The sequence below is a fragment of the Chenopodium album genome, chromosome 27 (genome assembly GCF_948465745.1).
Source record: "Chenopodium album chromosome 27, dcCheAlbu1.1, whole genome shotgun sequence".
In the NCBI taxonomy this organism is placed as follows: Eukaryota; Viridiplantae; Streptophyta; class Magnoliopsida; order Caryophyllales; family Amaranthaceae; genus Chenopodium; species Chenopodium album.
In genome coordinates, this window is record NC_137860.1 from 28877311 (window position 1) to 28990443 (window position 113133).

A 113133-nucleotide genomic window follows, 5' to 3' on the forward strand; every position below is an offset into this window, starting at 1 on the left:
TTCCACAATGTCATCAAGATAAGTGAAATCAGAATAAGGAAGTATGTATCCTATTACAAACAAATAAGAATATACAAACATCAAACAATTTGATTAAATAAAACTTTTAATTATATGTTATTATAAGAGAAATTACCCTAAAAATCTTGAATTTAATAAATCAAATTGATTACTACATAATTGAACAAGAGCAACTTTAGCTTACCATCTTGATCTCTTTTGAACCAACTATACTATTAATATGAAGTTTTAGAGCCTATTAGTATTTATACACAAATTTGTAGCTAATTTTTCTATAAATCTAAATTGTAAAGGAAACAATTATAATTGATTGATTTTGTGTAAGGAAATTATTATTCATAATTGGAGCACCATATACTCTGAATAATTTGAAATCAGAAGCACATGCATGAATTTATACACATATACAGGTGATTCTTATAGTTTATTCTTCTTAGATCATCAAATAAATCAGACATATATGGATATAGTTGATACTCTGATCTTGAAGTAAGAAATCTACAAATAAAGAAATTAACTTCAATTTATTACTTATTCCCAATATGATAATATTCTCACCCTTGCTAATAATATCTTCATGATTCCTTGAGTACTAGTATAACATATCTAGATGAGGATTAGAATGGATAGTAAATTAGTACTCCATCTCCATCAATCCTTAAATAATAGGCCGCATATTTCTATTTTGATTTATCTCCAAATAATTGTCCGCTTTCTACTCTCAGCTTTAACCTTAAGGAACGTTATCATTGTATTGTCTAATATGTAGTGGATGGAACTTCACAATATTAGCGGCGTTTTCACTTAGTTAAAAAGATTTGTCTAGACTAATGTATGGTTAGCTCTTTTTAACTCTTGCAAACTCCTATCAGAATCAGATTCAGATTCATGGTACGGCCCGGTGACACAATCTCCTTCAATTAGCAACTCAACTTTGCATTAGTGATAGTAATTAGATTGTCATATGATAGAGTATAAAACATATTCCTGGGCCTCAACCACCAGCTTAAGTTTTTGGTTGAGATGGCCCTCTAACATCATATAACACCTGTATTTTAGAGATATTCCAATTTCCGACATTGTAAGATATAGATTGGCTTACTGTAAATATACGAAGTATGTACTATTTTTTTTTAAATTTTGGTGACTACTGATATATGAAGTACTATTTTTCATATATATGACAATTTTTAATATGCTCTATTAACATAATTAATTATGAGTATAACACAACTTTCTTTGCAAACGTTTCCCTAAAAAAAGTGTAGGTGGATCAGGTTATGACCTGGTCTACAAAATAAATTTTTATTGGACAAGAAATCGGTAACAATAAAACAAAGTGTTGCAATAAACCAATTTTTTTTATTGCTAATGTAAAGATTTGGGCGACAAATGTTAATATCTCGTTGCACAAAATGTAACCATGGACGATGACTTTTACTGTTAAGGCACAAACTACCACAATATAGGCAACGAATGAAGTCGACGGCTCGATGCACAAACAATGGCAAGGGACGCCAAAAATAGCATGGTCGTCGAAAATAGGGCAACGACCCCACGACGAGTTGAAATTCATCGCACAAAGATTTGGGCGACGAGATTAGACCCTAGGGCGAAGAAAATTTCTGTTGCCCAAAGCTTTTTTCCTTGTAGTTCATTGTTTAAATTTTTTATTTTACTTTCTATTCATTGAATTTGCCTTATTTTTACCAAGAGTTGTGGGTCAAACTCTTAGGATACCCTTACGTGACCTCACTCGTCCTCATTGGCGACTTTGGTTATACTGACAATCAAAGAACATGAAGATAAAGAACATTATTTAACATTCTATAACATGTTCTTTTCACTTTAACTGAATGTTCATTACATTTCTATACAATGTTCTTTACAATTCTATGACATGTTCTTTTCACTTTAACCAAATGTTCTTCACATTCTACACAATGTTCTTTTCGCTTGTTTTTGGAAGGGATGCACCATGCGGATCGTGCATCCGTGATCCGCCTACAGGAACCATGCATTGCACTTCCACTACTATACCATGTAGAAACGTGAACCAACCAAGCGTTTTTAAGAAAAAGCGAGTTTACAAATTAAATTTTAAGTGCATATTTAGTTATTTACTCTCATTTTCTTATGAAGTTAGCGGTCTTAGGTGCATATTATCATTATTTGCTGAAGTAATGATATTTTATTAACCTAAATACATCCAATCAAATAATGCGATGCCACGGCTTATGGTTCAAACGACTACTATAAAATCATCCAATCATATAAGTAAATTGTAGTTTTCCCTCCTTTTTAATTTTTCGATGTAAGTCAAGTGTCTCGATCAGAAAACAATAGGCCCGGATGCCATCCATCCAGGTTAAACTTCGATCAAGTACACCGATGGGTTTTTCTTTGATGCTTCACTTTTCCATCACTTCTCAAAAGACTGATCGAATTGTATTGAAGGAGGCAGATGATGATAGTGTTGACACGGCATCCACCTGATTGTTTTCTGATCGAGGCTCTTGACTTAGATGAAGTTCATCAAGGGTCCCGACCTCTGTCTTAACCGCCTGCAGATATTTGACCATAGCCGGATGGGTGGCTTCATAGCCACCATGGTATTGGCTAACGACCAACTGTGAATTAGAGCTGGCGTCTATTTTCTTTGTTCATGGCTTCATACCCGGCCTCGTTGTTTTTTTTTGGCTTGACTTAAACAAGTTCAACCTGGATGGATAGGTAGCTTATCATACATGAGGGGAAATGCAAAGTGGGAGAGGTTTAAATAGGAAAGAGGGGAATATCGAAAAAAAGGATGGAATACTGAAAGGGAATTTTGGAGGGAGATTAAATATTTTAACCTTTCCAAACCATTAAACCAGCCCAAATCACCTAATTTAACGTTTAATTAATTTAACGTTATGATTACTGTAGCAAATTAGTGAAACGTTTGGGTGCATTGCTGATAATCAAAGTTTAATGATGTGTACCATTGGTAAAAGTCAAAACTATGAGTATACCAGTGATAAAATTCCATTTATTTATAACGTGCATTTTCAATTTAGAGTGTAAACTTTGAATATTTATAAGATATAACGTAATACATACTGAAATGATCGATTTTGAGATATATAAATATATATAATGAGTTGATGACTAACATATGTAGTACAGTATGCATAAAAGAAATCAATTATTTTATTTTATTTGTTAACAAAAAGAAATCAATAGTTAGAAGGTGCACATGAGTGCACCAATTACCATGCAATTTTATTTACTTACGTACGCAATTCTACGTACATGGCAATATTTATAAGAATGAGCACATGACAATATATATAACAATGTGCACTGAGAGCACAATGCGTTATGTGAATGGTGATTGGTGCACTCATGTGCACCTTCTAGTTATTGAGCATTATATTGTGCTGTATATGTTAGTCATTAAGTCATTATATATATTCTATACATCCCGAAATAGATCATTTCAGTATATATTACGTTAGATTTTATAAATTATTCAAAGTTCACATTTGGAATTGAAAATGCACATTATAAATAAATAGATGAAAACTTCATTCAATGTACTTATATTATTGTATATTGCAAGTAGTAATTATTATACCCTCTTTAATAAGGAATACACACCCAAAAAACTTAAGTAAACCGTCAAGTAATAATAATAATAATCAGCAACTTTTTGGTGCAGCAGGCCACACCATGCGGCAGGGGTTATCCGAGTTTTTTTTGTTAGAGGTTACCTAAGTTTTTCAATCAAGGGTTATTTGAGTTTTTCAGTCAGGGGTTACTTCAGGGGTTCGGACAAGGGTTACTCGAGGGGTTCACTCGGTTAAGGGTTACTAAGTCATGAGTTACTCAAGTTTCTCGGTAAGGGGTTACTTGAGTTTCTCGGTCAGGCTGCATACAAAAAATTATAACTCGAGTAACACCTGACCGAGAAACTCGAGTAACCCCGGCAACTCGAGTAACCCCTAACCGAAAAACTCAAGTAACCCTTGACTGAGAAACTCAAGTAATTAACCCTGGAAACTCGAGTAATCCTTGACCGAGAAACTCAAGTAACCCCAAAACTCAAGTAACCCTGATCGAAAAACTCAAGTAACCCCCAAACTCAAGTAATCCCTGACCGAAAAACTCAAATAACCCCGAAAACTCAAGTAACCCCTGCTACACGGTACAACAGGCCGCATATAAAAAAATTGTGAATAATAATATATTGAGATCAAATGCCAAAAAAAAAATATTATATTGAGATCGGATTTCTATAATGGAAATTTTAAATCAGTAGTATTACTTTCTTTTTAAATAAACAATTATTGCAATATTGTGTGCATGCCTCCTGGCCAACGCTATAAATATAATGTTTCTTCTTGCAGGGTGAAGGCGAGAACAATAGCCATAAGAATTACTTAGGAGATAACCAAAAAAAAAAAAAAAAAAAAAAAAAAAAATCGAAGTATGGTGGTCTCCTTAGAAATCTTATTAGTGACAATTTTATTTGTCATCTTTCTGATTCTTCTTCTTCCTCCAAAAAATCGAAAAACTAAAGCTTACAATCCTCCTCCCGGCCCAAAAGGGCTTCCTATAATCGGAAACCCCCGCCACTTTAGCCCCTCAAATACAAATTTCACCCATTTTTATGAGCTAGGCAAGACCTACGGTCCGATTTTGATGCTTCGATGGATGAATCAATCAATGATTGTGATTCAATCATCAAAGTTGGCTAAAGAGGCATTGCATACAAATGACAAATACATATGTGATAGACCAGTAACAACTGGTAGAAAAAAGGTTACCTATAACTTATTAGACTTAGGGTTTGGTCCGTATAGTGATTATATTAAAGAAATGAAGAAATTAATTTCTGCTCATTTCATAAGCTCTAAAAACATGCAACCTTTTGCTATTATTCGAAAGGAGGAAGTCTCAAGGCTTATTCAAAAGGTTTCTTCTCTGTCTTGTGCTTCTAAACTCATCAACTTGAATGAATTGGTTATTAGTTATGCAAGCGCAGACGCAAGTAGATTCAGTTTTGGCAAGAGGTACGTATGCTTGCTATTTATTCCATGCCAAATTTTTTTGTTTATTACGGATTACATACATGTATGCATATCCTAACCTAACTTGCATTGCAAGCATGCATGCATGCATGTAAGGTTGCAAGTAGGGTTGTTAACAAGCCAAGCCTCGAGCTCAACACTTTATGCTGAGCTCGGGCTTGGAAATTGAGCTCAAATCCCTTACACATGAGCTCGGCTCAGGGCTTGGCCTAAATCATCATATACTCGATCTAGCCTTAAATGTACCTGTATTTATCAATATATTTTAATTGATGATTGGCTTCCCTCAAATATGGCTCAAGTATGACAATAACTCTCAATGCCCAGATTTTAACAGATTAATTTATTAGGTTACAAAGTGTTTTATAAAAATATACATATATGGAAAAAAAAAAAAATCGAGCTTGTTCATGAGTTTTCAACTCGAGTTAAGGATATAGCTTAGACTAGGTTTCTTAAGATCTTGAGTAAGAACCTAAGCCTGATTCAGCACGCTAGAGCTAATCTTTGACCGAGCCAAGCATCGAGTAGTTCACGAGCATGCTTGGCTTGTTAAATCCCTAGTGTTAGTATTATTCAAATTTTATGGTCCATATATTGATATTATGAATGCGATTAATACCCCTTGATACTAGCTATATGCCCATATATGGTCCGTTTTAATTTCCGTGTAGTTTAATTAATCAGAAAGTACATACTAGATCTTGAAAATTTATACTATAGTCAATGAAAAGACTCGAAGTTGACCATAATATACATATTAACATGCGCATTTCACATCATAAAATCATGATGGTACAATAATTGTAATATAATGTTTTAATTAATACTTGTACAGTTTAAAAATCTATATATTGACCTAAGCAAAGTAGTGATGATTAAAGCTTTAATTTTTTAATATTCTTATGCCATTATTGCCCTATTTGTCCCATTCAAAAAAAAAAAAAATTATTGCGCTATTTTAACTTCAATTCAAGTCATTTAGTATTTCTTTTTTTGAAAGAAGTCATTATTTCGATTAAACACTATAGTTGTGTTACTTGTGTATACGTAATTGGGTTTAGGTAGATCCGATCTAGCGGGTTATTAGATTTAAAATTAAAATGACATTTTATTTTTACTAATGATATGATATTCATTGATTTTCTAATAACCTTAATACTACCTCCGTTTCGCATTATCTGCAACAAAGTAATATTTTATATTTCACAAATAATACCCCTTTGTTGCAGATAATGCGAAACGGAGGTAGTATGTTGGAATGTTACCTATGTTTGATATGCACGCAGGTACAATGCCGAAGAAATGTTAGGAAACAAATATCATAGGCTTCTACATGAAGTTGAAGATATGTTTACAGCTTTCTTTTATAACGATTATTTCCCAATTGTTGGTAATTTACTTGATAAGATCACTGGGAAATCTTCACGGCTTGAAAGGATTTTTAAGGAATTAGACGCATTTTTTGAACAAATCATCGACGATCATCTTGGTGATAACAAGCTTAATTCAGATAATGAAGATGTCGTTGATTTTCTTCTTGGCCTCATGAATTACAGTTCCTTTCCATTTAAGATCACAAAGGACCATATTAAAGCAACTTTTTTGGTAATCAAATCTGACTTCTTACAAAATTACTTTTGATTATTTGTAAAAGTTGGTTTTGATATAAGCTAATTACATAACTTGGAACAAAGTGAGGTAGGTAAATAGTGTTAAAGTTAAACGTGAGCGTTAATTTGAAAAACGATGTAGAATTTAATGTTATTACATTTATTAATTTGGCTCCATGCATGTATTATTCTTAAACTATCAAAGATTTTAAATTAACCATCCCTATACGGGAAATTTAAAATTAGAACGAAAACATGAAAGCTAATGTAAAATAACTAATAACAATAAGAGTGAACTATCATAAAAACATCCTTTAATAATAACTCAACCAAAGCTTTTTAAGCTGATGGTTGAGGCCCAAAAATATGTTTAATGCTCTATCAACTACCATAGAACATCCTTTAATAATACACTGTATCGTGGCTATCTAAGAATTTTACTCAAATAACCGAAAACTTTACATGCATGCTTGCAGAATCTTTTTGCCGGGGGAGCAAATAGCACAACAGCTACGATAGTATGGGCAATTGTAGAGCTAGTAAAGAACCCAATTTCAATGAAAAAAGTGCAAGAAGAGCTAAGGGATGCAGCACAAAAAAGGGGTAGTATTTGTATAGAAGAAATCGATCTCCCAAAGCTTGAATACTTTAAGGCAGTAGTGAGGGAAACATTTAGGCTGCATCCCCCAGCACCATTATTAATTCCCCGAGAAGTAGTCCAAAAATGTGTTATAGGAGGATATGATATACTACCAAAAACTAAGGTCTTTATCAATGCATGGGCTATTGGACGAGATCCAGAATGTTGGAAGGATCCTGAAAATTTTATGCCGGAGAGGTTTCTAGGGAATTCAGTGGATGTTGTCAAAACCGCGCTAGAAAACTTTGCAATGATTCCTTTTGGTCGTGGAAAAAGGATGTGCCCTGCCTACTCTCTTGGCGTTGCCAACCTTGAGCTCGCGCTTGCCAATTTGTTGTACTCTTTTAATTGGGAGTTGCCTCCGGGTGTAAACAAGGAAGACATCGACAACAACGTGTTCCCTGGTATTGTGATGCATAAGAAAAACACTCTTTACCTTGTTGCAAACAAATACTAATCGATATATATATGCACATGCCGCCTCCTCGATCGAGTTTCAAGCAGTGGTCTTGTAAGGCTGAAAATAGTCAATTTCTGTCGAAAGTATACTATTTTTACCCTTTCTCTTTGCTTAATTCAGTTTTAGTATCTAAGTAAAATAAATCTACATGCATGCATCAATGTATGTTATAAGCGTAGTTTATTTGTTTTTGTTTGTTTGTCTAATTGTCTCCTTTTGTTGGAGTTATGTTTAGTTTAAGTTGTTTAAATATAATTAATATCTTGTAAGAATCTATTTGTTGATTTGAGAGGATGGGTGGATTATATTGAAATTTGAACTTTTTAAATTTTATTGGGTATTTTTATAAATTACTGTACTATATATTAATGACCAAGATGAAATCATTTTCTCAACTACAATAAATCGATATAATTTTTTGTTAAAAGTGGTATGAAACGATGCTGCGTAAGATGAGCATATGAATTACAAGAAATGTATGAGGAAACAATACATTAGCCAATACTACCCATCTAACAAGCAATAAAGGTCGAACATTATATTACAACAATAATATCAAATCATTTTTAACACTAACAATTGAATTGTTTGGAACAACATTCATTTCAAAGTTTCTTGTAGATGAAATTTCCGGTTGGAGTCTGATATCCAACTCGAATGTCAGCTACATGCTTAGTGATATGAGGAAGCAAGCTAATACTATCCACAAAGTCTTCCGGCATTTCAACGATCCGAAGAGAAGTAAGCTTAGTAAGGTATTGGAGACCATTGGGCACTTCTTTAAGCTTTGGAGATCGAGTAATCAAAAGGTCTTCGAGTATAGGCAAAGCACCACATTGTATTTCAACTAAGTTCAAATTGATCAAGGCGTTAAAATACAAGGCCTTGAGCTTCTTAAACCCTCCCTCTTGGAAGACTAATCGTTCTCCATAGTATACATCTTTATTGATTCCGAGCATTGCCAAATTAGGCAAATCTTGAAGGATGTCGAATGGGATATCTTCTAGTCGCGATCCCTTGAATCGCAATTTATTCAAGTTCTCAAGTTTGCTTATCCAATCCGGAAACTTTTCTAGAGGCCCAGCCAAGTAGAGACGTTGAAGTTGTAAAGGCGGTGAGGTTATGTGTTGCAAGTCCAGAGGATCACAACTCTCATAGTCTACTGAAATATTGAGTGACTCGAGGCAATCGAGTTTTTCGATGGCCTTGCATAAGATCCAACTATTCTCTCTTTTGACATTCGAGATTGCCAAATACCTAAGCTTCTTGAAGGCATATAATTGATCAATAAAGCCGTCGCTAGTGGCTATATTGACATCCGCGAGTTTTTGTAGGTTCTCCAAGCCACCTAGTGCACCTTCCGGTACCCTGACCGCTCGTATCTCCCAAACCTTCAAGGTGTTATGCCATGTGTTTTGATACACAATAAGGTGTCGTAGCCTTCTTAAGTTACCAACCTCAACCGGAAGCTCACATACCGGACACTTCTTGAGATCCAAAGTTAAGAGATTGATAAGCTTACCTATTGTCTTAGGAATTCTCTTTACTTTGGTAGATCTCAAGCTTAGGTATTGCAAGAGAAAGAGTTCGCCTATCTCCGTAGGAAGCTCTTCGACGGGTGCAGCTTGTAGATCAAGTACTTTTAAGAGGTAAAATCTATTCAAGAATGTGCTATGCATAAGTGTAGTTGCTACTTCTTTAACTTCGAACGTGAACAAAGAACGAATGTTGCACTTATTTGTAGTACTATTGATGTACTTCAAAGCTTCCTTTTTAAGACTATCTTCTTGAATTGATAAGCGTCTACTTTGTATATTAACCTCATGATTCTCCTCTTTTGCCATCAAAATTTGACCAAAATTTAACTCTTCCAATTTTTGTCGAAGTATATCATGTAACAAGTCGTGAACACGAATAGCCCTAGCCCTTCCACAATCGTACCACGTAGAGACTTGCACCAAGTTTCTTTGAATAAGCTCAAGCAAATATTCTTTCGCGACATCTTCAACAGTTATCCCTCTCTTCTCCTTAATGAAGTCCTCGGCTATCCATAGCTTGATTAACCGGTTACACTCTATTGACGAACTCTCAGGGAAAATGCTAAAGTAAATCAAACACGGCTTCAAAAAATGAGGCAACCCATTGTAGCTTAGTAACAAAATCCTCGAAATGTTAGATAATTGTGGATTTTGTTCAAGCTCACTTCCAAGACTATCCCGGAACTTCTTCCACTCGGCAAAGGCCTTGGCTTTCGTCGATAATAGACCACCCAATGTGACAAGCGCGAGTGGTAGTCCGCCACACTTGGCAATAATACTATGTGTTACTTCTTCTAACCATTGAGGACATTGACCGCCTTCAAATGCCTTGTTACAAAAGAGTTCACATGCTTTGTTATGAGGCAGAAGTTGTAACTTGTAAATGTGATTTTTAGTCCATGATCCCTTCCAATTGAGAGCCACATTTTCTTGTCGTGTTGTTAGTACGATCCTGCTACCGTTGTCGTCGCCGGGTAAAGCGTTTTTCACGTAATTCCATAGCTCCGGCTCCCATACATCATCAAATACAACCATGTACCTAATTTGAAAGGTCAATGAACCATAATTTAATACTACCTCCGTTAACTTTTAGTTACAACTTTTTTTTAAATAGAGTTACAACTTTAAGATATTATTTATGAGATATAAAATATTTCAAAGTTGCAACTAAAAGTTAACGGATGTAGTATTTTAATTTACTTTGATATTGTAATGTTTTAATTCTACTTTGTATTATTTTAGACTATACTTTGATATTGTATTTTTTTCAACTAGCTAGAATTTTGACTATTACGGAGTAGTTAAGTGGATGATCACTACATGATTATGATCTATTAATTATTGGTATACATTATTTACATTTTATTTATTTTTTTGAGAAGAAATTTTGTTTATAGTTTAAGAAGAATATACTTTCTTCGTATTTGAAAATTTGACTTACTAACAATTTATGTGATCTAAATAAAAAAAAAAATATACGAAGTATATATATATTTGACTGTATTTAAAGATTTATATATTACCTCCGTTTCTTAATTATGTGCAACAAAGGAATATTTTATATCTCACAAATAATATCCCTTTGTTGAACATAAAAAGAAATAGAGGAAGTAGAAGAAATATAGCTAGCATGCATGTAAGGTCATCTTACATATTATTACTTCCACATATGCAGTTGAAGATATTAATACTCAAAGATAAATATTGAAAATCTTTTAAAAGAAAACTTTTAGGAACAAAAAGAGTATTAACGCATTTTTTTGTGTGTGTTTTTCAGTGTTTGTACATGTTTCATTTACCAAGTACCATTTAACAACTTGAAGAAGCTAAATTTTATCAGAAACAAAAACATTGGACTTTTTTTTCGCACAAAACCTATGTTTGGTCTAGCCAGCAAACTGGGAAAAAACTAATCACGAGAAAAGTTTTACTTTTACACTTGTTAAATAACTTTTTGGCCATCGATCAATTTCTCTAATTATATAATCCGTATTTGGAAAAGTGCATTAATGTTGGGAGGGTTTGAGACTAATTTAACAACATTTTTCACACTTACATGTAAAATGTTTTTGATAATAAGTTAGTTAAATTTGAACTCAAAATTATGAAAATAGAGCAAAAGTCAAACTGTTACAAGTATTAAAGATACGAGGAAATTAAGTATAAATATTCGCACCTTTTGTCTTCTAAGAAGGTCCGTAGTTCAGCAACTAGTGACATTTCATCCATTTGACGAACTTGAACAGGAATAGGTTGCATAGCACTATTGTAAAACTCTTGAAGCATCCTTCTAAACACATCCTTCCTATTGTAAAATTGAGTTACATTAACCCAAGCACGTACATAGAAGTGTCGCTTCATCTCTATGTTGTCGTACACCTTCCAAGCAAGAGTAGTTTTTCCGATCCCTCCCATACCAACAATCGATATTATCGAGCACCTTAGATCTTTCATATCCAAATCTAAAAGCTCTAAAATTTCACCTTTAGGATCCTCGATCCCAACAAGATCGGACTCTCTAGGGTAGAGAAATCCGACTCTAGGATCTTGCCACATACGTGCACGTGGTGATTTACTTGTACCTGTATCTGTATCTGTATCCGTATCCATATTTTGACCACTTTTCTCCGTGACCTCAAGATTGTACAATATTTTTCTTTGTTGGATCTCAAGGACTTCCGCTTTGATATCAGCAATAGTGCTAGCAATCTTTCTACGTGGGAACCACTCTTTAATATATTGAGTGGCTTGACATGAGAGTATGCTTAAGGTGAAGCTTAAGCAATATAATTCGTCAGCTTGATTTTGCAGTCGTGTGTATACAAGCATAACATGCTCATCGATAACGTCCTCCATTCGATACGCAACGTCTCTCACTTGCCTTACCCAAGCCTTCACTGAGTCACTTCTCTCGGCTCGATCCTCCGCATCTCTAAGGAAAGCTGTTATGATTTGTAGTTCATTTTTAATAGATTCAAGTTCTCTTGAAAGACCCCCCTCAAACTTAATTTCATCTGTTATTTTTTGTGTTATGAGACAAGTGATCTTAAGAATAACTGTGGACATAATTGCCTCTACCATTTTTACTTGGCTTCTCAAACTCACAATAGTTGCTACTATATGTTAAGTGTCAGCTAATAGGGATTTATATAATTCTTTATCTGTTTTTTTTTTGAGTTGACACGTTTTGACTTTTAACTCTGTAAATAAAATCCGTTTTGAATAATTTTTGTGTAATAAAAGAAATTGGACGGGTTGACTGACAAGTACATTTGATAAAGAAGTCGTTACATTAATTAAATCAAAGTTCTCGAATCTTTGCCTTAACATACATAATTAACAATGCAACAATAATTGGTAAAGGTTTCGTCCATTACTCATCGATTGAGTTAGCTAGCTTGCTTTCGCCCATTATTAATTGACTGAGCTATAGGAATCTATCTTAGTTAAGTTGGAGGATAATATTTACAATAACCTTGGATTATTTAATGCTTCACCTAACGTACTCTCTATCCTTTGCCGTAATTACAACCAATTAGGTTAATTTAGAGTTTTTAATTAATGAAACCACTAATGATATGAGGTGCTATAAAAAAGAAGTGATAGTATCATTTATATGTGGAATCTATTCACACAAGTGACTTTTCATAAGAGCTGTCATCAGTGACAATAGTTTTTAACTAACTTTCAAAACTTTCCCTAAAAAATATTCCCACCTACATTTTAAAAAAAAAAAAGACATATGTAGTCACGCCGGTAGCCACTAGACACTAGGTCGGGTTAGCTTGAGTCAAGACAACATTTTACATATCAAAAGACTCAAAGGACGGTAGGTATGACGCAGTCAATTAAGAACATTACTTTTTAAGGTTGGCGTTAGGTGTAGGGTAGTTTACGATCATATATTTGTGGAAAAATACGACAAGGCATGCATGCATGCATACCATGGTGTGGTTCAGCATAACAAAAAATGGCAAAGTAGGTAGAGTTTATACTAGAACAGACATGATATGCGGCAATGCACGTGATATCAAGTCTTATTTGGCCTAGTGAAGATTGTATACTTCGTATGTCACAAGTTCAAAACACACAATTAGTGAACTAGATTGTTTTAACGTGAGACACAACATGACATGGCCCAAAACCATGTATTTCCTCCTACTGATCAAAATTAAACGATTTAATTTGTAGTTGGTCACTTTTAAAACGTATTGGTGAAATAATATGAAATCAGCAACTAGGAGACAACGACTAAGGCCCTGTTTGATTCACCTTAATTTTGCTGAACTGAAATTATTTTTACTGAACTGAACTTATTTTTACTGAACTGAACTTAATTTTACTGAACTGAAATTATTTTTACTGAAATTAAATTATTTTTACTGAACTGAAATTATTTTTACTGATTTTCCATTATAATTCTTCTTTAAGAAAACTGAATTTTACTGAACTGAACTTATTTTTACTGAACTGAAATTATTTTTACTGAACTGAAATTAATTTTACTGAACTGAAATTAATTTTACTGAACTGAAATTATTTTTACTTAATATTATTTTTGTAAGGTGAAAAGAACAGGGCCTAAATGAGACTATGGACATACTTAGCTTTTCAAAATGATCTAGTGGTACATTATAATATTGTATCTACCAAAAAGCTATAATAAATATATTAGGGGTTGTAAATTTGTACTTCGTAATAAATAAATCCTTAGTATAACCGAAGGAAAAAAAAAAAGTAGCAAAATACAAGTATTCGATAGTAATTAAAGACAACTATTATAAATCAATTTGCGTGATTCCACGAACTTGCTTTATTTGTCACTAAGTGCAACTACAATAAAAATACGTAGTAGTAAAATAAAGTCGACGAGCCAACGGAAAATAGCGGTTTTCGTTTTACTCATACTAAAATCATTTGTTTTGAAAGTGGCATGGGCTAGTTATGAGCCTGTGTTGTGATTTCAAACCTAAATCTTGTAGCATTAAATAAAAATAATACGAACTATATATATACGTATGAAGAAGGTGAACAAAATACTTAGTATTTTTCTAGGACGCCTTTCATTATATTTCGTAGTATTATATACTGCAGTGTTAATAAGATTTGTGTACATGTTCTAGGTTATTTTGTATGTATGTCACTACTGCACATTTTATTTAAGGCCTTTTTAAAAAAATTGGACTAGATACCTTTATCCTTCTTTAGTCGAATATATATTTGATACGAAGTATAATACAACTAAATAAGTGATCGACTTTGAATTTTGATCTGTTACTAAAAACCAATCCTACATTCCCACTCCACTTTTGAATTGTCTATTGTCGATATGATGTAATTAAGTTCTTATGGGAGTACATGCACAAGACATTCATTGTATAAATAATTTCTTTTCAACATAATAAAAATTACCAATGCAACATACCAGAATTTAGATGAAACCACTTGTACATTGTTAGTAGAGACGAACAATAAAAGATGGGGGGGTGAATTGTATGTGAGTTCCTAGTGACTATTTTCGCGGAATTATAAAACAATGCATATAAGAACTTGCAAAGACACACAGCTTTTACGAGGAAACCTTCCAGGGCCCAACTGGAAGTAAAACTTCGACCCTATCTTAGGGATTTCAACCACAAACAACGTCACTATAATAGGGCAAACACCAAGTTACAACCTACTATAATCAGACCTGGCCTTTACTCACTAGTTCCAGAATGAACTTGCTACACAGTAGAACCCTATTCTACCCAATCTAAGTACCACACTTAGATTCACTCGTACTCCCAAAGTACAAAGCTCTCAGCCTCACACTAGAAGCTTACACAAACTGTATGTAAATATAGAACACCCAAATAACCCAACCAATACAAGTAATGAAACCTAGTATATGATAGGCAAGCTATGCACGAAATCCAAAACTAATATGACAAGGTTAGAAGCTTGGTAAACTTACTCAATTAAAGCTCTGTGATTTCTTTACGCATAAACTCACAAAAACGTAAAGAATTCGATCTCTACTATTTATACAAGTATAACTTGTATAGAAAGTAGGTTTTCTAAAAGATAAACAAATAACTTGTCTTATCTTAAAACACGGTTTAAGTAAATTCCTTTGAAGAAAATCTTTTCCGGAAAAATAGGATAAAAAGATAAATATTAAAAAGAATAAAATCTTTTTAACAAACCGATTTTAAGAAACAAATTTTAAATAAAATCTTTTCATAAAATCTACTTCGTCTTTTTATCTTTTCCAATTTTATCTTTATTTACCAAGCAACTTGTCACGCTTCTAATAAATTTCGTGCATAACCTACTTAACATATTTAACAATAAATCTAGAAGATAAAATCTTAACTAAATAATATTGTTGCGCCATATATATTTTGCATAAGTAGGTTACTTGGGCTTCACGCAGACTAAGTGTCTTCACTCAAAGTCCAGGCTGACACCTTCGCATGCTGTCTTCAAGTTCCAGTTAGGGAACGTTTCCTGTTAAGGAACTTAATTCTTGTTAGAGAACTCTTCTTCTTTGTTTAACTTTCTGTTTAAAGACTTCTTCATGTCGTCTCAGCTTAAGTTACTTCTTCCATCACCAAGATCAATTTCACCTAAACTAATCAAACACTTAAAAACCTTTATTAGTTGAGTTTGCTTTAGTTTAAGTTCATCATCATCAAAACCTTTAAGCTTCAACATACAGTTATACGGTATTCATCATACACAAAAAATGTATACTCAAATAAGTTAGCAAAATCAACTATAGGTAAAAAAACAAACTGCAAATAGCGTTTCCTAGGGTTATGAGAATTCAACTTAATAGAATTAAAAGTTAAGCGGCAAAAACTTGGGGATCTAAAAATTCCGCCTCTTTATCTAAATGTCTGGGCAATAAGATCCAAAATTTCGTTGCCCATAACGTAAATTAAGGACGACATTATATCAAATTTCGTCGCCTAATAATTGTTTTGGGCAACAAAAACCAAAGTCGTAGCCCAAAGGTCATGATGGGTGACGAGTAATGAAGATCATTGTCCGTAATTTAATTTAGGGCAACAGTGCTAATCTTGTCGCACAAAATATTCACAATGTGCAACGAAATAAAGATTTGTTGCCCTTACTAAACTCATCCGTCGCCCAAAATGATTTTTCTTGTATACTTTTATTAATGACATAATGTTAATTGTTTATTTTGAAATGTTCTTTGAATTTTGTCTTTAGATTATGGTGGTTGATTAAAAATAATGTTCATTACATTAAATTATCATTATAGGTGATCAAAAATTCGGGTCGGGCCGGGCCTTAACATAATATCTCATGCCCAAACCTGGAAATTATTACGGGCTTTTCGAGCTTTTTTCGGGTCGAGTTTGGATTTTTAAATTAAATGCAGTTTTAGGGTTACCCAAACCCGCCTTATTTTTGGGCCGGATCGGGCCAGGTTGAAGTTGACAACCTCTAATTATCATGTTCTTTATTAATATTACGGATGTTCTTTAGATATATATAAAGAACATAAAGTTTGATTTTTTTTTTTTTTTAGAAAATAGCTATATGTTCTTTACAAGACAACTATTCATTACAATATAACTACATGTGATGTTCTTTATAAAATAGCTAGATGTTTTTTAAAATAAATGTATGTTCTTTACTGAACAACTAAATGTTCATTCCGCCTTTTTAAAAAGAAAACGGATGTACGAAGCATTGTGCATCCGCCTCCATGGAAAAAAATTTAGTGGAAGTGCAAGGACTATTCGTTTACGCGCATGACTTGTTACATGAGATACTTCGACAAAGGAATTAAATTTTGATGACAAGGGAAGAGAATCACGAGGTTAGGTTAATATACAAAGTAGACACATAATTATATTTGTTAGAGGATCAACTCAACCAAAAGCTCAACTTGATGGTTGGGACCCAAGAATATGTGGTTATGCTATCACTTTGGTTTAGATGGTCCACTAACATGGTATCAACAACCAGCGTGACTCAGAGGTCACATGTTCAAATCTCATTCATCCCCTACTTTCAAGTGAAATATTTCGTGTGGGGAATGATCAGGAGACCCATGTCACATCCGCATTTAATTTCAAGCCTAAAAAGCTCTCATGTGAGAGAGTGTGATACAGAGTATATAAACCGATCTTGAGGTTCAACTATCAACTTAAACTTTTGGTGAGTTGGTCTGTTTAATAATACTAAAGCAATTCGACTAAACATAATTAATATTCCATCTTAGAACTTACGAGAAAAAGTAGACGCATGTAACGTGTAGAATTGAATCACTATAATTGTTACTCGTAGTACATTTAAAATAAAATAAAAATAAATAAAAAAAAAAGAAAGAAAAATTGCGAGAGAGAGAGAGAATATTTAATTTCGAAATACTCCGTAGTATTATTTCTAAAGGGATACCCTAAACATATAATCAAGATGGAGAAGGGAATGAGGATGTAGCACAAATATGCATCAGAATTTGTTTGCAACAAGGTAAAGGGTATTTTTCTTATGCATTGTAATACCAGGGTTTGTTTTGTTATCGACGTCTTCCTTGTTTACACCCGTAGGCAACTCCCAATTAAAAGAGTACAACAAATTGGCAAGCGCGAGCTCAAGGTTATCAACACCAAGAGAGTAAGCAGGGCACATCCTTCTTCCACGGCCAAAAGGAATCATTGCAAAGTTTTCTAGTGATTTGAAAACATCCCCTGAACTCCCCATAAACCTCTCTGGCATAAATATTTCAGGATCCTTCCAACATTCAGGATCTCGTCCAATAGCCCAAGCATTAATAAATATTTTAGTTTTGGGTAATACGTCGTATCCTCCTATAACACATTTTTGGACTGCTTCTCGTGGAATCAAAAATGGTGCTGGTGGATGCAATCTAAATGTTTCCTTCACTACTGCCTTGAAGTATTTGAGATTTGGGAGATCAATTTCTTCTATACAAGTAGTACCCTTTTTTTGTGCTTCATTCCTTAGCTCTTCTTGCACTTTTTTCATTGAAATTGGGCTCTTTACTAGCTCTAAAATTACCCATATTATTGTAGCTGTGGTGCTACTTGCTCCTGCGGCAAAAAGATTCTGCAAACATTGCATGTATTTGGGCTATTAGCTAACATAATTAGGACTATACATTTAACAATGTTTGTCCATGAATAAATGTGATTAATCAGTAATTAATGTTTGTTGATCTCTCAAGAGGATTTTCATATACAACTAGTTGTAACTTGTCATGTTGTTTTTTGACCCATTTGCTCAATTGGTACAATGTGAGCAAATAATTAATAACCTAAGTTATACCGGTCAATTGGTCGAGCATGCATAAGATACAACTGGTTGCATATAAAAAACGTTATCATTAAAGCACTATATTTAAAAATTTCATCTATCATTAAAATACTCCATACTACGTTTAACTTTTAGACGCTTAAAAATTCGAAAAGTTTATTTAAAGAGATAGATTAAATTACCAAAAAAATTGCTTTGATGTGCTCCATTGTGAGCTTAAATGGAAAGGAAGCATCATTCTTGAGGCGAAGCAGAAGATCAACTACATCTTCATGTTCCGAATTAAGCTTGGTATCTCCAAGATGATCGTTGATGATTTGTTCGAAAAAAGCGTCTAATTCCTTAAAAATTTGTTCAAGCCTCGAAGATTTTCCAGTGAGCTTATCAAGCAAATTACCAACAATTGGGAAATAATCATTATAGAAGAAAGCTGTGAACATAGTTTCAACATCATGTAGAAGCCTATGATATTTGTTTCCTAACTCTTCTTCACCGTTGTACCTGCGTACCAAACATAGGTAATTTTTTGAGAAAACAAACATAGGTCAATAATACTCTTTATTACGTTAAATATACTAGAGCCTCTACGTTTCTTGGTTGTAAGGTTTCTATTTTCAGGTTTCTCCATATAATTTGTACTGTAATTTATATATGAAGAATCATTAAGAAGTATGAAAGCTTAACATAACGATAATATATACTTCGTACATGGAGTTAAAACTTAAAAGGTTGTTGGGAGTATAATCAAGTGGGTCATGTGCCTTAAATAAAGGTATTATTACGATTTTCACCATAAAAACCTTCCTTTTATGATGTGTTACAACTATTGTAATATTTCTATTTTAGGAAAGTATTGCAACTATACAGAAACGGAGGAAGTATAAACACGTACTAATCCAAAAATATATTATTTGGCAACATATGTTTTTTATATATTGGTAAAATGTAGTTAAATAAGCATATGAATAGCGTAAAAGTCAAACTGTTGCGAACGGAGGGAGTACCAAGCCTAAATACTACCTCCGGTCCAAATTACTCGCAACTTTGGGGTATTATTTGTGAGATATAAAATATTCCAAAGTTGGGAGTAATTTGAACCGGAGGTAGTATAAATTTTGGTTTCCGTGAGAGAAGTGTTTAAAAATAGACTGAGGGAGTAGTACGTACCTCTTGCCAAAACTAAACCTACTTGCATCGGCACTTGCATAATTGATAATCAATTCGTTCAAGTTGATGAGTTTAGAAGCAGAAGATAGAGAAGAAACCTTTTGCATCAACCTTGTGACTTCTTCCTTCCGTATGTTGGCAAAAAGTTGCAAGTTTTTGGAGCTTGAAAAATGAGCCGAAAGTATCTTTTTCATTTCTCTAACATACTCATTATATGGACCAAACGCTACTTCTAATAAGTTGTACGAAACCTTTTTTCTACCGGTTGTTACTAGTCTATCACACGTGTTTTTATCATTTGTTTGCATTGCCTCTTTGGCCAACTTTGCTGATTGAATCACAATCATCGATTGCTTCATCAATCGAAGCTTCAAAATTGGTCCGTAGGTCTTGCCTAATGTATAAAATTCGGCAAAATTTGTTTTTGAGGGACCAAATTGGTGGAAGTTTCCAATGATCGGAAACCCTTTTGGACCAGGGGGAGGATTATAAACTTTAGTTTTCCGATTTTTTGAAAGAAGAAGAAGAATAAGAAAAATGACTGTTAAACCTAACACTAGTAAGAAATCTAAGACTACCATATTCTAGATTTTTCTTTTCCCTAAGCCTTTTTTGTTGGAACAAGTTGTTTTTATGCTGTTGTTCTTGCCTGGCCTTCACCATGCAACGAAAAAGCATTGTATTTATAGTGTTATGAGGCAACATGCTCTTCAACTCTTCGTCAATCTACACTTCGCTCAATTTACCTAGTAATAGTTTATTATCTTAATTCACACTTACACTTAATTAATATAAGTATTTAAGGATTGGTTCTCACTCTATTGATTATGATATACAACATAGTTTATATATACTAGCTAATAATTAATATTATTATACGAAGTATATAGATCAGTAAGAGATTAAAATAATATAATACTCCGTACATTGTGCACTCGAAAATTTTAAGAGGAAGAGCCTGGTTTAGGCTTCTACTCTAGCATAGTGATCGTTTACGAAGGACAAGATCTTTGCACATGCTAATTTCAACGGACTATGTACGTTATATATATCCTCCTATTTATCAATGACTTTTCGATCTTATTCTACAAAATACGAGTAATATTTTATAAAGTAAACGTTATTTCTATTAGGATAATAAAGGTATCAATTGTTACCACATGAAAAATTCAACGATTCTTCATTGATGCAAGAGCAATCTCAATTCACAAGCTACATTGCATTTTTTACATTTTCTTTCTCTACAAGTTACAAAAAAGATATTATTTTTATTTTCTGGTCTGAAAAACTATACTCGTACTTATGTAATAGAGTGTACTTCAAGATGGGAAGCAATAAATAATGTATAAATCCAAACGAAACACCAACACAAAACAAAATCGAATAACAATTACTTACTACTGGTCAATTAATTAATGGTTTTTCCTATATATTTTTTTCGAGTTTTCATAATATTATTAAAATTTTGAGGTTTTTCAAAAAACTTGTAAAATCGATCAAAACCATTCCGGTCCGAATTTTGGATCAGTTTTTTTTTTATTCATTTCGGGTCTGATAAACTTAATCTACCTGGTCTCCGGTTCTTGAAATTCAAACTTTTGATCTTCTGTCTGATCTGACCTATTGGTGATCAGTTGATATGATAGAGGACTAAAAATGTAAGATAGATTCACCTATGAAAATATTAGAATAGATCGGCTATTTATTTATTTTATTGGTGTTAGGTGTTTGGTGTTCCACCCGCTTCACCTTTTGGGCTAATCCGGATTCGGAGATCAGTTTTGGGTGGTGAAGTTCCAATCCCCTCTCAATTGTTGTTGCGAGGAATCGAACACGGGTCCTCCCTACCAAGTGTAGTGCCAATCACCACTACACTGACAACCAATTAATATAGATCTGCTAGTTAAAAGTGAAAAGAAAATTCTCAATTTTAAGATTATAACACTTAAGAAAAAAATGGTCGTTTAAAATAAAAACAGATGCTATACGTAATATAGCTGTTACAAAAAAAAAATGAAATGTTCAAAAGAATCAAAACTATCAATAATATCATAATTTCCCACATATTGAAGATATATAAGAAGCCCAAACTAATGCACAACAGGCCAAGAAGCAAAGCACCTAGATTAAAACAAACCATTAAACCAATAATAACGTTCATAGTAATACAACTCAATCTCGAAGCAGTCCCATACTCCCATGAATACGATTTTAATACATTAACTGGCTATGATAAGATTCTCATTTGATAAGTTAGAATAATTGAGTAATTTAGAATCTTTTAAGTATTAACCTACGGAGTATTATAAACACGCGTTAAAAAGTGCCTTTGAAAAAAGATTAATTTATCATTAATTGAGAAACCAAAAACTCAAGCAAGTTTGCCTTCTAATGACTAATGAGTCCAAATTTTGACAACTCTTATACAACCTTAATCCTTTAAATTAAATTCCAAGAAGAAAATGTAGTTCTTGCTAGCAATTCAATTTCTTGCCCAAAAAATTGACCTACCCATACTTGAGCATTTAAACATGTTAATGAATGATCCATGATTAATTGATTAGAAGGTTTATACCAACCATACTATATGAAACTATTGGCATCTTCCTAATTAAGACCAATCACTTTAATTTGTGACCAAATAAAAATTGAAATAAACTAAAATTAAGACAAGTCTCTTTCACTATCACTCCAATTATAACTCCACTACAATTCTATTAAGTAAAAGGGCAGGCCTATAATTGGCTTATTCCATGTAAAATGGAAATTGGAATTTTGGGGCGCTTTATTATTAGCGACAGATGGACAAGGATATATATAGCCACCTCTTCTAGTTTATTTTAATTTACTCGTATTTATTTATACTTAAAAAATAAAAATAAAAATAAAAAAATTACCCAAAGATAAAGAGAGTTTCAAATGGAAAAAGAAGTAATTTGGATTTAATTTCAAGTCGTCTTGGCAAGTTGGCGCTACCTCTTAAGATCAGATTTAATTCATCTAAACTAATTGATATCCACCATTAAAAGATAACTATTCAATCATCTTGTGAAAATTTGAATCATTATTCATTGTCCAAAATCATTAAAGAGACATATCAAAATTTGGTTCTAAAATCGAAAATGTAATGGTGAAAATTCGGTTGTGTAGTCTCAATTGCCTTTTTTGCATACTTTTTCCAATGAATCTATGTGAGCATTGTTATATATACATGTTCAACTATGCATTATAGAAACTCACTTAAAATGACAAGTTTCAAAAATTTACATCTAGACAAATATAACAAGATTCCGAATATATCTTTTCTCATACATATGATCATGGAGTAGATCTTTATGATAAAAGTTGATCTCTCCTAGCTCAAAGTGAAAATTCCAAAAGAGTGAGACAAACAAGAAGGATATGATAGAGAGTTGTAAAATCATGGCCTATTAGATTATGTCACGTATTAAGATTTGTATTAAGTGCGCCAAATCTCGGATTCGTTTCTAATCAACCACTAGGGCCACTCCTATCAATTCTTGCTTTTTGAGAGAACCTACTCCAATCCAATCACTTCATTAGTTAGTGAGTTTCATTAATTTTCAATTTAAGATTGGATTAGTAAGGTTTAAGGAAACTTAATAGCATTCACCAACAATACTGAATTTAAATATTTGTGCTTTTAGACAATTGGTTACTAGGTATATATATGAATATGATCGAGGTACCAATTGCTTGGACGTTTTGATAGCTTTAAAGATGACTTGCTTGCTCAAAAATTCTTTCTATATTTGTTTTAAGTTCTATTTCGAAAATAATAAATGTGGTCCTAATAACAGCCAATAGTTTATTTATCTAATTGTAAGTGAAAAGTTTCTTTCAATTATGTTATAATATGGCTTGAATGTTGAATTGGTTTTTTTTTTTTTAATTATGTTATAATATTCCAATATATGTGATGGTATACTATGGTTTAGCCTAGTTACTATTTTGTAATTTGTATTATCCTCAAGATAATAAAAAAAAAAAAAAGCTTGTATCTCACCCATTTCTTAGTATAGGTTATCATTAGTGAACCACATAATTTTGTGTTCTTGTTTGTTAATTTAATTATTAATACTACGTATTTCTTGCACTTGTCATAACATAATGGTATCAGAGTTGATTTGAGCTTTGTTGTAACAAAAATGATTGTGGATACGCCTCTTTCGAGGAAGATAGCACCAATAGATCCAACAACGAACATAAGTCAAAGAGATGGTCATTCTGGAGGTAAAGGCACAGTCTTCAATGATGTTAGTGTCTTACTCGCGGTATTATGTATGAAGTACTCATATATATTGCCAAAGTTAAAAAGGAGGGAAAATTGTGTTTGATCTGTTGTTGGGAAAATTCTATGTTAGTCATCCTCAAAACGACCAACACTATACTTAATTTTCATTGTCTAACTTTTCATTTATTATGAAAATAAAAGAAAATTTTTTGAAAATTCAGAAAATTAATTTCGAAAAAAAAATTTAAAAAGAAATATCATTTGTAAATTAATAAGTTTGACCAACAAAAAAAAATTAAAAAGAGGCCAATGAAAATTAAAGGGGCCGTTTGGTTGGGGGTAATCAGGAAAGGGAATGGGAATCAACTGGCTCGATTCCCTTTGTTGATGTTTGTTTTACGCTTTTAATCATTCCCTTTACCCTCCTCATTACCCCAAATCCTTCTAACTCCATTCCCCACCCCCCCTAGACTTTTCCATTCCCTTTCCCTACCCACCTTCATACCACCATATCACCACCTTCACACCTACCAACACCACCGGAAAACCAGCCCATACCACCGCCGCCCCTACCCTGACCACTGCCGACCCTCCCCCGAGCCTTCCCGCCCTCCCCTCCCCCGAAAACTGCTTTCTGCTTTGCCCCGCAAAACCCGATCTCCCTCGACCCTGAGCAAAGCAGTTTTCGACGCCGGTGATGATAACAACGGTGCCACAGGAGCACTATTCGATATCCGAAGAGGCGGCAGACTTGACGAAAACGAATTACAAAGGAACGAAAATGGATGAGATCGGAATCTCCTCCACCCAATGCCGCCCAGCCACCTTTGTAATGGTGGGAGGGCTGGGCGGCGGTTTTTGGGGTCGAGGGAGATCGGGGCGGTGTTTTGCGGGGTGGGAGCGATGGTAAACAGCAGCAGAAGAAGAAGCAGCAATGGTAAACAGCGATCGGGTTTTGCGGGGCTAGGGGTGGTGTTTTCGGGGGAGGGGAGGGCAGCGAGGCTCGGGGGAGGGTCGGCGGTGGTCGGGGGAGGGGCGGTGGTGGTCAGGGTAGGTTTTCCGGTGGTATTGGTAGGTGTGAAGGTGGTGATGTGGTGGTGTGAAGGTGGTTGGACTGGTGGCCTTTAATTCATTCCATTCCTTTGTTATTCAAAACAAACAACACCCCAAAATTGGGGGATTTACATTCCATTCCGATTCCCCCGTGCGAACCAAACGGCCCCTAAGTATAGTAGCTAGTAGTCATTTTAAAGATGGCGTACTATTGTAAAATTTTCACTGTTGTTAAAGCTCAAGAGTCTATATTATTTGACAATTGACGAAGATACGTATGTTCAATATATAATATATGAATACAAGAAGGTATTGCTCTAAGAAATTAAATAACTTAAATCAATTACACACATTCTTATTAGAATTGCGTTACGTTGGTATCACTTGTAATTTCAAACTTTACTATAAGAGCAAACAAAGTAATAATAATAATAATAATAATAATAATAATAATAGTTTAGTTTAATTTACTTATAAAATTGCACATTTATACTCCTTAATGAGTATAATTTATTATTCCCACATATACCCGATATACGTACATATATATATCCCATAACTACTCCATAAGTTTGCCACATGTAGAAAATGACAAATAAAGTTGTAAAATACACTAGCATGCTTCTCTAACTTGCAATAACAGCTAATCGATACTTTATAGTAATTATTAAGAATATACTACTAGTACGTAATTAGGGAGTGTATTAGTATAGGATTCCTAGATTAACACACCTTCCTTAATCCTAATCACATAGTATAATCCTAATAATAACCCAAGTATTTTATGTACTTTACCTATACCGTACCGTCGTACTATTGTCTAACTAAAGCTAGAATATACGTAGTATAACAAACATAATATATATACTTCGTACTATATATATATTAGTAATTATTTAGAAGCTCCTCTATCATTTGCAACGCAATTTTCTCTTCATCACTAATTCCACCCTTAGTTTCTTGTGCTTCAACATTGTTTTTTGCATCAAACTTTACGGTCATGACCCAACTAGAGTTCGATTGCCCTCCAATGAACCGCTTTTGCCATATTCCGATGTTGGAGTTCTCGGTGTCTAGCCTTAGACAAGTGAGGGAAGGACACAACTTCTGATATGACTTTCGAAGCTTCGAGTTAAGGAGGGAGGAAACAGTAGAATTTGGATGGGATTTTGACAATGGTTCTTTTGTTGATCTTGATGATGTTATTATCTCATTGCTTGAGCCAATTTCGGTAGTGACTGGAAAATTTGTCTTAGCTTTCCGGCCACTCATTAGGACGGCCGCTTCATCGTAGGTTCTAGCCGCCTCCTCGGCAGACTTGAAGGTCCCCAACCATATTCTTCTTTTCCTACACAAATTAAGACTCCAAGTTTAGATAATAATTCATCATGACTATTCATCACATAAAATTCATAAGTAGAATATCATCGCTGCCTATGCAGTATGCATGCATAGTACTCCTATATCAAAAATATATCTAAACAAGTAATAAATCAATCAATCAATCAAAGCCTTAATCCAAAATAATAATAAAAAAATTGATAACTCGTAAAATAAAGATGTTTGTCATTTTACAGTAATCAATAATTAAATTATAAAAGTCGAACTAAAACTAATAAACCACTAACTCCGACAAAATTTTATGCAAAAATTGCATACAATATGCATGATTAGATATTGAGGGGAATAGAGTTAAATTCTTGATTTTGTGAAAATTACATTTTTTTTTAACATGATTTTAAAATAAAATGAGGTATAAATTAGGGTTTTATAGTAATAGTATAGTAGAGAAGTACGTACAATAGAGGATGACGAATCTCAGCAACCCAAGCACCCCAATGGCGCTGCCTGACACCTCTGAACTTCTTAGTAGAATGTAAGAGTCCCATAATTTTTGGGAGTGATAGTGGGTGTGCAAAGTACAATGGGATAGTTGAGAAAAGAAGATGGTTGCTAATTATAAGTGTGGGTAGTTGAAGATGAATTCAAGTTAAAGGTATACGTAAGTGATTTGAGGACTATAGGTAGATCAAATTAAACATGCCCCACATTGCATTTAACTAGAACAAGGCTTACTTGTCGGCTCCGTTGCTAAATTTGTCTTATTCTATAGTTTTCTCGTATTACTATAATTTTCGATTTATAGATGACAGCTGCACAATCTAGTTTAGTTGATAAATTTTAAGGAGGGTGTATACTTGAGATCGATTTTTGTTTATTAAACTTTCATTTACGTGTATATCAGGGCAGCCTAATAACTTAAAGCTTTAACGCTTCTTCACTATCGCTAGTCCACTACAGTTCGATCCCGCGACTAGTCCCTTTGCTAAATTATTCTTGATATCTTCATTTGTGTAAAAACCTTACGAATTGAGTTAAAATCTTCAAAATGTGGCACATTTGATCAGTTTTACGCTATATTTGATTCACGTTATTATATTTATTTTAAAATTTATTTAATATGATAAAATGATCAATATAATTAACATTATATATTGGACTATTAACTTCCATCCGTAGGTATAATCAATTCATGTAATTTAAAGTACAAGTAAAATTTAGATTTAAGTACCGTATTTAGTTTTATATTTGAGTTATTTTACTGATTTAACATTATTAAAATTTATATCTACATGTATAAAAAAAACAAAAGACTTAACCTAGCAAATAATTGACAAATTGCAAAATGAGGAAAGATTTTTGTAAAAGTATCATCCGAATTTTTTTTTTTTTTTTTTAAACTTTAATTTATTTAAAAAAAAATTGTGTGGTTAGTACAAAAATAAATAACGATCGTCATACAAATCGCCCTCTCCCATTAATAGACGTAAGGACATTAGGCCAATTTGGCTTGCATCATTTTACCTTTCCTTTGAACGTAAAGTGATTGGATTTGGAGGAGAGAGATTTATGAATTGCTTTTTAGCAACCAATTGCAGTAATTACACTTTGGAGTTTGTTTCGGTGATTACGTCCTCTTTTTCGTTCGTTTTTTTGGTAGGGTGGAGATTAAAACAACCACATGTAATATTATCTCTTAAATATTCATGTGTTACATTGTTATAGGATCTCTTTAGATGAATTCATATAATTCTTCCAAATAAAATATTCGATGCAACTATCATATATTCATATATGGATTGATAATGTGTAAATGTTATACTTTTTTCATTTCGAAAAGATAGCATAATTTGTACTTTTAATATTAAACTTTTTATTTAACCTTTATATATAACTTTATATTGTGATATACTTTGTATAAAATGTAAATGTAATGTCATTAGAGTGTCATGTTACTTTGAAATATAAATTAAAATATACGGAGTACTTTGTAATAATGCAACCATTTCATCTAAAGTGAGCTTTATCAAATTGCACATATAATGAAAATACTTTGTATATACGAAGTATATGATATTAATATTAATAAAATTTTGTTAAAAAAACACTAATTAGGGTATGTTCACATTTACTGAATTGAGTTAAACTGAACAGAACGTAACTGATTGGAGCTGAACAGAATTGAACTGATTGGATCTGAATAGATCTGAAATGAATTATTTATGAGAGAAGGAAATTTGGAGCTAAACTGAACTAAACTGATAGGAGCTAGACTGAATTAAACTGATTAGAGCTGAACTAAATTGAACTAAATTGAAATGAACTGAAATTAAGCTAAAGTGAAAATGCCCTAATTCTATATTTGTTGTTAACATTAATCAAACTGCATCCTCATGTAGTCATGTGCATGCATACCCAAATACACTGATTCACACACAAGAGATATGTTATTATGTAGTCATAAGGGAGTGCGCGATAATACTTTTGATTTGTTAATCTTAATCTTTGTTATCTTTAATTCTTTATTGCTTCAACAATTAATAAATACAATTGCAGCCTTAAACCAGCCAGCCGAAGGGATATGGCCAAAATATGGGCACGGACGCCATGCATGGACGGTGGTGTTAAGGTTAAACAATGACGGATGTATTGTTGCCATTAGCTTAGAATAAGGTTGATTCAAGGCATTCTATGTTAGCTACTGACACTACGTCATGTAGTTATCGTAGGGTTTTCAGTCGCGGCCCGTAACTTCTTCCCAAACGCAAATGTGTTACGAGCGTTATCCAAGCACGGGAAAGAAAATGTGAAGTACCGTACATTAGTACTTTGTCAGTGTCAAATGTGTCGCAATAGTGGAGAATTCACCTTTAGACTTTAAGGATCACATGTTCAAACTTCGCTATCTACGTATACTTGAAAAAAAAGATTTCTTTATTTTCCCCTCTACTTTCAAACATTATCCGTCTACATCAATTAATTTTTGTATACTAGTATGAAGTTATACTTATTTGTACTTAACTTTACAGCTTTACTTGATCCACTTATAGAAATTAAATTGAGCAAAGCTTCTCTGATTCATAGATTGCCTAGGCTGGCATAAATTTGGCCATGTAGGCCCATGTTTGCGGCCCATTTTCAACAAAATAGCTGCAAAATCTATGTCCTTAACAATTTAACAAGGTGTTCTTAATTAAGGAAAAGCAATGACTTGTTTGATTGTATTACTTACACTTTTTGCTGTTGGTGTGTGTGAGGGACTGAGGGGGAGGAGAGTGATATTGTATACAATATATTCTTGGGTCTCAACAAGGTGTTCGCTTTTGGTTATGGATCAAGAATATGTTATATACTCTATCAGGAAGGGCAGTGGACAGTGGCGAAATAATAGGAATATAATTAGGCTCCTCTTGTAGTCCGAATGGCTAGTTTATGGGCTCTATGTACTACAGTTCTAGGTACATAACAATATCAGAAATAAATTAAGCTATTATACATCTAGGAAATGTCTAACACATATGAAGTATGTTACTTTATATTGGTTCCATAAATTTCAAAATCATCTCATCATGATGCTTGTATTACATATATTTTTTGCTTACTTTAAGTTATTTGGATGTTTTAATACTAAGTGATTTATTAATCAATTTTTTAAAAAAGATATACTTCGTATTTGTTGATTATATTTTGTCGTACTCTTATCTCCTAATTTGAACTAGCATTTTTATTGTGCTTGTGTATGGTCTCATGTAACATAGGTTATCTAATTTCCATAACAAAACCAAACCATCAAACAAGACAAGGTCATAGTATTTGCAACTAGACTTGTCCATGAGCCCAATAGAAATGCATTGATCCAATTTTATTCTCCTCAATTTGACATAGTTCCACCTAGCTCAAGTTTCTCTTGAATTCTTTCCCTCTCTCAATCTTAGATTGAACATACACTCTACTTAAAGACAACAAAGTGAAAGTTCCTTCCATCCACATTTTGACATTTCTCACTCAATAAATCAATAATACTCCCTAATTCCCTATAAATATTCTCAAGACGGAGCATATATTGTAATTTTCTCCGACTCTACACATATGACATATGCACTCGTCACATAATCTTACACACTATCAATTCCACTGTAAAACCGAACTAAAAAAATTATCCATCACGCTACTCATCCGCCCATGTATCAAAAGTAAATAATCATTGACAATTAAAAATCAAAATTAGTTACATTCTCACAATATTAGTATAATTACAAATCAACTTTACGTAATCCCATCAAAATTTTTAGACAATCCTCAAACATTTACGGATCTCTTTTAATTAAATTTGACATCCCTAAATTTTCTCTCTCCATTTTACGCGCAATCCACTCACTAAACCCCACCTTTTCAAGAGTCAAGATCCCATCTTTCATCTTTTCATTAATTTAATCGAACACATTCTCTTCACCTTCCCCTATAAATCCTCGTTTTTGTCAGATCTTTCATCATTTCCTCCTCTTTCTATTTTTCCCATGTAATTATTCTAATTCTCTAATTGAAATTTTTTTAATTTTCATCCATTTTCATCAATGATCATCATTGGATTACTTCATTGATCTTGCTATTTTGATCGTCATTGATTTTATTTTGTGGGATTTGATTGGATTTTTCTGATGAATTATGTGATGGGGTTGATGAGTTTTTGCAGATCATGAAAAACTGATTTGATTTTGGTTTTTGTTTCAGTTGGAATTCAAAAAAAAAAAAAAAAAAGGTGAAAAATGGAGCAGATTTTGATGCATGGAACTTTACATGTTACGATTTATGATGCTAAGGATCTTCACCATGGTAGCGAACCTGGTGTATTCCGCAAGGTCTTTCTCTCTCCTCTATATATATAGTCTACTTTTTATTATTTTGCGCCGTAAGGGTAATAATATAGACGGGATTTGATCCGGGTGTTGGGTACCACCCGTCACGACTTTAATCTGGCATACACTCCTCTATACGTTGTTGAATATATATATGTTGATGAATTGGGAATTTGTGGTGGGTTTTTAATTTGGCCGTCCAAATTTTATTTATACATTTTTATTTATGTGATTTGTGTGACTGTGATTAAATCTGAAGTTATTAAAGTTATAGTTGATGTATAGATGTAAAATTAAAAGGGGTCAACTTTTAGGCCCCATCATCATCCATTGAAAGGAGGGTATCTGAATTCTGAAACCTTAATAGAATCTCCCATTAAATGTGCTTTTGAGGTTTTAAGTTCTCGTACTAGAATCATGCTTTTTGTATGGAAAAAGTGTGTGAAAAAATTAAATCAATGCAAATATTTGGAAAATTGTTGATGGGATTTGAAGATGTAGTTGAATTTTGGCCAATAATGATAAAAATTCTATTAATTAATCTTTTGACATTTGGATCTTTGGTTGAAAGTTGAATGTAATTAGTATAATTCAGAAAATTAAATTTGGGTGATCAATTGGAAATATGTAAAACTTTTGGGTTTTTCAAAGATATTTTTATGGGTTTAAAAATCTTTAACCATCAGGACTTGTTTGGTGGGTGCAAGGGCATTAAAATGGGGAGGAGTATGGAGAGATACATAGTGCCTAAAGATTTCTCGAGGACGTCGAATTGTTATCAATCTTAGTCTTTGTGTCTCCTCATTTGGATGTTACATAATAGGGACTGAGTAATTAAACTGGAAAACAAGCAGCTTTCGAAATAGGGTCAATTATACTCGATAAAAAAGATGTCATGTGTGTATCTCAAACTGACATTACTCTTTTAAGGCTTTGTAACAGTATAATGCAAATAATATTGTGTATGTTCATCTGCTTTATTTTAGCACATAGAGATTGCTATAATAGATAGATTGATGCACTTTAGGGAAATATTGTAGTTCTTCCAATCTAGTCATGCTTAATATGGTCTCTCATAGCCAATGATACACATAGGAGCTGGTCTAGCTTTGAGTCGAATATCACCAACCTATAATATGGCTGCAAAAATTAACCACTATTTTCCTTATGTATGATATGTTGACTACTCTGTTAATTACTATCGTTTGTCTTTTTATCCAATCTGTTTGTCTCAAAATACTCGTTTGCTTGTCTCTTTTAATTAATACTTGTCACTCTAAAATATTGATGCATCGTCACCAATTACTCCCAAAACCTTGGTCTTTGTGCATTAATCTTTAATGATTTATACTTCGTATATTTAAACATGAGTTTGTTCTTAATAGTGTATTTAGCTTTCGTTTATATCCCCTTGAAACACAAGTTTTCTGGACGACCACATAAAAGGGCCTGTAAGATTCAGCTCCAAAGAGCATACATATGTTTAATTGTTTATCTATCAACAATTCAACACTTATGTACATTAACACTAGGCATCTAGGCAATCTTTTTGGAAAGAAATCCCTTGCTCAGTTGTTCTTTATGATGTTAAGACATTAAGTTGCCATAAATAGTGTTCCTTCAGAATGCTGTCAGTCTTACAAGATCTAATAAGCTCATTTAGGCATTGAATAGAAAATTCAGCTTCCATCTTTCCGGGTAATGTTCCTGCTGCCGTGCACTACTTACATTTACAACTATCTGAACAGTTCAAGAAGCTTGTCCAGTGATGGATCTTTTTAAAAAATAGGGTGTAATATCACTATGTTATCTTCTCCTCTGTCTATTAATCATTGATAGTGTTAGACTCCTGTATTTGATGTTGCTCTGGTCAGCCCATTTTCTTCTTTTTACTTGTTTCCTCTGTTTTGTACTTGTGTTTGCCATGTTGTATATTCTGATATATTGGCTATTAATTTGGTTGCAGCTTATGGCAAATATTGAGGAGACTGTTGGTGTTGGGAAAGGAACCCCTAAAATGTATGCAACCATTGATCTTGAAAAGGCTAGAGTTGGGAGGACTAGAATGATAGACAATGAACCTTCTAACCCTAGATGGTATGAGTATTTTCATATATATTGTGCTCATCTGGCTTCAGATATTATTTTCACTGTGAAAGATGATAATCCCATTGGGGCGACATTGATTGGAAGAGCATATGTACCTGTTGAGGAAATCATTGAAGGGGAAGAAGTTGACAAATGGGTTGACATTTGTGATAGAGAGAAGAACCCTCTAGATAGTGGTGCTAAGATTCATGTGAAGCTGCAATTCTTTAAGGTTACCCAAGAGAAGAGTTTCAATCACGGTATTAGAAGTGGAAAATATCCTGGAGTTCCATACACCTATTTCCCACAAAGGAAAGGATGTAAAGTCTCTCTGTACCAGGATGCCCATATCCCGGATAATTTTATTCCAAAGATACCTCTTGCAGGTGGAAAGTATTACGAGCCTCACAGGTGCTGGGAAGATATCTTTGATGCAATTAATAATGCAAAACACCTGATTTACATAACTGGATGGTCTGTATACACTGAGATTTCACTGATAAGGGATTCAAGGAGGCCAAAGTCTGGTGGTGACATCACCATTGGCGAGCTGCTTAAGAAGAAGGCAAATGAAGGTGTGAGGGTCTGTATGCTTGTGTGGGATGACCGAACATCTGTTGGTTTATTGAAGAAGGATGGTTTGATGGCAACACATGATCAAGAAACTGAGGAATACTTCCGTGATTCTGAGGTACATTGTGTCTTGTGCCCTCGCAATCCTGATAATGGTGGAAGCATGGTTCAGGATCTACAGATTTCTACTATGTTTACTCATCACCAGAAGATTGTTGCGGTGGACAGTGCAATGCCTGGAGGAGGGTCAGAGCAGAGGAGGATTGTTAGTTTTGTTGGGGGTATTGATCTTTGTGATGGGAGGTACGATACTCCCTTCCATTCACTTTTCAGGACACTTGACACTGCACATCATGACGATTTCCATCAACCTAACTTTGCTGATGGTGCAATTACAAAAGGTGGGCCTAGGGAACCTTGGCACGACATTCACTCTCGTCTTGAAGGACCTATTGCTTGGGATGTCTTGTTCAATTTTGAACAGAGATGGAGAAAGCAGGGTGGGAAAGATGTACTAATCCCACTGAGGGAACTTGATGATATTATACCTCCCTCACCAGTGACTTTCCCTGATGACCCTGAAACTTGGAATGTTCAGCTTTTTAGATCAATTGACGGTGGTGCTGCTTTTGGTTTCCCTGACTCACCTGAAGAAGCAGCCAAAGCAGGACTAATCAGTGGTAAGGATAACGTTATTGATAGAAGCATCCAGGATGCTTATATCCATGCAATTCGCCGAGCTAGAAATTTCATATACATTGAAAATCAATATTTCCTTGGAAGCTCATTTGCATGGGAGCAAACAGATGATATCAAGAATGAGGACATCGGTGCCTTACATCTGATCCCCAAGGAACTCTCCTTAAAGATAGTTAACAAGATTGAAGCAGGTGAGAGGTTCACTGTTTACGTAGTTGTTCCAATGTGGCCAGAGGGAATGCCGGAAAGTGGATCAGTTCAGGCTATATTAGACTGGCAAAGGAGGACAATGACAATGATGTACAAAGATATTATTGCTGCTCTGCGGAAGCAGGGTAGCGAAGAGGATCCTAGGAACTATCTGACGTTCTTCTGCTTGGCCAACCGGGAGATGAAGAGGAGTGGTGAATATGAACCTTCAGAACAGCCTGAGCCTGACTCTGACTATGAAAGAGCTCAGCAGAACCGGCGATTTATGATTTATGTCCATTCAAAAATGATGATTGGTATGCTCTTCACATCTTTTTTCTTCTTTGTATTTGTTTACCCTTACCCCACCCCCCCCCCCCCCCCCCTCTCTCCTCTTATTACACTATAACAGTTCAACCCTTGGACATTTATTCCACCAAAAAAGGTAGAATGCCGATTATCACTCTCCTGTTTGTCTGTAGTTCTGTACAACCGTTGCTCTTTAATTTACGGATCTTATAGTTTAATTAGATGGTTATTTTCCTATAGAAACCTCATAGCTTAAAAACTTTCAAACTGTCTGTGTTAAAATCTGCTACTTACATGCTGTGTTAAAATCTGTAGTTGATGATGAATACATTATTGTTGGATCTGCCAATATCAACCAAAGATCAATGGATGGTGCAAGGGATTCTGAAATAGCCATGGGGGCCTACCAACCACACCACTTGGCAACTAGGAACAAACGGGCACAGGGTCAAATTCATGGATTCCGAATGGCCCTGTGGTATGAGCACCTTGGCATGCTTGATGACACTTTTAATCAGCCTGAAAGCAGTGAATGTGCTGAAAAGGTAAACCGAGCTGCAGATAAATACTGGGATCTTTATTCAAGCGAATCTCTTGAGCGTGATTTGCCTGGTCACCTGCTTCGCTACCCTATTGGTATATCTAGTGAAGGAGATGTCACAGAGTTCCCAGGCTCTGAATTCTTCCCTGATACCAAGGCACGAGTGCTTGGTACTAAAAACGACTATCTTCCACCAATCTTGACTACTTAAGCTAATCCATTCTGAGAGGTAACGACCCTTTTACTCATACAGTAACATACCGGGATTAGGCAGAATAATAAAGCTGTGTTTTTTAGTAGGCTGGTAATTCAAACTTTCTGCAGTATATTCAGGTTTTTACCAGGAGTTTTCATTTTCATTTCCAGTGATTTGGTGGTTACCAAATCTTTGTCTGAGTCGACTTGCCTTTGTAACAGGTCTTTGAGATTGTTGACGATAGAATCTGTATAGGCTATCGACGTTTGTTCTTTGTTGTGAAGTTTTTTCCCATTTTGACTTATTTTTACTAAGATGAGGCAACAGGCTATAGTTCGTGCTTTGAGTATGGATTCAGACAGTTGTTTCAGTTTGCATCAGTTTTGTTCTGAATTTGAAAAGCATCTGTATCATTTTGGAGTTATGTTTCTGGTAAATCTCGAGGCTAGTTAATATTATATCAAGCTATTGTAGTTATGGTGATTGATTGATGTCTTGATGATTCATGGTCATACATGGCAATCTTTTTTGAGTTTCTAATAACTTATAATAGCCACCTTATTCTAATCATAATTTTGAAATAACTGTAAAGATTGTATTATTACTAGAATAATATTAAATCAATCAAAAAAGTTGTGTTTGTGGAACTATTTTAAAGTCATAGGAAGTACTTTTATCAGTTACCACTTTAGACTATTAGAACATGACCCAACTACAATAGTTGGGTAGCCATTATACTTCAAGGACTATTAGAACATGACCCCTAAAATTAGAATTATAATTGGTTAATACAAAGTTAGGATTCAATTAATTAAGATGTTGATTTGAATTTTGGATTTATGCTATTCATCAATATACTCACATAAGAATTATTTCAATTACTTGTACTTTTTTTAAAAAAAAAATAAGTAATTCAAATGAGGGTACCTTAAAATATGTTAGGCTCGTTAAATAAAATATAACGTTCTTTACTAATGACGATGCTCATGCATGTTATGTCTCATTTGTTCGTTCACTCAACCAGACTATGGATGAGGCATGTTCATAAGTTATCAAGGACATCGTAATCTTATAAGAAATGTTGCTTTTGATAGTTACATGGTCGACCATAATCGATCTAGGATGTGCAATATATGATCGAATTTGTGCATCACATTATATGAGTCCTATAATTTGAAATAAAGTTAATAAACACAAACCCTCCAAATTTTCGAGAGTTAGATAGTTAGGAAAGCAATAGCCTGAAGTATGATTTGGGTGCCAATCCAATGAATCAACAAATAAAGATCAACCATTCATAAAATGTTTCACTTTCGGTCTATTTTCTGGACCACACAAAATTTTAATAATTGGTACAAAGCCAAAATTTATGATAACTAGTAAACCTAATTAAGCCAATGGATTCTTAGATATTTTAGTGACAGGTGGTGCTATAAGATCTCTCCATTTGGCATTACGACACTCGAAAACTGAACAAGAAGTTGACAGTTGTTAATCTCCTTCTGTTGTTCTAAACTTTCTAACTGGTGGTGTAGGATGATACGTGATTAGCTTACTTAGATTTATGTGGTAACGTCATAACGTGTTTGGCGTTAGTTGGTGTCCCTGCTATTAGCTTTTGCAATTTATATCCTCTTGGTGCAAAAATATCGTAACATAACATAGCAAAAATGTTCAAAAAAATCAATAAAGATCAATGAAAAATCAATAGACGAGCAAATAGAATATACATGGTTTACTGAGACGAGTTGGTACCGATTACAAAGTAGTAGCTAGGTTAAATCATAATGAGTTTATCTAGTGCTCCTAAATAAAAACCCGAAAAAAAGCCTCATAGATCATAGCTAGAAAAAATAAAAAAATAATAAAAAATAAAAAAAAAAGTGTAGCCAACGTAGCAAATTCACGTGATAGTCGTTTGAATGGGACTAACTGATTCAAGACATAACTTACAAAAAAATGCAAGAATTGAGAAAATAAATAAAAAAAATTAGAGAAAATTCATAAATATGTAAATAATAAATAATCCGCAAACCATGTAAATATATACGAAGTATTGAATATTTACAATTTGAAATGAGATATTAGAATCCCTTAAATGGAAACGTAGTAACATTGAAATGGAAAAATTGTAAATTACGTAGTAAATAGTAACTCAAATATGATGAAAAAAAAAAATGAAGCCAATATAAATGGTCACATCAAAATTTCACAAGCTCAGAGCCCTACTAGTTTAATGGGCTACGTTACAAGGTGGGAATATTCGAGGGTTGACCACTTGGATAAGTTTACTCCATTAGAATTTAGGTTGGACAATTTAGAAAATAAGTACAAGAAAAGTTTGGGACGTACATGTGAGATAGTAGTTGATGATTTTGCAACTTGGGCATAGAGATTCATTTCATACGTATAGTGATGGTCAAATGATCGGACAAATATCCCGTGTTTAGCATTTGGGTCATTAAATTTTGATTAGTGCGTTAAATGAGAAAATTGAATATGAAAGTCTCGTCTCAAAAGTATGCCTAATACATAAGAAAATGTAATTTGTTCCAATATACTATCTTCAAAGATATATATGTAGAAGGCGAGAACCCTAACAACCAAACCATTTAATCCATCAAATGAACACTAAGATATACTCCAAAAGACCAAAACCATATAACAAGTCAATAACCTACAACCCAAAATCTTGACTAGAAAAAATCAGTTAAATTTATGAAAAAAACAAAGGAAAAACACATGCAACTTCACTTGGTAGTCCACCTTGAACAGCTCAAAAATGTTACTACTGAAGCATCACTGTATCTTAGTTTGTTTTTGTTTTCCTACTACTTTTATAATTTGTACGTCGAAGGTTTCAATTGGTTACAAGTTCAAGTTGGGTTAATATTTATTGTTGCAAGATGTAGTTGCTCGTGGAAGCTTCGACCGACAATATAACTGCCGCCTTACCCTACTTGAAACCCAAACCCGTGACCTTTATTTGACCCTTTCCTATTTCTGTCCACACATAATCTCAACTTGTCCCTCCTCCCATCTCTCCCCATTAGATTTACTCCTACGAGTCGGAGACGGATCTAGAAAAAATCTTTAGTTAAAAATAAATTACGATAATGTTTAGCTTTTTTAATTATTTGTACTTAGAATAATAACTTGGAAAATCCGCACATAATCCTTAGGGCTACATATAAGTATTAAAAATACTCTTAAAAATTGTTTTAATTTAAAAGTCATGAGAAAAACACACTAATTACACTGATCTACGCGTGTTTTTGCCATAAAAACCTAATTTTATACAATTTTCAAGAGCGTTTTTAAGGCTTATATATAGCCTTAAGGGCTATGTTTAACATTACCCTAATAACTTTGATTTTATAAATTTATATACTAATACATATGCATTTTCATTCATTATGATTTACGATTAAATTTATAAGTTGACAAATGTTTCTGATTAAATTGTATTATTTGTAGTTGTTGATCTAGGGAATAATATTTAGTCAAAAATAAAATGAGGGTGAAAACCCTAATACGGTGATTTTCATAATTGTATAATTAAGAATTTTGTAAAAAAAATTACGTAGTATACTCTCCGTCCCTTAATACAATGCCTTTTTCTCTTTATTATGTGAGGAATAAATGCTCAAAAGAGACATTGTATTAAGGGACGGAGGGAGTATATGAAATTATGAATGCAAGAGAAGTAGTTTGACCGTACCGATTTTTGACTAAAAAATAGATTTGCCACCCCTATCACTTGATTCAACATTTGACAATTCTCATCCATAAAATTCTCACTAAAATATCAGAGTACCTAATTACATGACGATTACAATGTAATTGTAGTTTATATTATCATGTGATTCATGTCCTTTGCTACATATTTTATTGTAAACTTAGGAAATCTTATTCCTTTAGTCAATATGATGTTACATAGCTAACGAATATACTCTATGTAGATTATTCTAGTTGGAGAATGCTTAGCTACATAGATTTTGCATAAAGGTATTGTTAGTGTATAAGATTGACTAGAATCACATAAATTAAAGTGATGAACGGATAATATAGTATTTAATCAAACACTTTAGATTTTATAGTGGAATAGTTTACTTTTAATTCCCATGGTACAGTTCTTTGCACGTCTAATTGCTTGTAGAATTTGACAATTTTTTGGTCGTCTTAAAGTTAAACCCTTCATGATAGGTAACGGGAGCCAACTACGTGACCATTTATTAATTATGATTTTAATTAATATGTTGATGTATGGAATATGGATGCGTTTTACACAACTTTTTTAACTTTTTTTTTTCTACTTGTAAATTGTAACGTTTTTTGTTTAACAATTGCCTACATGGCTATATTATTTCAATTACTAATAAATAAATAGTTTGGGAGGTTATCTTAAATAATCATAAGACTAAACATTGATTTTATCTATTATTGCAATTTATTACTGCCTAGCCTAATAAATGAACTGTGGGATAGAAGAAAATAGGTATGGTTTTGTATTATTAATCTTCTAGTTCACACCTCTCATACATTCATCCACAATCCTACCCTCTCGATAATTATTCCAATTTTGGAGTTTATAAGATATGGGTGGGGGGGATTGAGGGGGCATGCCACATGTCCCCTGTCTTCTTTTCACTTTTTCCTTATGTTGCTTATTTTTCTTCTAGAAAACACAAAATATAACCCTCCCCCTTCTTATCTCATCCTTTTCTCACCATTTGTTCAATGTCTCCTTTTATGTATTTGGTCAATTCCTTGTGAACTAAATGCATATATTTTCATCTTTCTTCTATATATTGTGTTTTTATTTACTTACAATTTGTTTGAATTGAAGTAAGTAGAGGGGAAAGAAGGGAAGGAAAGGAAATAGAGGGATAAAGTATCTTTTATTTGGATAACTGTTAGAATATATGTAAATATATTCCTTTGACTTTGTATATAGTTAATATAGCAAGTGTATATCCTAGCTTAATCTTAGCTTAATCATAGCCTAATTTGTAGCTTGACAGTTGCCGAGTATATCTCGCAACATTGATGTATTTATACTGATTGCTAATCAATAGAATGATCAACGACCAATCTCTTTCATGGTATCAGATTAGGGTTCCGATCCTAGCCTTCTTCTTCCTCTATCCCACGGCCTATCTCTATCCCCTTCCTCAAAATTTCTTTTCCTCTTCCGCTGCAACATTCAATGGCAGAATCCCCTAAATATCACCCTGCTTTTGGTATCACAAACGTGAAATCACTTATCCCAATTACCTTGGACGCTGCCGGAATGTACCACTCTTGGGCCGCTCTCTTCAAAGTGCTATGTCGGGTTCATGACTTCACGTATCACATCATTCCTCCCACGAAGGAGACCGAACTTGCTGCATATGACAAAACCAAGAAGGCCGACTTGGCTTATTGGAAAAGACTCGATGCTGCGGTCCTTAATTGGATCTATGGTTCAATATCTCATGATCTTCTTACCGCCATCCTTCTCAAGGATGATACCGCTCATGGCGCTTGGACTCGTCTCGAGTCAATGTTTCAAGACAACAAAGCTGCACGAGCCTCACACCTTGAACAGGAACTTGCGGATCTCGACTTCGAGAATTTTACCTCCATTGACGACTATTGCAATCACATCAAGTCCCTTGCCGATCGTCTTGCGGATGTTGATGCTCCGATTCCTGATACTCGTCTCATTCTTAAGATGACTGCCGGTCTTCCCGAAGCTTATGCCGGAACGGTTGATTTTATACAAAATCAAGAGCCACTTCCTTCCTTCGAAAGCTGTCGATCTCGCCTTAAGCTTGCCGAGCGTACCATCAAGCACCGTCTTGCCAAGGAGGGTGGTACCACCAGTCGGCCGACCGCCCTTGTCTCCTCCACCAATCATCACCAAGCAGAGAACTCAGGCAACTCCACTCGGTCTAACAACCGCAATAACAAGCAGAAGAAATCCTCAACTAAATCCTCTAATAAGAGCCGCAACAATGGGCCAGCCCGACAGCATCAACCCGGCCCACCTGGACAGCCCTATTCCTGGCAGGGCCCGTACTCATGGCCACCATGGTTGGGCCAGTGGCCCAGTCCACCATGTCCCTATCCTTCTCAATCCTGGGCTCCGCGCACTGCCTCTTCTTCTGCTGGGTCAAGACCGAATGGGCCTGGAATCTTGGGCCCAGCTCCTCAAGCCTTCAACGCCCAAGACATGGGTCCTAATCCAACTCCCACCCACATCGAAGCTGCTTTACAGATGCTTGCCAATATCAATCGTCCGGACAGCAATTACTATATGGACACTGGCGCCACATCCCATATGACGGCCGATCAAGGTATTCTTTCTTCTTTCGTTAATTTGAGCATTAAAAATCATAACATTGTTGTTGGTAGTGGTGATTTAATTCCAATTAATGGTCATGGTAGTGCTACTTTACCCTATCCGTACCCTCCATTTACCCTTAACCATGTTTTGCATGCTCCCAAATTAATAAAGAACTTGATATCCGTCCGTAAATTCACAACTGACAATATGGTTTCCATTTCCTTTGATCCTTATGGGTTTTCTGTGAATGATTTACAGACGGGGGCCCAACTAATGAGATGTGACAGTTCCGGTGACCTATATCCAATCTTTCCAACCAGTCAAGCCAACTCTTCCATCACTCATTCAAATTTTACTGCTCTTTCTTCGGATCTATGGCATAATCGATTAGGACACCCCGGCGATGTTGTTCTTAGATCTTTAAGTAATCATAAATTTATTGAATGTAATAAGGCTTGTAATTCTTTTTATTCTTCTTGCCCTTTAGGCAAACATATTAAACTCCCTTTTCATGATTCTATGTCGCATACTGTTTTTCCATTTGATATAATTCATAGTGATCTTTGGACTTCCCCTATTCTTAGTTCTTCTGGACATGCCTATTGTAGACACCCATTTGTGTCTCCCCAAAACCAAACCCAGTGATGAATACCTGTCACGTCAAACCATAATCGAATGAGGTAAAAGTGTGAAAAGTCAAGTGTTGCGGTTAGTTTTTATTAAAATCCTTCTTTCTGTTTTCGAAAACCATTTCTATTTTATGAAAACGTCCAATTCAGTTTATTTTGGTCCATGATAAGGGTCCAATAATGGTGTAGTTGGATGGGGCTTTAAAAGACCTTTCCAACGATATATTATAAGCCCAATTCCGATGAATAATGAGGAAGTTATGGCCAAAATACTAAACTGGGCCCAAACTGGATTTTACCTACGACCCAATGATCATGAGGAGGGTCCAAAGGTTTAATCCTATTCCTAAACTAATTAGGATTGATTAGAATCTTCTATAAGTTTCTAAAATATCTTAATTATCCTTTTTTGAAAAGATAAGATCATAGAATTTGATTTGAATATAAACTTTCCTTTTTAAAAACTTTCCTAATTCTATTCGGATTGAAACTTGTTCAAAGATAGTTAGATATTATTTTCGTGCCTCATATTTTTTTATCCAAATTTTATATGGTTGGATAGATCTTGAAATTATCTTTCCAATGATATATTATAATGATAAATCCAAGCTATAACGAAAAAGATATTAAAGATATACGGAACTCTATCCAAAACTGACACCCTTTCACTATTTCGTCCATATCTTTTTATCTACAAAATATTTTAATCTGATTCCAATTTCATTAGAAAGTAGACTTCAAGAGCTTTCCAACGACATATTATGTGACTTATTTGGACTTCTAGATCAAAAGATATGATAGAAACAAAATCCACAAAAACTGTTTCTGTCGCCAAACGACAGGTTTGTCGCCTCGCGACAGACTCTGTCGCCTGGCGACAAGATAAATTTGTGGCGACAAGGTCGGTTTGATTAGCGACAGATTGTAGTTTTATTCCTTATCAAATTCTATAATTTTCCGGACTGTTTTCTTATAAATAGGGTCCGAACCTCTGTTTTTAATCATCAACTTTCATCAACTATCAACTCTCATCAATTCTTCCTTAATTCTTAATTCTTATTCTTTCTTTCCTTTTCTTTCTAAACTACCTTTTTACAAATACAATATTCCGCATTCACAAGATCTTGAATCTCTTAACCAAGTTCGAAGTTGCCTTCGCCCTAGACGTGCAAGGTTGATAATTTCTGAGGGTTTGGTCCAAATCTAGTCTAAACTTTATTTAATTTGATTTCAATTTAATTCTTTAGTTATTCTTTATTATTTTCATTTAAGTTTACTAACTTGTGTATTTTGTTATTAGAAAGAGGTACGAGGCTTCAAAGTATGTAATCTCATTACTCTCTTTCAATGTAGATTGCATGCTTATTATTGTTTATAATTCCTAGTATCATGTTAGGATGCTTTTAATGCTTTCTAGTATCATGTTAGGATGTTATTTTATGCTTTCTAGTATCATGTTTAGGGTGCCTTTGCTTATTTCTAATATCATGTTAGTACCATGTTAGGGTTTAAAGCTTTGATCTTTGTTGTTTAGTGACATGCTAGGAGTTGTTATTAATATTGTTAGTATCATGCCTAGGATCTTGCTATTATATTCAAGCTTTATTATACCTTATAATGCTATTATCATCGTTATTATTTAATATTGTTTGTTATTATGTTGCTTGATATATTTTATTGTTATTGCTTGATCACACCTTTTATGATTGTTAAAGGGAATTATTTGTACTTGAAATCACGCTTAATAAGATAATTATTAATTTGGTTTAGGCTAATGTGATTTTAATTCAAGTGATCGCCAATAATAGTTTATTTGTGCATTAATTTCAACCAACATAGATAAACAGGGTAGGTTTAATATAATGTTTGCATGTTATTCGAAAAGCGCGCATGAATACGATTAGAACAAAGTAGAGGCCTATTTTATAGGGCGGGTCCTTTCTTTTGTAGATTGGATTCGTACCCTCATCCCCGGACCCTGTTTGGTTCAAGACCTTATGGAGTATTTGACGGTCCTTTGGATTGTCTTTTGGGTACAAGTTCCTTAAAACTTGTTGGCGACTCTTTTTGCTCTTTGTCTTTCCCTTTGGAACGCCACCGTACTTTAGTGTATGATCACAGTGGGGTTCAAGTTTGGGGTTATCATAACGCTTGAAATATTCCCTACACCTATTATCTGTTGTTTCTTGATGATTATAGTAAATTTTTGTGGACTTACCCTATTGCAAAGAAATCCCAAGTAAAACATCTTTTTCAATCTTTTCATAAAATTGTCCACACTCAATTTGAACGTAACATTAAGACCTTTCAATGTGATAATGGCACAGAGTATGTTAATGGTACTCTTCAAAAATTTTTTGAAATCCATGGCATGCTGTATCTTCTCTCTTGTCCTCACACCTCACCTCAAAATGGAAAAGCTGAACGCCACATAAAATCTATTAACAATATCATTAGGACCTTACTTGCTCATGCTTCCTTACCACATTCTTTTTGGCATCATGCTCTAGCTATGGCCACTTATCTCCTAAACATTCTTCCAACCAAAGTCTTAGGGTATAAGTCTCCCACTCAAATTCTATACCAACGTGATCCTATTTATTCGGATTTACGTGTCTTTGGTTGCTTATGTTTTCCTCTATTTCCCTCAACCACCATTCACAAGTTGCAAGAAAGGTCCACCCCATGTGTCTATCTTGGCCCCGCGCCAAATCATCGTGGTTCGAAGTGCTATAATTTATCAAATGGAAAAATCATCATTTGTCGGCACGTGAAATTTTTTGAAAACAAATTTCCGTTCTCAAAATATCACAAACCAAATTTTGATGATTATGATTTTTTGGACTCAAATCCATTAAATCACCTTAACCATTTGCGCACCACTCAACCAAACACTCCTCCAGCCCAACCCGTGTCTTCTCCTGGGCCTTCAGCAGCCCAGTCCGTTCCTTCCTCTCCTTCTGGGCCGCGCATTTCTACCAGCCCAAATTCTCGGACTGTCACGCCCTTGTTGATGGGCTCCCAGCAGACCCCTCAACACACCCCAATTCTCCAACATTCCCCTTTTGGTAGCCCACCCCACACATCAACCCAATTTGAGGAACCCACCTCCCCCCTCACTGCCAACACCTCTGACCATGTTGCCGACAGCAACAACACCTCCGCCACCCACATTTCCGACCAGCCGCCACACCAAAACCATCCTATGACTACCCGAGCCAAAGATGGCATTGTAAAACCTAACCCAAAATATTTTTCCAACCTAAACACGATGACCACTACTACTATCTCTCCTATCCCAAAGGACCCGGTTAGTGCTATTCGTGACCCTAATTGGAAAAATGCAATGTTAGAAGAATATAATGCTCTTATTAATAATCATACATGGGATTTGGTTCCACGGCCCCCTGATGTGAATGTTATTCGGTCTATGTGGATATTTCGTCATAAACGAAATTCTGATGGTTCTTTTGAGAGGTATAAGGCTCGTCTTGTGGCTGATGGCAAGACTCAGCAGCAGGGTATTGATTGTGATGAGACTTTTAGTCCGGTTGTCAAACCGGCAACTATTCGTACCGTTCTTAGCATTGCTATTTCACACTCTTGGCCGATCCATCAGTTGGATGTCAAGAATGCTTTTCTGCATGGTAAGCTCAATGAAACAGTTTATATGTATCAGCCCATGGGTTTCAGAGACAAAAGTCGACCTGATCATGTATGTCTTTTACGGGGATCTCTGTATGGTCTCAAACAGGCTCCTCGAGCCTGGTATCAGCAGTTTGCAGATTTTGTCACTTCTATTGGATTTACTAACAGTAAATCTGATAATTCTCTTTTTATTCTCAGACAGGGCACTGATACTGCTTATATTCTGTTATATGTTGATGATATCATTCTTACAGCATCTTCTGATCGTCTACGGACACGTATTATGGATCTATTGAGCTCCGAATTTGCAATGAAGGATTTAGGTCCTTTGAGTTTCTTTTTGGGCATTGCTGTGACTCGTGATGCTAATGGTATGTTCTTGTCTCAGAAACAGTATGCTTCTTCTATCATTGACAAGGCAGGCATGTCAAACTGTAGTCCTTGTCCGACACCGGTTGACACGAAATCCAAGCTTAGTGCTTCTCATGATGCTCCTTATGAGGATCCTACTAAGTACAGGAGTCTTGCAGGTGCCCTTCAGTATTTGACTTTTACTAGACCTGACATTTCTTATGCAGTTCAGCAGGTCTGTCTCCATATGCATGATCCGCGCAATGCGCACATGGGAGCCTTGAAGCGTATTATACGCTACTTACAGGGTACTTTGTCTTTTGGTTTGCATTTGTATAAGTCTTATATTAATAAGCTTGTTGCTTATACTGATGCGGATTGGGGGGGATGCCCCGACACCAGGAGATCTACTTCGGGTTATTGTGTATATTTGGGAGATAATTTGGTTTCCTGGTCTTCTAAACGGCAACCTACTTTATCTAAGTCTAGTGCAGAGGCTGAATATCGTGGGGTTGCTAATGTGGTATCTGATTCTTGTTGGATCAGAAATTTGTTGCTAGAGCTTTATTTTCCTATTCATACAGCAACTATTGTTTATTGTGACAATGTGAGTGCCATCTACCTATCAGGAAATCCCGTGCAACATCAACGCACGAAACACATTGAGATGGACATTCATTTTGTTCGTGAGAAAGTCGCTAAGGGCGAAGTCCGTGTATTACATGTTCCCTCTAGATATCAGATTGCAGGTATTTTTACAAAGGGACTTCCCCGGGTTCTGTTTGATGACTTCCGTGCCAGTCTCAGCGTCCGTGACTCTCCCGTTTCGACTGCGGGGGTGTGTTAGAATATATGTAAATATATTCCTTTGACTTTGTATATAGTTAATATAGCAAGTGTATATCCTAGCTTAATCTTAGCTTAATCATAACCTAATTTGTAGCTTGACAGTTGCCGAGTATATCTCGCAACATTGATGTATTTATACTGATTGCTAATCAATAGAATGATCAACGATCAATCTCTTTCAATAACAAATACTGTAAGAAAGAAAGTAAATTAGAGGGAAAATTAGAGATTTAATTGTACTCCATAAGATATTGATCTCTCTAATAATTATGAGGTTTCGAAAGAAAAACTTATCATTTTTTCCCCATCCCCTTTCCTTCCCATCCCTTCTTCTCCATCCCGTCCATATTTTCTCCTTTCTCTATCGAAGCACACTGTTAATCTAGAATGATTTTAGTGATAAGTTTATATCTTTGGTGTATCTTTCATTTTTAAGAAAAAAAAAAAATCAAATGTACTTATCTAATTTTCCTTCCCCCTCCTTTGTAAAGGATTTTACAAAATCAAGATGTTCCCATCCTACAAAGTATTTTTTAATACTTTCTCCGTTAACTATTATTTGCAACACAGGGGGTGTTTGTGCACTCCTAGGCAAAATTTGTTTGTGAGAGTAAAATGGAGAGAGAAAAAGTTGGGTTCATGTGATGAGGAGAGAGAGAGAGAAAAATGATTACCTAAAAAGGAAAAAAAAAACATTTGTTGCACATAATAGTTAGCATTCATTTATAGTATATGTTGCAAATAACCGTTAACGGAGGTAGTATTAAAATTAGAGTGATGACTTAATATTTATCCCATGTCTTACATATCTTCAATTCCATACTTCCATAGTTCCATTAGATCCTATAATCGAAATATATAATCTCGATGGCTTTATTTTTTTTGGTGTTTAGAGAGCCACAAGGGCGGGAGTGAGAATCGATCCTAGAATCTCTTAGAATCGGGAGGGAAGCTCTAACCACTTGAGCTATTCCTCACTCTCATCTCAATGGCTTTATGGTTATAAGTTTGAAATCTTTTGTAGCAATTGGTATCGTGTTTAAGAGGAACAAAAATAGTTAAGAACATGTGAAAGTACATAAACAATTAAAAAAAAAAATGTGATTTACAGTACAGTAAACAGACTCAAATTTAATTACCCAATCCGAAATACTAGACTTGATACAATGAAACCCAAGATTTACTAGAAATCACTTAAATTGATTTGACCCGATCCAAACAATCGAATTTTTACCTCTTGAAAAAGAGGGGAGTGTGCAACACGAGTATTACACGGACCAAAAACTAGTAATCCTTCGGAACGTAATTAAAATTTAAATAACACCTAGACCACCAATTTAGTACTCAATATGACCCACATTCACAACAAAATGAAATTACTCCAATCCCCCCAAAATCCACCCCATCCACATCCACTCACTATAAATCTTCATACTTTCTTCCTTAAAATCTTTGCATCTTGCTCAACCCTCGCTATCTCTCTCTCTCTCTCTCTCTCTCTCTCTCTCTCTCTCTCTCTCTCCCCTACAATTTACAACCACCAACTAACACCTCTCTTTCTCTCTCTTCAAAACCATAAGCATGACTTCCTCTGTTATAACCTCTCAAAGTGTAATCTTGACAACTGCTATGGCAGTTTCAGGAGCTGTAATCTTGCTTTCTCTTAATCGAATTCGAAATTTACCAACAACCCATCAAAATTCATCCTCTAATTCACAAACCCATCTTCCTCCTTCTTGTTTACGATCTTGTGTATCATCAGGTAATTACAATTTTAATTTACTCTGTTTTCCCCTGTTTTTTGAATTTTTTTATGTGATTCTGATTTTGCTCTGTTTTTTGTTGCAGATGATAAAAAGATGAAAAAGAAGAAGAAAAGGGTGAAATTTGCTGATAATGTTAAGGATCATAAGAGTGAATTAACCAAAATGATTAAAAAAGAGAAGAAAGTTGAGATTTTTAATGATGATAAAGTTCCTGAATATCGTCGAATGCCAGCAAATCGAGCTGCTCTATACCAGGGAATTTTGAGGGATAGAGTTCATCGAATTAATGTTGCTTATTAATTTTAATTTTGATTTCAAGTTTTAATTTTTAGATTTATAATCTTAATTAACCCCCTTTAATTTTCTTTTTTCTGGACAAAGTAAGTTTGTGAGGTACATATAAAGCCACAGCAAAAGCAAACAGTTCAAGTTGGAATTTTGTATAGTTGAACTGTACTTTGCATTGATGAATATTAGCCTTTTTTTTATTTCTTTTTTTTTAAGAAATAAATATTAGTTTTTTAGTTTATCCTTTTTCTTTTTTTTCTCTTTTCTTTTTTTTATTTTACTTTTGTTTTTATTATAGTGCAGCATAAAAAAAAAAAAAAAAAAAAAAAGGGTGTTCTAGAGATTAAATTTTGGCAGGAATTGATAAACAAGTGTATGTGAATTTTCTGCATGCAATGTTTAGAAATTAATTTTGCATTTGGAGGAAGTTGGAGAAGACAATTTGAGTATGAGTTTCTTTATAATATCTCACCACTTTCTTGGAGAAACTTCCTCAAGTAAAATATTATATTTTTGGAGAAGGGACGTGATGTAGGCAAGATTCGATCTGAATGTCGTGTATCATCTTCTAAGATTTTACCAACAAGTTATTACTTATTAGGTGAACCATTTGATTTTAGGAATCAACAAATTATGGATTTTCTTAGGGCCAGTTCTCTTACGTTGAAATTCAATTCAGTTCACTTCAGCTGAGTTCAGTTCAGTTTAGTTCAGCTCAGCTCAGCTCAATTCAGTTCAGTTCAGTTCAGCTCCTAATTAGTTCAACTCCTAATTTCCTTCTCTTATAAAATATTCATTTCAGTTCAGTTCAGTTCAGTTCAGCTGAGTTCAGTTCAGTTCAGCTCAGCTGAGTTCAGTTCAGTTCAGTTCAACTGAGTTCAGTCAATGAGAACAGGCCCTTAATTTGTCTTTTTAGTTGATTATATGAAAACCATTGAACCACTTGATTCTATGAATCACAAAATTATACCACTTGATACTTTGAATCACCAAATCATACCACTTGATACTATGAATCCCCAAATTAGGACGTTTTCTTAAGATTGATTTTGTCCTCACAATATTTTTTTATACAAATATTTTACATATTCTAAAAATAATAATATTCTCAAATTTTATAAAATAACATTTTGAAAAGTCTTTTTGATGAAATTTTAACCAGCTTAATTGGCCAAGCAAATTATAGCTAGGGGTTGTGGCTATTCAAGATAGAAGATAAAAATATCTAATCTTGGAGTTGCTCTCATGTACTTCATTCGTGTCTAAATAATATAAATGAATTGTTTTGACTTTTTACACTATTTGTCTAATTCACTTTGACTAATGTTTGTAAATTATATGTAATACCTAAGAATAAATGTAGTTTTGTAGGTACTTGTTGGAATCGACGTAATGAATAATTTATTAATATTCAATTAATATAATTTTTAATTATTGATAATTAAAGATATATATTATCAGTCAAACTGTTGCATTGACATACATGTACAAGGGAAATGTTTCATTTAATTAAACACAAAGGGAGTATTCGTACTTGGATTAACAACCGGAGAATACAAGCTAAATTAATGCTTATAATTATCAACATTTTTACCGCAAATTGAACTAGGGATTTAAATTCATAACCTATTGCATAAAGACACTCACTCTTGACCGCTAGGGTCTTAACATCCTTGGTAAGTTACTAAGTTGAATTGGCTAGATTAGTTTATTAACATCATGTTTGGTAGCTGAATGATATTAAATTGTGGTAATGAGAATGGATTTTAAGTGTAACGTAATTTAGTATGGAAAACAACTTTTAGTCTCCATGGACAGGGAGCCAATATCATCTCCAAAGCATGATGTGTTTTCTTAATATATCTTCATTACCACTTGAGCTAAGAGGTGGTATTAGGTGAGAATGAAAATTTTGAGGAAAAATAGACGACTTAAGGGTCATCTTGAGTGATCATGAGAATGAACTTGTAATTTATTCTCAAATTTACATATAAACTCTTTCGCATTATAAAATTACGAACACCATTAACCAAACAGGCCAGGACCTAAGTTCACATATGAAATAATGAATATTGAATATGGAGTAAATAATATTACTATTATATTTATTTGGATAGGTGGTCAAATTGAAATGAAAAATAAAAAGTACTCCGTAATAACTTTCAGTTTACTTTGATTTATCTCATTTCAAAATATAATAAGTGATGACAAAATAATTTTAACAAAAATAGTTCTTTTTTTTTTAAATTTTTATAATTAAGTTCATAAAAGTTAAACAAAATATGTCTACATAAAATAAAAATAAATATATGTGTATAAGTTCATGCAAAATTATTATATAAATTCAGATATATAAAATAAAATGATTTATATAATTCAAATATAATATATAAATTCACATATAATATATAAATTATGTTTGATTAGAAAAAATATCAGAAAAAATCGGATCAAATAGAGCCTGAATAGCAAACTAGCAATGTATCAACAAGCCCTCTCATGTATCATGACTATTATCAGTGGTTGTCTAGGAATAATGACAATTGTCCTCACTCCCGTCCTCATTTAAAGTTTTTTTTTTTTTTTTTTTTTGGCATTTAACTCAATTGATGCATGGAAATCTAGCACCCAATTATACCTATTTTGAGAATAAACCATTCGATCTTACTACTTAGGGAACAAATATAGTTGAATCAATTGAACCAATAACATATTCAATACGTAGTATTAAAGAACGATATACTTAATCCTGAGTATGAGTTTTAAAAAAGTATTTTCTTCATTTCTTTTTACTTGTAATAATACTTGCTTTGACCTATTTAGCTTTAAGAGAAATTATCACTATAATGATTGGTTTTGATGATTTATTTATCACTAAGGAAAAACATAAACGTATTGGATCTTGTTGGATTCGTCTTATTTTATACTTTTGTAATTAAATTTTTATAACTTCTAAATATAGATAATTAAAGAAATTAATAATTGAAATAATGCATTGACAAGTGTGAATTAAGAAGTGCCATTAAAAAGTTCTCAAAAAAAAAAAAAAAAAAAAAAGATGATGAGAGTATAAAATAACAAGAAATATACAACTAACTAATAAACAAAGAAAAGATAAACGAAGAAATAAATTTCACCAACCGAGCTAGCTATATTAGGAAACTTCATAAGAAACTTGCATGGGCATCATGTCATGCAACAAAAGTACAAATTCATTCACTACTCGTTCTCTCTTAGATTAGTGAATGTCAACTAACTTAATTGGCTAAATTGTTAAGGGATATTAGTCAAAATATGTGATCAAATTCCGTCTATATCACTGTCCTTTACGGCTCTAATTCCGCGCTCGTGTGCGCACACACAAAAACTTCTAGCTAGGTCACCGTACGCGTGCAACTTTCACGAGGTTTATATAAACTTGCAAGACTTGCTATTTAGTAGCTATCCAAGCAATATAATATATATATTGTAATCTGGTTTACTGAACTTGGTAATAACCATGATTGAATTCATTATTAGAAATGATAAATGCACCCTATATATATGATAGCTAGATGGTTCTATCCACTCCTTTAAGAAAAAAATAGATGGTTCTAAGGTAGTTTGGTCATTGTAGCATTAAACTTGTATGTAGAGGATAATAGTGTTCATAGTAGCATACAACTTGCGAAAAAGCCAAGGGATAAGTCATACTTTCTCTGTTTTTTTTTTTTTTTTTTTTTTACTTGACCTGTTTCTTTTATCACGCTTACCAATGTAAAACTTTAACAATCAATAACTTTAATTCTCCATAAGTAAAAAATATAAAAGTTATATAATTTGAAAGTACATACTGAGACAAATTCAAAAACATCTAACATGAATATATATTTCCATACATATTATTCACTAACAACGGTCAAAGAAAGGTTGGTGAATAGTGTAAAAATCAAAGCGGGTCAATTAAAAAAGAACGGAGAAAGTAATAGTTGCTAGTTTTCTTGGTATTAGAAATCGGAAAATGGCATTACATATATAAATTAGTACCAATGTAATAATAATAATAATAATAATAATAATAATAATAATAATAATACCCTCTCAAGCATCAACATGTAATTTTGTTTTTTATTGATCATTTCTGTAATAATAACATTTAAGAATTTCTTTAATGCTTATGATTATCTAATAGGGTTGCGTATATATTGTAGTTAAATTAGATACATATAGTACAATCTTTTATGATACTATGTATATGGTTCATTCATTCTGTTGAAAATTCTAATATCCCTTTTGATTCAATAATGTAGTCTTGATCTCATGATGTTACATATTTCTCCAAAGAAATGAGTATTCGATTTATATACTCAATGTATCATTTGAAGTAAAGATTACTTTCACCAATATCATTATCCGAAATAATGAATTAGGTTTATCTTCTGTTAAGACTTACAATTATTGTACTACTATTGGCATGTTTTAACCATAATGTCAAACGTTGCTTTTTAATAATTTCTCTGTTTTCGAAATTGCACTCCGTACACTTGACTATAAAAAACATTAATTAATGAATTCACTAAATTGTAGAAAAAGATCCATGTATATTATGAGAAGTTTGGTAAAGTATTAAAATAAGAAAATATGATCAAATTTACAAAATTTGTATTGAAAAAACCAAATTCGCACTTGACTATAAATAACATTAAATTATAAATTAACTAAGGGTCTGTTTTGATTGACTAAATTGAGCTGAACTGAACTTATTAGAGCTGAACTGAACTGAATATTTTATGAGAGAAAGAAATTAAGATAAGAACTGAACTAAAATGAACTGAACTGAAAATAATCTAAAGAGAACATATTCTAAATTTAGAGCTGAACTGAAAATAATCTAAAGAGAACATATTCTAAATTTAGAGCTGAACTGAAAATAATCTAAAGAGAACAGATCCTAAATTTGTATTGTAGTGATTTTTTTTTTTTTTTTATTTTTATTTTTGTTAAACCATTACAAAAGATGACTAAGGTATTGTAGTAATTTGTATTGTAGTATCATTTATTTAAAGATGACTAAGGTATATTATCCTCACTCTAAATCACTTATCTAATCTTATTAGTCACATTCATTTTTATATATAAACTTATTAGCCATTATTATATTAGGCTTGTTTTCTTGGCCTTTTTTTTTTTATGGCTTTTGGCTTTTTTTGTTTGATCAAACAATCATTTTATGTGTTTAGTAGTTGAGTTCATTTTTCCTTAGCTAAAAAGTTAGCTTTTTTCGTCAAAAGCTAAAAAATAATAAGAGTAGCTTTTGTACATTGGCTTTTGGTTTTTGGCTTTTAAAGTTACTAATTATATTTATATCCTTATATACACTTCTTATCCTTTCTTCCTCCTCACCTTTCTTCTTCCCAATGTCTTTAGAGGTCATTTTGTAGAGTATTAAAATAATAACATATTTATAACTTATAAAGTTATAAGAGACAAGAGTAAAATAACTAAGGGCATGTTCACTTCAGCTTAATTTCATTCAATTTAGCTCCAATCAGTTCAGTTTACTTCAGTTCAGCCTTTAACTTCCTTCTCTCATAAAATATTCATTTTAGCTTTATTTAGTTCAGTTCAGCTCCAATCAATTCAATTCAGTTCAGCTCCAATCAATTCAGTTCAGCTCCAACCTAACATAAAAAGCCAATACAATACACTTGGTCAAACCAGCTAAGGAAACCAACCAACAACCAATTGCCAAACAAGTTCATTATCTAAAATTAGGATAGACATATTTTGCGTTATAGGTGTTTAAGTTATTTTAGCTAATTTTTCCGCTAACCTTATTTACTTTCTTTCTAAAAAACAAAAAGCTACAAAAATATATTACAAAAATAGAGTTAGGCCTTATTTAATTCAACTTATTTTATTTATTTCAGAAAAAAAAAGTTCCGATTAGATCTAATCAGAAGAAATAAGTCTAGATTAGAAAAAATAAGTTCAATCATCGTTTATGTACAATTTTTTATTGCTAAATATCGTTAATTTTGTAATGAAAATCACATATTCACAAACTACACATCATAATGAATCTGACAAGGCCTCATTTGATATATTTTTTTCCTTATAGATTATCGTACACTTAAGGTCAAAGTTTGGTCAAATCAGACAATCAGATCAAATCAGATCAAACCAAACTTAATAAATTCAAATCAAATCAGACCAGACCAGACCATACCAAATCATAAAATCAAATCAAATCAGACCAGATTAGATAAGTTCAGATAAACACTTAAAGAAGAAGTTGAACTAAGGACCTGTTCTCTTTAGTTCAGTTCAGCTCGGTTTAATTCCTAATATCCTTCTCTCATAAAATATTCAGTTTAGTTCAGCTCAGTAAATCCGAACAGGCCTAAACAAGCTATTAATATCTTATCTGGATTAATTCAGGACATAAAAGGTAATCTGAAATTACGTGACTACCCTTAATCGTGAAGTAACGCGATCAAGAAAAGTGTCGGGCACCTAACATGAGGCCCCATCCATTCATCAAAGGCGGGCCCGTGATCACACCTTCTCTTCGTCCTCTTTCTTACTTTCTCCCCTTTTTCTCCCTTTCTCTCTCTCTCTCTCTCTCTCTCTTCATACCATCTGCTACACAAGAACAGGAGTAGGGGAGCTAACAAAAGGGGCAAATCAAGCTTCTTCATTAAACCACCCCATTCATCTTCTTTCAATCAAACCAATACTTGATTCCAGGAAGCGCTTTTGCACTGATTTCATAGTCCTCTTTTACCTCAGGTCAATTTCTATCTCCTTGATCTCTTTTTCTGCTATTTTTTTCAGTTTTTTTTGGGTTTTTGATTGGTTTCTGAGATGGGGTTTTTGGGATTTTTCAGGGGTTTGTGATCTGGGCCTTCCTGGAATCAACCAATGTTGTCTGAAATATCTGGAATTATCTAGCAAAATCTTTGGTTTTGTGAATTTATTCTTGTTTGAATGGGGTAAGTTCTTCTTCTATTAGTCTGTTTAATGGGTTTTGATAGTAATATTAATTTTAATTGGTTTTTTCTGATTAGTTTTTGTATAAATTTTTGCCAATGTAGTGCATGATTGACTGATAATGTGCAAATATACCTCTTTTTGTTCTGCAATTACTTGAATTTCTGGATGCTAGTTTAATGGACTGATGAATATATAATGTGCAACTTTTTGGTGGAAAAGTCAGGTGGAAGAAGAGCTTTTTTTTTTTTTCTGCAATTACTTGGTTGTATTGAATGAAAAGTTAAGGGGTTTTTGGGTTGTGTTATTTTTGAGCTCCAAATTATAGATATGATTTATGAGTGTAAAAAAGTCACCTTTAGGGTTCTTATCATGTATTCTAATAAGGTAACAATACTATTTGACAGTAAAAGTTAAAAATTAGCTAAATTTATGTAGTGAGAAAGGAAGTTTTGGAATTATATTAGGAGTTTGATGGGAAAAGATACTGTTGGAAAGCTAAAAATGTGTATGATTATCATGTGTTGATGGATTGTTTGCTATTGGTGGAACTGACTATCTCCAAATTACCTACTTTTAGTTATTTGAGGGATTTGAAATTGTGGCATTTTTATCAAGTACTTGTCTTGACTGAGGAAATATCAATTTAGGTTACTTATGCTCATATGATGATTAATTGTTTGCAATTGGTGGAACTGTTATCTCCAATTTTGGCTTTTACTCTTTTAGTATATATAAGGGATTGAGATTGTGACATAACTATCAAGTGATTTTCTTGACCGAGGAAATAACAATTTAGGTCACTTTACTTATGCTCATGGATGTAAGTTAGATATCAACTGTCACGCTCTTGGATGTGGGGAGGAGTATAGTTATATGTGAATAAATGATTTTTCTTGATCTTCAGCTTCCTTGATCTTTGAACTTAGATCTTTGTTTGATTGGGAAGATTTGGATGGGAACAGAAGTAAAGGAAGACTTTGATTACATTAATTATTAGGAAAAGGTAAAAAAGGGAATTGAAGATATCCTTATGAAGCACTCGCTTTCTTTCGTCGTAGATTGGGAAATTGGATTGAAAGAATAAGAGTAGATTTTTTCCTCTATATCCCACTGCTTCCATTACTATTAGCTAAGCATACAAAGGAATCCTTTTGGTTCCGACCAATGAGACACTTGACAGAAATGCTACCTGGTGATCTCTCTACTCTTCCTTTTATTTGTCTTCTTTTTCTCATTCTATTGGTTCATTTTACTTCCTTTTTTTTATTGTGTTTATCAACCAAACGAACTACAGCATTTTGGTGGACTATGTGGTCTATGCTTTATGGAGTTGGCTGCTTATGCTGGACTTACCCTAGTATAAACTATAAAGCTACGAGAATATTGGAAACAAAATGATTCATTGCCTGATTTTGGAGTTTAAATTGTAAGTAGGCCTCTTGCACAATACGGGCATAATCTTATGTTTGAAGTGCAAAGTTCAATGAGTATTAAAAGTTTCCCAATTGTAGCTAAGTGAACTGAATTACCAATGTTTCGGCATTATTTTGCAACTATGTCAGTGGTTGACTTAAAAGAGATGTAGTTGGATGAACCGATTAAGAAGATTCTGGATGAAAGAGGTGGATATTGAATAAGGTACAAAGGACCCAGGGAAATGCTGTTTTGTTTTCGGGTGAAATCTCATCTCTTTGATGATGTGCATGTCAATGATGGGGAACATTCTTTAGTTGGAAAGACAGCCCTGTGATAGAGTTTGAGAGAATTGAGACACATGGAATCAGATAAAGAGATGGTTAAACCCAAGTATGCTCCCATGTGTAGAAGGTCTATATATAAAATTCATATATTTTTATATTAGCAAAATCGAAGTGTTTGATATTGATGTGCAGGATGTTGAATATTTTTGTTCATATTGGAAGATTGGCTCTTGGTAACTTGATGCTTAAAACATCTTTGTGAGGAAGTGGTAATTTGAATATTCTCTTGAACTAAATTCCTCATGCTATTGAGTAATTTTGAGATACAATGGTTTGTTTGCCATCGCTCTTTGCACATTTGCATGACCCTTATTTGAGGATTGAGAGAAATTTTGGGAGAAATATTCATTGGACATCACTCAGGTGTTTTGGCCTTTTGCTGAGTCTTGTGCTTAGAAAGTCATAATAGAAACTATAAAAATCATTATATAGGTTGGGGGTGTGGATATTTTTTTGTGGAGCCTAGGATGCTTCTTAACCATGTAAATTGTGATGGACACAATGTTCCATTGAACTTATCTAGAAGCTGAGAAGACTTTGTGCTCCATAGTTTTAAACGCACTATATTGTTCATCTATTATACCCTGTTTAATGTACTAACTTCTAGCTCATATAACTTAAAAAGATTTACATAGATGATAAATTTTCTCAACTGTTTGATATAGATTAATCCATCTATAAGAGACTCGCTGCAGGCTGATTCTAAAGGCAAAATTTTGAGAGCTAAAACAAGGAGAGAGATGAAAAGGGGGTGAAGAAGTGTAAGAGAATGGTGGAAGGTAGAGCCCTTTGTAGCTCATTTTTATAGGCTTGTATATCATGTTGTTAGAGATGAAATCTATAGTTCAATTGGGTGGCAGGGTACCTACAGGTTTTCTAGTAAACTATGGCAACTAGCATAACTATGTTTACTCATATCAGTCTTATTCAACTTGACCTACTTTGTAGGTAGCAAGTGAATTCCTGATGAGAAAGTATATGGGTTTGACATATTGGGATGAGATTCTAATATATGCTATACAGGTGCTCGATTCATTCTTTGCTGCAGGGGTGGATCCCAGTTAAGATGCTGACAAGCACTTTGCTGCTGACATATGCTGATTTGATAAGCCAATGGAAAACAACTGAGGGGTTACAAACATGTCGGCAAGAAAGTTGAATTTTAGAAATTTTTTTGTTGGTGGGTTTCTCTTTTTAGTATTGTTAGGTTAGTCTAAGTGCTGATAGCATCAAGCCAGATTTCAGGTTCCATTAACCTTTTTGAATACTGGCTTGAGATATATTTTATCCATCTGAAAGCTCCTCTTATAGTTTTTTAAAGGTTCTTGTGTGTTACATTGATACTCTTGATGACAATTGGCTTTTGGCTTTAATGTTTTCTGTGCCATTATGTTAGCCAAATGTGATTGATTTCTAAAAGCATATATGTTTTGTAACAGAGCAGTGGTTGCCTTGCATGTTTTATTAAGCCTGAGTCAATAACATCTTTGGATGAGCGCCCAAAGGGCGTTATAAATCGAGGTCAAGCGAGAAGGGCACCCAGTATTTCCAGGGATTATTGGACCACAAGTGTGGGTGATATGGACAACAGTGCAATGCAGTCACAAGGAAGCTTATCTTCAATCAACGCATCCTTTCAAGCCCCTGATACACCTGCTGGTGTTAGCAGCTCCAATCCGCCTTCTGAATTTGTAAATCATGGCAAGTTCAAACTGCAGTAAACATTTAATCTTTAAGCTGAGATTTATGTATTACTTGTATGTAGTTATGCTATCGATTGGTCTGATCTTAATGAACTTCCTTTGTTCCTTTAATATTGCAACATGAGGGGGTTTACGCTTCCCAATTTAAACCCTAAAATTATCTGTAATATATAGCGGTAAAAATCTTATTTAGTTAATATTGGCCCAAATCTAACAAGACCTCAATTGATTATATTTTTCTTACTCACAAATCACAATGTGTTGAAAGAGTAGTTTTTGACTAGCGTCAAAACTCAAAAGTACAAACGTCGTAATATCTAAGGAGTGGAGGAAGTATATGTTTTGCTTCCATTCCACTAAATTTGCTTACATATGGATGAGACTTATATTCAACCTTCTATTAAATTTAGTTCTCACATTGCTGTTTTGATTTATACTATCATAGAGACTGTTATTCATATTAAAGGGAGTTGTCCCTGATACTTGTACGTAATGCTGTTTTCTCTGTTATGTAAATTCATAGATATGGTAATGTTTTTGCTCTAAAGTTGTATCAGATCTTGTGCTTCCATTTAACTGTTTCTGATTAGACTAATTAATGCATAGCCATGGTGGGTGGTGAATCAAGTATATGAACTTTTGTTTTCTGGTCATTTTGTTTGAAGCTTATCAGACTGGCTGCTATCTTTTCTACAAAACTGCATTCTGTCTGAATTCCTTGTATATTCATTCTCACTTTTTCCAATATGTTGTTGGCAGGTCTCCATCTCTGGAACCAGACCAGGCAACGCTGGGTAGATAATAAAAATCAAAGTAATAAAGGGCAGCAAGTTCGTGATCCAAAAATAAGGTTGGCTGACTATATTATTTTGAATCTGTTCAAATTACTACCTCTACATTTTGCTAATTGTATGGTAATTTGTTCTGGTTTTCTCTGATGTATCTGAGTATGTTTCCTGTCCTAAGTTAGTGAAGTTGTGCCTATTCAACTTTTATTGAAAGGGTTGTTTCACTGCATAATTAAAGCTTTTGAAAGGATTAATTTTGAATTAGAGTGTGCTGGAAATATCGAAAGAAATCTTTTGGGGCCATTTATGAGAAAATTAGGGATTTTATTGGGTGATTGAAAATATGGATTAATACTTGAAAGGTGTGGATCTTGTCAAACATGTTGCTTATGAAACTTATATAAGGGGATAGGAAGTCTGCAAAAAGAGGTTCGCATAAGTTAGTAAGCTATTCTAACTGGGTTGGTTATTTGGTGTGTGGAATCTATCTTGTCAAAGTTAAAGCTTTTTAAGTGTCTTGTAAGATCTAGGTGGAGTGTGACACCGGGATTTCTATTTTCATGATGTTTGATTTTCAGTATTAATAACTAGTTTTATACAAGCATAATAAAAATGTTAATGCTTATGGTAGTGTTCGTTTAGTAAAGCTAGGACTGAAACTGGAGCTCGATCGAGCTCCTGGCTCACTGCTGCCTGACATTCGGCAGTACTTGGGTTACCGAGAATTCTTTAACTTGAAGATTGATTGCTTTTGTTTATGGCAGTCGCCTTCCCGGTTTGTTTGGGGGATTTTTATTATTTGGGAGGGAGAATCATTGCTTTTGTTTATGGCCTTTGCCTTGCTTTTGCTGCCTCTTGGTCCATATGTGCAGAGCAGCCATATCCTTTCCTTCTTGCTGCATAATGCTGTCCTTAAAAATATAAATCCGTACCAATAATGCTCATTCATGATTCATCTGCTATCATTTCTTTTCGTTTAGGTCCTTTGAATTGTTTTTAATTTCCCCCTTTTTTTCCCCATTTCTTTGATCTTGTCAGCAACAATGATTTCAACATACTTGATTCGTTCTGGCCTTCTTGCAGTTGGAACGCAACTTATGAGAGCTTACTTGGAAGTAACAAGCCGTTTGGTCAGCCAGTACCTCTCGCAGTAAGCCATATTCTTCATGGATTTGCTTTTTAATGGCGTGGACATTTTTCAATGATAACCAATCTTTTTGGCTTACTTCAGTTCTGTCACACTTTTCCAGGAAATGGTAGATTTTCTTGTAGATATATGGGAGCAGGAAGGGATGTATGACTGACGTCTGGTGAAGCCGAGATCTGGGTAGGTAGTAGCATCAAGTGACAAACCCACTTATTGTGAGCTAATTGCCTGAGATGAAAAGATAGAAATGCATATGGGGGATAAACTTCATTTGTACCATTGTCGCGACTTTTTCATAATGCTTATTTCGGATCCTCATGTGCTGTAACTGGGTTTTTTAACTAATGGAATTTGCTGCTGTTTATTCATATGAATCATATCTTGATTTGCCTGAGTCTGATCAATTGTTCTTCGAACTAAAGCTTCTGATGTTTGTGAGAGACCAAAATCAGTATAATATTTAATTACTCCCATCTCTTTCATAATACTACAAGTCAACCGGTTTGAATTTGAGTGAAACTTGCCGACTTTTAAAGTAAAAAAATGGTACATGAACTGTGAAATGAAAGTTGGAACATTTCACACATGAAAAGTTGCCTAAAACAATTTTATTTGAGATAATAGTGGCATAGATGAGTTTTTGGCTCGGAAAAGACTATAACCGAAATACGGTGTAGAAAAACAAAAGATTTCTCAAACGAACATGTTATGTGGCTATGCAAATCTCTTACAACCCAAAAATTGTGCCATGTAGAATATGAAATCAAACAAATGCATTATAGTGTTAAAATCTTTGACGGAAACATTTTAATCTACAAGTAATAAACAAAATGATGTACTCTCTTTGTCCCTTAATTGGATTTCTACTTCTCTCTATCATGTGAGTAATAAATAAAAGAAATAGGAATCTAATTAAGGGACGGAGGGAGTACGAGCTACGTATTTTGTAATGACCCAAACAATTCAAATCACTTGAACCAAACGACTCAAACATGTAATCCTAACCCAACTTTTTAACCCGAATAGATAGGTCTAAATAGGAGCAATGTGCTAGGAAAACAGAATTTCAGAGGCTGAATCTACCAGGACAGAACTGCTCTGATACCATTTGCTAGGAATTAGCTCAGGTCAGAAAGATTAGGGAGAGTTTAAGAAGATGATTAAGCAGAATTTAAGCTAAGTAACGGATATTTGTATTGAAGATCGATGTAATCTAACAACACAATTACTCTTCATTCGAGAGGAAGAGTAGCTCTCCCAAAACTAAGCCAAGCTTAACAATAATTTTCTGGATCATTATTAACCCTCCTAATGAGTCCTATTTATAGAAAACTATCATAACAAACTCTAACTTATTCCTCAAGACACTACTAATAGGCTATGACTAATGTGCCCCTCCCTCAAATACTGATTCCTTGCACAATGACAAGTAAAATAAACAAGCACGTATGATAACATTGATAAGAAGATAGGAATAGATTACAACAGTCTAGAGCACGAACACTCTTTATTTTAATAGAAAGTAGTTCGAGAAACAACATGAAGCTTGTATTTAGTTCTAGTTAAAGTGATTCTTCTAAACGACGTGTCATAATGTCCAGAAACTTTCCGACACTTCTTTGATTTCCCTTTATATTCTCACCTTCATTTAACAGTCTCAATCACCAAATCTAACAAATCAAAAGAAAATAAATAAATTAAATTACCAACTAAAACGACATCGTTTTACTCTCTCTTGAAAAAATGGCAGTTGCAAGACTAGCTTTGAAGAATTTGCACCAAAAAACAGCTTCTAATGTTTTTAATAATAGTAATTTAACTGGGGAGAGATTGGGTGGTGTGCAAGTCCATGGTTGGAAGTATGGTCTTCTACAAAGGCTATCAACATCAGCTGGATCAGAGGGTAAAGAAGTGGCTGTTCAAAGTGATGAAGGCGGTCGCAACCGTAACATTAGTAGCCGGTGGAAGTCCTTGTTGCCTAGACCGTTTCGAAAGCCGGCTAGCCTTTGGAGGAGGAGGGATCGAACTCGTGACACTCACCCTTTAGGTACTCTTTGTCTTAAATTAATTGTTCAATATTATTTGCAATAAACATAAAGTAGAGAGAAAAAAATGTGTAATCGTTATAAATAATTTAAAACGGAGGTACTGTATTAGTTATGTATTTTTACTAGGTTAGCCTGTGCGTGCCGGTTTTAAAATAAGAAATGAATTATAGGTTCTTTAGCACATTTTGAGAGAAGATAACTACGTTTTCCATTTTCCTAATTCCTTTAAAATTAATCATGAAAATACATTTCCTAAAAATCTTTTATTTTCGTGTTTAATTAGGAACAATAAATTAGGGCTATGTTAAACATCGCCCTCATTTTTCATACTAACGCCCACATATTAAATTAAAAGGACCATTTTGCCCCTTTTCCTTCTTACTCCCATCCATAAAAATCACCTCTGCCTTCTCCATTAAAGCTGGCTTATGACTTTATGAGCATTCATCCCCTTCAACTATTGAACACACAATCATTCTAATACATTATACACATGTAACAATAAAAAATGACAAAATTATGAGCTTTCATCCATTAAACATATAACCAATCCCGCATTATATGATTGATAATTGCAGAATAATAAGATCTTAAATTGCTTAAAAAATAAAATACAAAAATTTGGACCTAAACTGGAAATCCTTAAATAACAACAAAATTAAGAATTAAAGTTTAAGGAATGGGTAGTAGAGACTAGAGAAGCTAGGTGGGGTGCGCTGAGTTTCTGTTGGTTGCCGAAAATATCGTAACCCAAAGTCCCGCAAAGTGAAAACGCCTAAATTATTCGTTGCTATCTACAAGTTACGAAATTTTCAGGCGGTAAACGCCTAGATATTTCGTAACCTGCAGGTGGGAACGAAATATTTAGGCGTTTCCCCTTGCGGGATACGAGATTTTTTAAATAAAAATTCAGAAGCCACTGATGGTTATGGTGGGCCTGGTGGATGTTGGTGTTAGGGGTGGTGGTTGGCGAGGAGATAGTGATGGCGGTGGGCTAATGGTGGTGCTTCAATGGTGGAGTCCATCATTGTCCATGTGGAGAAGAAGCTCATACGCCCACTTTAATGGAGGGTGCTTCAATGCACGAGAATGCTCTACTAGAAAGAATGGTCAAAAATTTTAGGGAGAGTAAAAGTGTAAAGTTCAGACAAGTTTAATTATATTATAACAAGGGTAAAAATGTAATTTTAGGTTATTTTTCGGGCGTTAATTGGAGATTCGAGGGCGATGTTTAATTAAGCTACCTTTTTTTTTTTTTTAACTATTTTTAACAATTATTCATAAATAACTAAATAGCATAATATGCGTAGAAAACCTAAATTTAAAATTCAATTTGAATATAATTTTCAAAGCAATGATATATAGGGTAGCTTAAAAATGTAAAAAAAGTAGGGAAATTTTGTCAGAAAAAACCATTTATAACAACCATTTTGTTGGAAAAAACCTTATAAAAAGTTTTTGGCAAGGAGAATCCAGATTGTAAAATATTTTTGTTGAAAACAACCTAAGATCTCTAATCACTCAATTAACCACTAATTTTTCCTTAATTTTTCTAATTATTCATAACTCTCCTTAACTATTTAATAATTAGGTTGATTTATAAAAAAAAACAAAAACCACCCTCACCACCACTAGTCAGCCACCCTCTCCTTCTCCCCCTCCCATGGCAGCAGCCCCCTCTCCCATCCCTGCGGGCGTCCACACGCCGGCCGAACCCTACCTCCGATTTCCTAAACGCAACTAAAGCATGATCCAACTACATGAAGACTCATTGCCAAATCCAAACTGGGTTCACCTAATTACCTTCAACCGCACATCTCGATCTCTAACAATTTCAACGCTTAAATTGCAATAGTATCGCTTGCAAGCTTCAAAAGAAATGGGCCTACAACAAGGGAAGATTCATCTAAATTGAGTGGGATTTTTTGTGGGTCGGATTTTTTGTGGGTTTAATGGAGGAGAGAGAAAGTGTTGGTGGTGGAGTTTTAGCAGAGCATGGCATTTTTTTGGGGTAGAAATGGAGTAGAGAGAAAGAGAGGATGAAATTGAAAGGAAGTAGATGAAGATTGAAGAGCTTTGGGTTTGAATTGCTGGGTCAGAGCGGGGTCGCCGGCGGGGCAGAGAGGGGTTGATGGGTTCGGTTCGCCGGGGGTGAGGGGTTCTAGGCAGCGGCTGGAGATGGGGAGGGGGCTGCCGCCATGGGAGGGGCCGGGGCTGCTACCATGGGAGGGGGCTGCCTGGTGGTGATGACTTGGTGAGGATGGTTTAGCAATTAGCTCAATTATTAAATAGTTGGTGAGAGTTATGAGTAATTAAATTAATTAAGGTGAAATTAGTGGTTAATTGAGCGATTAGAGATCTCAGGTTGTGTTCAACAAAAACATTTTACAAACTGGTTTCTCCTTGCCAAAAATTTTTTATAAGGTTTTTTCCAACAAAATTGATGTTATAAATGGTTTTTTCTTACAAAATTTCCAAAAAATAGACATCATTCTTGTATTTTGGCGGGAAAAAATTAGATAAGAAAGTGACACGTAGACAGTGATGATATCAGCGGTTATTATTGTAGAATATTTATAGATAGATTTACTTGTACAGTAGAATTTCTATCACGCAACATATAAATTTGGGTAATTGGGGCGACATTTTGTGAAATTTGTGTAACTAGTTGTATGTGTACTTTTTGCAAATTGGACTAGTGTTGTATTGAAACACAAATTAAATTTAACTATTCCTCTAATTTCTTGCAGAAAATTTCACAAATCCTAGCTTTGAAAACGCCCTACTAGAAGCAGCAGAAAACATGAACAGGCTATTTGAAAATGTGATACCAACACAAATGATGATGGCACCACCCACACAACTCATGGGCAAGTTCAAAGAGACAGATGAAACCTACAAGCTACGTTACGAAATGCCGGGTTTAAGTAAGGACGATCTTAAGGTGACCATCGATGATGGCGTGCTTAAGATTCGAGGAGAGCGAAAGGTGGAGGAGGAAGATGAGTCTGATGATGAGTATTTCATGAGTTATGGGTACTACAATACTAGCCTAGTTTTGCCTGATGATGCTAAGCAAGATGATATCAAGGCTGAGTTAAAAGATGGTGTGCTCACTATTACTATACCTAAAACTGAGTCTCATGGAAAAGATGTTAAGGAGATTGAAGTTAACTAATTTGGGACTTTTGTTTTAGTTTGTTTTCATTTGAATGAGTGATGTTTAATTGTGTATGATGAAATAATGTTTAGTGATGTTAAATTGTCCTAAAGTTGGATGTTAAAATCTAATACAACATGCAACATCAATGTACTATACTCGTGTTATATTGGGCTATGGTCCTAATAGATGTTACATTTTTCTTTTTTACTAGTAAATTGATTTGTACCCAAATACCATAGTTGGAGTTCATGAAGTGAGATTTGATTTCGAATATGAACAGACTTAAATAAATCGATCAATTCAATTTGAAATTTGCTGGAGAAATTATTGACTTACATACAAAAGGACTTGTGTTTTTCAATTGATCAAACACTGTAGTTTATCAAACATTAAAGCTTCATTAAAGTTCCAAAAAGACATGGCTCTCTTCAGCTTAATTCCAGTTCACTTCAGCTCTAATTAGTTCAGTTTAGTTTAGTTTCTAATTTTCTTCTTTCGTCATAACCAATTCATTTCAGCTCTATACAGTTCATCAGTTCAGTTCAATACAACTCCAAAGTTCAGTTTAGCGCAGTGTCAAAACAGGCCCTTAAGTAATCACAATTTATATTTGAGTATATAAACCCATAAAATGATAAATACACCTATCTATATGACTATATGTATCCCCTACCCAGTAAATAGAACAATATGGATTCCCGATCATTTTTAAGACTCTCTTTAATTTTATCAAGAACTATTTTACTACGTATTTGCCATATCATGAATCAAGTTAAGTGTTCTTTCAAAAAAAAAAAAAAAAAAAATCAAGTTAAGTGTATTGTAAGCAAGAGGCGGTCCCGAGAAAATGGGAAGTCTAATTCTGTTGTTAGCAAAACCTGACGTACTGTATGCTTATTTGATGAACAGTCACTGATTTAGCAATATGCCAGATTCCATTCTCAGACCTCACTTTTTAACTATATCACCTCACAGCTTTTCTCTTCATGTACGTATCCAATTTATTTGCCAGATGTTTGGAATTTGGATAAGTCTATAATTTATCATGTTAGATGACCAACTCAATCAAAGCTTAAGCCGATGGTTGAAGCACAAGACTGTATTTTATTTTCTACTCCCTCCGTGTTATTTTTAAGTGTTACTCTTTCCATTTTCGGCCGTGATTTTTAAGTGTTACACTTCCTTTTTTTGGGCAAAAAACTACATAAAAATATTATATCTCTCTCCACTCATGATCCCCACTTAAACCCACTATTACTTTTTTTTATTATATCTTTCCTCTTACATTCATTACTTTTCAATAAATTATTAACCTACTATCTTTCTTTTACAATTTTTAAATACTCCAACTACCACACTTACCTCTTATTTTATTTAAGTCAATTAAATTGCCTAAAATTATATGCCGGTCAAACTGTAACACTTAAAAAAAACACGGAGGGAGTATTATAAATAAATATTAATTATTGGTGTATCCATTGATGCAATAATAATGCATATTTTATAAAAAAAATTTATTTTTGTTTTTTATTAAAAAAATAGTGTGCATCTTCTCTTGTTGCCAAGGTACTGACCATCTGCCATGTTCAATGTCAGATTCAGTCAAATGTCAATAAAATAACTATCAATGTAGAAATCTTGAAAGGTGCATATGAGGAAAAAAATCAATAAAATTAAATCCAATGGTCATTAACTTAATAAATCACTTTTCCTTATAGTAAGAAATTTTTGTAACATCCCATGTTTTTATTTTATTTAATCTATACTAATAAAATGACGATAAAGGGATTTGAACACCCAACCTTTTATAAGAAAGATGATTATTTAACCATCTAAGCCAATCACAAACTATGTTATAAACATGAAAATAAATGTAAATAATAATCACAAGGTCTAATTAAAGTAGCAACCGGTGCAACGCCCGGGCTACACACTAGTTTAGAAATTAAAGAGTAGTCTGAGCAACTGATGTGTACAAGATTTTGATGTTAATTACTCCACTAAGTATCACCTCTCAATACTTTAAATTAACTGGCATTTAATCATGAGTTACAAAGAGTCAATAATAAGAAATCATCAAATGCTTCCTAGTCTGAACCCTTTTAATTTGTTTTTAAGGAAATCACATGCCCTAAAATGGGAGCATGTCTTTACATATTTTGCATAATTCTATTTAGATCACCTACTAATTTGTTTTTATGTCAGATCACATAACTTTTTAGGGTTTTTGATTAATAACTTTCAATGGAAATTAAACTTCTGGAGACAAACTTATAGCAACATTTGTTTGAATTCATCACATCTCAGCTCCTTGTCTCATTGTGAAGTAGTTGCTATTTGTTAATCTATACATATTGGTATTAACTTAAGATACAAAGTTTATGCTTTATCTATACTCTGTCCCCAATTGTTTGCCTCATAACTTTACTTGTTAATTAATTTTAAATTGAGTGAAATTAACAATAGATAAAAAGTAGTGAGGTCAAATATAATTTATGTGACGGTAAAATTGTGATCCACATATTTTATGCAAAATAATAATATAGAAATGTGGCAATAATCTTTTATATATAGATAACCTTATATAAAATGTAGGACAAACATGTATAAGGGATATGATGAGGAGTATTTGTTTTCGATGCATTTAAATTTGATTTTTAGTAAGTACGCAGTACACTATAGCTATTCAAATTTTATATTTAATCTATTAAAGGAAACCAAAAAAATAGCAAAAGGAGTGGTGTGTGGGAATTATGTACTTATGCTAACCTATTTTACAAGGTTGTATATGTAACATAAACTGGAATATATATACACTACAAAACATGAAGAAGAAATTAAAAGGGCCAAATATGATCACAAGTCATTTCACATGCCCATATATATAAACTAAGATGGGACTCTTCAATGGATCATAGATGTTGTTGTGATCTTGTTAAGATCCTGTAGATCGATTGACAAACCACTGACCAATAAAATGTTGTTGCTTTTACGTACATAATATTAATTGGTCTAAAAACTATGGATAAAATGTACACCATCCTTTGTATAATATACATATATTTATCTTTTTATTTCATTCATGCATGCATATTTCAATATCATGCACTTTTTATTGATATAGTATGCACATAACGTATTCAATATTGCATATATATTCTAAAAAATAAATGATATACCATATGTAAGTAATTTATTTAAAAATAACAATTTTAGTGATGTTTCAAGGTTTAATAACAATTTAATTAAATTGGATCATAATTAAAAAAAATTGATGATATTCAATTTATTCAATGTGATGTAAAGATGAACATATATATAATATACATACTCATAGTATGGTGAAGAAATTAATTAAAACGAGTAACTTATAAGATGAACATTTTTTTTTCTTTTTTTTTTCTTTTTTTTTTTTTTTTTTGAAACAACTTAATTATAAGATGAACATATAAAGTTATATATACACATACACACAATTAGGCTACAATTATTTAAACTTGTAAGATATATTTTTGATATATAAATGTACAATATATCAGAATAAGAACAATTACTAGACTATATAGTATATTAGTATTATAGTCAATACAACTAAAAGAAAAAAAAAAAAAAAAACAATGCATGGATTAACTCATTAACTCACTCATAACTAACCTTACTTGCATAAAGAAAAAAATAAACTCTTACATGGGCTAATGTATTCATGGTTGAAACAACTTATCTCCACATTTGCATTTCCATGCTAAAAGATAATAACTATCATGATTATTATCCCCATAATGATCATCATAAGATGTAAACGAGATTAAATCTTTCATTTGATGGCGAGGAGGAACAACGAGTGTGGCGACACAAGGATTGCAATTCGAGCACTTGTTAACACAATTAGGAGGTCTAGAACCCAACACCGCTTTTTTGCCCATCATCTCTTTGCTAGACAAATTCATCTCTTTCTCATCTACACCATTAACAAAAATAACAAACATAAATCAATAACATAGATATGAACATATTTTGAACATTAGTATATGAACATTATTACATTTACCTGATTTGGAAGTGAAAATAATCAGAGAAATAATAATTGTAGCAGTAACAATTAATTTTATCCTATGTAGTGGGGTTATTATTGTTGATGGAGCCATTATATTTGAGTGAGTCTAAGGAATTGAAGTGAAGAAAAAGACGTTAAAAAGATGAGAGAGAAAAATAGAGTGTTTTTTTTTTTAGTTTGGGATTAGAGGAGCAGAAGATGAGAAGTAGAGTATATATTATGAATGTTGGAGAATTCAGTTTAAGGGTTTAAGGCTGTTTCCTATAAGAGAGACAATTGTTTTGATCGATATTAAGGTTTTAGTTCTTCACTATTTTACTTATTAACGGACCATTGACTCAATAATCTAAGTTTTCAGGTTTTTTTGACTTATTATTTGTGATTTTGGGAATGTGGTACTTTGATTTTAATGGCTGGCTTATTTGTGGGAATCATGAGTAATTGACTCATGTATGTTTTTTTTTAATGATAAATAAAATGATACAGTAATTTAAATGATTTACATTGGTCTACTTTATGTGCATGTATGTGTGTGTTTCGGATATAAGAAGCAACCCATTAATCCGTAACCTAGCTCACATGCAGTGGTGGATCTAATGATTCAAATTTAATAGGGTATCATGGAATGATGGAATACAATATTGTAAGCTAAAAATGTGTTCCCTTAATAGGGGTACCTCGAACTTATTATACTAATCACAGGTGTATGTACCTAGGAAATATTAGCATGCATGGAGGTCATCAAACACTATGACCATAAGAAAATAAGATTCATTAATCAATTAAGCATAATGAATGAAATATATACCCCCCTTTTTAACACTAGGTAGGACTATTGTATGTTTTGTGAAGATAGTTACGATACATGAGTTGCCATTTGCCACATTGAAAAGAAGAGGAACAATGACTAATATAAAAGTTATTCCTTCTAATACCAAATTGGATTTAGGATGCAACCCTATTGATCTGAAGTATGTGGTCAAACTCTTCTCTAAATTGGGTTTGGTTAGCCCACTAACTACTTTTCACGTACGAGTAACATTTTTATAAACAAACAGAACTAAACTTCAACGTATGAGAACAAGCCCTAATACTCCCTAATCCTGTATCATAAATTCAATTTGATAATAGATGGAATAACCCATTAGCCACATTTTTTTTTTTACAAACCATTGCCACATGTTAATCATCCATATAATAAGTGTTGATATCATATATCAAAATCTAACCCAAACCCCAAAAATGTCTTGAATAAACCTTAAAATGACCCGAACAACGATGCGATACACAAGGGCATAACGATCTAGCATGACTCAGAAATGTTAAATATGAAATTCAACAACCTAGCCCAATTCATCAACACAACACAAATTTCCACAACCTAGCCCAATTCATCATCCAAAGCCTACCCATATTAGTTCAATTGCCATTTGCCACCTAACAAAAAGATCTAACACCAAAAATAAATTAGTCCACAAAAAAAAAAAAAAAAAAGTTTCCTAAAAAATTGATCTTTCTTCCCCAAATTAGTCATTCTTCCCCAAACATAGGAAGATTCATGGCTTTTCTTTCTCCAACAAGTTCATACACTAACTGGGTATTTTACCCAATTATCAGAAGCTCACTATTATCTTTACCACCCAATTTTCCTTCTTCAATTAATCGTAGCCCTTCTTCCCCAATTCATCTCCATCGTTCATTTCCCGGGCCCCCGTTAAAGCCCAACCGTCCGATTCTCCGGTCTAGCTTGGTCCCACCTCCTTCGCCTCCCGGAAAAGATCCTCAGCGTTTCACTGGTATGAATTTCTTCACTTCAATTTTCAGAAAGTTCATTTTTTTTTTGTTCGAGTATTGTATTTATTATCGCCTACTAAATGGGCTGTTAGTTCTTTTGTTTGGTAATTGTACATGATTGTGTATTTTTAGGGTTGTTTAATTAATTGGAATTGTGTTGAATGTTGTAATTTTCTGTTAAAAATTTAATCTTTAGGTTGTTTAAATGGTAAAAATTTAATCTTTTAGGTTGTTGAAATGGTAAAAATTTAATCTTTAGGTTGTTGAAAAGGTAAAAAATTAATTTTTAGGTTGTTGAAATGGTAAAAATTTTAACCTGGAAGTGATATCATAAACCCTAAACCCTGAATGATGTTCTAAGATAATTTTATGATGTCATATTGTTTCGGCCATTCATAATTTAGGATATGGATTGATTGAAGTATAAGATCATCCGTTAATTCTATACATTCCATAAGAGTGTATGTGACTGTTATTTCCGATTGAAAGGCGCATTGAGGGTGCGTTCTTTTCACTTGATTATTACTCCGTATTTAACTTATTTTAGATAATTTTAGAGAAAGGAAATGGATAGGAGGTGAAGGAATGAAAGGAGAGGGGAAGGGAAAGAACTAATTAGAAGAGGAGAAAAGGTAGGGGGAAGGAACTAATTAGAAGAAACTAAAAAGAGGAGAGACAAAGGTAAAGTGATCATTGTAATGGAAACCGAAAGTATAGTGGCAGAAAATCCACTGTCGATGGCAGATTGTAGCTTTGTTTAATGTTGATTAAGCAAAACTATTGTGGAGTCTCATCTGTCAACGATATTGAATCCGCAACTTAGTTGAATTGACACAAGATCAGAACAAACAAATAGATAGAAATGCATGCAATTGTAGTAAATTATCTTATTGGTTGAATAAAAAGACCCTTAAATGCAAGTGAGTGAGAGTGATTGAGGTGAGTAAAGATGAAAACCCTAAATTAAATCGGGGGATTTTCCTTTTTCAAGAGAGAGGAGGGAATTTCATTGATTGTCATAGGTGGGTAGGTGTGACTAGTAAGAAAATTATAGTCATTTAACTTTTATTGAGGATTGTTATCTCAATTTCCTTTCTAATCTCTACGTTGAGTTGTCATTAGTTTCTAATCCCTCTCCACCATTTGTGTCACCTCTTTCATTTGCTAACTTAATAAAGGAAAATCTATCCCACACTTCCCTCCGAATTTCCCTATCCAAACATAGTGTAATTTATTAGAACATCAATACTATATACTAAAAGACACACCAGCAATGACACGTGTCATTTCCTGGTGTGTCGATTATATTTTTAAATTTTGTTTTAAAAAAATTCCATTTAAAAAACAAATACATAAATAAAAAGATTTGATCCGTCCTAATATTTATTGCCAATTATAAACTTAAATATAAAACAAATTTCTTATTTACATAAATAAAAATATTTGATGTATGCATGTATTCCTTCCACAATCAAATGCATATTTTAAAAGATCTACTTGGCAAATAGGCTATTTTATAATCCATCATAATATTCACATATGTAAATTTACTTATACAATGTTAATTTAAAATTAGTTATTAAAAATTTCCATGCATGGCACGGGGTCTAACCTAGTATTAGTAAATAGTGTAGAGATAAATGGGGAAAATTTGTCAATTACAACCAGTAAAAGTGCTTATTTTACGGGTTATAACCATCAAAGTTTATTTTAACAAATTACAACAAAAAAAAGTCATCAAACATTTTAAATTACAACCAAAATCCGATTTCCAGCCACTTTCATCAAAATATAACATCATTAATCATTTATTGTTATAAAAAATAACCCCTAGCCAATAATAGTTTGGAATTGATATAATGACATCATATACGGTAAAAGTGGCCGAAAATCGAATTTTGGTTGTAGTTTAATATGTTGTGTGACATTTTTGGTTGTAATTTGCAAAAATAAACTTTAATGGTTGTAACTTGCAAAATGGGTACTTTTAACGGCTGTAATTGGCAAATTTTTCGATAATCAGATATTATTGCATCAAAATTATTAACATGCTCATAAAATTGACTTCTGGAAATTGGGATAAAAAACTGGGGTGTAGCCTTGCATGTGGGAGTTTGTTGAAATGAGAAAATACCCGAGCATAGGAAATAGATAATCCTGAGGTGATCACCAATCCTTGTGTTTACATATCTGTTGGCCTCGGTGAACTTAGGGTGCGTTCTATTCATCTGATTTTCACTTATCTAAACTTATCTGAACTTATTAAAACTTATTTTAGTTGAAATTTGTACTAGGGTAACCCTTATCAGAACTGATTAAACATATGAACTTAGCTGAACTTATTACACCTGAAATAACTTATTAATCATGCTCTAGTATGAAAATTTCTCATAATCCCATCTCTAAAGCTGGATGTTGTGGATAGAAATGACTTGTAAGACATCTACAGCATCACTGTGGAACTTATAGTGCTAAAAGACCCTTGTTTAACTTTAACGTATCTACACTAACTTATTTGTGAATTTGCTTGCAATCCACATTGTAGCAAGCTTCTTCACCCCTGTTTCATTGCTGAAATGTGTTTTGGACTTTATTTTAAGGTTGGAACTGCTTGGTATAATATACCTACTTGTGTGAAACTTTTTCGATCTCACCTCTTGAGGTTTCTAATTTAACCAGGAAATAGATTTAGATTAAACACCTTTTGAGTAACCTATATTGTTCGTAATAACCAAAAGAAAGACCACATGACTTAAGTTCCTATGGAAATTTTGATGATGCATAAATTTAAATTATGCTTGATCCAGGTGTTGCAGCAACTTTGTCTAGGCTATGGGACAAATTGCAGATTTTTTTTGCTGTTTTTTTCTGGATATCGCTGTTCTTCTGGGCATCTGCTATGGATAGGACAAATTCAGGAGGAGGGAACAAGAAAGATCGTTTTAGAAAGTGACTGTGTAAGCAATTTTGGGTGTACATAGTCAGCGTAGAATAGCACTAAAGATACATATAATTTATATACTCATGATGGTTCTTCTGTCCATTCTACTCTGCCTGCATGTTTCTGTTAGTGTAGTGAAGATGTAAAATTACAAGTTTACAACTGTGCTGTTGTGCATGAAGAAGGCTGTGATAGAGAAATAGAATAATTCATCATTCAGGGGATATATTAAAGTTGGTATGAACCTATAAATTTCTTTTCAGTCATCAATTAATCAAAATTTTGATATAGCAGTCCTATAGGAGAAAGTGTGTGAGCGAATTTTGATATTTGACAGTTGGATAAAGCCCTGCTTGAGCTTTCATTTGTTCTTGTGAAATTTCACATTAGCCCATGTCCTGCTTATCTTATAGTACTAATTCATGTATGTAAACCATTTTCTGTCAACTTAAGTGAAGGATATGAAATGGTGCATTCACATGTAAAATTGCAAGGACAAAATGCTGGTATCTCAACACTGCTTGACTTCTGAGGTGCATGTGTCTTGCATGGTTTATATTTTCGGGGTCTTATGTAGAACTGCTTTTGTTATTCAGCTGTATATACTATGTACCCTTGGCCCTTGCGTCACTTTTATCTGCTTAAATAACCGAATAAGTTTTGACTCATATCATAGTCGTGCCTTGTGCTGCTGTGCTAAATGCATTAGTAGAAATTCTTGTATATGAGAATATGTATCAGCCTTTTCATTCGCAAAGCTCACATGTGATTGAGTCGAGTTCATTAGTCAATGACTCTGTTTCTGGTAATTTCTTCAAGAATTGGCCTGATAAGAGTGAATCAGAAGTCCAAGTTTTAGTTATTACAACCACTGCAGGTCTGCAGTGGCGAAACCTTGTAGGCTCTTGCTGGTTATAGAAGTTAGACTAATATTAAGCTGAATCAATGTATGGTACTATGGTTCTGCTAGGTTTAGGTGATTGTGTATTATGTGATTCATTCTTGCCAAGTTACGAGTCACAGCCTCAATGCTTTGCCAAGGTCACAATCCACCAATGAGGTCATGCGTAGTGGTTTAGTTGTGGTCATAACTCATAAGTATTTGAGTAGATTAGGTCCTTGGTACGAAAACCCTCCACCTTCATTGTATGTATAATGATCGTACACCCCTCCACGCCTCACACAACTACATGAGGAAACCGATCTGTCAGTTTCGACTTGATCAGAACTCTGAACATGTAAGGAGCCCTTATACTACGGGGCCAATGGGCCTATGTTTTAGATTATATGCATAAAACTCGGTACATCCATGAAATGATACCACATTCTCCATGTTTAGTTACAGTTAAACTGGAAAACTCTCAAAGACAAATGTGTTCAATTACTTCAATACATGAATGGTTGGAAATACAGAGTACTATCCAGTTGTGTACAATAGTAGGGTGCTGTACATGATAATTCTTCGATTTATATGCGCTGCAGATGCAGCGCTACTTTGAGTAGATCATCTTCATTGGTAAGACTTAACTTTGAGTATTGAAATATAATTTCTTAATACACTCGGGTCTATGTAAGAAATGGAACAAAAGTACACAAACAACTTCAATCATCATAGCATCAAAAAGTGGACAAGATAGATCAATGACCCCATGAAAGCACAAACGTCTACAATCTACCTAAATCACGTGAAATATGGACCCACAAATCAACATCTAAGTAAGTACAATAAATGAAATTATGTTCTTATATAAGTTATATTCCTGTAACATTGTTACCATATTATAAAATTGACGGTCCAATTTAGCTTAAACATAAATACATAATAGTAGGTAGTGGAACTGTGGAAGTGGACACTGAACTATCAACAAAAGGTAACCCCATCACTTTATGACAAACCTTCGATTCAATTGCACGGTTAGCTCGTTAGCACTTGGCAAAATCTTTTGTTTGATTAGCAGACTAGTTGCTGTTTTAGCATATGGGTTTAAGATAATGACATGATATTTACTGCCTTGACTATTCATGTTAATTTGGAACTTACACAAAGGTGATTAAGAAATAATCTCAAACTTACCAATCTACGATTTAATTTGCTCATCAAGTAATGGCCAATGGGTGATTAAGAAATAATCTCAAACTTAACAATCTACAATTTAATTTGCTCATCAAGTAATGGCCAATGGGTGATGAGTTTGCTAGATATTTATATTTCGACCATACCCGACTCTATGTTGATTATGTAATGTTGAGACCTGTTTACATTTATAGAACTGAGCTGAACTAAACTGAACTGATTGGAGCTGAATTGAACTGAACTGAGCTGAATTGAATACTTTATGAAAGAAGGAAATTAGGAGCTGAACTAAACTGATTTAAACTGAACTGAACTGAAATTAAGTAAATGTGAACAGACCCTTAGTTTATCAACTTTAGTGCAGTGCTTTATGACATGTTTAACGTTGGTACAATTTTTTAGTAGTTAATAGTGGTTTAACCTAGTGAAAAAAAAAATCTTAGTGTTTGTTAATATAGTGACCTAATAAATCTTAGTCGTTGATATTCACGTATTACACCTCGTCAATAATTACTTAACCGGCTATATATCTTCATAATTAAAAGCTACTACATATCAGATATCACAATTATGTTTTTTCGAACATTAGCTTAGAGTACTATTGAACAACTATTGTGATGCCTATGTTACAACTTAAGGAGCAATTATTGCCAGTGTCTTCGTAGTTTTAGATACATTCGAATGTACGATAAGGATTATATCTAAAGTTCATTTAAAAATTTGTATCATTCATTGCTCTTAGAGATTTTTTTTAAAAAAAAAAAAATCATTTGTTGTTGTTTTAGCATGTGGTTTAAGAAAATGACATGATATTTACTTACGAGTATTAATTTGGAAGCTACATGCCTAGTTAGACTTTTTATGATATTAAATCTCAATCAAACCTACCATGCATGAATTTATCTTAAGGTAATGGCCAATGAGCAATGAGTTTGCTAGATATTTTACCATACGTTTCTCAATTTTATTGGCAGACTTGAAGTGCTATATAAAGTAACTACTATTGTGACTCCTACTTTAGCCTTAAACCCCGAACAAATTCAAATCTCAATTGTGTGGTGTGTCTAGAAGTGCTATATACACCCGAGTATATAGAAGAAATTTATCCAACGTTTACACCATTCATTGATTCATTAGCTGTCACTGGAAATTTGATCATTCATTCTTGTCTCAGAATTGCTTATGATCCTCAGACCCAAAACTTGTTAAGTTTTTTGTATAATCAGATTAGTTTTAGAAGAAAAGAGTTAGTTCCTATTTGAGATCTTTCAAACATACACGCAAGTATATAATGATCCATTCTATTAAAGCGAGCTTGACTTTAGATCAAACTCAATTTCAATCAAGTTAAAACATGTTGAGCATGGGCAAGGTAATTTATTGCACATTTACGCACCTATTTAGATGTACCAACAACCATATATTATTTATGCATGGACATGCCACAATTAAGCATCCACATAATGCCAAATCATGATAAAATTGTACGTACAACTGAGTTAGGGGCTTGAGGTTAATTTTATGTAACAAACAAGATGGGAGGCAAATAAGTGGGTCATCAGTTTGTTATTTTAAACCAGCTTGTGCGAATTGATAGGTTAAGAGTCTGTGCTATTTGTCCCACAATTACTATACTATGTCTGAGCTTGCCTTGGTTTCGTACTAACTCCACACCTTAGCTAAGAGCCAAAAACTCTTATGAGTGTTAAAAAAAAATGTGTATTTTTGGAAAGAAAAGTAACACAATGAAATGAAAATAGTTGAACAAGTTTGATAGACTAAAGACATAACAGTGTCATACTCTTATTGTGCATTTATATAAAACACACATAATATAATTTAGATTATTACTAAAATATAGACCGTATCATACCAGCAACACAATACGCATATATCAATACAGCATAAGAAAAATAAATTTTGAAAACAAAGAATATTATTATATACTTCGTACATACTATTTTATCATTTGATATAGTAATAGTTGCACCATACCATACTATTAGAACATTATTACATACTATTTTATCATTTGATATTGTGATCATTGTTGAACCATACGTACATACCAACCGTACAACAATTGCACTAGATATTTTTTTTAACTTGTATAGACTAATTGAACTATAGAACTAGCCACTATGAGTAGTATATATAAGTGTTAGTTCTCACTTCCACTCTCATCACTCACTTCACTCCCCCCCAATTCTCAACTCAACTCCCTTAAAATTAAACCCTCTAAGACAAAACAATAAGCAAATAACTTAAGGAACAATAAAAAAAAATGTTACTAAGGAGTTCATCAACCCCTATCTTAAAATCATGGATCCCATCTTACTACACCAACTCCAACTCTTCTCCTAACAACATCAACGAACCACCCACACCGCCACCATGTCTTTCTAGAACCAACTCTATCTCCACCCGAACACCGCCGTCTTCCCCCTCTTCTCCCAACCTCAACCCCAACTCCAACACTAATAGTATTACTAACAATAACCATTTTAGAAGAGGTACTACATGCACCCCCTATGAGCTTGAACTCGACGACCCACCCTACCCTAAATCAACGCCGTTGCAAAGGATGTTCTCGAGCTCACGTCTCGATGAGGAGGTTTCGACGGAGGATAGTGGTGGAAGCGACGGTGGTGGTGGTGGTGGAAATGGATTGAATGGTGGAGATAGATATGGTGGGTCCGGGTTTAATGATAATAGTAATAGTAGTAGTAATAATAATGAGCATGGGAGTATTGAAGCGTATTATCAAAAGATGATCATGGCTAATCCTGGAGATCCTCTCTTACTTGGTAACTATGCCAAGTTCTTGAAAGATGTAAGTTGTTTAAATTAAATGTGATATTTTCTTAAGGAATTACATTTTGATCAAGTAACATTATACAAGCATGGTAATTTTGATTATGTAGTGTTAATGTGTTACTACCTTGCAACTTTGGAATATTTTATATCTCTCAAATAATACCCCCTAAGTAGCAAGTAAATGTTAACGGAGGTAGTATTATTTTATCGGATAATTTTTATGGTTATCTGGCTGTTGACGACTGTAAAAATCAAAATGGATCAAACTTCTTCTTTTTTTTTTTTTTTTTTTTTTTTTTTTTGGTATTTAGAGAGCCACAAGAGTAGGGGTGAGAATTGATCCTAGGATCTCCTAAAACCGGGAGGGAAGCTCTTACTACTTGAGCTATCCATTACTCTTCAATCAAACTTTTTATAACACTAATTATATCATCAAAATGTTATAAGTTGCTTTATAGGGCACATTAAGTATAAAGAGATTATAAAATACTTCTACTAAACCATAATTAACAAACATTAATTACACTAATTATTACGTGATTTTGTCATACATTTATTAATTAATCTTGTACCAATATAGAAAATGTAGTTTGCTCTTATAAGCATCCCTTAAAAGAGGCTATGTACATCATAACCATAAACACAAAGATGAATTTATATGAATTAGGAATGCTACGTATCTTATTTATTGTGGCAAAACAGGTATTAGTTTTCAGGAATCTTAATAATGATAAAGAGAACAAAATATTAATTATGTACGAAGTATGTAGAACCTAGAAACTTTTTGTTTGATATGATAATGCTAGTTCAACGCCTAATAACGACAACTTAGTAAGCATACTATGATTTAGAAGTAGACAAAATATTACTCCAAACTTATAATTGAAAAGGTGCTAAATTAAAATTTTTATTTATAACCAAAGAAATTGTATTGCTCATATCATTTTATGAATTATATTGTTTATTTTCACTACTATTTCACAACTAGTAATGTTCACTAATTAAATGATTGTGATTGTGCAGTGTGCATGAGCAATGATGTCCTTCCACTACTTCATTTGCTTCTTAATTTTTAGGTCTATTATAAATTAAAATCAATAAATTATATTTTATTTAATCTTTGCTGATAAAATCTATCAACTGTTAGTTTAGTTATGTACATTTAAGTGTTTAACCAATAAATTAAACAATGAATGTGGCTTGTATATATTGATAGTAGCATAAATCATCATACGGGGTATTATTTAGATTATAACGTGACAAGTGAATTGAAACTTTAAAATTAAAGTAACAACGATATTTTATATGCTCAACTTCTTTTACTTGAAAAAAAATGCCTTTCATATTCGAAATAGACTTAGCAAAATGATTGTTTAGGTGCGTGGAGATTTAGCCAAGGCAGAGGAATATTGCGGAAGAGCCATTCTAGCAAGCCCTAGTGATGCAATCATGCTATCCATGTATGCTGATATCATATGGGAGTATCGGAGGGATGGTCAATTGGCGGAGAGCTATTTTGATCAAGCAATTAAAGTTGCCCCGGAAAATTGGTAAGCTAATTTACGTGAATAATAACTGTGTGAGCTAGCTAGTAACATGATAACTAAAATCGGACATATATTGATGTATGTAACGTATACATAATGATCGATGCATGCTAATTAGTGTATGTGTTGTATTTGATGCCTCAGTTATATTCATGGCGCATACGCAAAATTCTTATGGGATGTGGAGGAAGAAGAAGCGGTAGAAGAAGAAAAGCAAGACGATATTGGTAGTCCAATTCCATCATCACCATCTTTTATGGAAGGATTGCATTATCAGTCTCCTACAAGGGTATGAATTGAATATCAAGGGTTGTTATTTGAGCATGAATTGAAGGTGTATCATTTTGGATCGTTTGCTACCCTCCTCTTACTAGCTTTATGTATATAAAATTATATTACATATAGTATGTAAATAGAGAGAAATTTTGAGAGTAACCAAAAGCATGTTAGAAATTCCCCGTCAATAAAAGGGATCGGATTTACCTTCTTCTCGATGCCTCATGGGACATCTGGTTAACATGCTTGAATTGGGCGTAATATATGTAGTAGTAAGGAAGGAAGTAGGATGCAATGTTGAATTTTTAGTTTATATATTATAAAATGTAAGTTATTATTACGCTTTCAATATTTCTGTAGTTAAATGACCAGGAAAAAAAAAAGCCTTATGACGATCTTGAACGTACCATTTTATAAAAAACGTAACTATTATAAATGCATATGTTCTTCTGGACTAAAGGAATCTTAGTTGAGATGAATTAATTAACTGAACGTAAATGGATAAAACTGGACTAAACTAAATCAAAGTGAATGGAGCTGAACTAAAATAATAATAACAACAATAATGATATTAATGAATAATATAGTCAATTAAAAAGTTAAAGGTAAACAAAAATGAACTAAATTGAACCAAATTATAGAAAATTAAAGTCCAAAAGAATATCGTAAATTTTACTCCATCACATATATTCTCCATCATACTATTTTACTATGTAGTTTTAAAATTCATCTGATACAATGTACTCGTCTTATATTTCATACTAGAAACTACAAGTCCTTGTAATTTTCAATATTGTCACTCTAGTTCTTTTAGTAAGACGATTAAAATTAATTGACAAATGACCACATGGACCACTAAAATGTCACATATAATTAGGCTAACATCACTACCACACATAGAGTTAATGTTTGTTTGATGGAGACATAGAGATAACGTAATTTACATTTTCCAATCTTATATGGTCACATGGACTATAATCACTATAATATGTATATATATATATGTAAACTAAATTGAATTTGATGACTATATTTTTAAGCCTTGGAGTAACTTTTAATTTTATTGTGTACACCGGTGTAAAATAATGGTCATTAACAGGGATAATGGGCGTCGTTTAGATAAAAAAAAATAGTTCAGATTTAAAAGGATAAGTTAAGGTCCAAAGAAATATATCAAAGTAACCTAACAACCAAAAATAGCCGCACCAACAATGTCCTCGTTCAAGATTCTTGACAAAACTTAAGGGGCACCAATTGGATCTGAATAATTAGTTGTTTAATCAAGATTTGGCTAAGCAAGTCAATTGTTGTGAGGTTACTATAATTGGGCCTGTTTACATTTACAGAATTGAGCTGAACTGAACTGACTGATTGGAGCTGAATTGAACTGAACAGAGCTGAAACAAAAATATTTTATGAGAGAGGGAAATTAGGAGCTGAACTGAACTGAACTGATTGAAGCTGAACTGAACTAAACTGATTGGAGCTGAACTGAACTGAAATTAAGTAAATGTGAACAGGCCCTTAATCAATTTTATTTTAGGTCGGATTAAACTAATTTTGTTCACGTCAAACTCGAGATATTAGCTAGTTACACACACTCTTTGGGATCTAAATCAGTCAATTTTACTAGGCCTAAAATGATTAAGTGCTCATGATCTGTAGATAAGATGTTGTTTATGTTTTTATTTTTTTGACAAATAAGATTATGTTTATGTTGGACGAATAATTTCCGCTTGAATGTGGACAATATGAAATAGACTAGATTTTTGGCGCAAAGCCACAAAGTTATGGCGAAAAATTGGCTGGTCGGTCCATAGGTAAAGGTTAAGTGATTATAATTTTAGTAGACGTTTAGTTGATTAAATGTACAGTAATATACTTTGTTTTGTGTAGTTTAATTTCTCAAGAAAAAATACAAAGCATGATTGATTGATTAAGAAAGTAAAAATAAAGTATTATAAGAATATATCGTGTCAATGTCCATGGTAATATTTGACCACCGGGCAAAAGATAATAAATCATCAAGAACAAATAAGGGAAGTATACAACATAAGAGAGTAGACCACATCTCAAATACTTGAATCGATGTCTAGTGAGTAGTGAACACATTGTTATAGAATTGTAGTTGATTTAATGCAAAGTGAAATTTTACTTTTGCTGGAATTTAAGAATGTGGAGAATTGGGGATTCAATAGTGTTTTCAACACAATTGAAAAGTGTTACAAGTTTATGTGATTACAACATATTAGAAAAGATTACACAACAATGAGTAAGCTAAGCAAAATGTATACCAATAACAGCAGTCTTTTGGTTATCTTGGCCCTGACAGTTGAACTGCAGAAACAGATGAACGACCTGTGGAACTGTAACTAGCACGGCGCCATGACAAGATCTGACTTTTAACACCTGAACTCCTTACCAAACCTGTAAAGATTCGCGAGGCTGATTGAGAAGGAATCGGAGGCTGAGGTACAGGGCAAAGACCTTCAAGCATTTGCACAACTCGAGTCATAGACGGTCTAAGGGACTTATCATCCTGTATGCACCACAGCGCGACTTTTATTGCAGTATTCACCCTTCCATCTTGCTGATCTTCTACCTTCAGCCTCGGGTCCAAAATCAGATTCATACTCCCTTGTTCCATCATTTTGAAAGCGTATGATGGTAAGTGTACTTTTTCCTTAACTTCATGATTTGGATCATAATTCTTCCTTCCACCAATTATCTCTAGCAAAACCATACCATAACTATAAACATCGCTTTTTTCAGAAATACTGCAGTTTGTAATCCATTCAGGCGCTAAGTAGCCCCTTGTACCTCTTAATGTAGTAACTATATGACTTTGCTCCTTGTTCATGAGTTTTGCTAAACCAAAATCAGAAACTTTGGCAACAAAATTTTCATCAAGTAGAACGTTTTCTGGCTTAATGTCGCAATGAATAATCTTAACATCACACATATCATGCAAATAGGCCAAACCTTTGGCTGTCCCTAGAGCAATGTTGAACCTACTTTCCCAATCTAACAAGTTTTTTCCTCGATCATTATTCTTGTTAAAGATCCAACGGTCTAATGATCCGTTTTCCATGTACTCGTATACAAGGAGCCTATGATGACTTCCCTCAGCACAAAAGCCCTTAAGCTTCACTAAATGGACATGATGTACACTTCCAATGATGCTAACCTCGGCCCTGAATTCCTTTTTCCCCTGCCCTACACCTTCGAGCTTTTTGACAGCCAATTTAGTCCCATCATCTAACAGCCCCAAGTAAACAGACCCGAATCCTCCTTGACCAAGCTTCACACTGAAGTTTTTCGTTGCAACATCAAGATCATTATAACTGTAACGAACAGGCACTCCTGTGATATTTTCAAAGAAGTTGTCCTCCTCTAGAGCCTCTCTTGAGGATTCTAACACAAATGATCTTCTCTTTTCACGGTAGTACCAGTAACCACATCCGAGGAGACCAGAGACAATCAATATGGTTCCGATAGCTATGATAACAATTATGATAGTAGACCTGACATCAAAACCATTCCCTCTTGCAGGAATAAATTCTTTATGGATATAATCGACTTGATTGGATACCTTAAGGGACAGATAATAGCCGGCATCCCCTACACCAGGATGTCGAAGACTGCCTATATTTCCAAACATGAAGCAACTTCTAGTAGCATTCTGATAAAACATTGTAACACAGGAACAATTCTGAAGGCAAGCAGTTTTGCATTCATTAATACTCGATTTCATATGTGGTTTTGTAAACTCAAGTGCAACATAATCAAACCGTGTTCCTACATCCAAAAGCCGAATTGATAAACTATTTGTAGCATTATCACAAAGGGCTGGAATACGAGGTTTGCAATCGTTAAAAGATGACAGGAGTACAGGACACTGACATAAGTTCTCCATGAAACAGGATCTTAAAGGCGAACAAGAAGAAGGTGTAGTACATGATCCTGAAGGAATCTTAAAAGACTCGGCTATTTCAGATTTAGCCTTCAGAAGATTAAAAAACTCTATTGTACCAGTTGAGCCTAACACCGCGGCCCATAATGCATTCGGATCAGATTGCTCTGAGATGTTGAACTGCCAGACTAAACCACCACTCTGATCATAGAAATTCCAAGAATTTCCCATCAGTGTTGCAGAAGAGACCTTTCCACCAGGTTTTATGACAGCTTTTCGCGAATCATTTGACATGATCCAGTAAACTTGTGGAGTTCTATAACCCGCAAACAGAACCAAATCACCAGACTTAAACATAAGATGATAATGCAAGTTTAGTTCATAAGGAAAACTTTTAAGTCTCATGTTTTTGGAAAATGATTGGCCTAGTACAAGTGTATCAGTAGGGTAATCGAAACTTTGCCAAAGAATGGTATGATTTTCGCTAAGCAAGACTAAATTTCCATTATCCATCAACTCCATTAATTTGACTCCTAGGCCAGTTGTGTTAGAAGACCAAACAACAGAAGTTGTGTTATGTAAATAAGCATTACCATTTTTGTCAAGTACAAATTTAGCTGAATTATCAACTAAAACACCTCTATTCGCGGTCCATATATTTGTGGAGCTAAATATATGCATTACTACTAGGACAAAAAATGGTGCATCTACACTAGTATAAAATCCAAAGGAAAATGTGGAGTTTTTTGAGACTAAGAACATTCCATTGTAATTATCCCATTCTTTTTGTGTTGTTTGGAAACCTAGTTTAATCTGATTAACTTGTTGATTACTTGCACTAATTATACAACTAAAATATATGGTAAAAATTAAAGAGAACAAAACATAAAATTTCATAATTTTCACCTTTATTTCATAAATTGCATACTTAAAAAAGCAGAATAGCTAGTTGAATTTGTATATTTTTTTTTTAGATATAATTGTGATAAGCTTATTTTTAAATAAGTAAGAAAAGTAGGAGAAGAAAACACCTGAAAAATAAACTCTGGAAAATCTTGAGGATTTTTTTGTGTAATGTTCCACCCTTTTTCTATTATGGGAAGTAGAATAAAGCCATAAAGTGATAGTTTTATTTTGTAATAACAAATAAAGGGTAAATTTCCTCAAGTAGTAAGGGTTAATACTTAATATAGAAAATTAGGATAGTTAAAAAGCACTTGTAGAATGATGATGTTATGGAGTGTGGGTGTTTAGCTAGCATGTAGTAACACAAGAAGTAAGCTAGCTTATATATCGGAGCTCCTAGGGAAGAGTATATATGAAAGCTTATCAACTCTCTATTTTAGATAAATAAAATGTTAAACGTAGTCCTAATTATCGTAATAAGATTTTATTACACGAACTCTTCAAATCACCTTAATTATCCGTGTTGGACTTTTGACATTCATACATGGATAAGACACTTGGACACTTCATATTTATTATAAAAATGTAGATTTTTTTTCTTCTTAAAGGGCCTGTTTACATTTACTTAATTTCAGTTTATTTAAGTTCAGCTCTAATCAATTCAGTTCAGTTCAGCCCCAATCAGTTCAGTTTAGTTTAGTTCAGTTCAGCTCCTAATTTTCTTCTCTCATAAAATATTCAATTCAGCTCAATTCAGTTCAGCTCCAATCAATTCAGTTCAGTTCAGTTCAGTTTAATTCAGCTCAGTTCAGTAAATGTGAACAGACCCAAAAAAGCCAAGTCGGATATGTAGACATTCTTCCATGTCAGGCATATCATGGATATTCAAGCTAGTCCAAGTAACATAGGAGTAAAATAGAAGTATCTATAATTAGATATATTAATTTTAAACACTAGATATGAACATATTAGATAAAATCAAAAAATTATTGAAATCATGCTATTGAGTGTATAGGAATTAATATTTTAAGGGAGAATATTTTTCCATGTTATCGAGAGAGCTAAGGCTACATTCCAGAATGTTACAATGCACAATTGGGACTATAAATAATATTACTCACCATCAAAATGGTAAATGATAATGAAATCACATGGTTGAAATGAGTATCAATATATAATTTCTATCAATAGTAAGGCATGGGCATACTTTCAAAATAATAGTTATGGATTTTGCATCAATACCGTACAATCAAATTTCGTGTGATATCCTCAAAATAGAAGTATAAAATTTGATTCATGATGATTAATCTTCCTAATTAGTAGATCATGTCTCTAAATTTAACCATGGATTTGTTCAATAATGTGCTTCGATTCACTCACTGTTCCAAGAGATACTAGAACACAATATTAGCCATATGAAAATAGATAAATATTATGGAGTAAATCACACTCTTTATAGCTTCCATCTAATAATATTTATTTCCCTATGAAAAGTTGCCACGTAAAGTAAAAGTAAAACTCAAACTTTCTGATCACTTCAAAAATGAAAAATGAGTTGAACTTTTAAGAATATATTGGAATTATTTATAATAAAATTATAATTATAGAGAAATTGATGCACTTATACAAAACAAAAGGATTTTGATAGAAATTAACAAGAAATTTTATATTGATTAATAAAAATTACTCTAATGAAGGAGCTTTATACTTCGTATTATCTTCTAAACGGCTTTGTGAGCAAGGGACTAAGAAAGACAAAAATATACGTAGTTAATAAATATCAGTTTTAATTAATGGAAACTAATAAGTATATGTAAAGGGTAGCAACTTTTGATTAAAAAGAATGAGTATAAAGTACTTTTATTTGTCAATTATAATGTGATTTAAATTTTATTCACTTTTTTTTTTTAATAAAACTGATTTTTATTTAAATTTTTAAGGTGAAGAAAACAATTCAATTTAACCGGCAATTCAATTTAACCGGCCAAAAAATAATAATAATAATAAATTTATTATTATTAACTTTATATTTAATTTTGTGAAGGGGTAATCATTTTTTTTTCTTGAACTTATTGCAAATGCTTCAATATAAAATTTTGACTCTCTTTAAAAAAAAAAAAAAAAAAAAAAAAAAAAAAAAAAAAAAAAAAAAAAAAGAGAGAGAAGAAGAAGAAGTTGACTCTTAATTGGCGAAATTCAGCAAGTTTGACCTGACAAAAAATTCTAAAGTATACCCAAGAAAGGAATAAGAATATAAAAATTCCAAACTTAGAAAGTTTGAAATCATGAAAAATGAATATCAGAATATTCATGAAGAGGACATAAACTTAAACCCAAACATGAGTTCACCTTTAATTTGCCTTATTGAAAAGGTATACCTTTGTTATAAAGGTAACTTATATACTCTTAATACAAGATTCCAAGTCTCCTTTAACAAATGATCCAAAAAAATCTTAATTTCTTTCTCTTACTTACGGAATCTTTGTACACCATATCCATAAGTTCCAACTTCTTAATTGCATCTCATCAAAGAAACCTCTTCTTAGCTTCCTATGTTCAATATTATAACTTAGACTTCCTTAATTATTCCCACATGCCTTTAAATTGTTAGTTTGTTACAAATAAACATATCTTCTATTTATACATGGAATGGTTTATCAATAGTGTTAATAACAAGCCCTTCAAACAAATGGGGTTCTTCTCTTGCTTCCTCTTCTCCCTCGCTTTGTTTTCTCATCATGGTATGTATGCCATTCTTCATTTGCATTTTCAAATCATAAGTTTCATATACCAAATTAGAAAACACGGGTAGCCAATTTCATAAATTGAGGGTACATAGCGGTATAATCTGTATGTATGTCATATTTATAAACTTGGAGTTTCTATAAAATGTCACGTTATAAAAATAAGCATTGTCTAAATAAACTTCTTTTTAGCTACTAGTTTTTGAATTTGAACTTATGAATTACGTGCGTATGCATGCCTTGTTATTAATTATTTGTTATAGCTTAATCTTTTCATTACTAACTCAATTTTATTTTTTCACATTATTCCTTGCAGCTTTAACTGCAAATGCATTCACGGGAACATACGGGGTGAACTACGGAAGAATAGCGGATAACCTCCCACCTCCGGAAAGTGTAGTAACCCTCCTCAAAGCCGCGAAAATAAAGAACACAAGGATTTACGATGCTGATCATAGTGTCCTAACCGCGTTTGCAAATAGTGGAATCGAAATCATAGTAGGACTAGGGAACGAATTCTTGAAGGATATAGCAGCAAATGGAGAACGAGCCGTGGATTGGATCAAGGAGAACATAGAGCCATTTGTTCCCAAGACTAAAATCGTTGGAATCGCGGTAGGTAACGAAATTTTAGGCAGCACGGGCGGGCAAGACCTATGGGAAGCCTTAGTACCCGCGGTAAAAAACATGTACCTAGCCCTCGAACGCCTTCAATTAGCTAATTCAATCCAACTCTCTAGCCCTCACTCAGAGGCCGTGTTCGCCACATCCTTCCCTCCCTCGGCGGGGGCATTTAGGGAAGAAATAATGCCTTACATGAGGCCACTCTTACAATTTTTCTCCCAAGTTGGCTCCCCTTTTTACATAAATGCCTACCCTTTTTTAGCCTACATTAGTGATCCTACACATATTGATGTTAACTATGCCCTATTTAAGAAAAACCCCGGGATTTTCGACACAAAAACGAGACTTCACTATGATAACATGTTCATGGCACAAATCGATGCAGCTTATGCTGCACTAGAGAAGGTAGGGTATACCAAGATGGAGGTGATCGTGTCCGAGACCGGGTGGGCTTCCAAGGGGGATCCGAACGAGGTCGGAGCCACTTTGAAAAATGCAAGGACGTACAATTATAATCTAAAGAAGTTGTTGTACAAGAAGAAAGGAACACCTTACAAACCACATACACCTATTAAGGCATATATTTTTGCCTTGTTCAATGAAAATTTGAAGCCTGGACCTACTTCTGAGAGAAACTTTGGGTTGTTTAAGCCTGATGGTAGCGTTGCTTATCACATTGGTTTTACTGGCATTAATTCAGCTCCTTCATTAAAGGTACGATTCGTTATTTTTTTTATCAATTATTCGTTACAATTGATAAGGGCTTGCTCGTTATTGTTGCTAGCTAGTATTGACTATTGAATATAAATTATACTATGTGTCATATAATGATTCACGTATGAAATCCAAAATTAAAAATTGACAATTGTACCAAAATCTGACCTTACTTTATAAAATTATAAATTAAATTCAGATAAAATTTGGTACCACAAATAACGTGGTACAGTACTTGATTTTTTACTAGGATCTAATTAATAAATTTCAATTTTTTAGTAAAAGATGGAATTAAATTGTTTTCTTTGTGTATATATATTCCTTTATAGTGAATATAATTAATATTTGAAAAACTTGTAAATGCAGGCACTTGGAGCGCAAGGGTGGTTTGGATGCTCCTACTTGTTTCTAATTACAATATGCACGGCATCAATACTTTTGAATGTTATCTCCTAATTTTTGGGGAATTTTTTATAATTTGTTTAGCCTGTTATATATGTGTACATGGAGAACTTTAGAACTAATGCAATTTTATAAAGTGTGTATGGAATTAATTCTTTGTACAAATATAAAATTTCTAATTAAATTCTGAAAGGCCTGACTGCTGCTGACTTTAATTGAAGAACGTATTGGATTGATCAAAGTAACATTCATCATGAGCCGAGCTAGACTAAAAAAATTTATATACACTAGGGTACAAGGTGTAAAAAAAACTACCCTTAAATGTACCTACCTCTATGTGTTTTTCCTGAAGGTATATAAGAGGTGTTAAAGCCAGATCGGACTATATCCTAAAAAAATTTTGATTTAGCCATAAAATTAAATCAAAGTAATTATACATGTATAACCATATAATGCATCCCCAAATGTTTCCCGAAAAAATCGAGCACGACCACATTACGAGTCGGGAAATGGCTGCTTGAACCTGGCCGGCTGCTCATGCTCATGCTCAAGCTCAACTCTAATCAAGATACCTGGCCGGCTGCTCATGCTCAACTCTAATCAAGATATTCTCTTATTACAAAGTTCAATCATCATTCTATCTTCTCTGTTTCTAATAACTCAATGAATAACCTATCCGAAATTGTTAACTTTTGCTTTTGTTAGTGTTTAATTGTTAACTATCTTCTCTGTTTCTAAACACCATATAAGATCAATTCGTAATGTAGAAATTCATCCAAATTGATCAACTAGTATTGATTTGTATTAGTTCAAAAGACTAAAATTGGGAATTCAAGAAAAGGAAATTAAAAAAAAAAAAAAAAAACATTTAGCAGATAACAGAGAGGAATCATCAAAGGAGTAATTCGAAATTGATCAGTTTTTGTATTAGTTCAAAAGTAATGAAATTGGGAATTCAAGAAAAGGGTTATAAAAAATTCAATTTATTCCAAACGCAGATTAAAGAAGGAATAATTAAAGGATCAATTTGAAACTGATCAACATTTGTATTGATAAATAAAAGTAATGAAATTGAGAATTCAAGAAATGGGAAATTTCCAAAAAAAAAAAAAAAAAAAATACCTGGGTGGTTGAAATGCAGAAAACAGAGAGGAGATTGTTGAAACTTTTCGATTGATTACTACTCCGTATAAGTTAGAGAGATTGGGATAAATTATGCCCAAAAAAAAAATGGGGATTTAGGGTTCTACCAAACAACACCTCCAAGGCTCCAACAACGCACTTTTGTTTTATAAAAAATAATATTTTTTATTTCAATTACAATATAATGTCAAAAAATATTATATAAATATTTTTACACAAAATTCATTGAGTTTAGAATATTTGCCAAATCATGATATGATTTTTTTTTTTTTTGGTGAACGATATGATATTTTTAATGTCAATTACTATATAAAGATTATTACACCTGATTCATTGTATTTAGAGTATTTACCAAATCATGATATGATTTACAAAATTAAAATTTACCAAAATATGGAAAAAATATTGAGCATTTTTTTGAATAAATATTATTGAATAAGTTTCATTTTTCCTTAAAATAAAAGAATCATTTTAACCCGGTATAAACCAACTTGTTATAACCTGAATTGAAATTGACAAACCCAACCCAAACCCGAATTGTTTATCCGAATCGACACCCATGCAGCCATGCTTTCACTCCAAACCACTACTTTAACAATCACTCCCACACCAATCACCAATGTGCCAGACTTTCATATTTGACTATTAGATATGAACCCCAATTTCAGATTGACTCAAAGTAATAAGAACTTAACTTCAGCTGCAAATTATACGAGTACCAATTTCCTCAAAAAAATCCCATCAAAATTTCCCCAAATTTGAACTCCGCAAGTAAGCTATGTCGAATTCAGAGGAAATCAAAATTGCAGCAGATTCATCCAACTCCGTGAATGTTCCAGAACATCTCATAATTGATCAAATTCTCCCAAGACTTCCGGTAAAAACCCTAATTCGCTTCAAATCAGTTTCCAAATTATGGCTTTCTACAATTTCTAATCGTCAATTTGCTAAATCCCATCTCAATTTATCTTCCTCCGGTCAATTCCTATTGTTGATTGCAAATAAAATTAATCATCAATTATTGTTATTGCCTTATGATGAGCTCAACAATTTAAAACCCCCTTTAGTTTTAGATTTAGGTTATTCTCTATATTTTGATCGAAATGTGGAGGGAGTACATATTGTGGGTAGTTCTAATGGTCTGGTTTGCTTGCATATTGTTATGAGTGATGAATACATTAAGTTTTTTTCCTTCTTCTGTGTGTTTAATCCTGCTACAAAAGAGTGTTGTGAGATTATTAATCCTACTAGTCAACAAGTCAAGTCGATTAGTTATTGGTTTGGCTACATTCCGTCTATAGACGACTACAGGATTGTTTTCGCTTCATTTAAGTCTAATGGTCGAGGGTTTCGTTTTCATCGTTTTTATTTGTATTCTTTGAGGATTGGGAAGTGGAAACTTATTAGTGATCTTGAAGGGAATTGTAATTGCTTGTATGATAAATTGTTTACCTCGACAACGGTCTTTGGTGATGTTTTGTATTGGTCTCCAACAAAACTTCACTCTTTAGAGAGACCCAAGCGCATTATTGGTTTTGATTTAGTTAATGAGCAATTGAAACAAGTTCCATTCATGGATTGGTTGAATCAGTATGATTCTGCAAACTTTTTTGTAATGAATGGGTATTTGTCATTGCTTTGTTCTTCTTCTTGTCAAAATCCTGATATTTGGACGATGAGAAAACATGATGATTGGAATTCTTGGGAGAAATCTTTTTCTATTCCAGTTGAAGATGAGTTTATTGATACTGTCACTCCCACCGGAAAGTTCTTGTTGGTACGTCGTCATAGCCAGCAGTATAAGATAATTGGCTTTAATAAGGATACTCAAGAACTATTCCAGGGAGATGCTTACATTCCTAAGGAAAAAATATTTCTTCCAAGAGCAACAGGTTATGTTGAGAGTCTCATTTCTCCTTTTGGAACAATGGAGTCCAACGAGCATTAGTATGCTTTTCCCCTTCGATTGGTGCAGGAAACCCCGAATGTGGTAATTAACTGTCCACTTTTGCCTTGGATTTTATCCCTTCACAGCTCCTATGATAATAATATTTGGATGGGATACTTTTTGGGCCCTCCTTTGGCGAATTTGGATTAGTAGAAATGCTTGGTGCTTTGATAAGAAAGGGTGCCTGTGGAAGCCACAATTCATAGGGCAGTCGGCATTGTTGGGGTATTTGAGATAGCTAATGCTCTTTTCCCTTCTCTGCTGCTGGATACAAGTTACAATCCATAAGTGGGCTGCTCCCCCTTCAGGCTTCTACAAGCTAAACTCGGATGCTTCTTGCTGTGGTGATGGTGTTACAGGTTTGGCCGTTTGGGTGGAGTTGTTCGTGACTGTGTGGACGTGCATTACTGTGCAAGGTGAGATGCGTGCTGATGTTGCAGAAGCTATGTCTGCTAGACATGCTTTGTCTATTGCTATTGAGTCGGGTATAACAAAAATCATCCTTGAGTCTGATTGTTTGAAGCTGATCCACAATCTGAAGCGTAAGAAAAGAGAAAACTCTGATTTTGGCCGCATAACGAATGATATTCTCAATCTGTATAATAGATGCACCTCCATTGATTATGCTCATGTTGGTAGAGAGGGCAATGGTGTCCCATAGGCTTGCTTTTATTAGCAGAAACTATAGTGAGATTTGGGGTGACCCATGGGTTCCGACTCAGCCTAACTTTAGGCCTCATCCTTTACAGCAGAGATAGAACAGCCACCCCACCCGGCTGTGTTAGTGAGCTTATCAGCAATGAAGCGTGGGATATGGAGGCCCTTGTCACTCATTTTAGCAGTTGGGAAATTGAGGAAATCACCAAAATTCCCCTTGGCAGGTTCTGCACTTCTGATTTTTGGTCCTGGCACCACTCGAAGAATGGCCTTTTTTCTGTTAGAAGTGTGTGTTATGTGCAATAAAATGCTATAAATTCTAATCATCCTTCTTCGTCTATGAACTCTTGTTCTTCACATTGGGGCAGGTTGTGGAATGCGAAAATCCCTTTAAAATCAAATTGTTTGGGTGGAGTGTTCTTCATGATGCCATTGCTGTAAGACAGACTTTGAAAAGAAGAGGTATGAGCTTAGATTCTACTTGCCCCTGCTGTGGTGAAAATGTTGAGACTACTATGCATGCTCTTTTCCTGTGCTCAGATGCTAAACGTGTGTGGTATGCTTCCCCGCTCCGTTTTGATTCATCGTGTGGGGAGGCTATGGCTCTTAAGAAATTTTGGGGTATGCTGACCTCAAAATTCAAAGATAAATTATGGTGGGATGACTTTTGGTATATTTTGTGGGGGGGGGGGGGGGGGGGGTATGGCTGAAACGCAACTCTTGGTTGTTTGAGAAAAAAAGCACTCTTGTTGAAGAGGTGTTACTGAAGGCGGTATCCATTGTGGGTGAGTATGCTAAAGGAAATGATCCTTCCCCTTCTGAGCTGAATACTACATAGGCAAGCACTGCTGTTTGGACTCCCCCGCTTTCTGGTTTTGTCAAAATTAACTCAGATGCTGCTTGTTTCAATGATGGTGTGGTTGGTTGTGGTGGTGTTATGCGTGGCTGGGAAGGTGATTTATTCGCTGCAACTTGCTGTACTTTCAAGCTAAAGGGCCTGTTGACGTCATTATTGCTGAGGCAATGGCAGCTAGACATGCTGTTACAATGGTCATGGAGACGGGCTTCTCGCATTTGATCCTTGAGGTGGACAACCTGAACCTCTATCATAAATTGAAGAAAGGCAAACGTGACAACTCGAGGCTCGGAATCATTGTGAATGCCATTCTTTTTCTAGCTAATTTATGCTTATCTTTTGATTATGCTTTTGTGGGGAGAAGAGGGAATGGGGTGGCTCATAAACTAGCCAACATTATTAGAGAGTATGATGGTTTAAGGGTGTGGACCGAAGAGGTTCCCCCTAGCATTGTAGCAGCTGTTATTTTTGACACTCCCTAACTTTCTCTTAATATAGTTTGATTTATTTTTCTCGTCAAAAAAAAAAAAAAAAAAAAAAAAAAAAAAAGGTTAGCAAATGTTTATTCAAAAAAGTTTGTTTGCTTTTTCAAATATCGTTGTTGATAAAATGTGGAACCACCCGAAAAGATTAGCAAATATACGCCATTTTTGGCGATGATGAGGAGCACTTTTGGACTTCTTATTATAAAAAGATGAAAATGAAAATGTTCTTGACAAAGTTGGTGGACCGCATCGCTAATTCATTGCCACTAGGCCCATTATAGCAATTTTAGTTTTTATTTAGAAAAACATGAGTAAACTATTGAATTTTTTGAAAGTATATTGATTATTGAAGGCCAAAGATGTTGATATTGGTCCTAAGTCTTGAATAAAACTCTTATGATTTTTATCAAATACTCCTTACAATATTTTCTGAGATGCAATTTTTTTTATAGTTTTTTTTTTTATTATTATTTTTTTAGAGAGCCATAAGGGCGAGTGATAAAAATTGATACTAGGATCAGCTGAAATCGAAAGAAAAGCTTTAACAACTTGAACTATCCCTTAGTCTCGGCAAAAAATAAACATAATAAAACAAAATAATTATCGGTACTTAAATGAATAAATGGGGATATTAAGCTATTGTGACACCCCAATCAGAAAAATATCAGAATAATGGGTAATAAATTATTAAATAAATTGAAACATGATAAATGGCTACTCTGCTTGCAATCTCAAACTAATCCATCATTTCTCACTAATCCCTAGTAAAGATAAATAAAAAATCAAAAAAAAAAAAAAAAATGGAACAAATAATTATGCCATACTTGGTATGTGTTATTAAATTATTGGAAGCCTGGACCTACTTCTGAGAGAAACTTGGTATGTGTTATTAAAAAAATGGAACAAATAATTATGCCATACTTGGTATGTGTTATTAAAAAAATGGAACAAATAATTATGAAAATTTGAAGCCTGGACCTACTTCTGAGAGAAACTTTGGGTTGTTTAAGCCTGATGGTAGCGTTGCTTATCATATTGGTTTTACTGGCATTCATTCAGCTCCTTCATTAAAGGTACGATTCGTTATTTTTTAGGAAAATTTGTCAAGAATAAGTCAACCTTTGTTTAGTTAGCTCAAAATAAGTCAACCTTTTAATTAACTAAAATTAAGTCAACCTTTATAAAGTATCTTTCCAAAATGAGTTATGGCCTGTTGAACATTGGGGAAACCAGTTATTTCGGTAAATTATGCCATGTGTCAATATGTGGTTGGTGCTCTATTTAAAAATTTAATTAAGATTTATTTTTGATTAATTGTTATTTATATAAAATAAAAAATAATAATAATAATAATAAAAAAGAAACCTGTTTTTGGAAAAAAAAGCCTTTTTTTTATTAACAATTACTTCGCTTTTTTCAATTAACAATTTCTTCAATTATTAATTTTTTTTTATAAAAAAAATAATGCATCAAAAAAAAAAAAAATGAATCGACGCCGCTTGAATTACCGTCGATCCTACAATGGCTTGATTCTTTTCAGGTTTCCAGCTACGAAAACCAATATCACTAATCTACTGATATTATTAGCTAATAATATGTGCTAATTTTAAGAATTTTTTTTTATTCTTCACTTATTAACACTTATTAATTACTAGCTTAATTTGTGTTTCTGTTATAAGTTTTGAACCTGTGAATTTATATTGATAAGCTGTAAGAATTTCGTTCGAATTTCATGATTTGAGCTCAGTTGTAGATCTTGAAATTCTCTGTATTATAATGCCTATTTTTTTTGTTCAACTTAAGGTTTAATTTTCGATTTAGCTAAACAATTTGATTGATTTCATTAATATTCGAGCTCACCAAGTTCGCCAGATATTCATTGAAGTTGTTCATTGAACATTTCCTCCGGCGAATTTCCGGCGACCTAGAAGCGAAAGAGGTAAGGGGAAGCGGGAAAGGAGAAAGGAAGGGATGTGGCCATGTGGGTGTTGTGGGTGGGAAAAGGGAGGGGATGGGGTCGACCGGCTGCCGGTGTCAAGGGATCTAATGAGGAGGGGGGCAGGCAGTGGGTGGAACTACTTGGGATTTTTATTTTATTTTATTTTTATTTGTTGATTGGAAGTAATTATAATTAACCTAGAATGAAATTTAATAAGTTTTTAATTAAAACAATATGACTTGTTTAGTAGGTAGTAGATCATTGTACCTATTAAAAGAAAATACCCTTTAAAAGTTGGCTTATTTTGAGTTAATAAAAAAATTGGCTTATTTTGAGCTAATCATGTAAAGGTTGGCTTATTCTTGACAAATTTTCCTATTTTTTATTTCATTTTTTTTTATCAATTATTCGTTACAATTGATAAGGGCTTGTTCGTTATTGTTACTAGCTAGTATTGACTATTGAATATAAACTATACTAATATACTATTAGTCATATAATAATTCACGTATGAAATCCAAATTTGAAATTTGAAAATTGACAATTGTACCAAAATATGACCTTACTTTATAAAACTATATATTAAATTCAGATAAAATTCGGAACCACAAATAACGTGGTACTTAATTTTTTACTAGGATCTAATTAATAAATTTTGATTTTTTGGTAAAAAAAAAAATGGAATTAAATTGTAAATATAATTAATATATATATTCCTTTATTGTGAATATAATTAATATTTGAAAAACTTGTAATTGCAGGCACTTGGAGCGCAAGGGTGGTTTGGATGCTCCTACTTGTTTCTAATTACAATATGCACGGCATCAATACTTTTGAATGTAATCTCCTAATTTTTTGGGGAATTTTTTTATAATTTCTTTAGCCTGTTATATATGTGTACATGGAGAACTTTAGAGCTAATGCAATTTTATAAAGTGTGTATGGAATTAATTCTTTGTACAAATACAAAATTTCTAATTAAATTCTGAAAGGCCTGACTGCTGTTGACTTTAATTGAAGAACGTATTGGATTGATCAAAGTAACATTCATCATGGGCCGAGCTAGACTAAAAAAAATTATATACACTAGGATACAAGGTGTAAAAAAAACTACCCTTAAATGTACCTACCTCTATGTGTTTTTCCTGAAGGTATATAAGAGGTGTTAAAGCCAGATCGGACTATATCCTAAAAAAAATTTGATTTAGCCATAAAATTAAATCAAAGTAATTATACATGTATAACCATATAATGCATCCCCAAATGTTTCCCGAAAAAATCGAGCACGACCACATTACGAGTCGGGAAATGGCTGCTCGAACCTGGCCGACTGCTCATGCTCAACTCTAATCAAGATATTCTCTTATTACAAAGTTCAATCATCATTCTATCTTCTCTGTTTCTAATAACTCAATGAATAAACTAACCCGAAATTGTTAACTTTTTGCTTTTGTTAGTGTTTAATTGTGACTTCTGTTGTGATCAACATTACAAGTCCAACCAAATCAAGAAAACCGGGCCTATTAGTTGGCAGCCCTATTTTGCTAACATTCTTTCTATTATTGGGCCTATTGGGCCTCTACAAATCCTGAATCCCCAAGAAAAATTATAAACCAAACTTTCGTACGGAGTACAAGTTATTGTACTCGTATCCATCATTGCTTCAAACAAGTTTGGTAACTAAAGTATGTTAAACACCATATACGATCAATTCGTAAATCGTAATGTAGAATGTCATCACCGGCTTCTATAATAAAGCATGTTAAACACCATATAAACATATATATGACATTATCACATAACGTGTATATATCTTTATTTTGTATTTCACACGCGTTTTGAATTTGCACCTCATGAACGGACTCTAGACTCTAAAGTCCGCAATAATCATAACATTTGATTGCTAAATGAGCTCTTCACAAATTAAAGGCTAGAGGTCTCTTCGATTCTCCAACAACCAATTGTGCTCAACTTCAAAATTGGTTTAGACTAATCATGGGATTCATGGCCATGTTTGGTCGGCCACATAAAGCAACATATGTACTATGATCTTCTCAATTTCTCATGCGGTTATTAAATTTCTGAACCACTATATTACTCCTATTTCATGATTTGTGTTGGTTCACTTAATTAACCACCTTACATAATGCTTTAAATATTGATTAGACTTAAAGAATCATTAACCTTTTCTATTCTAAATGTATGTGCTAACTAAAAAGGAGGATGTAATGAAAGATGAACTTTCAATGAGAAAAAAGACTTTAGGATTTGTTACTCTCCACCGGCCTAACATTCCAATGAACCACTTTATTCACGAATAATATCGCGACTAATTATCTTTAGTATTCGTGTGTAACAAAATGAAAGGAATTTGAGGCAAGATTTGACATCAACATTGTTCTTAATCATGTGATTCCTTGAGCTAAACTAATCCGTTTTGAAGAATTCGATATTCTTTGGGTGTGGAAGGTAAATTATTATGTGCACTCGAAAAGTATCAAAGATTTTAAAGGTCAGTACTATTGTGCACATGCATATATTAGACTAGTAGAAGATCATATAATAGCCTTTTATATATGATTATAAATTAAACCACGTTATACCAGAAATATACGAAGTATAATAACAAGTTTTAGATTATATATTGAGCTATTTGCAATTTGTAATCATTCTAGAAACATTAAACAATATAGTTCAAGAGATGGCCACGTACATAATAGGATATTGGGTTGGTTTAAAGCGCAGCAAATCTTTTATATAATTATAATTATTAAAATTATCTGATTATATTTTTGTCAAATATGCTCACAACTGAAAGATCGTATATTCTCTTAATTATGATCTCATTAGCATTATTTGGCTTATACGGAGTATTAGTTATATACATGATGATTACAGTGTGATTGCTGATTAGCTGATATATTCCTAGAAGAGACATGCAACTATGCAAGGATATTTATGGTGATCTCCTATAACAAACACAAGGACGCGTCAAATGATAAAAAAATTTTAAAAAAAAATTCAAGGACATGATGTTAATTAAATATATACTGTACATAATATCAATAATTCTCGAAATGTTTATCATGATTATTTACATAATGAATGACAAGATTAATTCCATAATCAGATCCATCAACGTACCGACACTGTGATGGATCATGTACTGATGTACAAGTGCTAACATAAGTACATAACCATTCAGGTAATTTAAGATGTGTTTTCTTCACTTGATATATACGGAGTATTGAATTTAAATTATTTTGCTAAAGTTAAATTATTATTAAAAAGAAAAAAAAAATTCAAAATCCATCACGTCAAATAAAGGCTTGGAATCATCTAGTTTATTAAAATAAAGTTCATTTATATATGTATAATTAAAAAAATAATTAAGATATGTTTATATATTGAAATTTAGCCCTAGGCCATCAGGCCCTAGGTAGTTCATGCATGGGACCGAAACACATGCATAAAGAAAGAGGAGGTGGGAAGACGACTCACACTTTGATTTAATAATTTTAATGATATGATGTTGATATGTTTGATGTTGTTGTTATTGAGGAAGACTATACGATGATGAGTGGTGGTGGTGGTGGTACCCTAAATATTGATCAAGACATTAGACATGCATATAAATGGTGAAAATTAAACGTGAAAGAATATGAATGAAGGGATTATATTAGTGGTGATTGAAATTTGAAAAGTCCAACTTTTTAGATCGCTAAGTTAATTAGATAGTATCTATTCAAAAAAGTTAATTAGATAGTAGATACAGAATATCTCCTATTTTGAAGCTAAATCTTTGACGTAGTTAAATTGAATTTGTTGGAATGTTACATATGTTAGTCACTTGCTTTGTTAGTAATTTAATGAGCATATATGTTATCTTTTTGGTACAAGTAATAATTCTATCGTTACTTTTGCATGTCACAATAGCTAGTATAGATAGATGGTGGGGAACTCACCTTATGACTTTGTTCAATTTTATTATCATAATCTTTTACTTATGAGCGAGAAAGTACGTATTGTATACACTCCTCTCGCTAAGCTACTCTTATAGCTAGACCGACTAACATATGAAAAACGTCAATTTAGTAGGATCTTTGTCCTCGAAAAAACGAAGTATAAGTGCAAAGATAATGTACAAAATGGATCAAGGGTTTGAATTTTCGCCGGGACCAGATGCACACGTCCTCCTTAGCCGAAAGTGGGTTTGAAGTGGAAAGATTGCTTAACCCAAATTGTCTAACAAGTGTATTTTTTTTGCGGCTAATTTTGCTTAATTATTAAAGAACAAAGTTTCTTTGTAGTACTCATACTAAACTATTGTAGTACTACAAAAGCATTAACATACACGCCGCAAATGACCATTAGTAGTCATACTAATTTAGTTAACCGTATATGATAAAGTTTGGGTTAATATAGTTAATTAATTCATCAATGTGATCCGATGATCTACAAAAGCACCAAGTATCTTTGTAGATAGTGACTAACAATACCAATACAACTAAACAAGTTCTAATAAAAGTAAAGTTAATCCTAAAAGAACAATCTATAAACTTGTAACCTCTTGTTGTGTACGGAGTAAAACTTTAAGAGAACAAAGATTTCTAGCTTCTTGTAGAGTTGTGGACATATTACGTAGGATCAGTGGAGAGTTAGTTTCATTTTCTAAATTTATACAGTACATACCACTCAAAACACTGTTATTGTCTGCTGGTGTTAAATATTTTAGATAGCTAAATTATAATTTCCTCTAATGGTGTCTATCTATTTGTTATTGTTACGTTGTTGCCAGAAGATACCATTTGTTAACATAATTGGCTACATATAGATGGGATGTGGACTACGTTATGAACAACTGAACATAAAAGAAGCTCGAGAGCATGGAAGCTGCAAACTAAAAGGTGACATCTTTGTCAATTGTCATATTAGTGAGATTCACTAAACTTTCATGTCATTGTAAATTTGAAGCCCACATATGGAGAATGAAGTGGATGATAATAATTTTCAGTAAAGAGAGGACCTCCATGCATTATTGAGCCTCATACAGGGGCCAGCTTGACCCCCCGACCCCGGCTATCTTTTATGTACACGTTGTTAATAAAATTTATAGATCGATTACTTTATTTAGTACTTCGTATAAATTAATAATCTTCACTTCAATCACCCCAAAAAAAAATCAAGCACCCTTATAATTATACGGAGTAGCACCTTTTGATTAACTAATAACAAAAAAAAGCTTGTGTAAGTTTTTTATTGCTTTGAGCATGAGCATGCATGCCCTACTTTCACTTGCATGTCCAAAACTTTGAGGCCTACCACAAGGTCATTATTAAATAAAAAGGTTAATCAATAATCAATTAGTATCAAACTAAATACTTTTAATTTCCATGCATACTACTTAATACTTAGTTAATTAACATGCACATACCTAAAGATGATTAATAAAAAAATGGCTGCTTTTTCTATTCAGATTTGGAAATCGATACGTAGATATCTATTTATTTTTGAAATGTACTTAATATATGATTATTAACATTTACCATACCTTCATGCATTTGATAAAATCGCCTAATTAATCAAAGATTATCTTATGGGTGGATGTTAGCTAGCTAGTTAAGTTAATTTTCAATATGCAGATTATAGAACAATCTCATTACGTAAAATTTAATATAATTTGTAGTAAAAAGGTAATAAGTATAACCAATTTGATTATGTAATAAGTTGTGCTAATAATTTAATAAATTTTTTTTATGCTTAATGAATTCTATTTAATTGTCTTAAGTATACTTAATAAATTTTAAGTGAGGGTAGAAAAGTAATTGCACAAAAAATACCATAAATACTTTGTTACACATGATGTGTAATTTCTGTTTTTAGAAATTGTTGCACAAAATAAAAAACGGAGCTAATAACTAAAATTCGATCAAAATATTTAAATTGGCCTTAAATGAAATACTCCGAGTTACAAAAGGAATAGGAATTGTGAACATTCTTAAACCGCTAGTGATTACATCAACAATACCGACGATGATCAAATCATCAAAGTCATCAAATCAACAACAGGAAGGATCAACAAAAATCCAACCAACCTTGAAATAGACAGATCAACTTTTTTTTTTTTTTTTTTTTTTTTTGGGAGAGGATAAATCCAACTACTTATTAAAAAGGTAGTTTAGCATTATTTTCCTTTTTGTTTTTTTTTTTAATAGTAATTTGAGAATTTATAATTTACATCAAAAATATCTCAAACACAAAGACATCAACAAATGGACCACCTAATCGAAAACCAGATTACACGTTGCCACAAGGCCCACATTAAGGGAAAAAAAAAAAAAAACTACCTTAGCCCAAAATTTGAAAAAAACTAAAAAAAAAAAAAAACATTGGCCCGAAACGGGCCAGAATCAACGGCAAATGAGCTTCTCACATTATTAGATGGTCTAGTAACCGGAAATTTAATCGTACGATTAAATGTCCGTTACTCACATTTTAAACAAACTAGACGATCTAATAACTAGAGACATACTATTACACGGAGTCATTACCGCTACCATTGGAACCATCCGATTCGGAACTAGAAATGGCATCTACTAGCCCTTCGGAATTAATCTGGTCCAACACCAACACAAGGCCCATAGCAAAGGCGGCATCAAAACCGGGCTTTACAAGTAACGAAAAGACGTCTTTACCCAACACCACGTTAGATGAAGTGTCCACTTTTCTTCGTATTTCGGCCATAACTTCCCTAGTTGTAGCATCATATATGGTACAACTTCTTTGTGTAAATGAACCATCTATTAAGTACTCTTCCCCTGGATTTTGGTACCCTTCTACGGTCACTCCTGACCGTCCGATTATCGATGATCTTTTCACGCTAAATATTGGCTTTGATCCTTCGGTCCTTTCTCCGGTGTAACCTTCCCATCTATTGTGTAAGCTTGGTCTCTGTGATTAATTAATAAGGCTTTAATTAAGGTTTCGCGAAAATAAATTAACTAAACATTAAAGAATAAATCAACATGCTAAGCTACTACATAATTACTCAAAGTAATCAAATCGACCGACATCATTACATAAAATATACTTGTATCGTACGTAAATTGAGAAGGTCAATGCCTCACGACTTGTAATGCAACTATGCAAATAGTAATTAGTACAATTCAACTTGTAATTTAAATTCATAAATCTTGTGATTTGTGAAATTTTTCGAAATGTACTCATAATATACCAATATACTATATTATTTTCAAGCATATATTATACAAAGTTACCTAGCTATGCTGGTCCTTAAGAGCGTCTTTGGTATGTAAAAATGCGAGTTAAAAGATTAGATAATGGGATGAGGATTGATACTACGATTGAACTTAGATTAAAATGCTCCTTATTAATTTATTCCTAATATGGAATAAATCCCATGTTTTATTTTACATAAAGTTAATTCTTTTTCTTAATCATGCGCATTTGCTTTCTAAAAGTTTTGTATTGAGTTAGAAAATATGTGTACTGAACTAAAATTAAACTTTTTATGCTTTTAACACTTCATAAAAGTTTCAATAATTGCTTTATTTTGTCCAATAATACTTAGTATAAGTATGTACGAGTACTTGAGAGTGAGAGATTGATATATGCTAAATTTTGATGAAACATTAAACACTACTAGTCTTACTCCATAACTAGTACTCGTACGAAGGAATAACATTAGATAACACGTGAATTAGAAATTTAGGTACGGAGTATATTTGAAGTAACTTCTAAACTGCATATATCAAAACCGGAAATATAAATCGACAAATTATTGATAATGAATAATGTTCCTAATTTCAAAATTCCCCTAAGATACAAATAGAACATCATACTAAAAGACGAACCAAAACATGATCATGACTTGACTATACTAAAATTGAGGCTGGAAAAAATAGCATTTGGAATATTCATTATTTGTGTGGATAGGCTGAAAATAATTTCTATCAAAATTATTAAAACCAGGCATATTTCTAAATTCTAATTCTACATCATTATTTAAAACTGGTACCACAATAAAAGTAGAGGTACAAATTCTTGAAACATCTAGATCTTAATTTGTACTTTGTACTATTCTAACTCACGAGTTGACTCTGAGCTAATTGAACGAGTCATAACTATATTATTCAAAGAATCAAGAATCTAATTTATACCCATTAACCCAAACCACAATTTAGAACAACCCTTTTCCTTAATTATTCTAAAGTGAAAAGATAATCACAAGTTCTTAATCAATGAGTCAACTCGATTTTCATACAATTTCTTTTATTTTTTTCGATGTATAATACATTCAGGGGCGGATCTTTGTTGGGGGCGGGTAGGTAACCAGCCCCCGAACTTTATTTTGAGTTATTTGATTTAAAAATTTGTTGTTTTAAACAAATTTGTTGTTTGAAACAAATTTGGTACCACGTAGTAAATAAAATATTGTACAAGTAAAGTTACGATGTAATGATATGATTAAATATATTTGTTTTGAACGAGAATATATAGATGTAAAAAAAACAAACCTTACGACGGACGGTGAGAAGGCAATGGCCAGAAGCATCCATAAGAACGATTTCATCTTGATCACGCCAATCAGGACCATACGAGTCGACTCGAAAGACGAGATCACCGTGGTTATCATAGACCGTAAAACCATCACCCGTAAAGAATAGGGAAGTTTTACAAACAGTGAAATGTGTTTCTTCCTTAGAAATAAACCCACTTTCTCCCACCTTCATTGTTTTAGTTTTGAAATTTCTTCGTCGAATAAACTCCGTTTTGAAATAATTAACTCGAGAATGAAAATACGGGATATTAAAGTCTACACCGAGGACGCGGGATGAATGGTGTAATATCTGAGAGGGGCCAAAGGTTGATACGTTAGTAAATGAGAATGTGTGATGAAAAATGTACAAGTGCAAAGAAAGGTAGTTGCTCATATAAATACCAACAAATTTGGGGGACCCCGCAAAAATAGAGACTTTTGCTTTATGTCAATTTAAAGAAAATTAAATTAAAAGCGAGTAAAATAAAAATATAAAAATATAAAAAATATATATAAATAAAATAAATAAATAAAAAATACTTGCAACACGCAGAGTAATATGAGAACTGGAGACAACTAAGCAAAAGTATGATTCTTTTCGTTATTGGCTGAATCGACTATATACTTAACTCGTACATCAAATATCTTCTCATTCAAACTTGTTCATTCTTCTTTGCTCATTCCTCACACTTTCACTAAGATGGATTGGATTGTTCATGGGATTATGGGAGCATGTCTAATAGTACACACTAATGAAGTAATGATCGTATCTTAACGTTTATCACGAATTCACGACACATAATTTTATACGATAAGTTATTTGATATAATAAAGAAAAGCTAGTGTATATTTTTTTTATTAGTCAACAAAGGAATATATGATATATCATATGTTAACAAATTTTATCATTGAAGATTTTGTAACGTATTAAATATTTTATTTTTCACATGACATAATACAAAGTGTATGTGGAGGAGTCAAAAACACTTGTGTTTGTGTATGTAAGACCAGAGAATACCCTTCTTTTTTTCTTTTTCTTTTTATAATCTCTTTTATCAACAATACTCCACTACAATTGTGAAATAGAATATATTTTTTTTTCTAATCATATACTTGTACTACATAAAATACGGAGTGAGTATATAGGAATAGATAGAGCTAGATTTAAGGAGAATACTTACTTTTTTTATACACCTTTAATCAATAATACTAAGATTTAAGAAGTATTTTCTACCCTTCAAAAAAAAAAAAAAAAAAGAAGTATTTTCTACAGATTTGTGACCAAAAGATATAATTAAAATGAAAATTTAGAAACATTTCAGTTGAGTAAATTATGTATATTTTATACGAATTATATCTTTTATTTTGAAAGGAAACATGTGTGTGATACTAATAACTATAAGAGTCTGTTCACATTTACTTAATTTCAATTCAGTTCAGTTCAGTTCAGCTCTAATCAGTTCAGTTCAGTTCAGTTCCAATCAGTTCAGTTCCAATCAGTTCAGTTCAGTTCAGCTCTTAATTTCTCTCTCACATAAAATATTCATTTCAGCTCAATTCAGTTCAGTTCAGTTCAGTTCCAATCAGTTCAGTTCAGTAAATATGAACAGGCCCTAAATATTAAAAAAATATTATATATATATATATATATATATATATTATAAGTATACATTATTAGTATGCCTTCTTTAATTTGAATTTTAGTGTAAAGAATAATGTGAGTAAGCTATGACTTGTGAAAAAGAAACTTTAAAGAATAATGTGAGTTGGAACTTGGAAGGAATTTTGTTACATTTATTGTAAAATATAATCATGTGATGAAATTTTAATATTAATATTATAACTATATATTTGTACGCAAGAAAAAATATCTTTTATTGTTCCCGTTCAAAAAAAAAAAAAAAATCTTATTGTTGATTACGTTAAAATAAAAAGATTCAATGAAATAAGTGGCGTATATATCTCAATATCTATGAAATATTAAGTGACATCATTAAAATTATTATTTTTTTTTTTTGAAACACACATCATTAAAATTATTAATGCTACCAAACCATGCATGCTTAGCTTTTATTTGATTCACATCATTATAAAAAATTATCATTAACAATATAATTTCTGCGTCATTTAAATTATTACTAGTAATATACATTTAAACTCTAATATACGCACCAGTCCATGATACTGATGTCAACTTATCATTACATATAAATTCAATATAAGCCGCGAATGTTCTAAAAGGAGCTTAAAATTGTACTCTTTTTTTTTTTTTTTTTTTTGAAACACAGCTTAAAATTGTACTCGTATGTAGCTATAAGTAGCTTTAATTTTGTTGTATAAATCTAAAATATTTTTGGTGATTGAGTTCGTTGTTGTACGAGGATTATGTGCAGTGTATCTTCTGGATCATAGTTTGATATGTTACTTTATCTTTGAATGTTTATTCTTAATCATATCTCATCATAATTTTTTTTTTTTTTTTTTTTTTTTTTTTTTTTTTGACGGGATCTCATCATAAGCTTAACACAAAGTCTTATATGTGGCTGGCCACACCGTGTGGCCAACCACTATAAGGGTTACTTCGTTAGTGTAATGGGGGTTACTTGGTCAGTGTTAAAGGGGTTACTTTGTCATTTTTATAAAGTGACTCGGACAATGTTATAAGGGTTACCCGGTCGGTATTACAGAGGTTACTTAATTAATGTTATAGGGGTTACTTTAAGTTGTCACACGGTGTGGCCGGCCGCACACAAGACGAGCTGTAAACTTAATACTTAGCAAACCTTAACTCATAAACTTAGAACTTAGCAAATAATATTGAATTAGGTTCTGTTCACATTTACTGAAATGGGTTGAACTGAACTGATTGAAGCTAAACTGAATTGAATTGAACTGAACTGATTGGAGTTGAACTAAACTAAATTGAACTGAATTGAACTAAACTGATTGGAATTGAACTGAATTGAATATTTTATGAAAGAAGGAAATTAGGAGCTGAATAGAATTGAATTGATTGGAGCTTAATTGAAATAAAATTAAGTAAATGTGAACAGACCCTTAGTCTACTTTACATTTTATGGTTTTACTGTTAGTCCACCTACCACAGTCAGCAAAAATTGATATACAAGAATTGTCAAAAAAAACTTCAAAAATTTATACAAAGTGTCAAAAAACTTATATTAAAATTTCAAAAGTCGGGATGTTCAAAACATTTATGAATATATACTTTTTCTATAATCTTTTATTTACAATATAGTTAACGGTCTCATGTAACACATACACTTTGAGGATGGACGAGATAAGATAATATAAATAGCGAACAAATTTATCAAATTATTTGTACAATTTTACACGGGTGTTTTTTTTTTTTTTTTTGACAACTAATTTTACACCCATAACTCTTCACTATTTGTGCGCGCACAAAAAATAAAATAAAAATAATAATAATAAAAAAAAAACTATTCGGTACCGTACCCCTATATTTGGAGGTACCATGGCTTATTTTTAGGTCTTCAAGATATGATTAGACATGGGATTTAGCAACCAGATGAATCCTTTGATACTTACGACTATTTTTTTTTTGACACAATACTTACGACTTTACGAGTAGTTAATTTTGAGAGGAAACTGATTTTATACTCAAAATTGGTTTTAGCACACATCTATAATTTCACAATGGGTATGTCAAAATCAATGAACAACCTTTGCTGTGCTAAAACTCATTTCACAATAATTAAAAAACGTTATTCCTACCTCAGAACACTTGTACATTGTCCCTTCAGATGATCTTTATTCCTTCAAGCAGGCCTTAATTTTTCAATTTATTCCTTAAGTCGATAATCACATGTAATTCATGAATTGAACTATACTTATTGCTGGAATGAATTGGGACTTTTTTTTCTCATAAAATCTTTGAATTGGTGTTTATAACGATTAATTGTAAAGCTAAGGTCTGCGTACTTCCTTTATTTGTTTTTTATTGACATGCTTGGTTAATTGCTTTTTAGTTTGAAAAAAACATAATCACAATGAAATATTGTTGGATTTATCAACATCATCGTACTTCCTTTATTTGTTTTTTATTGACATGCTTGGTTAATTGCTTTTTAGTTTGAAAAAAAACATAATCACAATGAAATATTGTTGGATTTATCAACATCATGCATAAATTTTGTCAACTTTTCTAAATTTTTTCTCATTGATAGTAATGTAATTATTGCATTGACAAATGTGATAACGGAAACATATCAGCTACAAAAGAATGGAAAAAAACATATTTAATTTATTAATTTTTTTATTAGCAATCTAAGGGCCTGTTTACATTTACTGAATTGAGATGAACTGAACTGAACTGAACTGTACTGAAATGGACTGAATTAAGCTGAAATGAATATTTTATTAGAGAAGGAAATTAAAAGTTGAACTGAAATGAAGTGAAGTGAACTGAACTGAACTGAACTGAAATTAAGTAAATGTGAACAGGCCCTAAATAACTCGTATCTACTAGCTTGATCTTAGATTTGTGGCTAATGCACAATATGCAAAAAATAAATTGACATCAAATTTGAATGGGAAATTTGGCAACTGCAACCCTTTAAAGTTTGTATATTGTAAATTGCAGCCATTTAAAAAAAAAATGCAAATTGCAGTCCAATTAAAAGTTCTTATAGATTGTAAATTGCAACCCATTCAACTTTTCCATTAGTTTAGGCGTCGAAAAATATTTTGTTACAGTTTTAGGGGCCATTATAATCCTTAAGAACCCGAATTGATCTTGGAATTAGCAAAAAATTAATGTAAGTACCTCGTTTTGCGTAACAGAAATGTATCGATTTGTGGGCAACTATTTTCTGCTATAAAAATGAGGCATAACGTTAAATTTAAATGGATGCAATTTTATATAGTTTATGACAAAATGACAGCTCTCTTAATTCAACAAAAAGCAAGTTGCTATGCACTTGCTATACTTGCTAGGAGTTGCTACTCCATGCGAAAAAGCAAGTATATCACTACATGTAAGTATGCAACTTCATATATAAAAGTCAGAAATATAATACTTAGGATAAATTTTGAAGTTTATGTGTTTTCAGTCAAAATTGTCAATATTCAACAAATCCAACACCCACTACTAACTATTGAAAAAACTCATTACCATAAACTTGTCTCAATTTGCCAAGTAGGAAAATACAATAACTATCTATCTATCTATTTCATGGAATTGTGAAATGAATGTAAATATTCTCAAGAAATTATAATCATTTTAACGTACACCCCTCACTTTATGGAAGGAAAAAAAAAATGTTAGAATATGTTTTCAATCAAATTGTCTTTTCCAGTGACCCAATTACTCAACCTAATCATCAGCCAATTTTATATTTCCGT

General features: G+C 33.1%; 12 protein-coding genes, 1 long non-coding RNA gene and 3 pseudogenes across 22 annotated transcripts; 10 read left to right on the forward strand and 6 right to left on the reverse strand.

Annotated features, from left to right (window-relative positions):
* Positions 1 to 4494: 4494 nt before the first annotated feature.
* Positions 4495 to 7806, forward strand: LOC145619957 (6,7,8-trihydroxycoumarin synthase pseudogene; annotated as a pseudogene).
* Positions 7807 to 8414: 608 nt separating this feature from the next.
* LOC145619958 (disease resistance protein RPM1-like) lies at positions 8415 to 12428 on the reverse strand. The gene is made up of 2 exons (XM_081674632.1): positions 11524 to 12428; positions 8415 to 10386 (listed from the first exon to the last, which is right to left on the reverse strand). Exons 1-2 carry the CDS (start codon positions 12426 to 12428, stop codon positions 8415 to 8417), a joined length of 2877 nt encoding a protein of 958 aa, XP_081530758.1.
* A 5391-nt stretch (positions 12429 to 17819) lies between these two features.
* LOC145619959 (6,7,8-trihydroxycoumarin synthase pseudogene) lies at positions 17820 to 20392 on the reverse strand (annotated as a pseudogene).
* Positions 20393 to 25972: 5580 nt separating this feature from the next.
* LOC145621298 (ethylene-responsive transcription factor WIN1-like) lies at positions 25973 to 27024 on the reverse strand. Its single transcript, XM_081676040.1, has 2 exons — positions 26920 to 27024; positions 25973 to 26467 (listed from the first exon to the last, which is right to left on the reverse strand). Exons 1-2 carry the CDS (start codon positions 27006 to 27008, stop codon positions 26005 to 26007), a joined length of 552 nt encoding a protein of 183 aa, XP_081532166.1. The 5' UTR covers positions 27009 to 27024; the 3' UTR covers positions 25973 to 26004.
* A 3780-nt stretch (positions 27025 to 30804) lies between these two features.
* Positions 30805 to 36255, forward strand: LOC145620210 (phospholipase D alpha 1-like). Its single transcript, XM_081674841.1, has 4 exons — positions 30805 to 30979; positions 31192 to 31319; positions 33283 to 35182; positions 35490 to 36255. The coding sequence occupies exons 2-4, from the start codon at positions 31227 to 31229 to the stop codon at positions 35924 to 35926; spliced, it is 2430 nt and encodes an 809-aa protein (XP_081530967.1). The 5' UTR covers positions 30805 to 30979; positions 31192 to 31226; the 3' UTR covers positions 35927 to 36255.
* A 12947-nt stretch (positions 36256 to 49202) lies between these two features.
* Positions 49203 to 50014, forward strand: LOC145621277 (uncharacterized). Its single transcript, XM_081676023.1, has 2 exons — positions 49203 to 49481; positions 49568 to 50014. The coding sequence occupies exons 1-2, from the start codon at positions 49301 to 49303 to the stop codon at positions 49783 to 49785; spliced, it is 399 nt and encodes a 132-aa protein (XP_081532149.1). The 5' UTR covers positions 49203 to 49300; the 3' UTR covers positions 49786 to 50014.
* Positions 50015 to 56371: 6357 nt separating this feature from the next.
* LOC145620918 (uncharacterized) lies at positions 56372 to 62514 on the forward strand. 10 transcript variants are annotated; one of them, XM_081675658.1, is made up of 8 exons: positions 56372 to 56544; positions 56643 to 56747; positions 59174 to 59287; positions 59532 to 59688; positions 59948 to 60209; positions 60971 to 61061; positions 62038 to 62149; positions 62250 to 62514. In XM_081675658.1, the coding sequence occupies exons 5-8, from the start codon at positions 60089 to 60091 to the stop codon at positions 62301 to 62303; spliced, it is 378 nt and encodes a 125-aa protein (XP_081531784.1). In that variant the 5' UTR covers positions 56372 to 56544; positions 56643 to 56747; positions 59174 to 59287; positions 59532 to 59688; positions 59948 to 60088; the 3' UTR covers positions 62304 to 62514. The 10 variants fall into 10 exon arrangements, with proteins under 10 accessions (XP_081531784.1, XP_081531779.1, XP_081531781.1 ...); XM_081675653.1 differs by having other exon boundaries at positions 59204 to 59287; XM_081675655.1 differs by having other exon boundaries at positions 59204 to 59287; positions 59953 to 60209.
* Positions 62515 to 63889: 1375 nt separating this feature from the next.
* LOC145621364 (26.5 kDa heat shock protein, mitochondrial-like) lies at positions 63890 to 67388 on the forward strand. The gene is made up of 2 exons (XM_081676096.1): positions 63890 to 64193; positions 66945 to 67388. The coding sequence occupies exons 1-2, from the start codon at positions 63890 to 63892 to the stop codon at positions 67370 to 67372; spliced, it is 732 nt and encodes a 243-aa protein (XP_081532222.1). The 3' UTR covers positions 67373 to 67388.
* A 3670-nt stretch (positions 67389 to 71058) lies between these two features.
* On the reverse strand, positions 71059 to 71502 carry LOC145619960 (EPIDERMAL PATTERNING FACTOR-like protein 1). The gene is made up of 2 exons (XM_081674633.1): positions 71406 to 71502; positions 71059 to 71315 (listed from the first exon to the last, which is right to left on the reverse strand). The coding sequence occupies exons 1-2, from the start codon at positions 71500 to 71502 to the stop codon at positions 71059 to 71061; spliced, it is 354 nt and encodes a 117-aa protein (XP_081530759.1).
* A 1366-nt stretch (positions 71503 to 72868) lies between these two features.
* On the forward strand, positions 72869 to 76408 carry LOC145621255 (uncharacterized). The gene is made up of 2 exons (XR_014108368.1): positions 72869 to 73207; positions 76013 to 76408. It is a non-coding gene; the product is annotated as an uncharacterized LOC145621255 (long non-coding RNA).
* Positions 76409 to 80421: 4013 nt separating this feature from the next.
* Positions 80422 to 83076, forward strand: LOC145621403 (uncharacterized). Its single transcript, XM_081676139.1, has 3 exons — positions 80422 to 81053; positions 82415 to 82587; positions 82729 to 83076. Exons 1-3 carry the CDS (start codon positions 80505 to 80507, stop codon positions 82877 to 82879), a joined length of 873 nt encoding a protein of 290 aa, XP_081532265.1. The 5' UTR covers positions 80422 to 80504; the 3' UTR covers positions 82880 to 83076.
* Positions 83077 to 85174: 2098 nt separating this feature from the next.
* LOC145619961 (G-type lectin S-receptor-like serine/threonine-protein kinase SD2-5 pseudogene) lies at positions 85175 to 87670 on the reverse strand (annotated as a pseudogene).
* Positions 87671 to 90193: 2523 nt separating this feature from the next.
* LOC145620968 (glucan endo-1,3-beta-glucosidase 14-like) lies at positions 90194 to 92355 on the forward strand. The gene is made up of 3 exons (XM_081675707.1): positions 90194 to 90420; positions 90740 to 91761; positions 92128 to 92355. Exons 1-3 carry the CDS (start codon positions 90324 to 90326, stop codon positions 92215 to 92217), a joined length of 1209 nt encoding a protein of 402 aa, XP_081531833.1. The 5' UTR covers positions 90194 to 90323; the 3' UTR covers positions 92218 to 92355.
* Positions 92356 to 94084: 1729 nt separating this feature from the next.
* Positions 94085 to 95254, forward strand: LOC145619962 (F-box/kelch-repeat protein At3g06240-like). Its single transcript, XM_081674634.1, has one exon. The coding sequence runs from the start codon at positions 94085 to 94087 to the stop codon at positions 95252 to 95254; it is 1170 nt and encodes a 389-aa protein (XP_081530760.1).
* A 241-nt stretch (positions 95255 to 95495) lies between these two features.
* On the forward strand, positions 95496 to 95915 carry LOC145619963 (uncharacterized). The gene has a single exon (XM_081674635.1). The coding sequence runs from the start codon at positions 95496 to 95498 to the stop codon at positions 95913 to 95915; it is 420 nt and encodes a 139-aa protein (XP_081530761.1).
* A 9414-nt stretch (positions 95916 to 105329) lies between these two features.
* On the reverse strand, positions 105330 to 108123 carry LOC145620192 (protein LURP-one-related 12-like). The gene is made up of 2 exons (XM_081674821.1): positions 107729 to 108123; positions 105330 to 106142 (listed from the first exon to the last, which is right to left on the reverse strand). The coding sequence occupies exons 1-2, from the start codon at positions 107942 to 107944 to the stop codon at positions 105726 to 105728; spliced, it is 633 nt and encodes a 210-aa protein (XP_081530947.1). The 5' UTR covers positions 107945 to 108123; the 3' UTR covers positions 105330 to 105725.
* Positions 108124 to 113133: the final 5010 nt, after the last annotated feature.

Bases quoted from the DNA above. Each gene is read 5' to 3' on its own strand.
- LOC145621277 (XM_081676023.1), top strand. From the start codon at position 49,301: ATGACTTCCTCTGTTATAACCTCTCAAAGTGTAATCTTGACAACTGCT. The intron at 49,482-49,567 runs GTAATTACAATT...TTTTTGTTGCAG, and splicing joins ACGATCTTGTGTATCATCAG to ATGATAAAAAGATGAAAAAG.
- LOC145620968 (XM_081675707.1), top strand. From the start codon at position 90,324: ATGGAATGGTTTATCAATAGTGTTAATAACAAGCCCTTCAAACAAATG. The intron at 90,421-90,739 runs GTATGTATGCCA...TATTCCTTGCAG, and splicing joins CGCTTTGTTTTCTCATCATG to CTTTAACTGCAAATGCATTC. The intron at 91,762-92,127 runs GTACGATTCGTT...TTGTAAATGCAG, and splicing joins ATTCAGCTCCTTCATTAAAG to GCACTTGGAGCGCAAGGGTG.
- LOC145619962 (XM_081674634.1), top strand. From the start codon at position 94,085: ATGTCGAATTCAGAGGAAATCAAAATTGCAGCAGATTCATCCAACTCC.
- LOC145620210 (XM_081674841.1), top strand. From the start codon at position 31,227: ATGGAGCAGATTTTGATGCATGGAACTTTACATGTTACGATTTATGAT. The intron at 31,320-33,282 runs GTCTTTCTCTCT...ATTTGGTTGCAG, and splicing joins AACCTGGTGTATTCCGCAAG to CTTATGGCAAATATTGAGGA. The intron at 35,183-35,489 runs GTATGCTCTTCA...TAAAATCTGTAG, and splicing joins CCATTCAAAAATGATGATTG to TTGATGATGAATACATTATT.
- LOC145619963 (XM_081674635.1), top strand. From the start codon at position 95,496: ATGCTCTTTTCCCTTCTCTGCTGCTGGATACAAGTTACAATCCATAAG.
- LOC145619960 (XM_081674633.1), bottom strand. From the start codon at position 71,502: ATGGCTCCATCAACAATAATAACCCCACTACATAGGATAAAATTAATT. The intron at 71,316-71,405 runs GTAAATGTAATA...TTAATGGTGTAG, and splicing joins TATTTTCACTTCCAAATCAG to ATGAGAAAGAGATGAATTTG.
- LOC145621364 (XM_081676096.1), top strand. From the start codon at position 63,890: ATGGCAGTTGCAAGACTAGCTTTGAAGAATTTGCACCAAAAAACAGCT. The intron at 64,194-66,944 runs GTACTCTTTGTC...AATTTCTTGCAG, and splicing joins TCGTGACACTCACCCTTTAG to AAAATTTCACAAATCCTAGC.
- LOC145620918 (XM_081675651.1), top strand. The intron at 60,210-60,970 runs GCAAGTTCAAAC...TGTTGTTGGCAG, and splicing joins TTCTGAATTTGTAAATCATG to GTCTCCATCTCTGGAACCAG. The intron at 61,062-62,037 runs GTTGGCTGACTA...TGATCTTGTCAG, and splicing joins GTTCGTGATCCAAAAATAAG to CAACAATGATTTCAACATAC.
- LOC145619958 (XM_081674632.1), bottom strand. From the start codon at position 12,428: ATGGTAGAGGCAATTATGTCCACAGTTATTCTTAAGATCACTTGTCTC. The intron at 10,387-11,523 runs GTGCGAATATTT...CTTTCAAATTAG, and splicing joins ACCTTCTTAGAAGACAAAAG to GTACATGGTTGTATTTGATG.
- LOC145621403 (XM_081676139.1), top strand. From the start codon at position 80,505: ATGTTACTAAGGAGTTCATCAACCCCTATCTTAAAATCATGGATCCCA. The intron at 81,054-82,414 runs GTAAGTTGTTTA...ATGATTGTTTAG, and splicing joins ATGCCAAGTTCTTGAAAGAT to GTGCGTGGAGATTTAGCCAA. The intron at 82,588-82,728 runs GTAAGCTAATTT...TTGATGCCTCAG, and splicing joins AAAGTTGCCCCGGAAAATTG to TTATATTCATGGCGCATACG.
- LOC145620192 (XM_081674821.1), bottom strand. From the start codon at position 107,944: ATGAAGGTGGGAGAAAGTGGGTTTATTTCTAAGGAAGAAACACATTTC. The intron at 106,143-107,728 runs GTTTGTTTTTTT...AATTAATCACAG, and splicing joins TTCTCACCGTCCGTCGTAAG to AGACCAAGCTTACACAATAG.
- LOC145621298 (XM_081676040.1), bottom strand. From the start codon at position 27,008: ATGGGACTCTTACATTCTACTAAGAAGTTCAGAGGTGTCAGGCAGCGC. The intron at 26,468-26,919 runs GTACGTACTTCT...TAATTTGTGTAG, and splicing joins GAGATTCGTCATCCTCTATT to GAAAAGAAGAATATGGTTGG.